Raw genomic sequence first — 144,179 nt, 5'->3', positions numbered from 1 at the left:
GAGTACCTGAAGTGACAGCACTTACTGATGGAGTATCTGAAGTGACAGTACTTATTGATGGAGTATCTGAACCCACAGTACTTACTGATGGAGTATCTGAAGCGACAGTACTTTCTGATGGAGTATCTGAAGCGACAGTACTTACTGATGGAGTATCTGAACCCACAGTACTTACTGATGGAGTATCTGAAGCGACAGTACTTACTGATGGAATATCTGAAGTGACAGTACTTACTGATGGAGTATCTGAAGCAACAGTTCTTTCCGATGGAGTATCTGAACCCACAGTACTTACTGATGGAGTATCTGAACCCACAGTACTTACTGATGGAGTATCTGAACCCACAGTACTGACTGATGGAGTATCTGAACCCACAGTACTTACTGATGGAATATCTGAACCCACAGTACTTACTGATGGAGTATCTCAACCCACAGTACTTAGTGATGGAGTATCTAAAGCGACAGTACTTACTGATGGAGTATCTGAACCCACAGTACTTACTGATGGAGTATCTGAACCCACAGTACTTACTGATGGGAGTATCTGAAGCGACAGTACTTACTGATGGAGTATCTGAAGTGACAGTACTTACTGATGGAGTATATGAAGTGACAGTACTTAGTGATGGAGTATCTGAACCCATGGTGCTTGCTGATGAGGTATCTGAACCCACAATACTTACTGATGGAGTATCAGAAGTGACAGTCCTTAGTGATGGAGTATCTGAAGTGACAGTACCTACTGATGGAATATCTGAAGCGACAAAACTTACTGATGGAATATCTGAGGTGACCGTACCCACTGATGGAGTATTTGAACCCACATCACTTACTGATGGAGTATTGAAGTGACAGTACCCACTGATGCAATATCTGAAGCGACAATACTTACTGATGGAGTATCTGAAGTGACAGTACTTACTAATGGAGTATCTAAACCCACAGTAATTACTGATGGAGTATCTGAAGCGACTGTATTACTGATGGAGTATCTGTACCCACAATACTTACTGATGGAGTATCTGAAGCCACAGTACTTACTGATGGAGTATCTGAACCCACAGTACTTACTGCTGGAGTACCTGAAGTGACAGTACTTACTGATGGAGTATCTGAAGCGACACTACTTACTGATGGAGTATCTGAAACCGCAGTACTTACTGATGGAGTATCTGAAGCGACAGTACTTACTGATGGAGTATCTGAAGCGACAGTACTTTCTGTTGGAGTATCTGAACCCACAGTACTTACTGATGGAGTATCTGAAGCGACAGTACTTACTGATGGAGGATCTGAACCACAGTACTTACTGATGGAGTATCTCAACCCACAGTACTTACTGATGGAGTATCTGAAGCGACAGTATTACTGATGGAGTATCTGAACCCACAGTACTTACTGATGAAGTATCTGAACCCACAGTACTTACTGATGGGAGTATCTGAAGCGACAGTACTTACTGATGGAGTATCTGAAGCGACAGTACTTACTGATGGATTATCTGAAGTGACAGTACTTAGTGATGGAGTATTCTGAACCCATGGTGCTTGCTGATGAGGTATCTGAACCCACAATACTTACTGATGGAGTATCAGAAGTGACAGTCCTTAGTGATGGAGTATCTGAAGTGACAGTACCTACTGATGGAATATCTGAAGCGACAAAACTTACTGATGGAATATCTGAGGTGACTGTACCCACTGATGGAGTATTTGAACCCACAGCACTTACTGATGGAGTATCTGAAGTGACAGTACCCACTGATGCAATATCTGAAGCGACAGTACTTACTGATGGAGTATCTGAAGTGACAGTACTTACTGATGGAGTATCTGAAGCCACAGTACTTACTGATGGAATATCTGAAGCCACAGTAATTACTGATGGAGTATCTGAACACACATTACTTGCTGATGGAGTATCTGAACCCACAGTATTTACTAATGGAGTATATGAACCCACAGTACTGACTGATGGAGTATCTGACCCCAAAGTATTTACTAATGGAGTATCTGAACCCACAGTATTTACTAATTGTGCATCTGAACCCACAGTACTTACTGATGAAGTATCTGAACCCACAGTACTTACTGATGAAGTATCTGAACCCACAGTACTTACTGATGGAGGATCTGAAGCCACAGTACTTACTGATGGAGTATCTCAAGCGACAGTACTTGCTGATGGAGTATCTGAACCCACAGTACTTACTGATGGAGTATCTGAACCACAGTACTTACTGATGGAGTATCTCAAGCGACAGTACTTACTGATGGAGTATCTGAAGCGACACTACTTACTGATGGAGTATCTGAACCCACAGTATATACTGATGGAGTATCTGAACCCACAGTACTTACTGAAGGAGTGTCTGAATCGACAGTATTCCTGATGGAGTATCTGTACCCACAATACTTACTGATGGAGTATCTGAACCCACAGTACTTACTGATGGAGTATCTGAACACACATTACTTACTGATGGAGTATCTGAACCCACAGTACTTACTTATGGAGTATCTGAAGCAACAGTACTTACTGATGGAGTATCTGAACCCACAGTACTTACTGATGGAGTATCTGAAGCGACAGTACTTTCTGATGGAGTATCTGAAGCGACAGTACTTACTGATGGAGTATCTGAACCCACAGTACTTACTGATGGAGTATCTGAAGCGACAGTACTTACTGATGGAATATCTGAAGTGACAGTACTAACTGATGGAGTATCTGAAGCAACAGTTCTTTCCGATGGAGTATCTGAACCCACAGTACTTACTGATGGAGTATCTGAAGTGACAGTACCCACTGATGCAATATCTGAAGCGACAGTACTTACTGATGGAGTATCTGAACCCACAGTACTTACTGATGGAATATCTGAAGCCACAGTACTTACTGATGGAGTAGCTCTACCCACAGTACTTAGTGATGGAGTATCTGAATCCACAGTACTTACTGATGGAATATCTGAACCCACAGTACTTACTGATGGAGTATCTGAAGCGACAGTACTTACTGATGGAGTATCTGAACCACAGTACTTACAGATGGAGTATCTCAACCCACAGTACTTAGTGATGGAGTATCTGAAGTGACAGTACTTACTGATGGAGTATCTGAAGCCACAGTGCTTACTGATGGAGTGTCTGAACCCACAGTACTTACGGATGGAGTATCTGAACCCACAGTGATTACTGATGGAGTGTCTGAAGCGACAGTATTACTGATGGATTATCTGTACCCACAATACTTACTGATGGAGTATCTGAATCCACAGTACTTACTGATGGAGTATCTGAAGCCACAGTACTTACTAATGGAGTATCTTAACCCACAGTACTTACTGATGGAGTATCTGGACCCACAGTAACTACTCATGGAGTATCTGAACCCACAGTATTTACTAATGGAGTATCTGAACCCACAGTACTGACTGATGGAGTATCTGACCCCAAAGTACTTACTAATGGAGTATCTGAACCCACAGTATTTACTAATTGTGCATCTGAACCCACAGTACTTACTGATGGAGGATCTGAAGCCACAGGACTTACTGATGGAGTATCTGAAGCCATGGTACTTACTGATGGAGTATCAGAAGTGACAGTACTTACTGATGAAGTATCTGAACCCACAGTACTTACTGATGGAGTATCTGAACCACAGTACTTACTGATGGAGTCTCTCAAGCGACAGTACTTACTGATGGAGTATCTGAAGCGACACTACTTACTGATGGAGTATCTGAACCCACAGTATTTACTGATGGAGTATCTGAACCCACAGTACTTACTGAAGGAGTGTCTGATGCGACAGTATTCCTGATGGAGTATCTGTACCCACAATACTTACTGATGGAGTATCTGAACCCACAGTACTTACTGATGGAGTATCTGAACACACATTACTTACTGATGGAGTATCTGAACCCACAGTACTTACTGATGGAGTATCTGAAGCAACAGTACTTACTGATGGAGTATCTGAACCCACAGTACTTACTGATGTAGAGTATCTGAAGCGACAGTACTTTCTGATGGAGTATCTGAAGCAACAGTACTTACTGATGGAGTATCTGAACCCACAGTACTTACTGATGGAGTATCTGAAGCGACAGTACTTACTGATGGAATATCTGAAGTGACAGTACTTACTGATGGAGTATCTGAAGCAACAGTTCTTACCGATGGAGCATCTGAACCCGCAGTACTTACTGATGGAGTATCTGAACCCACAGTACTTACTGATGGAGTATCTGAACCCACAGTACTGACTGATGGAGTATCTGAACCCACAGTACTTACTGATGGAATATCTGAACCCACAGTACTTACTGATGGAGTATCTCAACCCACAGTACTTAGTGATGGAGTATCTAAAGCGACAGTACTTACTGATGGAGTATCTGAACCCACAGTACTTACTGATGGAGTATCTGAACCACAGTACTTAGTGATGGGAGTATCTGAAGCGACAGTACTTACTGATGGAGTATCTGAAGCGACAGTACTTACTGATGGAGTATCTGAAGTGACAGTACTTAGTGATGGAGTATCTGAAGTGACAGTACCCACTGATGCAATATCTGAAGTGACAGTACTTACTGATGGAGTATCTGAAGTGACAGTACTTACTAATGGAGTATCTAAACCCACAGTAATTACTGATGGAGTATCTGAAGTGACAGTATTACTGATGGAGTATCTGTACCCACAATACTTACTGATGGAGTATCTGAAGCCACAGTACTTACTGATGGAATATCTGAACACACATTACTTACTGATGGAGTATCTGAACCCACAGTACTTACTGATGGAGTACCTGAAGCGACAGTATTACTGATGGAGTATCTGAACCCACAGTACTTACTGATGGAGTATCTGAACCCACAGTACTTACTGATGGAATATCTGAACCACAGTACTTACTGATGGAGTACCTGAAGTGACACTACTTACTGATGGAGTATCTGAAGCGACAGTACTTACTGATGGAGTATCTGAAGCGACAGTACTTACTGAAGGAGTATCTGAAGTGACAGTACTTAGTGATGGAGTATTCTGAACCCATGGTGCTTGCTGATGAGGTATCTGAACCCACAATACTTACTGATGGAGTATCAGAAGTGACAGTCCTTAGTGATGGAGTATCTGAAGTGACAGTACCTACTGATGGAATATCTGAAGCGACAAAACTTACTGATGGAATATCTGAGGTGACCGTACCCACTGATGGAGTATTTGAACCCACAGCACTTACTGATGGAGTATCTGAAGTGACAGTACCCACTGATGCAATATCTGAAGCGACAGTACTTACTGATGGAGTATCTGAAGTGACAGTACTTACTGATGGAGTATCTGAAGCGACAGTATTACTGATGGAGTATCTGTACCCACAATACTTACTGATGGAGTATCTGAAGCCACAGTACTTACTGATGGAGTATCTGAACACACATTACTTACTGATGGAGTATCTGAAGCGACAGTACTTACTGATGGAGTATCTGAACCCACAGTACTTACTGATGGAGTATCTGAAGCGACAGTACTTACAGATGGAGGATCTGAACCACAGTACTTACTGATGGAGTATCTCAACCCACAGTACTTATTGATGGAATATCTGAAGCGACAGTATTACTGATGGAGTATCTGAACCCATAGTACTTACTGATGGAGTATCTGAACCCACAGTACTTACTGATGGAGTATCTGAACCCACAAGACTTACTGATGGAGTACCTGAAGTGACAGTACTTACTGATGGAGTATCTGAAGTGACAGTACTTACTGATGGAGTATCTGAACCCACAGTACTTACTGATGGATTATCTGAAGCGACAGTACTTACTGATGGAGTATCTGAAGCGACAGTACTTACTGATGGAGTATCTGAACCCACAGTACTTACTGATGGAGTATCTGAAGCGACAGTACTTACTGATGGAGTATCTCAACCCACAGTACTTATTGATGGAGTATCTGAAGCGACAGTATTACTGATGGAGTATCTGAACCCATAGTACTTACTGATGGAGTATCTGAACCCACAGTACTTACTGATGGAGTATCTGAACCCACAAGACTTACTGATGGAGTATCTGAACCCACAGTACTTACTGATGGAGTATCTGAACACACATTACTTACTGATGGAGTATCTGAACCCACAGTACTTACGGCTGGAGTACCTGAAGTGACAGTACATACTGATGGAGTGTCTGAACCGACAGTACTTACTGATGGAGTATCTGAAGCGACAGTACTTTCTGATGGAGTATCTGAAGCGACAGTACATACTGATGGAGTATCTGAACCCACAGTACTTAATGATGGAGTATCTGAGCCCACAGTACTTACTGATGGAATATCTGAACCCACAGTACTTACTGATGGAGTATCTGAACCCACAGTACTTACTGATGGAATATCTAAACCCACAGTACTTACTGATGGAGTATCTGAACCCACAGTACTTACTGATGGAGTATCTGAAGCGACAGTACTTACTGATGGAGTATCTGAACCACAGTACTTACTGATGGAGTATCTCAACCCACAGTACTTCGTGATGGAGTATCTAAAGCGACAGTACTTACTGATGGAGTATCTGAACCCACAGTACTTACTGATGGAGTATCTGAAGTGACAGTATTACTGATGGAGTATCTGTACCCACAATACTTACTGATGGAGTATCTGAACCCACAGTACTTACTGATGGAGTATCTGAACACACATTACTTACTGATGGAGTATCTGAACCCACAGTACTTACTGATGGAGTACCTGAAGCGACAGTACTTACTGATGGATTATCTGAAGCGACAGTACTTACTGATGGAGTATCTGAAGCGACAGTACTTACTGATGGAGTATCTGAACCCACAGTACTTACTGATGGAGTATCTGAAGCGACAGTACTTACAGATGGAGGATCTGAACCACAGTACTTACTGATGGAGTATCTCAACCCACAGTACTTATTGATGGAGTATCTGAAGCGACAGTATTACTGATGGAGTATCTGAACCCATAGTACTTACTGATGGAGTATCTGAACCCACAGTACTTACTGATGGAGTATCTGAACCCACAAGACTTACTGATGGAGTACTGAACCCACAGTACTTACTGATGGAGTATCTGAACACACATTACTTACTGATGGAGTATCTGGACCCACAGTACTTACGGCTGGAGTACCTGAAGTGACAGTACATACTGATGGAGTATCTGAACTGACAGTACTTACTGATGGAGTATCTGAAGCGACAGTACTTTCTGATGGAGTATCTGAAGCGACAGTACATACTGATGGAGTATCTGAACCCACAGTACTTAATGATGGAGTATCTGAGCCCACAGTACTTACTGATGGAATATCTGAACCCACAGTACTTACTGATGGAGTATCTGAACCCACAGTACTTACTGATGGAATATCTAAACCCACAGTACTTACTGATGGAGTATCTGAACCCACAGTACTTACTGATGGAGTATCTGAAGCGACAGTACTTACTGATGGAGTATCTGAACCACAGTACTTACTGATGGAGTATCTCAACCCACAGTACTTAGTGATGGAGTATCTAAAGCGACAGTACTTACTGATGGAGTATCTGAACCCACAGTACTTACTGATGGAGTATCTGAACCCACAGTACTTACTGATGGAGTATCTGAAGTGACAGTATTACTGATGGAGTATCTGTACCCACAATACTTACTGATGGAGTATCTGAACCCACAGTACTTACTGATGGAGTATCTGAACACACATTACTTACTGATGGAGTATCTGAACCCACAGTACTTACTGATGGAGTACCTGAAGCGACAGTACTTACTGATGGAATATCTGAAGTGACAGTACATACTGATGGAGTATCTGAAGTGACAGTACTTACTGATGGAGTATCTGAACCCACAGTACTTACTGATGGAGTATCTGAAGCGACAGTACTTACTGATGGAGTATCTGAACCCACAGTACTTACTGATGGAATATCTGAAGGGACAGTACTTACTGATGGCGTATCTGAACCCACAATACTTACTGAAGGAGTATCTGAAGTGACAGTACTTACTGATGGAGTATATGAACCCACAGTACTTTCTGATGGAATATCTGAAGTGACAGTACTTATTGATGGAGTATCTGAACCCACAGTACTTACTGATGGAGTATCTGAAGCGACAGTACTTACTGATGGAGTACCTGAAGTGACAGTACTTACTGATGGAATATCTGAATTGACATTCCCTACTGATGGAGTACCTGTAGCGACAGTACTTACTGATGGAGTATCTGAAGTGACAGTACTTACTGATGGAGTACCTGAAGTGACAGTACTTACTGATGGAATATCTGAATTGACAGTCCTTACTGATGGAGTACCTGTAGCGACAGTACTTACTGATGGAGTATCTGAAGTGACAGTTCTTACTGATGGAATATCTGAATCCACAGTACTTACTGATGAAATACCTGAACCCACAGTACTTACTGTTGGAGTATCTGAACAAACAATACTTACTGATGGAGTACCTGAACCCACAGTGCTTACTGATGGAGTAGCTGAAGTGACAGTACTTACTGATGGAATATCTGAATCCACAGTACTTACTGATGGAATACCTGAACCCACAGTACTTACTGTTGGAGTATCTCAACAAACAATACTTACTGATGGAGTATCTGAACCCACAGTACTTACTGATGGAGTATCTGAACCCACAGTACTTACTGATGGAATATCTGAAGCGACAGTACTTACTGATGGAGTATCTGAACCCACAATACTTACTGAAGGAGTATCTGAAGTGACAGTACTTACTGATGGAGTATATGAACCCACAGTACTTTCTGATGGAATATCTGAAGTGACAGTACTTATTGATGGAGTATCTGAACCCACAGTACTTACTGATGGAGTATCTGAAGCGACAGTACTTACTGATGGGGTATCTGAAGTGACAGTACTTACTGATGGAGTATCTGAAGAGACAGTGCTTACTGATGGAGTATCTGAACCCACAGTACTTACTGATGGAGTATCTGAACCCACAGTACTTACTGATGGAGTATCTGAACCCACAGTACTTACTGATGGAGTATCTGAAATGACAGTACTTACTGATGGAGTATCTGAACGCACAGTACTTTCTGATGGAGTATCTGAACCCACAGTACTTTCTGATGGAGTATCTGAAGTGACATTACTTACTGATGGAGTATCTGAAGCGACAGTACTTACTGATGGAGTATCTAAACCCACAGTACTTACTTACTGATGGAGTATCTGAACCCACAGTACTTACTGATGGAGTATCTGAACCCACAGTACTTAATGATGGAGTATCTGAACCCACAGTACTTACTGATGGAGTATCTGAAGTGACAGTGCTTACTGATGGAGTATCTGAACCCATAGTACTTACTGATGGAGTATCTGAACCCACAGTACTTACTGATGGAGTATCTGAAGAGTCAGTGCTTACTGATGGAGTATCTGAACCCACAGTACTTACTGATGGAGTATCTGAAGAGACAGTACTTGCTGATGGAGTATCTGAAACGACAGTACTTGCTGATGGAATATCTGAAGCGACAGTACTTACTGATGGAGTATCTGAAATGACAGTACTTACTGATGGAGTATCTGAACCCACAGTACTTTCTGATGGAGTATCTGAAGTGACAGTACTTACTGATGGAGTATCTGAAGCGACAGTACTTACTGATGGAGTATCTCAACCCACAGTACTTGCTGATGGAGTATCTGAACCCACAGTAGTTACTGATGGAGTATCTGAAGTGACAGTACTTACTGATGGAGTATCTGAAGCGACAGTACTTACTGATGGAGTATCTGAACCCACAGTACTTACTGATGGAGTATCTGAACCCACAGTACTTACTGATGGAGTATCTGAAGTGACAGTACCCACTGATGGAGTATCTGAAGCGACAGTACTTACTGATGGAGTATCTGAACCCACAGTACTTACTGATGGAGTATCTGAACCCACAGTACTTACTGAGGGAGTATCTGAACCCACAGTACTTACTGATGGAGTATCTGAAGAGACAGTACTAACTGATGGAGTATCTGAACCCACAGTACTTACTGGTGGAGTATCTGAACCCACAGTACTTACTGAGGGAGTATCTGAACCCACAGTACTTACTGATGGAGTATCTGAACCCACGCTATTTGCTGATGGAGTATCTGAAGCAACAGTACCTACTGATGGAGGCCTCGATTTCGCCAATGGGTGCGAGTTGTGCGCGGGCAGTCACGGTGATATGTGGTGACCATGCTCCCGGCTCCAGCACGCCCTCTGACAGAAATGTTCCCCTTATTGGGATTGTTAAGCATGCCCTGCGATGTTCCCGGCCAATTTAAAGCAAGCAGGTCTGATGACATCATCTGATGACACGTCATCAGCTGGTTTCCTTAAAGGGACCCTGGCCAACTTTTTAAAAATTCTTCTGTCAGTTTTCTACAGCATTGATCTACTGCAAACATGGACAAGCACTGCACAAAGTTGCATGGCTGCACCCAGGCTCTCCCATGACTCCCTCCAGATATTAAGGAGGGAGTCTTCAAACGCAGGGTGTTTCTCTGCCCATCCAATGGAAGAAAGAGATCTCCCCAGGACACCAACGCAACTTGGTTGCACATTGTACAGAAGGGCACAAGCAGGGATGTGATCAGGAGGACCTGGCTGCAGTGGCACAAACATTTCAATGATCTCAGTACATCACAAAACATTACTGCAAAGCCACACTCAATCTCATCCTGCTGTGCCACTCATTACATCCCCATCACTGCCTTCCCTACCCTACTCCTGCACATCCTTACTCACACCAACTTACCTTGCACCTCCACCTATCCCTCTCTCTCTCTAGCTACATTATCAGTTCCCCATCTCACTAGCCACCCCTCACACTCACCCTCATCCTTGTCCAATCATACCAACTAACAACACACAAGGGTAGGCACCTGGATGTTTTACTCAATGTTCATTTAGACATTCTGCTAATGTGTTGTCAAACATTGAAATATTCATTTTGACATTTTGTGTTGTTGGACAGATTTCTGTGCACCTTTGGAAGTGGCTTAGTGAGTTGTTGTAAATGGTCAGACATAACGGTACCCTGCACAATGGTGATGGGTGTGAAAGGAATGACTTGGGCATTATGGGTTGGTTTATGGTGTTGGTGTGGGGTGGTGTCAATCTGGCACATCATGTGGCAGTCAGGGTGTACAGCATGAAGTGAAGTCAATCTGGCCATGGTGAGACCATCCCTGGGCTCACGGGCAGCAATGTGGTCCGGTGCTAATGCCCTGTGTCCTGTGCAGCATCAGGTGATTCCAGAGAAGGTTGGTGTTGTTGTTGGTGATGCTGGTGTGCCTGGTGATGTTGGTGTTGGGGCTGATTGTGGTGGGATTCTGAGGACCAAGGTGAAATTTTGACAAGAGCTACAATGTTGCTGGAATAGATGACAGGTGAGGTTGAAATGACAGAAGTGATCTGTCACTGGTGAGAGAGGTTGCTCCAAGGAGGTGACAGTGAAGAGGGAGTTCACTGCAAATAGTTCTGGATCTGTGTACAGCTCAAAGGTGTCTTTCAAATCCTGAAGGATTCATCTTCTGACATTGAAAAGTGAACAGCTGTGAAATGGTAGCTTTTATACCACTTCTTCAGGTGTCAACTTACCAAAGCATTAGAGGGTCACTGATCCTGATTCCATTTACCTGGTGAGTTCCCTGAGGGATGGCAGATTCATCAAAAAGTTGGAAAATTGTAAATGCCTGCTTTTAATCCTCTTAAATAGCACTAAACTACCAGTTCCTTAACGAAGTGGCCCGCCGTTTGGTGTCGGGTGTGTGATCCGCACACAGACCATACAGCTGAGAAAATGACATGGAGTGGGATCCTGTCCTGCTGTCAATCAGGGCCATTTTAACAGCGGGCCCGCCTCCAAACCCGCACACACAGGGCTGGGAAGATGCAGTATCTGAACCGACAATAGTTACTGATGGAGTATCTGAAGTGACAGTACTTACTGATGGAGTATCTGAACCCACAGTACTTACTGATGGAGTATCTGAAGCGACAGTACTTACTGATGGGGTATCTGAAGTGACAGTACTTACTGATGGAGTATCTGAAGCGACAGTACTTACTGATGGAGTATCTGAACCCACAGTACTTACTGATGGAGTATCTGAAGCAACATTACTTACTGATGGAGTATCTGAACCCACAGTACTTACTGATCGAGTATCTGAAGAGACAGTACTAACTGATGGAGTATCTGAACCCACAGTACTTACTGATGGAGTATCTGAACCCACAGTACTTACTGATGGAGTATCTGAAGAGACAGTGCTTACTGATGGAGTATCTGAAACGACAGTACTTGCTGATGGAATATCTGAAGCGACAGTACTTACTGATGGAGTATCTGAAGTGACAGTACTTACTGATGGAGTATCTGAACCCATAGTACTTACTGATGGATTATCTGATGTGACAGTACTAACTGATGGAGTATCAGAAGTGACAGTACTTACTGATGAAGTATCTGAACCCACAGTACTTACTGATGGAGTATCTGAAATGACAGTACTTACTGATGGAGTATCTGAACCCACAGTACTTTCTGATGGAGTATCTGAACCCACAGTACTTTCTGATGGAGTATCTGAAGTGACAGTACTTACTGATGGAGTATCTGAAGCGACAGTACTTACTGATGGAGTATCTCAACCCACAGTACTTACTGATGGAGTATCTGAACCACAGTACTTACTGATGGAGTATCTGAAGCGACAGTACTTACTGATGGAGTATCTGAAGCGACAGTACTTACTGATGGAGTATCTGAACCCTCAGTACTTACTGATGGAGTATCTGAACCCACAGTACTTACTGATGGAGTATCTGAAGCGACAGTATTACTGATGGAGTATCTGTACCCACAATACTTACTGATGGAGTATCTGAACCCACAGTACTTACTGATGGAGTATCTGAACACACATTACTTACTGATGGAGTATCTGAACCCACAGTACTTACTGATGGAGTATCTGAAGCGACAGTACTTACTGATGGAGTATCTGAAGCGACAGTACTTACTGATGGAGTATCTGAAGCGACAGTACTTACTGATGGAGTATCTGAACCCACAGTACTTTCTGATGGAGTATCTGAAGCGACAGTACTTACTGATGGAATATCTGAAGTGACAGTACTTACTGATGGAGTATCTGAAGTGACAGTACTTACTGATGGAGTATCTGAACCCACAGTACTTACTGATGGAGTATCTGAAGCGACAGTACTTACTGATGGAGTGTCTGAACCCACAGTACTTACTGATGGAATATCTGAAGTGACAGTACTTACTGATGGAGTATCTGAACCCACAGTACTTACTGATGGAGTATCTGAAGCGACAGTACTTACTGATGGAGTATATGAACCCACAGTACTTTCTGATGGAATATCTGAAGTGACAGTACTTATTGATGGAGTATCTGAACCCACAGTACTTACTGATGGAGTATCTGAAGCGACAGTACTTACTGATGGAGTATCTGAACCCACAATACTTACTGATGGGGTATCTGAAGTGACAGTACTTACTGATGGAGTATCTGTACCCACAGTACTTACTGATGGAGTATCTGAAGCGACAGTACTTACTGATGGAGTATCTGAAGTGACAGTACTTACTGATGGAGTATCTGAACCCACAATACTTACTCATGGAGTATCTGAACCCACAGTACTGACTGATGGAGTATCTGAAGCGACAGTACTTACTGATGGAATATCTGAAGTGACAGTACTTACTGATGGAGTATCTGAACCCACAGTACTTACTGATGGAGTATCTGAAGAGACAGTACTTACTGATGGAGTACCTGAAACGACAATACTTGCTGATGGAGTATCTGAAGTGACAGTACTTACTGATGGAGTATCTGAACGCACAGTACTTACTGATGGAGTATCTGAACCCACAGTACTTACTGATGGAGTATCTGAACCCACAGTACTTACTGATGGAGTATCTCAAGTGACAGTACTAACTGATGGAGTATCTGAACCCACAGTACTTACTGATGGAGTATCTGAACCCACAGTACTTACTGATGGAGTATCTGAAATGACAGTACTTACTGATGGAGTATCTGAACCAACAGTACTTTCTGATGGAGTATCTGAAGTGACAGTACTTACTGATGGAGTATCTGAAGCGACAGTACTTACTGATGGAGTATCTGAACCCACAGTACTTACTGATGGAATATCTGAAGTGACAGTACTTACTGATGGAGTATCTGAAGCGACAGTACTTACTGATGGAGTATCTGAACCCACAGTACTTACTGATGGAGTATCTGAACCCACAGTACTTACTGATGGAGTATCTGAAGACAGTGCTTACTGATGGAGTATCTGAACCCACAGTACTTACTGATGGAGTATCTGAACCCACAGTACTTACTGATGGAGTATCTGAACCCACAGTACTTACTGATGGAGTATCTGAAATGACAGTACTTACTGATGGAGTATCTAAACCCACAGTACTTTCTGATGGAGTATCTGAAGTGACAGTACTTACTGATGGAGTATCTGAAGCGACAGTACTTACTGATGGAGTATCTGAACCCACAGTACTTACTGATGGAATATCTGAAGTGACAGTACTTACTGATGGAGTATCTGAAGCGACAGTACTTACTGATGGAGTATCTGAACCCACAGTACTTACTGATGGAGTATCTGAACCCACAGTACTTACTGATGGAGTATCTGAAGAGACAGTGCTTACTGATGGAGTATCTGAACCCACAGTACTTACTGATGGAGTATCTGAACCCACAGTACTTACTGATGGAGTATCTGAAATGACAGTACTTACTGATGGAGTATCTGAACCCACAGTACTTTCTGATGGAGTATCTGAACCCACAGTACTTTCTGATGGAGTATCTGAAGTGACATTACTTACTGATGGAGTATCTGAAGCGACAGTACTTACTGATGGAGTATCTAAACCCACAGTACTTACTTACTGATGGAGTATCTGAACCCACAGTACTTACTGATGGAGTATCTGAACCCACAGTACTTACTGATGGAGTATCTGAACCCACAGTAGTTACTGATGGAGTATCTGAAGTGACAGTGCTTACTGATGGAGTATCTGAACCCATAGTACTTACTGATGGAGTATCTGAAGAGACAGTACTAACTGATGGAGTATCTGAACCCACAGTACTTACTGATGGAGTATCTGAACCCACAGTACTTACTGATGGAGTATCTGAAGAGTCAGTGCTTACTGATGGAGTATCTGAACCCACAGTACTTACTGATGGAGTATCTGAAGAGACAGTACTTACTGATGGAGTATCTGAAACGACAGTACTTGCTGATGGAATATCTGAAGCGACAGTACTTACTGATGGAGTATCTGAAGTGACAGTACTTACTGATGGAGTATCTGAACCCATAGTACTTACTGATGGATTATCTGAAGTGACAGTACTAACTGATGGAGTATCAGAAGTGACAGTACTTACTGATGAAGTATCTGAACCCACAGTACTTACTGATGGAGTATCTGAAATGACAGTACTTACTGATGGAGTATCTGAACCCACAGTACTTTCTGATGGAGTATCTGAACCCACAGTACTTTCTGATGGAGTATCTGAAGTGACAGTACTTACTGATGGAGTATCTGAAGCGACAGTACTTACTGATGGAGTATCTCAACCCACAGTACTTACTGATGGAGTATCTGAACCCACAGTAGTTACTGATGGAGTATCTGAAGTGACAGTACTTACTGATGGAGTATCTGAAGCGACAGTACTTACTGATGGAGTATCTGAACCCACAGTACTTACTGATGGAGTATCTGAACCCACAGTACTTACTGATGGAGTATCTGAACCCACAGTACTTACTGATGGTGTATCTGAAGTGTCAGTACTTACTGATGGATATCTGAAGTGACAGTACTTACTGATGGAGCATCTGAACCCACAGTACTTTGTGATGGAGTATCTGAAGTGACAGTACTTACTGATGGTGCACCCAAGTGGGGAAATTTGTCCCTGAGCATCCTGGCTCCTTAAATGCTGGTCTGAATTCCATAAGTATGAAGCATAAGAAGATATTGTGGATTATTTTCCTGCCTCAGGCTAATCCCTGGAAAGGGGGAAGTGCCCAAGTAGTCAAGGGCATGCCAGGTTGGGAAGCAAAAAATTCTTCTGTCCTCAAATGTTTAACAATAATTTATTATAATTCCGGAGGTTGTATTTTGCAAAGTATGTATATTGTTTTCTAATTCCCCGTTTTTCTTCCCTCCTCTCCTGAAGGGGTACAAGTCAACAGGCAGGTGCCCCCTGGTTCCTTGCCCCAGTGACCAAGGAACTGGTGAGCTTTGACAGAGCGGTTCAGAAGGCTACTCCACTGCAGGGGCATCACAGCTGAGGCTGATCCTAGTTTTCACCCATGTCTGCACACACGTGTATCATAGATACCAGGGTTCAGTCTGGTTAGTTCTTGTCCTCCCCAGCCCAGGAACATTGTGACCAATGTTAGAATCCCTGTTGCTACTATATGGAACGCACTGCCTGTGGGGGATGGTAGCAGCACATTCAGTCGTAACTTTCAAAAGGGAATTGAATAAATACTTGCAAAGGCTGTGGGGAAAAAGCAAGAGTGTGGGACTAATTGCATCACTCTTTCAAAGAGCCAGAACAGATACTGTGAGCTGAATGGCCTCCTTCTGTGCTGTGAGATTCTACGCTGCTGCTTGGACTGACATCAATTCACTTAGAATAGACAGTGGACCAAACCTGAGACCTTTCTGGGTCTGTGCAGTTCACAAATAGAGGCAGTAAGGTTCATAGGAACAGGAGTAGGTCATTCAGCTGCTCGAGCTTTGCTGCCATTCAATTAGATCCCGGCTGAACTTTATCTTAACTCCATCCGGAACTCCTTCATACCCTTGCTGAACAAAAATCTATCAATCTTGGTTTCTACATTTTCAATTGACTTTGCCTCAATAAGCTCTTGTGGAGAGAGTTCCGAATTCCCAGTACCCTCTTAGTGAAGAAGTGCTTCTGACAGCAGCCCTGAACGGCCTTTTCTAATTTTAAGTTTATGCCAACCTTGTTCTGGACACACCCACCAGAGGAAATCGCTTCTCTCTATACTTTTGTAATGTATTTGGTTCATGGGTTTCTTTGCTTAAGAATTCATAGCAACACATTTTAAAAACTATTAGCAAAGGTTTAACAATCACACTACACATTACCAGTTCATCCACCTGTCTCACAACCACCTGCCTCATCATGGATAACCTGAACCCAACTGACTGGGGTTTTATTGAGTCTTGTGAACATCACGTGACTGGGTAAGTCACTCACAACTCAACAGCTCTACAACAATTTTAGTGTAAAACCTTAACTCAAGTGCCCCCTTATTAACATGGTGCACTAAATCCGACAATTAAACCAATTAACGCTTTAACCAGAAACTTAAATCAAATTAAAATTTGGTTGCCGGGGGTGATGATGCACTCCAGTCCCTCCGGCGCCCACCTCTCGCGGAAGGCCGCGAGCATAGCGATGGACACCGCGTGCTCCATCTCCAGGGACACCCTGGCTCGGATGTAACCGTGGAAGAGAGGCAGGCTGAATGACTCCCTCGACCGCCTGCTGCCTGGACCGGTTGATGGCCACCTTGGCCATGCCCAGGAGCAGTCCTACGAGGAGGCCTTCCGACCTGCCCGCTCCCCTCCACACAGGGTGCCTAAAGATCAGGAGCGTGGGACTGAAGTGCAGCCAGAATTTGAGGAGCAGCCCCTTCAAATCAACAGCTCTACAAACCTGTGAGCATACTCACGGGTGCATACATTACACCTTTCAAATCCCTTAATCATCTTAAACACCGCAATTCCCCTTTATCTTCTATACTCAAGGGAGTACAAGCCTAGTCTATGCAGCTTGTCCTCATAATCGAACCCTTTTAGCCCTGGTATAATTCTGGTGAATCTGTACTGCACCCCCGCCAAGGTCAATATATCCTTCCTGAGGTGCAATGCCCAGAATTGAACACAGAGCTCCAGATGGGGTCTCAGCACAACTCTGTACAGCTGTAGCATCACTCCCACCCCTCTGTATTCCATCTCCCGAGATAAAGGCCAACATTCCATTAGTCTTTGCAATTGTTTTTTGTGGCTGTCCACCAGAGTTCAGTGATTTCTGTACTTGGACCCTTAAATCTCTCTGATCATCTGTGTTCCTAGCTTCTCACCATTTGGAAAATAATCTGATCTATAGTTCTAAGGTCCAAAGTGGATGGCTCCTGAGGTGTATGAAATGATACAATGAACTCCGTACTGTGAGCCAGTGACTAGGTGTAACCTGGTCAGTCTTTAATGGCTTCCAGAAGTGAAGATACAAAGGTGAAGTTCAGGTTATATACGGGCCCAGCACAAGTGTACCTGTGACCCTAGGATCTCCGACAGTAGTGCCTCCTGTTGGTGGGCAGACCTTATGTACATACATTATATCATTCCCCCCCAGTTCTTGGCACGTCCATATTACAAGTTCAGACGGTCCGGAGCCCTTCGCTCCCTGGTTGACCGTCTCAGTATAATCCCAGTGCTTTCCGAGTCTCTCACGACTTGGGGCTGGGCGTTGACTGCAGTGGGTTCTTCTGATGGCTGGACGTGAGTTCGTTGGTCGTCTAAGCTCGCAATGTCTTCTTCCAACTGTTTCGGTTCGTCAGTGTGTCTTAGCTTGATATGATCAATGTGTTTCCTGCACATCTGCCCATTCTTGAGCTTAACCATATATACCCGGTTACCCTCCTTATCCGTAACATTGCCCGGGAGCCACTTAGGCCCTTGACCATGGTTAAGTACATACACTGGGTCATTTACAGATATGTTGCGTAACACTGCGGCGCGATTGTGATACAACTGCTGGCATTGACGTCGGGTTTTGACATGATCGTTAAGGTCATCTATAGTTCCGCAGGCAGGACCCCGGTGAGCGTGTGTGGCCTTGGCCTGTAACTAAGCAATATGCATGACAGACATGTCTGCAAGGAACCGCGAGTTACGTGTTTCAGGCTCTGCTTGATGGTTTGAACTGCCCGCTCCGCTTGACCATTGGACGCGGGTTTGAACGGGGCTGACCTCATGTGTTTTATGCCATTGTGTTTCATGAACTCTTGAAACTCCAGGCTCGTGAAACGCGGTCCGTTGTCGCTAACAATGATGTCTGGCAGACCATGTGTGGCAAACATGGCTTTCAGGTTCTCAATGGTGGCAGTGGAAGTGCTGGATGACATGATCACATATTCTATCTATTTGGAGTATGCATCCACCACCACAAAAAACATTTTACTGAGGAAGGGGCCCACAAAGTCGGTGTGGATTCTAGACCATGGTTTAGATGGCCATGACCACAGATTCAGTGGAGCTTCCTTTGGGGCATTGCTTAACTGCATGCAAGTGCTGCACTGATGCACGCATGACTCTAAGTCCGAGTCAATGCCAGGCCACCAAACATGGGACCTGGTGATGGCCTTCATCATGACAATACCGGGATGCGTACTATGTAACTCCCGTACAAATCTCGCCCTGCCTTTCTTGGGCATTACAACACGATTACCCCACAGTAAACGGTCGGACTGGATGGAAAGCTCATCTTTGCGACAGCTGTACGGTTTGTTTTCATCACGCATTTCCTTGGGGATGGTCGACCAGTCCCCGTTAAGAACACAACGTTGTACAACCAATAGGGTCGGATCCTGGCTGGTCCAGACTTGTTGAGCAGTGACAGGCGACCTTTCATCTCAAAGGCATCCATGACCATGAATAGTTCTGCGGGCATTGGCGTTTCCACCTCTGGTGTATCAACGGTAACCGGCTCAATGCGTCAGCGCAGTTGTCGGTGCCTGATCTATGATGAATGACATAATCATAGGCAGATAATGTCAGCGCCCACCTCTGGATGCAGGGCGGTGCATTGGTATTGATACCTTTATGTTCCGAGAGCAACGATATAAGCGGCTTGTGATCAGTTTCCAACTCGAATCGAAGCCCAAACAGGTACTGGTGCATTTTTTTTTAGCCCGTAAACACATGCTAAAGCCTCTTTCTCTACCATGCCATAGGCTCTTTCTGCCTTGGACAGGCTTCGAGATGCGTATGCAACTGGTTGTACTTTGCCTGACTCATTCACTTGCTGGAGTATGCAGCTGACCCCATAGGATGACGCATCACAGGTCAAAACTAGACGCTTGCATGGGTCATACAGTACCAGTAGCTTGTGGGAACACAACAGATTTCTAGCCTTCTCAAAGGCTCTGTCTTGAAGTTCACCCCACACCCAGTTGTCTCCTTTCCTGAGCAGCTTGTGCAAAGGCTCTAATACTGTGCTCAATTTGGGTAAGAAGTTACTGAAGTAGTTGAGAAGACCCAGGAACGAACACAGCTCCATCACATTCTGGGGCCAGGGTGCATTTTTGATGGCCTCTATTTTAGCGTCTGTAGGCCTGATTCCATCTGTAGCAATCTTTCGTCCAAGGAATTCAACCTCTGGTGCCATGAAAACGCACTTCGAACATTTCAGCCTGAGTCCCACTTTGTCCAGACGATGCAGAACCTCTTCCAGATTGTGCAGGTGCTCGGCGGTGTCACGACCTGTGACTAGGATGTCGTCTTGCAATACCACGTTCCTGGGGACAGATTTCCATAGGCTCTCCATGTTTCTCTGAAATATGGCTACCACCGAACAAATGCCAAAAGGGCACCTGTTGTAAATAAACAATCCTTTGTGCGTGTTGATGCATGTAAGTTTCTTTGATGATTCAACCTGTTCCTGGGCATGTAGGCCGACGTTAGATCCAATTTGGTGAATGATTTTCCCCCGGCTAGCATTGCAAAGAGGTCACCAGCTTTCGGTAGCGGGTACTGATCTTGTTTCGAAACTCGGTTGATCGTGATCTTGTCATCTCCACAAATCCTGACCGTGCCATCGCTCTTTAACAACGGAATGATGGGGCTGGCCCATTCATTAAATTCGACCGGTGAGATGACTCCCTCGCAATGTAGCCTGTCCAATTTGAGCTTGACCTTTTCTCTCATCATGTGCGGGACCGCCCTGGCTTTATGATGGATGGGCCTTGCGTCTGGGCTTAGGTGAATCTGCACCTTGGCTCCCTTGAAGCTGCCAATTCCCGGTTCAAACAGTGAGGGAAATTTGCTCTGCACTTGAGCACACAAATCATCATCCGCTGATGACAAAGCTTTGATTTGTACCATTTCCATTTTATTTTCTCGAGCCAACTCCTGCCGAATAATGATGTGCCACTGCCCGGGATTATCCATAACGGTAGGTCATGAACCACTCCCTCATACGACACTCTTATTGCTGCACTACTGATCACTGATATGAGTTCTTTGGTGTAGGTACGCAACTTCGCATTTATCGGACTCAGCTTGGGTCTCTCTGCCTTGGTCCCTCATAGCTTTTCGAAAGTCCTCTGGCTCATTATCGATTGATTCGCACCCGTGTCTAATTCCATGGATACCGGCACGCCGTTTAATTTTAGCTCCATCATTACTGGTTGGCGCTTTGTTAGGAACGCACGTACGCTATACACTTCCTCCTCGAAGCTCTCAAATGCCCCGGGCTGCATCACCAGATCCACGCTGAATTGATCATCATCCACGTGGTGTGTCGCAGCTCGCTTGCTCTGCTGCGGACACGTCCACTGAAGATGCCCTGTCTTCGCACACCCTCTGCATACATACTGCCTGAAGCGGCACTGATGGGGTCGGTGATTACCTCCGCAACGCCAACACGTTGAGCTCGGATTTGCGCCCAATGGCGGGCTTTGAGCAGCTCCCGTTCTCGCATACGCAGTCGAGTAGGCCCTCGATGGTGAACTTTGAGTGGCTCCCGGTCTTGCAGACGCAGTCGAGTAGGCCCTGCCATGTGCAGCTCTGCCGGCCGTAGGTACAATTTGGTACACAATACTTGCCGTGGAGTTCCTGTTTTGTCGCGATATCTGCTTTTCTGCGTGGACATGCAAGCCTGGGCGATGGTGATGACCTTGCTGAGGTCCGGCGTCTCCGCAGCCAGCAGCTTACTTAAGATCGCCTCGTGGTTGACCCCGATCACGAAAAAGTCACAGCATGTCTTCCAACGCAGGCCCAAATTTGCAAGGCCCTACAAGACGTCTCAGGCCGGCAACAAATGCCGCTGCATCCTGGCTCATATGTGTGCAACAACAACTTGTATTTATATAGCACCTTTAACATAGTGAAACGTTAGTGCTTCACAGGAGCATTATGAGATAAAAAATTTTACACCGAGCCGCATTAGGGCAGGTGACCAAAAGCTTGGTTAAAGAGGAAGATTTTAAGGAGAGTCTTGAAAGAGGAAAGAGAGGTGGAGAGGCGGAGAGATTTAGGCAGGGAGTTCTAGAGCTTGGAGCCTAGGCAACAGAAGGCACGGCCACCAATGGTCAAGCGATTATAATCAGGGATGCTCAGGGGGGCAGAATTAGAGGAGTGCAGACATCCCGGGGGGGAGGGGGGGGTGGGGTTGTGGGGCTGGAGGAGATTACAGAGATAGGGAGTAACGAGACCTTGGAGGGATTTGAAAACAAGAATGATAATTTTGAAATCAAGGCATTCCTTACCCGGAAGCCAATGTAGGTCAGCAAGCACAGGGGTGATGGGTGAGCGGGACTTGGTGCGAGTTAGGGCACAGGGCAGCCGAGTTTTGGATGAGTTCAAGTTTATGTAGTCCAAGTGCTCAGTCATTCTGCCCCTAATAACAGATTCTAGTAATTTCCCCGCAACTGATGTTAGACTAATAGGCCTATAATTTCCTAGTTTATCTCTCCTGCTCTTCTTAAATAATGGAGTGACATTGGAAGTTTTCCCATCCAAGGGGGCAATTCCTGAGGTGGAAAGCATCAAGTCCTGGAGATTTGTCTTTCTTTAATCTCGTTAGATTCTCCATCACCATTTCATTTACTGATACTGAATCTAGTTAGTTCCTCCCCGTGATTTATTTGTAGTTTTCCTTGTATCTCTGGTACTTTCTCCTCATCCTCATCCTCATCCTATACTGTGAAGACCAATACAAAGTCGTTATTTAGTCAGTCTGCCATTTCCTGATTTCCAATGACTGTATCACCTGCACCTATCATTCAGGGGCCCATATCACTCTCAGCCTCCCGCATTCTCTTAGTATATTTGTAAAAACCTTAGTGATGTTCTTGATTTCCTTCGCAAGCTTTTTCTCTTATTCCTCGTTACAGCTCTTGCCTCTTCCTTTGTATGCCTTTGCTGTTCTTTATATCTTCCCAGTCTGCCTTTCATTTAGTTTTATACTATCTCTCACTTCCCTTGTGTACCAAGGTTGTTTCATTACTCCAGTCGAGCTCTTGCCCTTTAGGCCTTGTATTCTGCCAAATTCTTTCGTGAACTGTTCATCATAGTTTTACCCGTTGATAGTTCTGCCCAGTCTATTGTGGTCAATTCCTGCCTCACCCCTCCACAGTCAGGCCTTACCTAAATTTAAAACGTTCGATTTCTTACTAAGTTTGGAATCTCCGTTCTGTTGAGTGTATATCTACTGTTCGATGCACAGATATGCACCGATAAAACAGGCACCTGTATATTTGGCATGCACGATGGCTGAAAGAATTTAATCCACCACCTGGGGCAAGGTTGATGCAGATGAGGGAGATCCCAGGTTTCAATCCACAGTCTGTGCTCACGGTCTGGGTGATTAGGAAGTCTACAGTTGTCCTCAGTGTCCCCAAAACTTGAAATGGCGAAGCCAGGGTTTCTGCTCCTGATCACTATGCAGTGACGCCTACCGGAAATTCTGCATCTTTGGATGTTAGGAAATTATAGGATCAGGCTTTACTGCGATGCCCTGCACAGTTGAATAGCCTCTAAACAATCACTCCCGAGATTTACATAGAAATAATGGTCACTTGGCCGAGATGCTGGAGAACGACTGATGCCCATGGAACTGAGGCTTGGTAAGAGTCAGCACCTTCAGGAGAGGAGAAACCGGGGCAGTGGGAGAGGGACTGGCATGTACACAACAGCTGTGCTAGATTCCGTACACAGTCAGACCACAGGACGTCTCAAATGCCTGCTGACAGGAGGATATTGGATGACTTTGCCAAGGGCTGGTGCCATCTGTATCAGTCATACTCCAAGCTGCCACTATCACAGTTTCTCTCTGTCTCCGTCTCTAATTTTCTGTCATTCTCTCATTCTCTGTGTCCTTCTCACTGTCTTCCTTTCTCTTTCTCTCCCTCTTTCGTTCTCACTCCCTCTCTCACCCTTTTCACTCTCTGTCTCCTTACATTCTTTCTCTATTTCTCACTTTCACAACCTCTCTCTTCTCTTTCCCCTCTCATTTTCTTAGCCAAACTCTGCCTCAATTTTTCTCTCCCTTTCTTTCTCATTCCTTCTCTTCCCCCTCTTTCTCAGATCCTCTCTACCTCTCTAATTTTTCCTTTCGTCTCGTTCCCTCTGCCTGTTCCATTTTTTCTCTCCTGTGCTCTCATTCTCTTTCTCTCACTCTGCCTCGCACACAGAAGGTTGCGTTCACTGTGAGCAGCACAGCCTTGTGAGAGCTGATCGAATTTAAAGGGGCAGCACCTTCCCAGAAAACATGGCAGGTGTTCCCACGACGATGTTTAAACACACACAGTGTGCTGATGTAAGCGCCGTCAGAGGGCAATGTTCCATCAGTTGCATGAAAGAAAGAAAAGAAGGACTTGCATTTATATAGTGCCAGTCACAGCCTCAGGACGTCCCAATGCACTTTACAGCCATTGGAGTGTAGTCACTGTTGCATTGCAAGAAACAGAGCAGCCAATTTGCGCACAGCAAGCTCCCAAAAACATCAATGTGATAATGACCAGATAATCTGGTTTTGGTGATGTTGATTGAGGGATAGGTATTGGCCAGGGCACCGGGGATAATACGAAAAAGCTGACCGGAGTCTCGGTTAACGTCTCATCTGAAAGACGGCACCTCCAACAGAGCAGCACTCCCTCAGTACTGCACTGGAGTGTCGGCCTAGATTGTTGTGCTCAAGTCCTTGGAGTATGGATGACTCTTCATTTTTAGTGTTTCCAGAACCGAGCTTTATGCGCTGAGAGCACATAGCGGGAATTCAGGCACATGCTCAATTTACCATCCACTACTGTTACTGTGCACACCCAAACTCTCGTTCCCCCAGTGTACAAAGCCAAGAATGCTAAATGTACTCCCTGATGGGAGTGGCAGTTATAACGCATGGCTCCACAGGCTCCCCATACCACAAATTACAAACATTTCTCATGGATACAGTGTCACTTTAAGACGCACAGGAAGCCAACGAAATGAAATCTCAATGATTCTCAAAGGCACAAGAGGCATTCAGTGATGGTAAATAATCCATTCCCTTAATACGTTGCTAGGCTGTCATCACTGACCTTTGCAGTCCTCCTGCTCGATATCGATCTATGCCGGAGAGTGATTTCAGCACAGTATGATTTCATTTGCACTGAGTGATGCATTACCTACAGTATGCTGCCAAACAGTTACTTCACTGCTGATGGCCCAGTGAATGTGCAGGAGATGCAATAGTTTGTTGCTGATGAAGTGACTGATGCGGGTGTGCGGCTGCTCTCTGTGTATGGTCCCACTTAGTATCCAAAGGGGCTTGTGTGGGGACTGGGTGGGGCAGTGCGTTAGACCCTGGCTGTTTGGTTCCAGGAGATGGGTTCAAATCCAACTCCCACTGCTGTTGATGAAAGTTTCTGTTAATATTTACTCCCTGTTTTTGTGGTTCATGGTGAAGTGGTATCTTCTGTAAGCTGACTGAGTTTGTGCCTTTTTATGTGGGCCTAGGATTAACACCTGGCCCTAAATTACGGTCCCTATCTCTGTAACCTCCTCCAGCAGTACAACCCTCCATGAACTCTGCGTTCCTCCAATTCTGGCCATTTGTTCACCCCGATTTCTTTTGCTGTACCATTGGTAGCCATGCCTTTGGCTGCCTAGGCCTCAAACTCTGGAATTCCCTCCCTAACCCTCTCCGTCTTTCTATCCTACTTTAAGATGCTTCTTAAAACTTACCTCTCGGATCAAGCTTTTGGTCACCTGTCCTAATAACCTATTATGTAGCTCGGTGTCAGATTTTGTCTTATACCATTCCTGGAAAGTGCCTTGGGGCATTTTACTGCTACTACTAGACAGCCCCTCGTAACGAGGATGACATTCTTCACATCAAAAAAAGATGGGCTCACAGGTGTTACAATGAGTTACATCTTAAAGGGTGGAAGATGCCTGTGCGTGGATTTTTTTAACGTGTGGTGGCCGTTGCACACCAGCCACCACACAGGCTCGACAGAGCTAGGTCTTGGTCCAGTGGCGAGGATTACCCAAGACGACTGGAGATCAAGCTCTTTTGCGCCTCTCCTGGGTCACGGCCCCACTGCTTTTGTATGCTGCGCTACCCCTCGCTGGGCACAAACGCCGCGCCTGCTGGGCCCGGATCTCAACCCCCCACTATGTTCAAGGTGCTATATAAATGCATATTGGTGTTGTATATATGGATAGGTTTTACAAATTTGCAATCCCAGACAGAACTTCATGCGCTGAGAGTATATAGCAGTAATTTGGGAGCAGAAGCCAGCATAGTCAAAGTATTTCCCATCAAGTAATTTTAGGAGACAGAGGCCGAGAAATTGGCCTCCCGTTATGGCCTCCGGGGGGGCGCTAACGGGGCGCTAACCACTTACCGACCAGGCACGGCGAGACTCCCGCTAACTTGGTCGAGAGGTTTGTGGTGGCAGTAACACATTGCGCCACAATCTCCTTCACCCGGAGATCATGACATCATTGCCGTGCGCATCGCCCTGGTAACGCCCCAGACCCGAATTTTGGTTCTGCCCCCTGTAGTATCGCCGAGTGAAAACACCGACAGCTGCAGGAGGCGTTGATCGGGAGGGGGGAAGCTTCGGGGGTGAAAGTTAAAGGGGAGGTGGCCAAGGTAAGTGGAAACATTTCTACAATGCTGTTTTTCAATTTCTTTCCTTCCTCTTCGGCCGCGATCGATCGGCCCGGCCTGGCAATCTGCTACAGTGCACCAGGCTGATCGGGCTGGATCATAGCTGCCTTCGGGAACCAGCTCACTGGTCCCAATGCAGAGCCTACTGCGATGGCCCTTCCCTTTAAGGGAGGGAAGGAGCCTGGGAACACGGCAGTGATGCGCGGCCCATTACCGCCCCGCCTGCATCCTGTCGCACTCCAGGAAGGAAGAGGAGCGCTTGATTTAGCGCAAACATCGAATTTTTTAAAAAGCTGGGATTGATTAGCGCCCGGTGCTAATGATACCCAGCTGTCAAAAGTTAATGCCCCAAACGGGACATTCCTGAATTTCTCCCCCAGATACTCCTGTGGGGCCCAATGATTTCTGCACCCTAATTCCCCAAATCAGCTCTAGGCTCCTGAAGCACTGCCCTGGAATGTAAATCTATAAATCCTAATCTATACTCCACCGGCGATCACGTGGGATGTCCACTAAGACATCCTGTCTGCTTTGGAAGGAAGAAAACACCACACTGTCAGCACAAGACAGGCAGGCTAAAACTACTATTCAGATTTATTTACAGTTTGAATAATACATTGAAGCTATAAAGCACAACAAGATACTAATAGCACAACAGCAGACTTAGAGAATTTATAAACTGTTTCTAACTTTAAAATAAACAGTCCAAAATTCTGTCATTCTTGTCAGCAGCTTCTGATGGAGTCTTTGGGGCTGAAATTGACCTCCTGTGCGCCTGCTGTAAGTGCCTCTGGGAGGTGCTAATGGGCGCAAATGGTCGTGGCGAGAACAGCGCCCATCCCCCCCCCCCCACCGCACAGAACTGGGCGGAACTGAATTCCAGTAAATTACATCCCACTCCCCGGTTCCTCTGGATGTCCCCATCACCACATTAATTTGCCCTTCCATATCAAAGCCCCAAAACTGAAATGGGAGACAACAGCACGGCTGGTGGAAGGCTGCTGAGTGTCATGGCCAGAGACTACAGATGGCCGAGTAAGATGCCCTCAACCAACTCTGGGCCTGGAAGGCCCGACTGCAGACTGCACCACCTCAGGCTGGGCTGGCTGGGTGACAGGCAGCAACAAGTGTAATGGCGGAGTGGCAGTGGTGGGATCAGGAATGCTGTCATCCTGAGAGAGGTCAGCAGGTTACTGCTCCACTGACCCAATGCCACTCCCCCGGGGCAGCACCTCAGCATCCCCACCAATCTGCTGGAGCACAGATTGCTGGACTGCTGCGACACCGTGAGATCCCCGGTGGACTGTGGTGGACCGAGCAGCGATGGTGTAAAGTCCTGTCCCCTCAGTACAGATTCACACGAGGCATGTAGTGAAGTCAAGGTCACTCTGGACCTGCACCTTTATTTCACAGCTCTGGAATGCTGCACTTGCCTGAGACCTGTCCTTATATACCTGTCTCTTGCAAGTTCACCCCTGGTGGTAAGGTATGCTGGTGGTTACAGGTCATATCTTATTACAGTCATGTATAGCATGTTAGGATACAGTTATATATAATAATGTAAGATACATGACATCACCCTCCCCCAAGGTCTTATTGTCTTTATAGGTTCAGTCTCTCAGGTGGTCTACGCTCTCGCGTGGAACGTCTGAGTTGTCGTTCAGTTGTTTGCCTTGGTGTCTGTTTTTCTTTGGGTGTGGTTGCTGGTATCTTGCCTGGGCTGTCTGTTTCGATTGGTGTGATTGTTGTTGACTCACCTGGGCTGTCTGTTGGGATTGCCCTTTCCTCAGGTTGTTCCCTCTGTCTGTCTACCAGGTGTGGTGCGAGTTCCACATTGTAGTCTGCCTCTGGTTCCGCAGTGTTGTTGGTAAATCTGCTTTTGACTTGGGCTACATGCCTCCGGCAAGTTTTGCCATTGTCCATTTGTACTACCAGTAGCCTGTTTCCTTCCTTGCCCGTTACTGTCCCTGCAAGCCATTTGGGACCCCTGCCATAGTTTAGTACAAACACTTTGTCCCCTATCTCATTCCATCTCCCCCTCGAATTTCTGTTATGGTACTCAGTCAGCTTACGGCGCTTTGCCTCAACGATTTTGTGCATGTCTGGGATGATTAATGAGAGCCTTGTTTTTAAAGTCCTTTTCATCAACAGTTACGCGGTGGGGATCCCAGTCAATGAGTGCGGACAAGATCTGTATGCCAGCAGCAGTCGCGACAGGCGACCCTGCAGCATGGGACCTTGGATTTTAAGCATGCCTTGTTTAATGATTTGCACTGCTCTCTCCGCCTGGCCGTTAGAGGCCGGCATAAATGGTGCCATCTTGAAGTGATTTATGCCGTGGTCAATTATAAAGTCTTGGAATTCTGCGCTGGTGAAGCACGGACCATTGTCACTGACCAATATGTCAGGGATTCCATGTGTTGCAAGCATGGTTGCGAGGCTCTCCATAGTGGTGGAGGTTGTGCTCGAGTTTAAAATGGTGCATTCGATCCACTTTGAAAATGCATCTACAACTACGAGGAACATTTTGCCCATGAATGGGCCTGCATAGTCTACTGCACCCGTGACCACAGTTTGGTAGGCCAGGGCCAGGGGCCCAGGGGAGCCTCGCTGGGGGCATTGCTGAGTTGGATACAAATGGTGCACCTTCGAACGCAGAGCTCCAAGTCTGCGTCAATACCAGGCCACCAGACGTGGGATCTGGCTATGGCCTTCATGAGAAGAATCCCCGGGTGCTCGCGGTGGACAGGTATTTGGATTTCTTGACTCGTAGGCCTACCCGATCCAACCGCTTTAGTACTTCCTCCAAATTACAGAGATGGGAGTCGGTGTCCCTGCCCGTGATAAGTATGTCGTCTTGAAATACAACCGTCCCCGGGATGGACTTGAGCAGACTCTCCATGTTGCGCTGGAATATGGCAGCTGCCGACCTGATGCCGAATGGGCATCGATTGTACATGAAAAGGCCTCGATGTGTGTTGATGGTGGTGAGTAGCTTGGATTCCTCGGTCAATTCTTGCATCATATACGCAGATGTGAGGTCTAATTTTGAGAAAAGTTTACCACCAGCCAATGTGGCAAATAAATCCTCCGCTCTGAGCAGAGGGTACTGGTCCTGTAGGGAGACTCTGTTTATGGTAGATTTGTAGTCCCCACAGATTCGTACGGATCCATCAGGCTTCAAGACTGGGACGATGGGACTTGCCCAGTCGCTAAATTCCACAGGTGATATAATGCCTTCCCGCAGAAGCCTGTCTAGTTTGTGTTCAATCTTTTCCCTCATCACATAGGGTACAGCTCTGGCCTTGTGATGGACCGGTCTAGCATCCTGTGTGCTGTAGATTTTGACTTTGGCCCCTTTGAAAGTGCCCACACCTGGCTGAAAGAGATGTTCAAATCGCTTTATAACTGTTGAGCAGGAGGTCCGTTCCTCTAATGACATGGCATGGACATCATCCCATTTCCAGTTTAGTTTTGCCAGCCAGCTTCTCCCCAGCAGTGCTGGGGGATCTCCGGGGACAATCCACAGGGAAAGTCGGTTCACTGTCCCTTTGTGTGTGACAGAGAGCATGGCGCTGCCGAGGACTGGTACGATTTCTTTGGTATAGGTCCTTAGTGTGGTGTCGACCCTTGTGAGTTTTGGTCTGTCTCTTTTATGCGGCCACAGTTTTTCAAATTGTTGAGCGCCCATGAGAGATTGACTCACTCCCGTATCCAGCTTCATGTTGACAGGTATCCCATTGAGTAGGACCCTCATCATTATAGGAGGCGTCCTGTTGTAGGAGCAGCAGCCATTGATCGTGTTGACCCGCTGTACATCGGTGTCCCGGGTACTGTCCCCACCGTCTTCTGGTCTGCTTCCGACCCATTCGATTCGTATACCAGCCGAGCTGCTGTTCTTTTGCACATGCAGGCCAAATGCCCTGTATATTCACAGTTCCTGCAAACAGCCTGCTGAAATCGACATTCCCCTTGACGAGTGCCCACCCCCACACCTCCAGCACAGACTGCTTCCTCCATTGTTCCCAAAGAATGAGCTGCGTCTGGCTGATCTCTCTTGAGCTTCTCTCAGTTTGTAGTTGATTGCTCGCATTGTGGGTTGATGAGGTGTGAACGGCCGTTCCTGTGGCCCTTGATAGCTTCTGGCGCCACTGCCTGCTATCGAGTGCCTGTTCTCCCGGTTTTGTCTGTGTGTGGGGGTAGCAGCTTGTTTAATGCTGTGAACTTCTTGTTCCGATATTTCGTTAGTTGTCGTACCTGCATTGTAAATCAGCCTCGTTTCTTCTTCCCCTACCAAGAATGTCTGTGCAACCAGTGCTGCTGCCTCTAAGGTCATGTTCTTGGTCTCGATGCCTGCGTGGCCTATTCCTTCAATGACAAAGTCTCTCAGCATTTCTCTCTTCAGTTCATCGGAGAACTCACATAAACTAGCCAACCTCCGAAGTTCCGCCACGAAGTCGAGTATGCTCTGGCCCACACAGCGTCTGAACCTGTGTCTGGCCATGTGCAGGCTGCTCGCTGGCTTCAGGTGGTCTCTTACCAGTGTGCTCAATTCTTCAAACGACTTGCTTGCTGGTTTCTGGGGTGCCAGCAGATCCTTCATTGAAGCGTATGTTTTCGAGACACAGCTGGTCAAGAGATGGGCTCTTCTCTTGTTTGCTTTGTCGTCTCCTAACCAGTCTTTGGTTACAAAGCTTTGCTGGAGCCTTTCTATAAAGTCCTCCCAATTGTCTCCAGCATTGTACTTTTCATCTGATCCGTTGTTCGCCATTCTGTGGATTCTGTAATCCCGTAACTCGTCGCCACTGTAAAGTCCTGTCCCCTACAGATTCACACGAGGCAAGTAGTGAAGTCAAGGTCACTCTGGACCTGCACGTTTATTTCACAGCTCTGGAATGCTGCACTTGCCTGAGACCTGTCCTTATATACCTGTCTCTTGCAAGTGCACCCCTGGTGGTAAGGTATGCTGGTGGTTACAGGTCATTTCTTATTACAATCATGTATAGCATGTTAGGACACAGTTATATATAATAATGTAAGATACATGACAGATTGCAGCAGTCCGAGCTTGCGTGGCATCCAGTTGAGACTGCACGAGAGCAGTCTGAGACTGGTTGCCAGCTGTCATTGATTGCATTACAGCACTAAGACGTTGCGTGGCTTCCACCTGTGCTGCAATGGAAGCTGCCACATCGCCCATGACAAGCATCATGAGGTCTTGATCCGCACGGTCTCTCTGGAAGTCCACCATCCAGACTGGCAATGATGGGTTTCATGGTGTGCTCAGAGCTCTGTGCAATGTTGGAGGTGGACTCCTCCACATTCCTTACCACTACCGAGAGGCTCTCGAGCATCCTTGCCATTGCACCTATCATGTCAGAGTGCATGGCCATCACTCTTTGTGTGAACGCCTCCCCATCGACATCCTCATCTGAGTCCTGTGCAGCAGAACTTGCTCGCGAATCCTCCGCCCAGGGAGCTGGCTCCCGAGCTTCCCTTTCCCCCTGACCTTGCTGCAGCCCGCTAGGCCCTGGTGCATCACCTAATGCAGATCCCTCTACTAAGCTAACCTCTAACGAATGCGTAGTGGCAGTCTCTGAGCTGGTGCCTGAAGGTGAGACAAGCAACGATGCAGTGCTTGGCTCCTCCACTTCATGCTCGTCCTCCTCTTCCTCTCCTTCCAGAATCTCTTGGGGGGGGCTCAGGTGCAGGCTCCAAAGCTGCTGCCTGGTTAGCTGAAAGTATAAATGGCACAAGAGTCACATTAAGGTGAAGGCAGTGGGTCAGGAATGGAGCAAGGAATGCAGACAGTGTCAGGAGTTGGAAAGTGATAAAAACCTTCTAGTGTGTCGGGGGGGAAGTGGGATGAGGAAAGGAGAGGGGTAAAATTACCATTGTTGTCCCCAGTGGGGTCGACGACTCCGCCAGCCATGGTGCCCACCACCTGCGGGTGTATGAGCCGCAGCACTCGATCCGTAAGGTCACTCAGCTTCACAGTTCAGGTTCCCCTCCTCCAGTCCACAGCTACTCTCTTCTGTTATGTCCCATCTTGGCCTGCAAAAGAAAAGAACTCGTGTGAGTAACAGTCCAGCTATGTGTGTGAAAGATATGCCTGCCATGGTTGAATAACTGTGAATTTAGGCAAGGCGTGAGATGAGGATGTGAATGTGAGTAGCTGCAGATGCTTGGTGGGTGAGTGGTGGAGCAGTGGTGGTTTGCACAGTGTGCACAGACAGAGGATCAGAGGCTGGTATGTTGGAGAGGTGGAAGAATGTACTCACCTTCACCATCCGACTGAGGTCGTTGAATTTCTTTCTGCACTGGGTGACGGTTCTGTCCACCACCGTGTTGGCAACACCTCCAGGGCCACCTCTCTCCACATGGCCCTGAAAACCTGTGGAGATGGCCTCCTTCTCAACGGAGCGAATAGCGACTCCCTCCTTTTCTCCACTGCCCCCACCAATGTCTCCAGCACCAAATCATTAAACCGTGTGGCCCTCTCCCTTGTAGGGGGATGCGCAGCAGCCACTTCGCAAAAGGGCTCTGAGTTGCTGAGATGTACAGATGTCTGACTCAAGTGCAGCAATGTCGAAAATGAGCAGCAGCTGGTTGAAATGACCTCCCGTTTAAGAGCAAGGTCGCGCTGAGTCAAGGATTGAAGGATGATTGCTGAATGCAAGTCAGCTGAAGTTGGGTAACTCTCTATGAATAGCGCCCATGCAGTGCCCAGCAGAGGCCATTACAGCCTCATTTATCGCCTCCCTTCACTTCTGGGATGAAAACGCCGAATTTCACACAATTTGGCAAGGCATCTCGCCGTACGCTAAATTTTCCAAAAGTGAAAAATTACCGCCCCAAACGGGGCGCTATCGAATTTCGCCCCCTTTGAGTTAGCTGTGGCTCAGTGGGTAGCACTCTCACCTCTGAGTCAGCAGGTTGTGGGTTCAAGTCACACTCCAGAGACTTGAGCACAACAAAATCTCCAGTGCAGCACTGAGGGAATGCTGCACTGTTGGAGATGCCGTCTTTCGAATGAGACGTTAAACCGAGGCCCCGTCTGCTCTCTCAGGTGGACGCAAAAGATCCCATGGCACTATTTCGAAGAAGAGCAGGGGAGTTATCCCCAGTGTCTGGGCCAATATTTATCCCTCAATCAACATAACAAAAACAGATTTTCTGCTCATTATCACATCGCTGTTTGTGGGAGCTTGCTGTGCGCAAATAGCTGCTGCGTTTCCCACATTACATTCCAAAAGTACTTCATTGGCTGTAAAGCTCTTTGAGACGTGCTGTGGTCATGACAGGCGCTATATAAATGCACGTCTTTTTTCTTTACACGTGGGTGTATCCTCACAGAGCCTTTCTCAGCCCCCTCACCTCAGTACAGTGTGAAGCAGGGAACAGGGACCACAATGGTGTCCCTTAGCTAAAAGGCTATCATTACTTTAAGTTAAAGTGATGACGATCAACTGATTTCTCTTCAATGCTCAGACAATTGAGATATAAATGCATTTTTAATACTTAAGCAGTTAAGGGGATAGATTTTCCTGTTCACAGCCTTGGCGGTAACCTGGCAGTGCAGATCACCTGCCTCTTACAGAACCCATCTGGTTTTCATGGCGTTGAAATCAATAGAATGAAAAGCAGGTGAGTTCTATAATGGATGAGCGATCCACTCTGTCAGTTTACCGCCCAGGTCAACACCACAATCTACCCCAAGGTGTGAACTATGGTCGCTGGCCATTTCTTTGCGTTTCACATCTGAAGACAATTGAAGCCATAATGTTGCCTGACTGGCATGAGCTGGGGTTGACGACCAACAATTTGATTAGCTGAGGTTCACGGCCATTGAGACTTTGCCACTACACCCCTCATGCGGTCCTCGAAGTTGAACTTTGATAAGGGAAGGCAACGTTCACTATTTCAAAAACTGCTGGAAGTAACAACACGGATTTCCACATTCGCCAGAGGATGCAAGCTCTGCTTTTGCCGCAGTCACCTCTGACTGCCTCAGCAAGGATCCTACATGAAATGTGAGTCAACCCAGTTTCTACTGGGCCTGAAACCACAGCATAAAATTGTCCCAAATCAGTAGCAATCAGGGAGGACACAGGATGTGGGGAACAGGAAACTGTCACAGGATTGCAGTAAACTGTTCTGAGGTTAGAGGTTAGAGTTCAGGCATATTGTTAAGGTATCTAAACCGTGCTATATCTGACTTGGGATATACTTGATGCAGACAGTAATGGACCTGATATGTCTTTAATACTCTTATGAATGACTCCACGTGGTCTAGTATTGTACTTGTGCTGTTGTGACCTTAGTCCCATTTATTGTAAGTCCAGGGTGAGGCTCAAGCGTGGTGGGAAACCTTTATACTGGGCCCTGCACACCTATGCAGGTGACCATCAGGTCTCCCACTGCAGTGCCCTCTGGTGGCACACTTTATGTGACTATACAGTTAGTATACATGGTCTACATACATGCCAGGACCACAATAGCTTGGTGCACATATTACAACAACAACTTGTATTTATATAGCGCCTTTAATGTAGTGAAACATCCCAAGGCTCTTCACAGGAGTGTTACGAGATAAAATAAATTTTGACACCGAACCGCATAAGTAGAAATTAGCGCAGAAAAAGCTTGGACAAAGAGGTAGGTTTTAAGGAGTGTCTTGAAAGAGAGGTAAAGAGGTAGAGCGATGGAGAGGTTTAGGCAGGGAGTTCCAGAGCTTGGGGCTCAGGCAACAGAAGGCACGGCCACCAATGGTTGAGTGATTATAATCAGGAATGCTCAAGAGAGCAGAATTAGAGGAGCGCAGACATCTCCGGGGGGTGCGGGGGGGGGGGGTTTGTGCGGCTGGAAGGAGATTACAGAGATGCATAATACTGAAGTGAAACAGCGATTGGCGGAAGGAGGAGCCTGCAGTGGGGTGCAATGGGAATTCATTTATTCCCAGTGGTTTCGCTTGGAGTGCTAAGTAATGACTTTGAGACCATGTGCTTTTTTTTATCTTGCGGTGTTTGAATAATGGAGCTTGCTGCTGGGCGACAGCACTGAGTGCTCAGAAGATTGATGGTTTATGGAAATGTGAGCGTGTTTATTCCAGAGCCTCCACTTTCTCTAGATACAGTCCAGGATGTGGCGGTTGCTGGTGCTCAGGAGAAAGAATGTAAGCTGTGGTGCCCTCGCCCTCTATGGTCCAGCTCCTGTCACCGGCCGTGTTAAATTATCAGCCCCGCCTCTGGGCTACCGTTAAATATTCTCAGCAGCAACTACCAAGTGAGTCTGCCACATCAAAGCTCAGTTCTGAGGTCAAGGAAGGAAGAGGGTAAGTATTTACCTTGGACTCTATTTGGAGCTACCTGTAAGATTCAATGCGCTGATAATGGGAGTGCAGGTACCTGAAGGTGTGGTGTGCAGACGCCCTGTATTCCAAGGAGTGAGGCCTGAGGTCTACTGCGTGCCTGACCTCAACAGTGCACCAGTTTGGGTTGGCAATTCTGATTGGACATTTCCTGTAGGTTTCATCCAACTGCCCCGTCTAGTTAAACAACCTTTTTTTCCCCATCTCCAATATTGTTGTAACTAATAAACAAAAGTGTTCAAAAAATTTGTTTTTGGAAACACCATTTTTTTTAATGTCCCTGTGATTCTTTTCTCGGAATTGCTCGCAGCAGTGCCCAGGAGATGAATCCTTAGTTCCCGGTGTCTCCAGGACAACCCCTATGCCAATACAAGACGCAGAAGGGCCGTGAGCCCAAGGGGCGCTCCGGACTTGCAGCGCTCAACTGTAATTGACATTTTAAGGGAACCCCCCTCCCCTCCTCCCTCCCCCCCCCCGCAATAAAGACATCAGGGGAGAAATTCACTTGGTTTGCAACTCCCGTTAGGACCCTCTGGGGGGCATTAACGTGGCGCAAACGATTTCTCGTCCACATGAGGGTGGGCACTACCAGCTCCCTCGAAATTGCACAGGAGTTAGCAGCAATGACGTCATTGCCGCGCGCAGTGGCCCGTTTTCAGCAAGCGCCGGAAATTGGGCAACACCCCGTCAGGCCGCGCGCAGCAAGCGATGTCAGCGCCAGCCTCTCGGGTCGCGAACCAGCCCACACTCCACTTGTGGCGAGACATGTAAAGGGGAGGTGCGCAGTGCCATTTTGTCCTCTCGGCCAACTTGCCGTTTTTTTTTTGCAGAGCCGGTGCCACAACGGTGCAGGCACGGCACCCCGCATTCCCAGTGGCACGGTGGTGGGGGGGGGGCCCTTGCCCCATTGCACAACTCGCAGCGTGCCCACCTCTTTAATGGAAGAGGAGGGCCCTGTTCTCGCGCCAGTGCTAGGTGGAGAGGCCGCATAGCACTGCAACATTCCCGTGCTTACCGCCCTGCTCCCGTCCCCAGCATTGTGCTTCACTTCCTCTCGTGGGCGGTAAGCCCAATTTAGGTCACGGGGCTGGACTTCTGCGTCGGGCACAGGAAGACCTCACTCACAAAGGTTACCAACCGCAAACGGCGCGATATACAATTTCGCCCCCACTGTTTTTTTCCTTCTATGTGTCACCCTTCTTCCTGTAGGACCACTCCTCATTGTTGGCCCTCACTTCTTCGGCCTCCAAAAGTCACTCTTCCAATGGGGTCGCTGTGCCTCAAACCGCTTCTGATGTAAAAAACAAATATGGTGGGTGCACTAAAGGTAGACACTGACTCATGCCCCACTTTCCGGCTCCTGATGTCCTCTCATATACCAAGGTCCGGGACTGGGAGCACCCCAAGTTATCAGGCCAGGCTACTGCACCAATCGCTGCAGTCCCAGGGAGCCCATTTCCACTTGGCATCCATTTTGTATTATACCACAGGCTGTGAATGACATGAACCTCATTCAATATTCTTCCTATTTCACAGAGATTGAGCACAGGCAGTTCTGTGTGGGAAAGGTTTGAATTCACAGCAATAACCCTAGATCCCATCTAAAACTGAAAATCTATTCTCCACTTTTCTGGATGGGTGCAGCTCCTACAACACTTAAGAAGCTCAGCACCATCCAGGATATCATCATCAGCCCATCCACCTTAAATATGAATCTCCTCTACCACCGGTGCACCGTTGCTGTGGTGTGTACCATCTACACGATGCACTGCAGCAACTCACCAAGGCTTTTCAGCAGCATCTCCCAAACCCACGACCTCTACCGCCTAGAGAGACAAGGGCAGCAGGTGCTTGGGACCATCTCCACCTGCAAGTTCCCCTCCAATATCCTAACTTGAAAATATATCGCTGTTCCTACTTCGTCGCTGGGTCAAAATCCTGGAACTCCCTCCCTAACAGCACTGTAGGAGTACCTTCACCACACGGACTGCAGCTGTTCAAGAAGGAGGCTCACCTGCATCTGCTCAAGGAAAATTAGAGATGAACAATAAATGCCAGCCTTGCCAGCAATGCCCACATCCCAAGAATGATTAAATCTGTATCGAATATTTTTTCCCCCTTTTAATTTTTAAGGATTTAATTAAACCTTTTGGGCCTAAACTTGGTCAGAGTACTGCCCACAGCCGCCGAGGTACGTGCGGAAATGTTTTTTTTAAATTGCTCATGTACTGCCCATCTGCTGCCCAGGTCCCGCCCGGCAGGAGATTCCTCCGTGAAGTACTGCCGGCACAACTTACTGCCGCCTACCCGTGCCGGATTCTCCTCATACACAATCCTCTAAGATTGTGCTCCCGCCCGCCAGAACTGCTGGAAAAAAGGCAGGGAGAATCGCAGCCTGCTGCAGTGCTGCACATCCCGGGCAGCGTCCATATGCTGCACCATTATCACAGGCTCAGAATTAGTGCTCAGATCAACCTTAACCTACACAGAATGACTTCACAGATGTAAATGAAAAGTACTCCGTTGAAGGGCAGGAGTGGTATAGGAAGCGGCAGTGAGTTCCGAAACACAGTCAGGGCTCCATGGAGATTCGCTATAAGGGTTTTTAGACCATTGCAGGCAGATCAGAGTTATTGACAAAATGTGAGTGCACACATGGTATGAGCTTATGTCAAAGTATAGAAGCAATAATGAAATCCTGTATTGCTCTGTCAGGTGGCAGGATGTGATAGTGAGACCAGCATGAGCTCAAGTATATAAGACGGAAAAAGATATATAATGGACTGTAAGGTCACTGAGGAACATGTCATAGCATAGGCAGTCCCTCGAAATCGAGGAAGACTTGCTTCCACTCTAAAAGTGAGTTCTCAGGTGGCTGTACAGTCCAATACGGGAATTACAGTCTCTGTCACAGATGGATCAGACAGTAGTTGAAGGAAAGGGTGGGTGGGGAGTCTGGTTTGCCGCACGCTCCTTCCACTGCTTGCGCTTGTTTTCTGCATGCTCTCGGCGACGAGACTCAAGGTGCTCAGCGCCCTCCCGGATGCACTTCCTTCCCTTAGGGCGGTCTTTCGCCAGGGATTCCCAGGTGTCGGAGAGGATGTTGCAGTTTATCAAGGAAGTTTTGAAGGTGACATGTCGTATCAGGGGTGGGATTCCGCGATGTTGGACCTAAGAAAATGTGGACTGAAGAGCAAGCCTTAATGTGTGCCCTCCAAGTTGTGCAACTGTCTCTCATTCAATGGTAGCCTTCCTGCAATGATCACCCTTACTTGTCGTAGCGCAATCGCCTGATGACAGGACCCATTGAAGAGTCGCATCATATGTGGACGGCAAGATATTCCTCAGACAGCAGTACACCTGAAGGAGATTTGTCTGTTTCTCAGCAGGTACCCCAGATGATGCCCCTTTTGTTTAATAGCCTACCGATGCCCACTTGCTTGGCTTGCTTGTAAACATTGGCCACTCAGATGCGGTGTGGAGATTGGCCAGAGTCCTTGGAACACCCCCCCCCCCCCCGCCTCCTCCCCTCCCCCTCCCCTCCCGCAAGAGCAGCACCTTCGGAGTACGAGGGGACGAGGGGTAGAAACTCAGAGAAATAGAATCCTACCTGACAGACAAGTATTCCAGTTTGTGACCTATTGACTTTCTTGCATTTAGGGAGGAGATCCCACTTCCTTCAAGTCTTTGCATTGACCTCCACAGCCGTGGTTGGTTGTAACATTGTTTCCTGGTGTCTCTCTATCAATTTCTGCCATTGTTGAGTGAGGCATGGTCATTTCCCCCCTCCCCCCCCCCCCTCTCAGCTGATGCATCATATGGCTGTCATTGTTTCAACTTCAGCCAGATTACTGAGCAACACAAAACAAAGCTGAATGGTTTGATTATGTCCCAACAGACACGTGTCTGTTGCAAGCTCGGCTCGGGGAAAGCGGGCACCAAACATTCCCAGCCTGTGATGTAGAACCAGTCGAGGTCCCGTTTACAGCACCCACCCCCCACCCCTGCCCCCACCCCACCCCTCCCCCTCTCCACCACTCCCCCACCTCCACCACCACTCCCTCACTACACCACCATCTCCCTCTCCCCCCTCCCCCCTACCTCCACCAGCCCCCCTCCACCACCACTCCCTCCTCTCCCCCCCTCCACCAAGCCCCCACTCCCTCCCCCCTCCTCCACCACTCCCTCCCCCACCTCCACCACTCCCTCCCCTCCCCCACCTCCACAACCCCTCCCCCCACCAGTACACCACCACCTCCCTCTCCCCCCCCTCCCCCTACCTCCAACAGCTCCTAACCTCACCCCACCCCCATCTCCCCCTCCTCCTCTCCCTCCCACTCCCCCACCCCCCACCCCCTCCCCCACCTCCACCTCCCCTCCCCCACCTCTCCCCTCACCTCCCCCTCCCACTACATCACCACCCCCACCCCCACCTCACCCCATCCCTTCCCCACCATCCCTCTCCACCCCCTCACCCCCGCCACCACCACCTCCACATCCCCACCTCCCCCACTCAATGGCTTTGGTAGTCAGTGTGCTACTGAGCCACACAGAACGGGGACATTCTGATTCTTTAATCTGTGCTGAGATAGCGGAGCTTCAGCTAGAGCTGGTGTGGTGGGAGGAGGGCGGAGGGGACAATTGGCCTCATTATCCTAAGTTAAGGAGGGGAAACTCAGCTGGGGTTCCTGCTCCTGCTATCTCTGTGATGGCCCTCTGATGAAAGGGGCACGTCAGCCTCTGCTGTTGTGCCCGCCGTGGTCGGATAGACTGCGACACTCTGTGGGCTAACGCATGAAAATTGGTCATCAGTTCCCCAACAATTTCTGACACTGAAGCTTGGTGTCACTCCCTGCAGATTGGCCCCATCCTCTCTCCCTCTCTCCCTGCTCGGAGAGCGCTGGCCCCTTCAGATAGAGCACAATACAGTGACAGAAATGAGTCAGTGCCTTCAGGACAGGAAGGGCGGGAACTCGAAGGAAATCATTATAGGGGCAAAATAAATAAACTTGTCAGGTGTCACAAGTAAAGAGAAAAATGAAAGGATGTTACAATTAGTCAGAATTATTTTTAAACTGTTTTTGAGAAGGCAGATGCAAAGATTTCCTTTCTTTTGAGGTAGCTGTGGCTTGTGATCTATTGCCTGTGTCGCTCTTAAAGCATTTTATCAGCTATTTCATTTAAATCTTCAGATTGTTTTTTAGTTTGGGACCTGGGCCTCCCAAAGCTGTTGATTTTTACATTAATCACATTTTAACTCTGAGACTGTCAACAGGCCAAAGGACATTCCTCCCTCTGGGGAGTCGCATGGTGAAGAAATCTTATTTCTGCGTGTGTGTGTTAGCTTGTCCCAGTTATATCACTTTTTACCTCTGGATGGTTGTGGCACTAACAACAGCCTTTGAGCACCCAATCTAGACTCCATCTATTGTTGTCAGAAGTATCCATCATTCAGATAAGGCATTAAATCTGCACATTCGGGTGACTGGTAAAAATCACATGACACAGGGAGTTATCCTGGCAACCTGACTAGCAATGTTCTTTGCACCAGGACTTGTCAGTTATAGAACTACATAGAATGTACAGTTATCTCATCACTATTTATGGGAAGTTGCTGTGTGCAAAATAGCAATCGTGCTTACCTACATAACAACAGTCCACTGCACTCCAGAAAGTAATTGATTGTGTGAGGTGCTTTGAAATGCCCCAATTTTGAGTTAAGCTAATGTATACATTGGAGAAAATTATGCCCATGAGTATGGCTGCCTTCTGGTCCTGGTATTGGACTAACAAGCCAAACATTAAGAGTTACTACTGCAAGTTTTGAAATTGACTTTAATAAATCGGGAAATTTGTGGCCTGGCACCAGGCCAGAAAGGATCATGAAAGCTGCTGTTTTGTTGATTGGGTTCACAAATGTCCCTCATCCGTCTTTAGAATGTAATGTTAAACCGAGTGCCCGTCTTAGGTGGATAAAAGAGAGTCCATGGAGCTATTTTGAAGAAGAGCAGGGGAGCTCTCTCCAGTGTCCGGGCCAATATTTATCGCTCAATCAACATCACTAAAACAGATTATTTGGTCATTATCACATTGCTGTTTGTGGGATCTTGCTGTTGCTTTTCACTATATTACAACAGTGACTACATTTCAAAAATACTTTATTGGCTGTAAAGCATGTTGGGACACCCTGCGGTTGTAAAACCCGACCAGCTCTGGCCTATGTGCGAGGGACTGCCTATGATGATGATGATGTGTGTCTCCAGCCCCGTACGATGTGGTTGACCTTTAATGTCCACAAGGCAGCCAAGATTCGGCAATAAATGCCTTGCCAATGTTGTCAACACCCCAAGAAGAAAAAGAAAAAGACACAACCAAGTTCATTTTTGAAACATATTTGCGAGCCCAAACAGCTACTGGGCAAGTGGGCACAACCGAACTCGGATTTAAAATTAACAATTGATCAAGCATCAACTGCCTTTTGTGAGAGAGTTCCAGACATCTACCACCCTTTGGGCCAGATTTCCGGTTTTCAAACAATAGCTTTACACCAAAATTACCATTTTCACTGCGCTTCTCTTTTTAGGCCTAACTTTCGGCCTTTACGTCTGCGCCAGGGAAACCGGCGTTGCACGACAACGCACGGCACAAACCGCGAGTTTCAGCAACTTTAGTCCGGGGCCGGTAGCGCTGCGAGAGATGCCTTGGGAGGGGGAAAACCAATATTTAAAAACAAAATGTAAAAAACATTCACAAAACATTCACAAAACTCTTACCTACTAAATCGCTGAAAAATAATTTAAAAAATAAAAACTTTAACGTACCTTTTTTGCAGGTCTTCATACTTACCGCTGCCGGTATTCTGGGCGCGGCGTACGGGTAGGGAGAATGCTGAAAGTACGACGCAAACGCTATCCGCGTCGTTGCACGTCGGCGCACCTCTCCCCGGCGGCACGTGGAAGCGCCGCTGCAGAATGGTACCCGAGGATCCCGCCGGCCGGGTTTCCACCGCGGAGGGTCAAATCACGGCAAAATCCCAGTCGCAAACCTGCTGAAAATCTGGCCCAATGTAGAAGTGTTTCCTAATTTCACTCCTGAAAGGTCTGGCACTAATTTCTAGACAATGTCCCCTGGTCCTAGAATCCCCAACTAATGGAAGTAACTGTTCCCCTTAATATCTTGAAAACTTCGATCAGATCACTCCTTAACCTTCTAAATTTTAGGGAGTACAGCCCTAATTTGTGTAATCGCCCCTTGTAATTTTACCCAAGGAGTCCGGGATATCATTCTGGTACACCCCCTCTGAGGTTAATATAACCTCCCTAAGGTGTGGTGCCCAGAACTGCTCACAGTACTCCAGGTGTGGTCTAACCAGATTGTACTCATCAACTGACCTAGCGTGTGTCCGAAGGAGAAAGCTCGTCTGCGTGCGGCTCGCTGGAGGCGTTCAACCAATTTCACGTGGATTCGAAGCCTGTTTATTGTTCCCATTTACCTCATGGCAAACACGATCAGGTTGTCAAAGGGGGGGATGAAATTCAATGGGGCCATGGTGGATCGTTGCCCATTATACACCCCAGCTGATTTCCCTCCCATTGACCATTGGCCGAGGTGTAGAATGGGCGACCAATATGCTGTGCTCCGTTTGTGCCGCCGCCAAAGTTGAATTTCACGGCCAAAGAGTCCAGCTCCATGTAATCGTTTTTCTTTTCTTGTGCTTTCCTTTAATGTTCCCCTTCTTCCCCCATTGCCCGCAGTGTTTGCTCCTCGGTGCCATTCTCAGTTGGCTGCTGCCAAGCTAGCCAATCCCTCCCCTCCTACGGCATTCTGTTCTTGCACCCCTGTCTAGCTCAAGGTTGTCACGGGGATCTAAAGCTGAGTGGTTCTGCTCGAAGCCAAACTGAGCATCGCTGAGCAGGTTATCGGCGAGTAGGCATTGCTTGATGACACTTTTGATGATTTTGTTCGACACGTGCAAACGAGGAAAATATCAAAATGCAATCAGCTAATGGAACTCAAAAAAGGGTCCCATTTATTTATACAGAGTTTTAAGAAATGCAATTGTTCTTTGGTTACTTTACATTGTTATATTTTTGGTGCGCAGTACACAAGGTTCTGTGCACTTGGTACAGTGGGATGCCCACTCAGCTTTGCAGGACAGCTTGGTTTATGTTGACCTTGGAGACTGAAGATGTACTTGTTCTGCTTTTGTAGGAATGAAAGCGTTAGCTTCTGGTTCCTGTTATTCTGTTAAGCTGTCGAAGGGAAGGAATGTTTTGAAACCCCTGTCCACTCTGTTTTTTCAGATGCTATGTGGCCAGAGTTCGAGAAAGCTGAAAAGCTGGCCCGGGGAGCCGCGCTAAAATGGGCCTCGGGAATCTTTTACCGGCCAGATCAATTGGAAAGGCTGGGCCAGTATCGCAAGCGGGAAACGCAAAGAACGTCCTCGGTTCAGTCCCGGTTAAAGGCAAGTATTTACTCGGACCCTGAGAAAGTAAGGTTGTAGCTGAATGTCCAACCCATCCCAACGTGGGCTCCATAACCCAGGTCGTCTTTCTGAAAAATCATTCTCCCATTTCAAACAACGCTTTTAAATCAGGAGCTGCTCCAATTCCCTTCTGAACCTTTCACAGAGTCAGTGTTTGCTGAACGGGCTGGCAGTTAAATCCATGTTGCTGACTGCAAGCAGGGGAATTTAACCCTTGTGCTAAGTTTAGCTTGTGGTCTCGGCTTTATAATCGTGTCCTTGGGTTCTGTATCCTGGAGTTCCGCAAAGCACATCCACCTCAGCAATCCCGTTTCTATTTTTTAAAATTCCACCTTATGCTCTCTTACTCTTCCTTATTCCAACTTAAGGAAACAATGTTTGTGTCGTGCTGTGGATTCCAGTCCTGATTGCTATGCTGTGGCCCTGGGTGGGTGTGTGTGTGGAAATTGCCTGAGAACAGCATTAGCCTCGACTGTGATGCCCCAATGGTAGAATAGCCATATAGGACACCCAATACCTAAGCTAACACATGAAGAATGGCTACCTGGTTGAAAAAAAAATGAGAATGTTTGAAACAATGAATATTTCACAGTGAACCACAAGTTGAGGACTCCTGGGTACTTTCAGCCCCAGCTGGATAGTAAGCCATTCAAGCTCCCTGACGGTTCACTGAGTTTATCTAGTGATGAGCTGAACAATGCAGCCCAGGTACGTCTCGGGTCCAATCCCCGTTCTGTGGCCAGGTAACCGATCTCATCCAATAGGCTGATGGGGCTCACCAAACATGCGTCAGGGAGGGGGAATGTGGGACAAGGCTTCTACTCCTGATTGTGGCCCTTGCTGGAAAGTGCAGTCGGCTGGAGATCAGGTGAAGACAGGATTCTGCTTCCGTAAGCACGGAAATTGGGCAAAGCACTAGAGCCCAGTGAGGAATCGGTGCCTTTGGGAGGAGAGGAGGAAATTGGTTTTAAAATAAGTGTTAATATTCCAATTAAGGGAGAAACCACAGTGCCCTACAGTTACTGTATAATTGTGTTTTTTTCCCCCTCGGTGTATGGGTAGGAGCTGAAGAAACTGGTCTGAAAACTCAGTGATTGTAGAGACGTTCGGCCTTCACAGTATGGAGATCAGCTTGAGGAATGTTGGGTCTATGCCCTCACACTGTGACCTCTGACCTTTGGCCTGCTTTGCCGCCAATCATACAGCTAGAATCCAAGGTGTCAGGAATGCGAGCTTTCAAATCTCATATCAATAAGATTAATGTATTCTGCAAAAAGAACTTTTTTAAAAGATTGCCACTGGAAGGATGTTTTAGTGATCCACATCATGTATCTCCCACCTATACATTGGAAAAATGAGTTATATAACTTCACAATGTCACTATTTAACGATGGTTCTAACCAGCAATCCGATCACCATGCTGCCTGACCTGCTGAATATTTCCAGCATTTTCTGTTTTTATTTCCGATTCCAGCATCCGCAGTATGTTGCTTTTGTATTAGTGTTTAATTCACTGCCGCTTCTCTTCCAGGAATGCCCACCTTGAAGAAGTTCTGGTCTTCCCTCAGATGGGATTTCCGATTGTCTATTTTACCTTGCTCATCTTTGCTTTCTGTTTCCCTTCTCGTGTTTGATCAGGTGTCTGCCAAGACTCGCTTTCACAGCCACATCTCTTTCCTCAGTAACAGTCCGTCCTCGGCCTCCTGCATTGTTCCAATGAAGCACAACGTAAACTCGAGGAACAGCACTTCATCTTTCAGTTAGGCATTTTACAGCCTTCGAGACTCAACATCGAGTTCAACAACTTCAGACTATAACCTCTGCCCCTATTTTTTTGGTGGTGGGAGTGATTATCTGCACGAATATTTTTGTGTCATTCTGTGCATGTGCTCGGTCGGCCACACCCGTTCGTGCGCATGCACACTGTCACCGAGGTCCCCACAGGTGCGCAATACCCCACAGTTGCAGCTGTCGCACAATGTGGGCCAAGCTTTCCTCCACTCTGTAGGAGAAGAGCCCTCACTGGGCCTGGGGGGAGAAGGGCCCTCACTGGTCCCAGGGGGAGAAGGCCACTCACTGGGTCCCTGGGAGAGGGCCCTCACTAGGTCCCTGGGAGAGGGCCCCTCACTGGCCCCGGGGGGGAGAAGGGCCCTCACTGGGTCCAGGGGGGAGAAGGCCCCTCACTGGGTGCAAGGGGGAGAAGGTCCCTCAATGGATCTCTGGGAGAGAAGGCTCCTCGCTGGGTCCGTTGGAGAGAAGGCCCCTCACTGGGTCCCTGGGAGAGAAGGCCCCTCACTGGGTCCCTGGGAGAGAAGGCTCCTCACTGGGTCCCTGGGAAAAGGCCCCTCACTGGGCCCGGGGGGGAGAAAGCCCCTCACTGGATCCATTGGAGAGAAGGCCCCCTCACTGGGTCCCTGGGAGAAGGCCCCCTCACTGGGTCCCTGGGAGAAGGCCCCTCACTGGGTCCCTGGAAAAAGGCCCCTCACTGGGTCCATGGGAGAAGGCCCCTCACTGGGTCCGGTGGAGAAGGCCCTGGAGAAGATTGGATCGAAAAGAGAAAGAGGGAGTAGAGATATCAGAGGGAGGGAGGGAGAGAGGGAGAGGCGAGAGAGATCGGAGGGAGAGAATGGGGGAGGGAGAGAGAGAGGGGGAGAACAAGACGGGAGAGATTGTAGAGAGAGAGAGGGGCAAGAGAGGGGGGAGATTGGAGGGGGAAGGAGAGACTTAGGGAAGAGATCGGAGGGAGGGAAAGAGAGGTGGGAGAGAGAGGGAGAGAGAGAGGGGAGATATATGGGGGGGGGGAAAGAGATAGGGGGAGAGAGGGGGATCGGAGAGAGAGAGGGAGAGAGAGGAGACGAGATCGGACGGGGAGAGAGGGGGAGGAAGAGAGTGAGAGGGGAGAGATCAGAGAGGGGGGAGAGGGAGAGAGGGGGGATCAGAGAGAGAGAGGGGGAATCGGAGGGGTGGCAGGGACAGGAGGTCAGGAACTCGGTTTGGGAGCTGAAGACTACAGAGACAACAGTGGGGATGGCAGAAGAACATGACGCAGGTCAAAGGGTGTGGGGAGATGTTGAGAGCGATAACGTGATCCAGAGGGTAAGACTGGACGAAATCCGGAAGTCATGACACTGTCACTATTTATTTCATATCCAATAAACATGTTAACAATCTGTGCCGCACACACAATACACAATGCCCCATCTGTGGTGGGGGGGAGGGGGGGCGGGGGGAATGGGGAGAGTAGGTCAGGAACTTGGACTGGGGGGGGGGGGAGTGGGTCAGGAATTTGGGCTGGGGGGTGGGAATGGGTCAGATCAGAAACTTTGGCTGGGGCACAGTGGGTAGGTCAGGAACTTGTTTGGGGAGAGGTCTTCACCCATGATAGCGAGCCCTGTCTGTTCCAAGTGAGCTCTGTTGTGTCTGGAGTCGGTAATCACAATGGCTCGAATTACACTTTGCAAAGTCACTGATTACGTAGGCAGGCAGTTCTAATTGCACATTCCAGAGAAACTGCTGGGTGTGTCTTATCCTCCAAGGGGACCAATCAGCAATCAGGTCATGTGATCAAGGGGACCCAATCAGAGCTTTAGGTGCTGCAAACTAACACGTCCTTCTTTACACATGGCAGCTGTTGATAATTCTGCAATTCCCATTTACACCTCATCAAAACTCATCTTTCTTAACTTGTCCCAGTACCATCTCCTTTTGCCTTGAAGTATCATCCCTTTTTTTTTTTATCTCTCCTGCCTTCCACCCTATCACAGACCTTCCCCTTTCCCTACATTGCTGAAACATCTGTTACATCTCTAACATTTTCCAGTTCTGACTGTTTCTCTCTCCACAGATGCTGCCTGACCAGCTGAGGTTTCCGGCATGTTCTGTTTTTATTTCAGATATCCAGTATCTGCAGTATTTTGCTTTTTATGTTTAGTTGTCATTGAACGATTCCCATTGATGTTGATCAAATCTCCAAGAACAGAGCACTCGAGACTATTTGGCCTCGTGACTTTAGGAAGGATGTCCAGGCTTTGGAGCGGGTGCAGAGGAGATTTACCAGAATGGTACCTGGGATGAGGGACTTCAGTGATGTGGAGAGACTGGAGAAGCTGGGATTGTTCTCCTTGGAGCAGAGAAGGTTAAGGGGAGATTTAATGGAGGTGTTCAAAATTACGAGGGTTTTTGATAGAGTAGATAGGGAGAAACCATTTTCACTTGCAGGAGGGTTAGTAACCAGAGGACACAGATTTAAGATCATTGGTAAAAGAACCAGGGGGGGAGATGAGTAAGGTTTTTTTACGCAACAAGTGGTTATGATCAGGAATGAATTGCAACAGATTCACTTTCAAATTGGAATTGGGTATAGACTTGAAAAGGAACACATTGCAGAGCTGTGGGGAAAAAGCAGGGGAGTGGGACTAATTGGATAGCTCTTTCAAAGACCCAGCATAGGCACGATGGGCCAAAAGCCTTCCTTGTTTGCTGTAGGATTCTGTGCCATTGGGGAGGGTGTGTGGGTGCCACATGGTCTGAGAGCCACACAGAGTAGGTTACCGCTGCATTCTTATGATTCCCGATTTTAACTTTTCTTCTCTATTTGGCCACCGGGTAGCTCAGTTGCTGGTTGAGTACAGTCGGTGAGGCAGTTTGAATTCTAGCAAGAGGGGTTCCCTCAACTTTTCCACCCTTAAAGGCTCAGTGAAGTTTGAGGTAAACATGTCTCTATCTCTCTCTCTCTCTCTGCAGTCTGCTGTTCAATCCTATCTGGAAGGGGTTGGGACAGGTCTCGGGCAGCTAAGGTCATCTCTCAATGATGTCAGAACCGTGCACCGCACACTGGTTGAGGTCCGCGAGGACTGGCAGAACAAAATCAACGGCTTCGAAGGCATGAGGCAGCTGAGCGGCCTGGTTTCTGACCACGTCCAGTTGGCTACTGCTGTACATAATCTACAACAAGTGTTCTCAGGTAAGGAGGACCACAGCCTCTACAATCGCTGTGTTCCTCACTGTAACTAATTCATAAAATCATAGAAGTTTACAGCACGGAAGGAGACCATTCTGGCCCATCGTGTCCGCGCCGGCTGACAAAGAGGCATTGGAACCGGTTCTGGGTGAGGTGGGACCAGTACAAACCGGACGGTCTGCATCTGGGCAGGACCGGAACCAATGTTCTAGGGGGAGTGTTTGCTAGTGCTGTTGGGGAGGATTTAAACTAATATGGCAGGGGGATGGGAACCAATGCAGGGACACAGAGGGAAACAAAAAGGAGGCAAAAACAAAAGACAGAAAGGAGATGAGGAAAAGTGGAGGGCAGAGAAACCCAAGGCAAAGAACAAAAAGGGCCACTGTACAGCAAAATTCTAAAGGACAAAGGGTGTTAAAAAAACAAGCCTGAAGGCTTTGTGTCTTAATGCAAGGAGTATCCGATATAAGGTGGATGAATTAACTGTGCAAATAGATGTTAACAAATATGATGTGATTGGGATTACGGAGACGTGGCTCCAGGATGATCAGGGCTGGGAACTCAACATCCAGGGGTATTCAACATTCAGGAAAGATAGAATAAAAGGAAAAGGAGGTGGGGTAGCATTGCTGGTTAAGGAGCAAATTAAGGCAATAGTTCGGAAGGACATTAGCTTGGATGATGTGGAATCTATATGGGTAGAGCTGCAGAATACCAAAGGGCAAAAAACTTTAGTGGGAGTTGTGTACAGACGTCCAAACAGTAGTAGTGATGTTGGGGAGGGCATCAAACATGAAATTAGGGGTGCGTGCAATAAAGGTGCAGCAGTTATAATGGGTGACTTTAATATGCACATAGATTGGGTTAACCAAACTGGAAGCAATACGGTGGAGGAGGATTTCCTGGAATGCATAAGGGATGGTTTTTTAGACCAATATGTCGAGGAACCAACTATGGGGGAGGCCATCTTAGACTGGGTGTTGTGTAATGAGAGAGGATTAATTAGCAATCTCGTTGTGCGAGGCCCCTTGGGGAAGAGTGACCATAATATGGTGGAATTCTGCATTAGGATGGAGAATGAAACAGTTAATTCAGAGACCATGGTCCAGAACTTAAAGAAGGGTAACTTTGAAGGTATGAGGCATGAATTAGCTAGGATAGATTGGCGAATGATACTGAAGGGGTTGACTGTGGATGGGCAATGGCAGACATTTAGAGACCGCATGGATGAACTACAACAATTGTACATTCCTGTCTGTCGTAAAAATAAAAAAGGGAAGGTGGCTCAACCGTGGCTATCAAGGGAAATCAGGGATAGCATTAAAGCCAAGGAAGTGGCATACAAATTGGCCAGAAATAGCAGCGAATCCGGGGACTGGGAGAAATTTAGAACTCAGCAGAGGAGGACAAAGGGTTTGATTAGGGCAGGGTAAATGGAGTACGAGAAGAAGCTTGCAGGGAACATTAAGACGGATTGCAAAAGTTTCTATAGATATGTAAAGAGAAAAAGGTTAGTAAAGACAAACGTAGGTCCCCTGCAGTCAGAATCAGGGGAAGTCATAACTGGGAACAAAGAAATGGCGGACCAATTGAACAAGTACTTTGGTTCGGTATTCACTGAGGAGGACACAAACAACCTTCCGGATATAAAAGGGGTCGGAGGGTCTAGTAAGAAGGAGGAACTGAGGGAAATCCTTATTAGTCGGGAAATTGTGTTGGGGAAATTGATGGGATTGAAGGCCGATAAATCCCCAGGTCCTGATGGACTGCATCCCAGAGTACTTAAGGAGGTGGCCTTGGAAATAGTGAATGCATTGACAGTCATTTTCCAACATTCCATTGACTCTGGATCAGTTCCTATGGAGTGGAGGGTAACCAATGTAACCCCACTTTTTAAAAAAGGAGGGAGAGAGAAAACAGGGAATTATAGACCGGTCAGCCTGACATCGGTAGTGGGTAAAATGATGGAATCAATTATTAAGGATGTCATCGCAGTGCATTTGGAAAGAGGTAATATGATAGGTCCAAGTCAGCATGGATTTGTGAAAGGGAAATCATGCTTGACAAATCTTCTGGAATTTTTTGAGGCTGTTTCCAGTAGAGTGGACAAGGGAGAACCAGTTGATGTGGTATATTTGGACTTTCAGAAGGCTTTCGACAAGGTCCCACACAAGAGATTAATGTGCAAAGTTAAAGCACATGGGATTGGGGGTAGTGTGCTGACATGGATTGAGAAGTGGTTGTCAGACAGGAAGCAAAGAGTAGGAGTAAATGGGGACTTTTCAGAATGGCAGGCAGTGACTAATGGGGTACCACAAGGTTCTGTGCTGGGGCCCCAGCTGTTTACACTGTACATTAATGATTTAGACGAGGGGATTAAATGTAGTATCTCCAAATTTGCGGATGACACTAAGTTGGGTGGCAGTGTGAGCTGCGAGGAGGATGCTATAAGGCTGCAGAGCGACTTGGATAGGTTAGGTGAGTGGGCAAATGCATGGCAGATGAAGTATAATGTGGATAAATGTGAGGTTATCCACTTTGGTGGTAAAAACAGAGAGACAGACTATTATCTGAATGGTGACAGATTAGGAAAAGGGGAGGTGCAAAGAGACCTGGGTGTCATGGTACATCAGTCATTGAAGGTTGGCATGCAGGTACAGCAGGCGGTTAGGAAAGTAAATGGCATGCTGGCCTTCATAGCGAGGGGATTTGAGTACAGTGGCAGGGAGGTGTTGCTACAATTGTACAGGGCCTTGGTGAGGCCACACCTGGAGTATTGTGTACAGTTTTGGTCTCCTAACCTGAGGAAGGACATTCTTGCTATTGAGGGAGTGCAGCGAAGGTTCACCAGACTGATTCCCGGGATGGCGGGACTGACCTATCAAGAAAGACTGGATCAACTGGGCTTGTATTCACTGGAGTTCAGCAGAATGAGAGGGGACCTCATAGAAACGTTTAAAATTCTGATGGGTTTAGACAGGTTGGATGCAGGAAGAATGTTCCCAATGTTGGGGAAGTCCAGAACCAGGGGACACAGTCTAAGGATAAGGGGTAAGCCATTTAGGACCGAGATGAGGAGGAATTTCTTCACCCAGAGAGTGGTGAACCTGTGGAATTCTCTACCACAGAAAGTTGTTGAGGCCAATTCACTAAATATATTCAAAAAGGAGTTGGATGAAGTCCTTACTACTAGGGGAATCAAGGGGTATGGTGAGAAACCAGGAATGGGGTACTGAAGTTGCATGTTCAGCCATGAACTCATTGAATGGCGGTGCAGGCTAGAAGGGCCGAATGGCCTACTCCTGCACCTATTTTCTATGTTTCTATGTTTCTATGTTTCAACCCAATCCCACTTAGCTATCCAACCTAATCCCACTTTCCAGCTCTTAGTCCGTAGCTCTGTAGGTTACGGCACTTCAAGTGCACATCCAAGCACTTTTTAAATGGAGTGAGGGCTTCTGCCTCTACCACCCTTTCAGGCAGTGAGTTCCAGATCCCTACCACCCTCTTGTGAAGAAATTTCCCCTCAAATCCCCTGCTACCAATGACTTTAAATCTATGCCCCCTGATTGTTGACCTCTCTGCTAAGGGAAATAGTCCTTTCTATCCATTCTATCCAGGCCCCTCATAATTTTTGTACACCTCAATAAGGTCTCCCCTCAGCCTCCTCTGTTCCAAAGAAAACAGACCCAGCCTATCCAATCTTTCCAATTAGCTAAAATTCTTCAGTCCAGGCAACATCCTTGTAAATCTCCTCTGTACCCTCTCTAGTGCAATCACATCTTTCTTGTAATGTGGTGACCAGAACTGCATGCAGTACTCTAACTGTGGCCTAACCAGTGTTTTATACAGCACGAGCATAATCTCCCTTGTGTGAATGGGTATACGACGCGCTCAGTTCTCTGAGGGTGTCGATTTTAGCTAAACACTCTGATTGGCCTCACTGCCCCAGGCTAAAGGGGATAAATATTGCCCAGGACATTGGTAAGCTGCCCTGATCTTTCTCTAAATAGTGTGATGGAATCTTTTACTTGCACCTGAGAGTACAGCTTTAACATCTCATCCAAATGACGGCACAGCAGCACTCCCTCAGCACTGCACTGCAGTGTCAGCCTGGATTTTTGTGCTCACGTCTCTGAAGTGGGACTTAAATCCACAACCTTCTGACTCAGAGACGGGAGGGCGACCCATTGATCCACAGCTGACATATATTAGAAACTGGTACCTGTTCCTAGATGGCTTGGTGCTTTTAGACCATTGGAGTTTGAAAGAATGGAGTAATAGGAGAGAATCCAGCACCCCATCTCGGCACACCTTCAGTGACAGACAGCAAACTGGGCCCTGGCGGTTGGGCTGCAGTGCAGCACTCACAAAGGAAGGCTCGCAAGCCCCTTTCCGATCTTCTTGCCCGAGAAGGTTAGATAGCACGGGGAAGGTGTAAGAACTGCGGGGGTGGGGCATGGAATAGCTGGAATAAAGCTGATCCATCCAGCAAGTGATTACGCAGTGAAGCAGAGATACAACCATATCGAAATAGGAGGACATTCGGGACAAGAACGGGATTTGAAAGGGCGGTTTCTGATAACCTTAAACCAGATGGGTTTTCGGGATGAGAACCCGAATATGAGACACATTACTAAGGTAACTGGAGACCAATCAGCACCCTTTAACAATCCAAGTACAAGAGGAAGGAGAAGGAAAATCTCGTTATTGACCAATCACGATGGTTGTTATTCCAGGGTAGGTTGTTGTGATCGGCGGGGTGGAGCAGATCTCGTGTGGCCTGTGACAGGAGGATTGGAGCATGTTTTGGTCAGTAGTTAGGAACAGCAACTCTGACATTTTCTTTAAGGGAAAATTGGTTGATTATTTATAACTTTTGTTGACTGTACATAAGTAAAGTCGAGGTGATGGGAGGCGATTCCATCATTTCTTTTTTGGGGATAGCACTTGAGCACAAAAATCTAGGCTGACACTCCAGTGCAGTGCTGAGAGAGTTGCACTGCCTTTTTTCGGATGAGACCTTAAACCAAGGGGGAATGTAAAAATTCCCGCTATTTCGAAGAGCACGGGCATTATAACCAGTGTCCTGGCCAATATCTATCCCTCAATCAACATCACAAAAACAGATTATCTGGTCATTATCCCATTGCTGGTCGTGGGAGCTTGCTGTGCGCATAATGGATGCCGCGTTTCCAATGTTACAACAGTAGTACTTCATTGGCTGTGAAGCGCTTTAGAATGTCCGGTGGTCGTGAAAGGCGCTATATAAATGCAAGTCTGTTTTTATTATGCAGCAAGATGGTGATAGGATTGTGTGCAGCTGGCGTTTGTTCCCAGATCTAGCATGCCTGATTCATTGCCGAATGTCCGTCTGCTGCCATGCAGACTGTCCTCCCTTCTCACTTCCTGTTTAAAATACGGAAACAAATATTTCCCTGGAGCAGATTGTCCTGGTTGCAGACAAATCATTGTGTGTGAGACCCGAGTGACATATATTAAATTAAATCGCTTGTTTTTAACATTTTACAAAGGCATCAGCAATAACAACATCACTTTCTGTAAACATGGAAAGGGTCCACAACCGGAAACACAATCGTACAATCACTTCACATCAGCTCCACCTAACTGAGCCTAACTCACTCCCAATACCTGTTACTGTGTGTAACCTACCCCCAGTACCTGTTACTCTGTGTAACACACTCCCAGTAACAGCTACTCCGTGCAACTCACTCCCAGTAACTGTTACTCTGTGTAACTCACTCCCAGTACCTGTTACTCAGTGTGTAACTCACTCCCAGTATCTGTTACTCTGTGTAACTCACTCCCAGTAACTCTTACTCTGTGTAACTCACTCCCAGTAACCGTTACTCTGTGTAACTCACTCCCAGTACCTGTTACTCTGTGTAACTCACGCCCAGTAACTGTTACTCTGTGTATAACGCACTCCCAGTATCTGTTACTCTGTATAACTCACTCCCAGTACCTGTTACTCTGTGTGTAATTCACTCTCAGTACCTGTTACTCTGTGTAACTCACTCCCAGCATCTGTTACTCTGTGTAACTCAATCCCAGTACCTGTTACACCATATGTAACTCCTTCTTAGTACCTGTTACTCTGTGTGTAACTCACTCCCAGTACCTGTGACTCCGAATGTAACTCACCCTAGTACCTGTTACACCATGTGTAACTCACTCCCAGTTTCTGTTACCCTGTGTAACTCACTCCCAGCACCTATTACTCTGTGTGTAACTCACTCCCAGTACCTGTTACTCTGTGTAACTCATTCCCAGCACCTGTTACTTTGTGTAACTCACTCACAGTACCTGTTATTCTATGTGTAACTCACTCTCAGTACCTGTTATTCTGTGTGTAACTCACTCCCAGTACCTGTTACTTTGTGTAACTCGCTCCCAGTACCTTTTACTCTGTCTAACACACTCCGTACCTGTTACTCTGTGTAACTCGCTCCCAGTACCTGTTAATCTGTGTAACTTGCTCCCAGTACCTGTTTAACTGTGTAACTCACTCTCAGTGCCAGTTACTCTATGTGTAACTACTCCCAGTACCTGTTAATCTGTGTAACTCAGACAGTAACTATTGCTCTGTCTAACTCACTCCCAGTACCTGTTACTCTGTGTAACTCACTCCCAGTACCTGTTACTCCATGAGTAACTCACTCTCAGTACCTGTTAACTCTGTGTGTAACTCACTCTCTCTACCTGTTACTCTGTGCGTAACTCACCCTAGTAGCTGTTGCACCTTGTGTAACTCACACCCAGTACTGTTACTCTGTGCAACACATTTCCAGTAGCTGTTCCTCGGTGTAACACTCCCCCAGTGCCTGTTACTCTGTGCAACTCTCTCTCAGTACCTGTTACTCTGTGTTGCTCACGCCCAGTACCTGTTACTCTGTGAAACTCACTCACAGTACAAGTTACTGTGTGTAATTCACTCCCAGTATCAGTTACTCTGTCTATAATTCGCTTCCAGTACCTGTTACTCTGTGTAACTCACTCCCAGTACCTGTTACACTGTGTAAGTCACTCTCAGTACCTGTTGCTCAGTGTGTAACTCACTCCCAGTACCTGTAACTCTGTGTGTAACTCACGCCCAGTACCAGTTACTCTGTGTAACACACTCTCAGTACCTGTTATTCTGTGTAACTCACTCCCAGTACCAGTTACTCTGTGTAACTCACTCCCAGTACCTGTCACTCTGCATAAATCACTCAGTACCTGTTATTCTGTGTGTAACTCACCCCAAGTACCTGTTACTCTGTGTGTAACACACTCCCAGTACCTGTTACTCTGCATGTACCTCAAACCCAGCACATGTTACACTTTGTAACTCACTCCCAGTATCTCTTACTCTGTGTGCAACGCACTCCCAGTTCCTGTTGCTCAGTGTGTAACTCCCTACCAGCACCTATGACCAGTTATTCTGTGTAACTCACTCCCAGTACAAGTTACTCTGTCTGTAACTCACACCCAGCATCAGTTACTCTGTGAAACTCACTCCAAGTACCTGTCACTCTGTGTTACACTCTCAGTACCTGTTAGTCTGTGTGTAAATCACTCCCAGTACCTGTTGCTCAGTGTGTAACTCATTCCCAGTACCTGTAACTCTGTGTGCAACTCACTCCAGCACCTGTTATTCTGCTTAACACACTCCCAGTACCTGTTGCTCAGTATGTAACTCACTCCCAGCATCAGTTACTCTGTGAAACTCACTCCCAGTACCTGTCACTCTGTGTTAGTCAATCTCAGTACCTGTTAGTCTGTGTGTACATCACTTCCAGTACCTGTTGCTCAGTGTGTAACTCATTCCCAGTACCTGTAACTCACTCCCAGTACCTGTTATACTGTTTAACACACTCCCAGTACCTGTTACTCTGTGTAATTCACTCCAAGTAAAAGTTATTCTGTCTGTAACTCACTCCCAGCATCAGTTACTCTGTGTAAGTCACTCAGCACCTGTTACTCTATGTGTAAATCACTCCCAGTACCTGATACTTTGTGTTTAACTCACTCTCAGTACCTGTTACTCTGTGTGTAACTAATTCCAGTACCTGTTACTCTGTGCAACTCACTCCCAGTATCTGTTACTCCATGTGTAATGCACTCCAAGTACCTGTTACTCTGTGTGTAACTCACTCCCAGTACCTGTTACTCTTTGTAACTCACTCCCAGTACCGGTTACTCTGTGTAACTGACTCCCAGTACAAGTTACTCTGTCTGTAGCTCACTCCCAGTATCAGTTCCTTGTGTAACTCACTTCCAGGACCTGTCACTCTGTGTTAGTCACTCTCAGTACGTTTACTCTGTGTGCAAATCACACCCAGTACCTGTTGCTCAGTGTGTAACTCACTCCCACTACCTGTAACTCTGTGTGTAACTCACTCCCATTACTTGTTACTCCATGTAACTCACCCCCAGTACAAGTTACACTGTGAAACTCATTCCCAGTACCTGTTATTCTGTTTAATTCTCTCCCAGTAGCTGTTACTCTGTGTTACATACTTCCCGTACTTGTTAATCTACGTAACTTACTCCCAATACCTGTTACTCTGTGTGTAACTCACTCCCAGTACCTGTTACCCTGTGTGTAATTCAATCCCTGTACCTGTTACTCTGCCAATAATGCACTCCCAGTACCTGATACCCTGTGTGTAACTCAACTCCCAGTACCTCTTACGCCATGTGTAACACACACCACTACCTGTTACTCTTTGTGTTACTCACTCCCAGTACCTGTTACTCTGTGTAGCTCACTCACAGTATGTGTTAATCTGTGTAACTCACTCCCAGTACCTGTTACTCTGCTTAACTCGCTCACAATACCTGTTACTCTGTGTAACTCACTCTCAGTATCTGTTACTCTGTGTAACTCGCTCTCAGTACCTGTTGTTCTGTGTAATTCGCCCCCAATACCTATTACTCTGTGTGTAACTCATTCCCAGTACCTGTTACTCTGTGTAACTCACTCCCAGTACCTGTTACTCTGTGTAACTCACTCCCAGTACCTGTTATTCTGTGTAACTCACAGTACATTTTACTCTGTGTAACTCACTCCCAGTACCTGTTACTCTGTGCAACTCACTCCCAGTATCTGTTACTCCATGTGTAATGCACTCCAAGTACCTGTTACTCTGTGTGTAACTCACTCCCAGTACCTGTTACTCTTTGTAACTCACTCCCAGTACCGGTTACTCTGTGTAACTGACTCCCAGTACAAGTTACTCTGTCTGTAGCTCACTCCCAGTATCAGTTCCTTGTGTAACTCACTTCCAGGACGTGTCACTCTGTGTTAGTCACTCTCAGTACGTTTACTCTGTGTGCAAATCACACCCAGTACCTGTTGCTCAGTGTGTAACTCACTCCCACTACCTGTAACTCTGTGTGTAACTCACTCCCATTACTTGTTACTCCATGTAACTCACCCCCAGTACAAGTTACGCTGTGAAACTCATTCCCAGTACCTGTTATTCTGTTTAATTCTCTCCCAGTAGCTGTTACTCTGTGTTACATACTTCCCGTACTTGTTAATCTACGTAACTCACTCCCAATACCTGTTACTCTATGTGTAACTCACTCCCAGTACCTGTTACCCTGTGTGTAATTCAATCCCTGTACCTGTTACTCTGCCAATAATGCACTCCCAGTACCTGATACCCTGTGTGTAACTCAACTCCCAGTACCTCTTACGCCGTGTGTAACACACACCACTACCTGTTACTCTTTGTGTTACTCACTCCCAGTACCTGTTACTCTGTGTAGCTCACTCACAGTATGTGTTAATCTGTGTAACTCACTCCCAGTAACAGCTACTCCGTGCAACTCACTCCCAGTAACTGTTACTCTGTGTAACTCACTCCCAGTACCTGTTACTCAGTGTGTAACTCACTCCCAGTATCTGTTACTCTGTGTAACTCACTCCCAGTAACTCTTACTCTGTGTAACTCACTCCCAGTAACCGTTACTCTGTGTAACTCACTCCCAGTACCTGTTACTCTGTGTAACTCACGCCCAGTAACTGTTACTCTGTGTATAACGCACTCCCAGTATCTGTTACTCTGTATAACTCACTCCCAGTACCTGTTACTCTGTGTGTAATTCACTCTCAGTACCTGTTACTCTGTGTAACTCACTCCCAGCATCTGTTACTCTGTGTAACTCAATCCCAGTACCTGTTACACCATATGTAACTCCTTCTTAGTACCTGTTACTCTGTGTGTAACTCACTCCCAGTACCTGTGACTCCGAATGTAACTCACCCTAGTACCTGTTACACCATGTGTAACTCACTCCCAGTTTCTGTTACCCTGTGTAACTCACTCCCAGCACCTATTACTCTGTGTGTAACTCACTCCCAGTACCTGTTACTCTGTGTAACTCATTCCCAGCACCTGTTACTTTGTGTAACTCACTCACAGTACCTGTTATTCTATGTGTAACTCACTCTCAGTACCTGTTATTCTGTGTGTAACTCACTCCCAGTACCTGTTACTTTGTGTAACTCGCTCCCAGTACCTTTTACTCTGTCTAACACACTCCGTACCTGTTACTCTGTGTAACTCGCTCCCAGTACCTGTTAATCTGTGTAACTTGCTCCCAGTACCTGTTTAACTGTGTAACTCACTCTCAGTGCCAGTTACTCTATGTGTAACTACTCCCAGTACCTGTTAATCTGTGTAACTCAGACAGTAACTATTGCTCTGTCTAACTCACTCCCAGTACCTGTTACTCTGTGTAACTCACTCCCAGTACCTGTTACTCCATGAGTAACTCACTCTCAGTACCTGTTAACTCTGTGTGTAACTCACTCTCTCTACCTGTTACTCTGTGCGTAACTCACCCTAGTAGCTGTTGCACCTTGTGTAACTCACACCCAGTACTGTTACTCTGTGCAACACATTTCCAGTAGCTGTTCCTCGGTGTAACACTCCCCCAGTGCCTGTTACTCTGTGCAACTCTCTCTCAGTACCTGTTACTCTGTGTTGCTCACGCCCAGTACCTGTTACTCTGTGAAACTCACTCACAGTACAAGTTACTGTGTGTAATTCACTCCCAGTATCAGTTACTCTGTCTATAATTCGCTTCCAGTACCTGTTACTCTGTGTAACTCACTCCCAGTACCTGTTACACTGTGTAAGTCACTCTCAGTACCTGTTGCTCAGTGTGTAACTCACTCCCAGTACCTGTAACTCTGTGTGTAACTCACGCCCAGTACCAGTTACTCTGTGTAACACACTCTCAGTACCTGTTATTCTGTGTAACTCACTCCCAGTACCAGTTACTCTGTGTAACTCACTCCCAGTACCTGTCACTCTGCATAAATCACTCAGTACCTGTTATTCTGTGTGTAACTCACCCCAAGTACCTGTTACTCTGTGTGTAACACACTCCCAGTACCTGTTACTCTGCATGTACCTCAAACCCAGCACATGTTACACTTTGTAACTCACTCCCAGTATCTCTTACTCTGTGTGCAACGCACTCCCAGTTCCTGTTGCTCAGTGTGTAACTCCCTACCAGCACCTATGACCAGTTATTCTGTGTAACTCACTCCCAGTACAAGTTACTCTGTCTGTAACTCACACCCAGCATCAGTTACTCTGTGAAACTCACTCCAAGTACCTGTCACTCTGTGTTACACTCTCAGTACCTGTTAGTCTGTGTGTAAATCACTCCCAGTACCTGTTGCTCAGTGTGTAACTCATTCCCAGTACCTGTAACTCTGTGTGCAACTCACTCCAGCACCTGTTATTCTGCTTAACACACTCCCAGTACCTGTTGCTCAGTATGTAACTCACTCCCAGCATCAGTTACTCTGTGAAACTCACTCCCAGTACCTGTCACTCTGTGTTAGTCAATCTCAGTACCTGTTAGTCTGTGTGTACATCACTTCCAGTACCTGTTGCTCAGTGTGTAACTCATTCCCAGTACCTGTAACTCACTCCCAGTACCTGTTATACTGTTTAACACACTCCCAGTACCTGTTACTCTGTGTAATTCACTCCAAGTAAAAGTTATTCTGTCTGTAACTCACTCCCAGCATCAGTTACTCTGTGTAAGTCACTCAGCACCTGTTACTCTATGTGTAAATCACTCCCAGTACCTGATACTTTGTGTTTAACTCACTCTCAGTACCTGTTACTCTGTGTGTAACTAATTCCAGTACCTGTTACTCTGTGCAACTCACTCCCAGTATCTGTTACTCCATGTGTAATGCACTCCAAGTACCTGTTACTCTGTGTGTAACTCACTCCCAGTACCTGTTACTCTTTGTAACTCACTCCCAGTACCGGTTACTCTGTGTAACTGACTCCCAGTACAAGTTACTCTGTCTGTAGCTCACTCCCAGTATCAGTTCCTTGTGTAACTCACTTCCAGGACCTGTCACTCTGTGTTAGTCACTCTCAGTACGTTTACTCTGTGTGCAAATCACACCCAGTACCTGTTGCTCAGTGTGTAACTCACTCCCACTACCTGTAACTCTGTGTGTAACTCACTCCCATTACTTGTTACTCCATGTAACTCACCCCCAGTACAAGTTACGCTGTGAAACTCATTCCCAGTACCTGTTATTCTGTTTAATTCTCTCCCAGTAGCTGTTACTCTGTGTTACATACTTCCCGTACTTGTTAATCTACGTAACTTACTCCCAATACCTGTTACTCTGTGTGTAACTCACTCCCAGTACCTGTTACCCTGTGTGTAATTCAATCCCTGTACCTGTTACTCTGCCAATAATGCACTCCCAGTACCTGATACCCTGTGTGTAACTCAACTCCCAGTACCTCTTACGCCATGTGTAACACACACCACTACCTGTTACTCTTTGTGTTACTCACTCCCAGTACCTGTTACTCTGTGTAGCTCACTCACAGTATGTGTTAATCTGTGTAACTCACTCCCAGTACCTGTTACTCTGCTTAACTCGCTCACAATACCTGTTACTCTGTGTAACTCACTCTCAGTATCTGTTACTCTGTGTAACTCGCTCTCAGTACCTGTTGTTCTGTGTAATTCGCCCCCAATACCTATTACTCTGTGTGTAACTCATTCCCAGTACCTGTTACTCTGTGTAACTCACTCCCAGTACCTGTTACTCTGTGTAACTCACTCCCAGTACCTGTTATTCTGTGTAACTCACAGTACATTTTACTCTGTGTAACTCACTCCCAGTACCTGTTACTCTGTGCAACTCACTCCCAGTATCTGTTACTCCATGTGTAATGCACTCCAAGTACCTGTTACTCTGTGTGTAACTCACTCCCAGTACCTGTTACTCTTTGTAACTCACTCCCAGTACCGGTTACTCTGTGTAACTGACTCCCAGTACAAGTTACTCTGTCTGTAGCTCACTCCCAGTATCAGTTCCTTGTGTAACTCACTTCCAGGACCTGTCACTCTGTGTTAGTCACTCTCAGTACGTTTACTCTGTGTGCAAATCACACCCAGTACCTGTTGCTCAGTGTGTAACTCACTCCCACTACCTGTAACTCTGTGTGTAACTCACTCCCATTACTTGTTACTCCATGTAACTCACCCCCAGTACAAGTTACGCTGTGAAACTCATTCCCAGTACCTGTTATTCTGTTTAATTCTCTCCCAGTAGCTGTTACTCTGTGTTACATACTTCCCGTACTTGTTAATCTACGTAACTCACTCCCAATACCTGTTACTCTATGTGTAACTCACTCCCAGTACCTGTTACCCTGTGTGTAATTCAATCCCTGTACCTGTTACTCTGCCAATAATGCACTCCCAGTACCTGATACCCTGTGTGTAACTCAACTCCCAGTACCTCTTACGCCGTGTGTAACACACACCACTACCTGTTACTCTTTGTGTTACTCACTCCCAGTACCTGTTACTCTGTGTAGCTCACTCACAGTATGTGTTAATCTGTGTAACTCACTCCCAGTACCTGTTACTCTGCTTAACTCGCTCACAATACCTGTTACTCTGTGTAACTCACTCTCAGTATCTGTTACTCTGTGTAACTCGCTCTCAGTACCTGTTGTTCTGTGTAATTCGCCCCCAGTACCTGTTACTCTGTGTGTAACTCACTCCCAAGTACCTGTTACTCTGTGTAACTCACTCCCAGTACCTGTTACTCTGTGTAACTCACTCCCAGTACCTGTTATTCTGTGTAACTCACTTCATATACCTGTTACTCTGTGTAACTCACTCACAGTACCTGTTACTGTATGTAACTCACTCCCAGTACCTGTTATTCTGTGTAACTCACTTCATGTACCTGTTACTCTGTGTAACTCACTCCCAGTACCTGTTACTCTGTGTAACTCACTCCCAGTACCTGTTACTCTGTGTAACTCACTCCCAGTACCTGTTATTCTGTGTAACTCACAGTACATTTTACTCTGTGTAACTCACTCCCAGTACCTGTTACTCTGTTTAACTCAATCCCAGTACAAGTTGCTCTGTGTGTAACTCACTCCCAGTAGCTTTTACTTTATGTAACTCACTCCCAGTCCCTGTTCATCTGTGTACTTCAATGCCAGTGCATGTTAGTCTGTGTGTAACTCACTCCCAGTACCAGTTACTCTGTGTCACTCACTCCCAGTACCTGTTACTCTGTGTAACTCACTCCCAGTACCTGTTATTCTGTGTAACTCACTTCATATACCTGTTACTCTGTGTAACTCACTCACAGTACCTGTTACTGTATGTAACTCACTCCCAGTACCTGTTATTCTGTGTAACTCACTTCATGTACCTGTTACTCTGTGTAACTCACTCCCAGTACCTGTTACTCTGTGTAACTCACTCCCAGTACCTGTTACTCTGTGTAACTCACTCCCAGTACCTGTTATTCTGTGTAACTCACAGTACATTTTACTCTGTGTAACTCACTCCCAGTACCTGTTACTCTGTGCAACTCACTCCCAGTATCTGTTACTCCATGTGTAATGCACTCCAAGTACCTGTTACTCTGTGTGTAACTCACTCCCAGTACCTGTTACTCTTTGTAACTCACTCCCAGTACCGGTTACTCTGTGTAACTGACTCCCAGTACAAGTTACTCTGTCTGTAGCTCACTCCCAGTATCAGTTCCTTGTGTAACTCACTTCCAGGACCTGTCACTCTGTGTTAGTCACTCTCAGTACGTTTACTCTGTGTGCAAATCACACCCAGTACCTGTTGCTCAGTGTGTAACTCACTCCCACTACCTGTAACTCTGTGTGTAACTCACTCCCATTACTTGTTACTCCATGTAACTCACCCCCAGTACAAGTTACGCTGTGAAACTCATTCCCTGTACCTGTTATTCTGTTTAATTCTCTCCCAGTAGCTGTTACTCTGTGTTACATACTTCCCGTACTTGTTAATCTACGTAACTCACTCCCAATACCTGTTACTCTGTGTGTAACTCACTCCCAGTACCTGTTACCCTGTGTGTAATTCAATCCCTGTACCTGTTACTCTGCCAATAATGCACTCCCAGTACCTGATACCCTGTGTGTAACTCAACTCCCAGTACCTCTTACGCCATGTGTAACACACACCACTACCTGTTACTCTTTGTGTTACTCACTCCCAGTACCTGTTACTCTGTGTAGCTCACTCACAGTATGTGTTAATCTGTGTAACTCACTCCCAGTACCTGTTACTCTGCTTAACTCGCTCACAATACCTGTTACTCTGTGTAACTCACTCTCAGTATCTGTTACTCTGTGTAACTCGCTCTCAGTACCTGTTGTTCTGTGTAATTCGCCCCCAGTACCTGTTACTCTGTGTGTAACTCACTCCCAGTACCTGTTACTCTGTGTAACTCACTCCCAGTACCTGTTACTCTGTGTAACTCACTCCCAGTACCTGTTATTCTGTGTAACTCACTTCATATACCTGTTACTCTGTGTAACTCATTCACAGTACCTGTTACTGTATGTAACTCACTCCCAGTACCTGTTATTCTGTGTAACTCACTTCATGTACCTGTTACTCTGTGTAACTCACTCCCAGTACCTGTTACTCTGTGTAACTCACTCCCAGTACCTGTTACTCTGTGTAACTCACTCCCAGTACCTGTTATTCTGTGTAACTCACAGTACATTTTACTCTGTGTAACTCACTCCCAGTACCTGTTACTCTGTGCAACTCACTCCCAGTATCTGTTACTCCATGTGTAATGCACTCCAAGTACCTGTTACTCTGTGTGTAACTCACTCCCAGTACCTGTTACTCTTTGTAACTCACTCCCAGTACCGGTTACTCTGTGTAACTGACTCCCAGTACAAGTTACTCTGTCTGTAGCTCACTCCCAGTATCAGTTCCTTGTGTAACTCACTTCCAGGACCTGTCACTCTGTGTTAGTCACTCTCAGTACGTTTACTCTGTGTGCAAATCACACCCAGTACCTGTTGCTCAGTGTGTAACTCACTCCCACTACCTGTAACTCTGTGTGTAACTCACTCCCATTACTTGTTACTCCATGTAACTCACCCCCAGTACAAGTTACGCTGTGAAACTCATTCCCAGTACCTGTTATTCTGTTTAATTCTCTCCCAGTAGCTGTTACTCTGTGTTACATACTTCCCGTACTTGTTAATCTACGTAACTCACTCCCAATACCTGTTACTCTGTGTGTAACTCACTCCCAGTACCTGTTACCCTGTGTGTAATTCAATCCCTGTACCTGTTACTCTGCCAATAATGCACTCCCAGTACCTGATACCCTGTGTGTAACTCAACTCCCAGTACCTCTTACGCCATGTGTAACACACACCACTACCTGTTACTCTTTGTGTTACTCACTCCCAGTACCTGTTACTCTGTGTAGCTCACTCACAGTATGTGTTAATCTGTGTAACTCACTCCCAGTACCTGTTACTCTGCTTAACTCGCTCACAATACCTGTTACTCTGTGTAACTCACTCTCAGTATCTGTTACTCTGTGTAACTCGCTCTCAGTACCTGTTGTTCTGTGTAATTCGCCCCCAGTACCTGTTACTCTGTGTGTAACTCACTCCCAGTACCTGTTACTCTGTGTAACTCACTCCCAGTACCTGTTACTCTGTGTAACTCACTCCCAGTACCTGTTATTCTGTGTAACTCACTTCATATACCTGTTACTCTGTGTAACTCACTCACAGTACCTGTTACTGTATGTAACTCACTCCCAGTACCTGTTATTCTGTGTAACTCACTTCATGTACCTGTTACTCTGTGTAACTCACTCCCAGTACCTGTTACTCTGTGTAACTCACTCCCAGTACCTGTTACTCTGTGTAACTCACTCCCAGTACCTGTTATTCTGTGTAACTCACAGTACATTTTACTCTGTGTAACTCACTCCCAGTACCTGTTACTCTGTTTAACTCAATCCCAGTACAAGTTGCTCTGTGTGTAACTCACTCCCAGTAGCTTTTACTTTATGTAACTCACTCCCAGTCCCTGTTCATCTGTGTACTTCAATGCCAGTGCATGTTAGTCTGTGTGTAACTCACTCCCAGTACCAGTTACTCTGTGTCACTCACTCCCAATATCTGTTACTCTGTGTAACTCACTCCCAGTATCTGTAACACTGTGTAACTCATTCCCAGTAACTGTTACTCTGTGTATAACTCACTCCCAGTACCTGTTACTCTGTGTGTAACTCTCACCCGGTACCTGTAACACTGTGTAACTCACTCCCAGTACCAGTTACTCTGTGTAACTCACTCCCAGTACCTGTTACTCTGTGTAGCTCACTCACAGTATGTGTTAATCTGTGTAACTCACTCCCAGTACCTGTTACTCTGCTTAACTCGCTCCCAATACCTGTTACTCTGTGTAACTCACTCTCAGTATCTGTTACTCTGTGTAACTCACTCCCAGTACCTGTTACTCTGTGTGCAACTCGGTTCCAGAACCTGTTACTCTGTAACTCACTCCCAGTGCCTGTTACTCTGTGCGTAAATCTCTCCCAGTACATGTTACACCGTGTGTAATTCACTCCCTGTACCTGTTACTCTGTGTAACTCACTCACAGTACTTGTTACTCTGTGTAACTCACTCCCAGTTTCTGTTACTCTGTTTAACTCAATCCCAATATAAGTTACTCTGTGTGTAACTCACTCCCCGTACCTTTTACTCTGTGTAACTCACGCCCAGCACCTGTTCATCTGTGTACCTCAATGCTAGTGCTTGTTAGTCTGTGTGTAACTCATTCCCAGTACCTGTTACTCCGTGCATAATTCACTCTCCGTACCTGTAATACTGCGTAGCTCACTCCCAGTACCAGTTACTCTGTGTCACTCACTCCCATAACCTGTCACTTTGTGTAAGTCACTCAGTACCTGTTACTCTTTATGTAAATCACCCCAAGTACCTGTTACTCTGGTTGTAACTCACTCTCAGTACCTGTTATTGTGTGTGTAAATCACTCCCAGTACCTGTTACTCTGTATTTACCTCAACCCCAGTACATGTTACACTATTTAACTCACTCTCAGCATCTGTTACTCTGCCTGTAACACACTCCCAGTATCCTGTTATGCTGTGTGTAATTCACTCCCAATACCAGTTACTCTGTGTAACTCACTCCCAGTACCTGTTACTCTGTGTAACTCACGCCCAGTAACTGTTACTCTGTGTATAACGCACTCCCAGTATCTGTTACTCTGTATAACTCACTCCCAGTACCTGTTACTCTGTGTGCAACTCACTCCCAGTACCTGATACCCTGTGTGTAACTCAACCCCAGTACCTCTTACGCCGTGTGTAACACACACCACTAACTGTTACTCTGTGTGTTACTCACTCCCAGTACCTGTTACTCTGTGTAACTCGCTCCCAGTACCTGTTACTCTGTGTAACTCACTCTCAGTACCTGTTACTCTGTGTAACTCGCTCTCAGTACCTGTTGTTCTGTGTAATTCGGCCCCAGTACCTGTTACTCTGTGTAACTCACTCCCAGTACCTGTTACTCAGTATGTAACTCATTCCCAGTACCTGTTTCTCTGTGTAACTCACTCCCAGTACCTGTTACTCTGTGTAAATCTCTCCCAGTACCTGTTACTCTGTTTAACTCAATCCCAGTACAAGTTGCTCTGTGTGTAACTCACTCCCAGTACCTTTTACTCTGTGTAACTCACTCCCAGCACCTGTTCATCTGTGTACCTCAATGCCAGTGCATGTTAATCTGTGTGTAACTCATTCCCAGTACCTGTTACTCCATGCGTAACTCATTCTCAGTACCTGTAATACTGCGTAACTCACTCCCACTACCAGTTACTCTGTGTAACTCATTCCCAGTATCTGTTACTCTGTGTATAACTCACTCCCAGTACCTGTAACACTGTGTAACTCACTCCCGGTACCAGTTACTCTGTGTAACTCACTCCCAGTTCCTGTTAATCTGTGTGTAACACACTCCCAGAACCTGTTACTCTGTATGTAACTCACGCACAGTACCTGTTACACTCAGTGTGTAACTCACCCCAGTACCTGTTACTCCGTGTGTAACTCACTACCAGAACCTGTTACTCTGTGTATCACACTCCCAGTACCTCTTGCTCTGTGTAACTCACTCCCAGTACCTGTAACTCTGTGTAACTCACTCCCATTATTTGTTATTCTGTGTAACTCACTCCCAGTACCTGTTACTCTGTGTAAATCACTCCCAGTACCTTTTACTCTCAGTGTCTATTCTCTTGGATTCACCATCAGTAAGTGTGCCCCATATCTTTTATGTTCATAGAAACATAGAAAATAGATGCAGGAGTAGGCCATTCGGCACTTCGAGCCTTCACCACCATTCACTAAGATTATGGCTGATCATGCAACTTCAGTACCAAATTCCTGCTTTCTCTCCATACCCCTTGATTCCTTTAGCCGTAAGGGCCACATCTAACTCCCTTTTGAATATATCTAACGAAATGGCCTCAACAACTTTCTGTGGTAGAGAGTTCCACAGGTTCACAATTCTCTGAGTGAAGAAATTTTTCCTCATCTCGGTCCTAAATGGCTTACCCCGTATCCTTAGACTGTGACCCCTGGTTCTGGACTTCCCCAACATCGGGAACATTCTTCCTGCATCTAACCTGTCCAATCCCGTCAGAATGTTATATGTTTCTATGAGATCCCCTCTCATTCTTCTAAATTCCAGTGAATATAAGCCTAGTCGATCCAGTCTTTCTTCATATGTCAGTCCTGCCATCCCGGGAATCAGTCTGGTGAACCTTCACTGCGCACTCTCAATCGCAAGAATGTCCTTCCTCAGATTAGGAGAGTAAAACTGTACACAATACTCAAGGTGTAGCCTCACCAAGGCCCTGTACAACTGCAGTAGGACCTCCCTGCTCCTATATTCAAATCCTCTCGCTATGAAGGCCAACATGCCATTTGCCTTCTTCATCGCTGTACCTGCATGCCAACTTTCAATGACTGATGTATCATGACACCCAGGTCTCGTTGCATCTCCTCTTTTCCTAATCTGTCACCATTCAGATAATATTCTGTCTTCCTGTTTTTGCCACCAAAGTAGATAACCTCACATTTATTTACATTATACTGCGTCTGCCATGCATTTGCCCACTCACCTAACCTGTCCAAGTCACCCTGCAGCCTCTTAGCATCTATCTCACAGCTCACACTGCCACCCAGCTTAGTGTCATCTGCAAACTTGCAGATATTACATTCAATTCCTTTGTCTCAATCATTTATGTATATTGTAAATAACTGGGGTCCCAGCACTGAACCTTGCAGTACCCCACTAGTCACTGCCTGCCATTCTGAAAAGGGCCCATTTATTCCTACTCTTTGCTTTCTGTCTGCCAACCAGTTCTGTATCCAATCTCTATTACCCCCAATAACATGTACTTTAATTTTGCATACTAATCTCTTGTGTGGGACCTTGTCAAAAGCCTTTTGAAAGTCCAAATATACCACATCAACTGGTTCTCCCTTGTCCACTCTACTAGTTACATCCTCAAAAAATTCTAGATTTGTCAAGCATGATTTCGTTTTCATAAATCAATGCTGACTTGGACCGATCCTGTCACTGCTTTTCAAATGCGCTGCTATTACATCTTTAATAATTGATTCCAACAGTTTCCCCACTACTGATGTCAGGCTAACCGGTCTATAATTCCCAGTTTTCTCTATCCTTTTTTTAAAAAGTGTGGTTACATTAGCTAACCTCCAATCCATAGGAACTGATCCAGAGTCTATAGAATGTTGGAAAATGACCACCAATGCATCCACTATTTCTAGGGCCACTTCCTTAAGTACTCTCAGGCCCTGGGGATTTATCGGTCTTCAATCCTATCAATTTCCCTAACACAATTTCCTGACTAATAAGGATTTCCTTCAGTTCCTCCTTCTCGCTAGACCCTTGGTCCCCTAGTATTTCCAGAAGGTTATTTGTGTCTTCCTTACTGAAGTCAGAACCAAAGTACTTGTTCAATTGGTCTGCCATTTCTTTGTTCCCCATTATAAATTTGCCTGATTCTGACTGCAAGGGGCCTACATTTGTCTTCACTAATCTTTTTCTCTTCACATATCTATAGAAGCTTTTGCAGTCAGTTTTTGTGTTCCCTGCAAGCTTACTCTCATACTCTACTTTCCCCCTCCTAATTAAACCCTTTGTCCTCCTCTGCTGACTTCTAAATTTCTCCCAGTCCTCAGGTTTGATGCTTTTTCTGGCCAATTTATATGGCTCTTCCTTGGATTTAACACTATCCCTCAATTCCCTTGTTAGCCACGGTTGAGCCACCTTCCCCGTTTTATTTTTACGCCAGACAGGGATGTACAATTGTTGAAGTTCATCCATGTGATCTTTAAATATCTGCCATTGCCTATCCACCGTCAACCCTTTAAGTATCATTCGCCAGTCTATCCTAGCCAATTCACGGCTCATACCATCAAAGTTGCATTTCTTTAAGTTTAAAACCCTAGTCTCTGAATTAACTGTGTCACTCTCCATCTTAATGAAGAATTCTACCATATTATGGTCCCTCTTCCCCAAGGGCCTCACACAAAAAGATTGCTAATTAATCCTCTCTCATTACACAACACCCAGTCTAGGATGGCCAGCTCTCCAGTTGGCTCCTCAACATATTGGTCTAGAAAACCATCACTTATACACACCAGGAAATCCTCCTCCACCGTATTGCTACCAGTTTAGTTAGCCCAATATATATGTAGATTAAAGTCACCCATGATAACTGCTGTACCCTTATTGCACGCATCCCTAATCTCCTGTTTGATGCCATCCTCAACCTCACTACTACTGTTTGGTGGTCTGTACACAACTCCCACTAGCGTTTTCTGCCCTTTGGTATTCTGCAGCTTCACCCATACAGATTCCACATCATCCAAGCTAATGTCCTTCCTTACTATTGCGTTAATCTCCTCTTTAACCAGCATCGCTAACTCACCTCCTTTTCCTTTCTGTCTATCCTTCCTGAATATTGAATACCCCTGGATGTTGAGTTCCCAGCCTTGGTCACCCTGGAGCCATGTCTCCGTAATCCCAATTACATTATATCCGTTAACAGCTATCTGCGCAGTTAATTCATCCACCTTATTACAAATGCTCCTCGTATTGAGACACAGAGCCTTCAGGCTTGTTTTTTTGACACTCTGTCCTTTTAGAATTATGTTGCAATGTGGCCCTTTTTGATTTTTTACCTTTGATTTCTCTGCCCTCCACTTTTCCTTATTTCCTTTCTACCTTTTGCTTCTGCCCCCATTTTACTTCCCTATGTCTCCCTGCATAGATTCCCATCCCCCTGACATATTAGTTTAAACCCTCCCCAACAGCACTAGCAAACAAACACTCCCCCTGGGACATCGGTTCCGGTCCTGCCCAGGTGTAGACCGTCCGGTTTGTACTGGAATTTACCTTTACTGCCCGATATCCATTCAAAGAACAGTGCATCGCGAGTATTGTAACAATGAAACCTCTCATTGTCTGAACTGAATTGTGAGGTCTCGTATACACCCCTTGTGCATTTCTCCACAAGACAGACTGAAAAACACTCAAGTTGCTCCTCCGCTGCTGAAGCCCTTTGTTACCTCTAGACTTGACTATTCCAACGCACCTCTGCTTGGCCTACCACATACTACCCTAAGTAAACTTGAGATCATTCTAAACCCGACTGCCCATATCCTAACTCGCACCAAGTCCCGCTCACCCATCACCCCTGTGCTCACTGACCTACATTGGCTCCCGGTTAAACAACGCCTCGATTTCAAAATTCTCATCCTTGTTTTCAAATCCCTCCATGGCCTCGCCCCTCCCTATCTCTGTAATCTCTTCCAGCCCCACGACCCCCCGAGATGTCTGCGCTTTTCTAATTCTGCCCTCTTGAGCATCCCTGATTATAATTGCTCAAGCATCGGTGGCCGTGCCTTCTGTTGCCTAGGTCCTAAGTTCTGGAACTCCCTGCCTAAACCTCTCTACCTCTCTTTCCATCTTGAAGATGCTGCTTAAAACCTACCTCTTTGACCAAGCTTTTGGTCACCTGCACTAATTTCTCCTTATGTGGCTCAGTGTCAAATCTTTTGGCTTATAATACTCCTATGATGCACTTTGGGATGTTTCACTACGTTAAAGGTGCTATATAAAGTGAGACGAGGCCAATTGTAAACTAACAAGCCGGGTTATTTTACATGTAAGTTATGAACGAACGGAATATAATTTTTCAATGAATTTCAAATTATTTCATAACACTCCTTCTGACATAGAAAATAACAAAGCACCACACTATCCTCATGAGTGAGCTAAATTCACTTTACAGACTAGCTCATCTCTGAAACTAGTCGGCCCTAACCTTAGGAACAACTGCGCTCTCGCTCGTTCGCTCTTCCCCATGTGACTGTTTCCACTCCAAATCTCTGCAGGCTCATTTTTTCTTAGCTGAACAAAAACTTGATCTCTGGCCCTAACACAGCTTTCCATGCCCAGGGATTGGCCAGTTGAGCTGCCAATTGAACCTGCTGCTCTCTTTGTGGGGTCCTGGCTGCCATGCCATGCCAATGTATTAGCTGTGACTATCACAAGAATGTCTCAACAACCCCCATTGTCTTGAGCTGTTATGGTGTATGGGAAACACATTTCAACTGGATCTGATTAACATTCCCGCAAAGAGGGTGTGTTGTGTGGATTTAGTCGCTTGTGAGCTGAAATTAACTTAATAGCCTTAAGAGCCCCAGGTGGGCAGAGGAAATGTTTCACGGACACATTCAAAGCCTCCTTGGTAAAGTGCAATATCCCCACTAACACCTGGGAATCTCTGGCCAAAGACTGCCCAAAGTGGAGGAAGAGCATCCGAGAGGGTGCTGAGCACCTTGAGCTCGTTGCCGAGAGCATGCAGAAATCAAGCACAGACAGCGGAAGGAGCGTGCGACAAACCAGACTCCACCACCCACCCTTTCCTTCAACCACTGTCTGTCCCACCTGTTACAGAGACTGTAATTCCCGCTTTGAACTGTACAGTCATCTAAGAACTCACTTTAGAGTGGAAGCAAGTCTTCCTCGATTTTGAGGGACTGCCTATGATAATTATGAATAGCCTTATCTTAAGGAAAGAAACACTTGGATTTATACAGCACCTTTCTTGACCACCGGACATCTCAAAGCCAATGAAGTACTTTTGGAGTGTAGTCACTGTTGTAATGTAGGAAACATGGCAGCCAATTTGTGCACAGCAAGCTCCCACAAACAGCAATGTGATAATCTAAATCCCTCCAAGGCCAATAGTCAAAAGTTCTGAAACATGAGAATCTGTTACTCTCTGTGCAACTCGCTCGCTCATATATGTGATTTCCTTTGCCTCAGTTCTGTTTTCACAGCAAAGCAAAGGTGGTGGGGGTATCGAGACAGGTTTCTGTAGAGGGAAGGCCCTGATGCTTTCAGGTCCACTTGATGGACAGCTCGGTAGTCAGAAGTTGCTGTTCTGTGGTATAAAGTTTTCCCCAATCTCCAGCTCGACAATTCTTCTGGGTTCATCACAATATGGTCGAATATCTAAAGACACTGTTGGTTAAACAAAATCTAAAATAAAGAAAGACTGCCAACTATATAGTGTTTTCACAACCTCAAGATGTCCCAAAGTTCTTTACAGCCAATGAAGTACTTTTGAAGTGTAGTCACTGTTGTAATGAGGAAACACGGCAGCTAATTTTGTGCACAAGGTCCCACAAACAGCAATGTGATAATGACCAGATAATATGTTTTTCAGTGATGTTGATTGAGGGATAAATAGTGGTCAAAAAACTCCCTTGATTTTCTTTGAAATAGTACCATGGGTCTCATCCAAAAGGCAGCACCTCTGACAGTGCAGCACTCCCTCAGCACTGCACTGGAGTGTCAGCCTAGATTTATGCACTCAAGACCCTGGAGTGGGACTTGAACCCACAACCTTCTGACTCAGAGGTGAGAGTGCTATCCACTGAGCCATGGCTGACATGGCTCACCTAAGCACCAGAGACTTGAGTATATAATCTAGGCTGAAACTCCAGTGCAGTACTAAGTGTATACTGCCCTGCCGGAGGTGCCGTCTTTCAGATGAGACATTAAACCGCGGCACTATCTGCCCTCTCAGGTGTAAATAAAAGATGACCCATCATTATTGAAGGAAGTGCAGGGAAGTTCACTCCGGTGTCCTGACGAACATTTATCATGCAACCAAAAGCTAAAACAGATGAACTGGTCATTTATTTCATTGCTGCTTATGGGAGCTTGCTATCCACAAATTGGCAGCTGCGTTTCCACATTACAACAATGACTACACCTCAAAAGTACTTCATTGGTTGTAAAGCACTTTGGGACATCCTGAGCTTGCGAAGGCGCTATATAAATACAAGTCTTTCCTTTTTTCGATCAGTAAGTTTAATGTTACAGATGCTGCTCGAGGTTTAACGTTGCTAAGTCCGTAGCGAGGGGTTTTCATATTTTTCTTTGAAGAGGCATACGTTAGAAATTCTTAGCCTGAAATTTTGCGCAATTAACACCGGTTTGTTGCCATGGCTTCAGTAGGATACTCGGCAGAAACCCTGGTGAAACTGAGCTCACAGCTGTTTTCAGCCATTCCCATGGTTTCTCAGGCCTCTGTCAGCTCTCCTGCTAAAGCTATGGCAGGAGGCTGGTGATAGAATCGCAGAATTGCAGGGCTACTGTAACAAATGCAATCTGCTGTTTGAACTTCCGGCCACTGTTTAATCTTTGCTTTTAATAAAATCTGATTCATTGTTTACAACCTAGATCCCATGGTCTGAGACAATGTTTATTGTTCCTCCATTCAAAGACGAGGAGAACATGAGAGGGCTTTTGTCAGTTCAATTAACTAATTGCAGGAACAAATTTCTGCTCAATCCCTGGGCAACGCTGCATTAAAGAAATAATTTATACAGCATTCTCACACTCTCAGGACATCCCAAAGCATTTCACAGCCCATGACAGTTTTTGATGAGTAGTCACTGCTGTAAAGTAGAGGAAAGCAGCAGCCAATTCGAGCACAGTAAGGTCCTATAAATAGCAAACACGATGAATGACCAGTCATTCTGTTTTAATGATGTTGGCTGAGGGAAGAATGTTGACTGGGGCAAACATCTTACTCTTCGAATAGTACCATGGGATCTTTCTATTCCATTCAAGCAGACAGGCAGAATCTTGTTTCAACATCTCATCTGAAAGTGGCACATCTGGCAATGCGGCACTCCCTCTGTACTGCATTGGAGTGTCAGCCCAGATAGTGTGCTCTCAAATTATTGCAGGGGTATGGCGAAAGAGTTGGGACTAATTGGATAGCTCTTTCATGAGCTCAAAGGGATGAATGGCCTCCTGCTGCATTGTAAAGTTCTGTGAAATTCTCAAGTGGAGTTGAACTCAACATTTTCTGACTCAGAAGTAAGCATGGTTCCCACGGGTCAAAGTGACACTTTAGATATTGTGCATGTAAACTCGCACTCCGGTTCATAGGGCTTACGGGAGGGAATTATCAACTGAATCTCTAAAAATGTAACTCCTGTGGATTTGCTCCGTGATGGGGCCTATCTCATCATCATCATAGGCAGTCCCTCGAAACGAGGATGACTTGCTTCCACGCCACAAAAGGATGAGTTCACAGGTGTTTCAATGAAGGACCTAATATTCCAGGTCCCGAACTACATCCTAAAGGGCGGAAGATGCCTGTGCTTGGGTTTTTTTAACACGTGGTGGCCGTTGCACACTAGCCACCACACGGGCTTGATAGAGCTAGGTCTTGGTCCAGTGGCAAGGATTAACCAAGACACCTGGAGACCTGCTCTGCTGCACGGACCTAGTGCGCACACATATCGCAGTGTGGGCTGGCCCCGAACTCACGCCTCCCCTGGGCCCAGATCACATCCCCCCACAGTCTCTCGCCGCTCCTGCTGTACCTGCCCCATGCTCCAATCACCGACCTGGACCTTGATGACGTCACTCTTCGCTGCCGTCACCCTCCTGCACCAGCTCGCGCTGCTCCCAAGACAACCACACCGCTGGTGTTCTCACGCAGGTTCCAGAGTGAACGTGACCCGGGGAGTGGTCACTCCGACTGCCTGCCTCTGTTCCACTGCCCTGGAGAAGGAGCCTGTGGCATTGGCCGGGCCACTAATAGTGGGAACTGCTCACAATATTTTAATTTAAGTTTATAAGTTTTGTTTGGTTTTTTTTATAATTAAGTTGTTTATTAGTTGTGCCCCTCTAAAAAGGGGGGCACTTATGTTTGTTTTTTGGTTGATGACAGTGGGCCAACCTCTTTATTGATTATTTTAGAAAAGTGAAGGGTCCTTCAGAAGAGGAGATGAGGAAGAGATAAACAAAATCGATGGAAAGAGAGGGGGTGGAGGGATTAAATAAAGTTTGTTGCATTGACATCATTTAGATTAAGTTAAAAAGAACTTGCTCTTTGAAATGCAAAGTGATAATGAACTAACTGACCCTGCCCCATGTGTTGGATTGCAGTTCCTGAAGTTGTGACTGAGACACGGCGGCTGATTGAGGACAGAAGGCTGCTGGAGGCCCACACCAAGCTGATGGAGATGGAGTGTTGGCGGGATGACATTCTGTACCAGCTATACCGAGCCGGGCGGCACAACACGGAAGGGGAGCAGATCGTCCTGTCGTACTTTAGCAGCGTCGGTCAGCTCAACGAAGACCTTGCTAAGGAACTGTGGGACGTCGTGAGCTGCGGTCTGACCCTGGTCAAACAGGACCCCTCCCTGTTCGTCTCGGCGATTCGCATCATCGAGCGGGAAGAGAAGATCGACCAAATCACTGCAGACGGCCACGGTCAACACAAGTTTCTTCCTCCTGGCCGGCCCAAAAATCTGAGGCGCATGTTTTTCAAAGTGATTGAGCAGTCAGCCGCAGCACAATTCAGAGCCAGGCAAACTGACACCAAGGGACCAGGACTGGCCAATCACTTAGCAGCCTTGCAGAACAATATCCTCAATGATTTGAAAGTAGTAAAACACTTAATGGTGCAGTGCTGCCCGCCCCACTACAACATTCTTCAGACCTATTTGCTGCTACACCATAGTTGTCTCTCAGGGCACCTGCAGGATATAATATCTTGGGATCTGGAGAAGAGTGAGATCTATACAGTGCTGAATTGGATACACCATATATACCACAGGTAAGTGGCCGGGCACAGGGGTCTGAATCGAACTGGCATTTAGAAGTGCATCAGCCTGGCTAGTTTGGGGAACAATATTAATGTCGTGTTATTGGCTGCAGGGAAGAGCAAAGGGATAAGATCCAAACCCAAGGAGTTTTTGGCAAGATCTGCTGGAGGTACTCAAATTATATGGTGGTCAGCAATATTGTTAGCGGAGGCTTTTTGAGATGCAGGAAGGTTTTCATGTGCAAATTGGAATGTAAAATGGCAGAAACAATGACACTCACTTCAGGCAAGTGGACTTGTACATGGACCACAGTCCATTATTGTCACAGTCTTACCTCAGGATCTCATGTTCTGAGAGGATTAGGTATAAGGAAGGGCCTCACTTGTTCTGTCCCCACACTGACAACATTGAGCGTAAGGGCCCATGTACAAGTCCACTTTCTTGGAGTGAGTGTTATTGTTTCTGCCATCTTACGTTCCAATTTGTGCTCAACAGTCAAGGATGTGCAAGAGGATATTTAAAATGAAATCTAGGTTATTAGTCCAGGCATCTGAATCGCTTGCTTCCTGTTTCTTCATCCCTTGGACTACTAACAGCTTTGTGGATCTTTGCATCACCCTCAGTACTTGGTCCCTTGTATCTCAATGACCCAGAACTGGACGCAGTACTCAAGACGCAGCTGATCAGAGCACTGTGCAATCTGATCCCGACTCTCTCTGACTTCTATTCTATCGTTTCCCGATGTGGTTCAGCATCCTGTTAGCTTTGCTGGTTGCTGCTGTGCATTGGTTGGACATGTGGAGCGTTAGGACTGCGAGGTTGCTTTCCACTTCATTCTTGAACGCCATTCATGGCGTACACATGCCATCTGATTTCCGTTCCACGGGTAGTACATTTCATCTGCCACTGTTCTGCCCCCATTCACATTTTGTCCAACTCCTGCTGCTCAGAATCAACTGCTTCTCTTACTTTAGTATCATCTCCAAATTTGACCGATTTATATCCAAGTCATTGATGCCAATTAGAAACAGTTGTGGCCCCAGTACCCTACTCTGCTCATTTCTGATCCATCGCCCAGATTTACTCTGAATCCCACACTGTTGTGAACTTAATGACTAACCTTTGTGTGGAACTTTGTCAAAGCTTTGCTGGAGGTCTTTTCGGGATGTCATTCTCTCAAAGTGGTTGAGGAGTTGGCCAAGCGGGATCCTTCCCTTCTCAGTCCATGTTAACCGCTCTTAACTAGGATATTGTTACAGATAATCTTCAAATTTACTCCTGCTAGATTCCATTATTTACCGATATTGAAGTTGGATTAATGGGCCTGTACTTGTCTATGCTTTGTCGCCCTTTTAACAAGGTGTACACATTAGCACATTTAGAAAGAAAGAAGAAAGACTTGCATTTATATAGTGCCTTTCACGACCACCGGACGTCCCAAAGCGCTTTACAGCCAATGAAATACTTTTGGAGTGCAGTCACTGTTGTAATGTGGAAAACACGGCAGGCAAATTGTGCACAGCAAGCTCCCACAAACAGTAATGTGATAATGGCCAGATAATCTGGTTTTTTTTGTTATGTTGATTGAGGGATAAATATTGGCCAGGACACCGGGGATAACTCCCCTGCTCTTCTTTGAAATAGAGCCATGGGACCTGTGAGAGGGCAGACAGGGTTTAATGTCTCATCCGAAAGACGGATTACAATCTACTGGATCTCCCCGTCTTCACTGACTCCCTCATGATTGTCAATGCCTCACAAATCTCTCCTCCCTTGTCTCTCTTAATACTTCGGGATCAATACAATCTATCCCAGAGGGATTTCTTTGCTTTGAGCCCATTTACCTTGTCTAAAGACTTCCAACTCATTTATATTGAATTTATTAATGATCTTTAAACACTGCACACTCCGTACAATGTATCCCTACTACATTGTAGCTACAATCTCCTCCGTTTCCGGCATCGTATTCATAGTGCTTCCAGTTTTCATGTATGTACATCTTACTGTAAATTTACCCTTTCTTGGCTCCCAGTGACTGCCGACTCCTAGTATCTGGTTCCCGCATGTCTCGCTGAATTACTGCGAGTGCCTTTAATACAATTAAATGCCCCGATATGGTGAAAAGAAATCAGATACTGAGCCTGGACTCCTTAATTCAAGGTTACTGGTGTCAATGGACAGCGATCAGCACCAAGATTCTTGACTGGTTGTTTTTCCCTTCCCTGACACAGGAGCACCAGAACAATCCTGGTATCCCGACTGCCACCCTAATGCAGCACAGACTGGAAACATTTTGTATTCATTCCTGGGATATGGGTGTCGCTTTTACTACCCATCCCTAATTGCCCTTAAGAAGCTGCTGGTGAGCCGCCTTCTTAAACCGCCGCAGTCCATTTGGTGAAGGTGCTCCCATGTTGCCATTAAGGAGGGAGTTCCAGGATTTTGACCCAGCGACAATGAAGGAATGGAGATATACTTCCAAGTCAGGATGGTGTGTAACTTGGAGGAGAACTTGGAGGTGGTGATGTTCCCATGCACCTGCTGCCCCTGGTGGTATAGGTCGCGGGTTTGGGAGGTGCTGTTGAAGAAGCCTTGGCGAGTTGCTGCAGTGCATCTTGTAGATGGTACACACTGGCTGAGTTGAAACTTTACATTTGATGGCAAATACAAGCTGATCCTAGATTTGACTTACCGTCTGTGCTGAGTTAGCTGATCTCAGTGTCGGGATAGTGTTAGTGCCGGATACAATAGTGCAGTAGTTATATTACTGGACTAATAATCCTGAGAACGTGAGTTCCAATCCCACAATGGGATTTAAGTTATTTAAAATCTGGAAATAAAAAGTTGATTTCAGTAAAAAAAAATTACCACGAAGCTATCGGACTGTCATAAAATGTAGTTCCCAGGTCTGGCCGAGAAGTGACTCCAGTACCACATCAACATGAACTGCCCTCTGAAGTGGACCAGCAAACACTCAGCTGTATCAATACCCGCCACTTGTATCAGAGGAAAGGTTAGAAACACTTGGGGTTGGATTTTCGGTTCTGCTCATTTCAGGGCGGTAATGGCAGTAAAGTTCGTGCCCAGGAACAGTTTGCGTCTCAGTCAGAAAAATTCATCAGCTGTGCCCTGAGTGTGGGGCGGAGCGCCAAGGGAGGCATTACACACCTCTCTTAGGGCACTAGGCTGGTTGAGCAAGTGAAAATCCCGAGCTAAACAGCCGGCCCGGGAGCTCCCTAAGAGAGGCCTGGCGAGAAAAAAAAAACCCTGAAAAAAAAACACCAAAAACATTCCCAATAAATAACACATGCCACCACAAAATAAATCACTAAATAATAAGGTAAAAACAATCACGCTTACCTGAGGTCTACTTACCTCACTGCAGCCGTTGCAGGTCAGACCGCCCGCTTTCACAGGCGATCACAGCACACGCTCTACACTGTGCTACAGGTCGGGCGACAGCCAAATATCGAGCCGGTATCGCAAGCAGGGCTGTCGCACATCGGCTCGCCTCTTCCGAGCAGTAATGCTCTGCGCTCCATCAAAACCGGCCCCGAATATTCCGGCGGGGCGCTGGAAGTTGGCTGCCTGTCCAGAAGTGCTTACCGCCACCATTACTGCCCCTCCGGGGCGCTAACCAGGGTGGCAGAAGACTGAAAATCCAGCCCAAAGACTGTCCACCTTATCCATCAAGTAGATTAGAAGAGTTGAATCCTGAGCACTGTCTCAGGCTAACCGTGACTGCAGGACAAGGAGCTCGAGATACATATTGGTAAAAGGCCAAATCCAGAGCCATTCTTCACAGAGAGAGTGATTAAAGGGTCCACCAGACTGAGTAATAGAAATGCTAATCACTCAACAGGCGCTTCGCTGATGGAGGTGCATCATAGCTTTCTTTGAGTGAATGAATTTGATGGGCCCAATGGCCTCCCTTACCTGCACTTATCCTTATGTATTTTCCCATTGCAGGCCACTGGGCACTGAGGGGGAGGGTCCATGTGAAAGGGGCACTGTCTGGTCCAGTGCTTCGAATGGGAGAGCTCCTGTAGATGTTGAGGAAGGAGAGGGTTGTTCACACTAGTAGCCTGATAGAAAAAGGTCCAATGATTGATGGGGAACGTGACTTGCACTGTACTGTTTAGTTTGGCTAAACAAGTTCTCTGGCAGTCACCAGGAAGGACAGCTCCAGCTGCTTAGTGTTTGGCCGAAAGCTAAAAAAAGATTGATTCATTTGCCAAACCCCATTCCGTCTCCAGGATGTCTAAAGTTGTGTTATCTTTTCTAAAATATTATTCTTGCAAACACTCCCTTCTCAATGCTCGACCTTGCTGCCTGGTTTTGGTCGTTGAGGACCTTTCACTGCAGCGAATCCCAAGGTCATTTTGCACCAAGACGATCAAAACTTGAACATTCTTGAGCTGACCCGGGTCCACACCCTGTGGCAGTATAAGGCCCATACTCATGTTTTAAGGATCTGTAGCACGTAAAGCCAACTTTGAGCCCAGGTACTGGACTCAAGCTAGGAGTTGGGTTTCTATTGGTTAAAGGAGGTCCAAGTAGGCATATTGCCTGACGGTACTGATTGAACGGCCCACAAACTTGCTTTCAGACCCTGCTATGGAACAGTGAAAGTGCCAAGGGAATGTTGTCCCTACAAGCTGAGGCACTAAAGAGAAATTTTACAACTGCCAACTAGCAAAAAGGAGTACATTTCCACAGGGGTCCTTCTGATTACATAATAGAAGAACATAAGAAATAGAAGGAGTAGGCCATTCGGCCCCTCGGAGATACTTGCATTGGAGGCTGTTCAGAGAAGGTTCACTCTGTTGATTCCGGAGATGAGGTTCTTGACTTATAAAGATAGGTTGAGTAGGTTGGGCCTTTACTCATTGGAGTTCAGAAGAATGAGAGGGGATCTTATCTTTTGATTTAGATGAGGGGATTAAATGTAGTATCTCCAAATTTGCGGATGACACTAAGTTGGGTGGCAGTGTGAGCTGCGAGGAGGATGTTATGAGGCTGCAGAGTGACTTGGATAGGTTAGATGAGTGGGCAACTGCATGGCAGATGAAGTATAATGTGGATAAATGTGAGGTTATCTATTTTGGTGGTTAAAAACAGAGAGACAGATTATTATCTGAATGGTGACAGATTAGGAAACGGGGAGGTGCAACGAGACCTGGGTGTCATGGTACATCAGTCATTGAAGGGTGGCATGCAGGTACAGCAGGCGGTTAAGAAAGCAAATGGCATGTTGGCCTTCATAGCAAAGGGATTTGAGTACAGGGGCAGGGAGGTGTTGCTACAGTTGTACAGAGCCTTGGTGAGGCCACACCTGGAGTATTGTGTACAGTTTTGGTCTCCTAACTTGAGGAAGGACATTCTTGCTATTGAGGGAGTGCAGCGAAGGTTCACCAGACTGATTCCCGGGATGGCGGGACTGACATTTCAAGAAAGACTGGATCAACTGGGCTTGTATTCACTGGAGTTCAGAAGAATGAGAGGGGATCTCATAGAAACGTTTAAAATTCTGATGGGTTTAGACAGGTTAGATGCAAGAAGAATGTTCCCAATGTTGAGGAAGTCCAGAACCAGGGGTTACAGTCTAAGGATAAGGGGTAAGCCATTTAGGACCGAGATGAGGAGAAACTTCTTCACCCAGAGAGTGGTGAATCTGTGGAATTCTCTACCACAGAAAGTTGTTGAGGCCAATTCACTAAATATATTCAAAAAGGAGTTAGATGTAGTCCTTACTACTAGGGGGATCAAGGGGTATGGCGAGAAAGAGGAATGGGGTACTGAAGTTGCATGATCAGCCATGAACTCACTGAATGGCGGTGCAGGCTTGAAGGGCCGAATGGCCTACTCCTGCACCTATTTTCTATGTTTCTATGAAGCATATAAGATAATGAGGGGGCTTGACAAGGATCCAAGCATTGGCACCTGCTCGACTACGTCATCGTTCGAGTGAGGGACCGCAAGGATGTGTGCATCACCCGCGCCATGACAGGAGCCGACGACTGCTGGACAGACCACCACCTAATCCTATTCGTCATCAACATTAATATAGCCCCAAAGCGACGACGGTAACAGAAGCAATGCCGAGAGCATGCAGAAAAAACGCGCAGGCAGCGGAAGGAGCGTGCTGCAAACCAGACTCCCCACCCACCTTTTCCTTCAACAACTGTCTGTCCCACCTGTGACAGAGATTGTAATTCTCACTTTTAGAATGGAAGCAGGTCTTCCTCGATTTCTAGGGACTGCCTAAGATGATGATGGATGCAGAGAGGATATTTCCATTCATAGGGGAAACTAAAACTAGGGGGGCATAGTCTCAGATTAAGGGGCCGCTCATTTAAAACTGGGATGAGGAGGAATTTCTTCTCTCAGAGGGTTGTAAATCTATGGAATTCTCTGCCTCAGAGAGCTGTGGAGGCTGGGTCATTGAATATATTTAAGACAGAGATGGACAGATTTTTGAATGATAATGGTTATGGGGAGTGGGCAGGGAAGTAGAGCTGAGTCCAGGATCAGATCAGCCATGATCTTATTAAATGGCAGGGCAGGCTCGAGGAGCCAAATGGCCTACTTCTGCTCTTATTTCTTATGTTCGAGCCTGCTCCGCCATTCAATAAGATCATGGTTGATCTTTTACCTCAATTCCACTTTCCTGCACTGTCCCCATTTCCCTTGATACCCTTAATATTCAAAAATGTATTGATATCTGTCTTGAATATGCTCAACGACTGAGCCACAGCCCTCTGAGGTAGGGAATTCCAGAGATTCAGTACCCTCTGAGTGAAAAAGTTTCTCCTCATCTCAGTTCTAAATGGCTGACCCCTTATTCTGAGACTGTGACCCCTGGTTCTAAACTCCTTTGCCAGAGGAAACATCCTCCCTGCATCTACCCTGTCAAGTCCTGTAAGAATATTTCATGTTTCAATGAGATCGCCTCTCATTCTCCTAAACTCAAGAGAATATAGGCCTAGTCTACTCAATCTCTCCTCACAGGACATGTCTTAACTTCAGCAGAAAAGCCATGGAAATCCCATAGCTCCAAGCCCTCGATGAATCATCAGCAACCAACAGAGTGGGCACTCCCAACATGAGTAGTCTTGGTGGCAAAGCCTGAAGCAATAAGCTAGCACCCAATATTTTCAGTGATGGCAATGTCCTTCGATCCGCCTGAGCTCTACCTTGTGTCAGGTTGGTTGGTCGCACTGTCGCCGCCGGGTCTGATGTCGAAGCGTTCATACCCCAAGGGATTTGGAGATCGGGCGGGAAAGTGGAGTTGAGGTCGATGACCAGCCATGATCTTATTGAATGGCGGAGCAGGCTTGAGGGGCCATAGAGCCTACTCCTGCTCCTATTTCTTATGTTCTTATACTATGACTTAATCGAGGCTGATACTCCGGTGTAAAACTGAGTGAGTGCTGCACTGTCGGAGGTGGCATCCTTTAGCCGAGGCATTAAACCATGATCATGTCTGCCTGTTTAGATGGATGTTAAAGAATCCAAAGAAGAACAGGATATCCTGATCAGCATTCCCCCCCTAATCCAACATCACCAAAAACAGGGTGACTGGCCAGGCATTCCATTGCTGCTCTTGGGATGTTGCTGGTGCAACAGTCACTGCACTCCAAAAGACAACAGCTCCTTGAGATGTTTTGATGCGATAACCTTTTAAATTAAAGTATTATTTTAATGCTACTCCATTGAAATGAAGCATCGTTCCCAAAATAAATTAGAAATGAAATTGCCACATTTTCTGCACTAACTGAAAGGGCGGTGGAAGTAGATTCAATAGTAACTTTCAAAAGGGCATGCTTGAAAAGGAAAAATCTGCAGGACTATGGGGAAAGTGCAGGCAAGTGGGTCTAATTGGATAGCTCTTTCCAAATGCTGGCACAAAGACGATGAGTGGAATGGCCTCCTTCTCTGCTGCAAGATTCTATCATTCTAGTTCACCCTTTCTATCACACGCCCAACTAAATAGTCTCCCTCCTTCATGTTACGCTTCTCACCATCAATGAATCTTGCTGACTGCTGACAGGAAGAGACCCACCTCAGAAAAAGTCAATGCTAGTAATACGTCCAGTAATTGTCCAGGAATGTTAATCCTTCCTGATGTTTTTCCTCTAATGGTGTTATCGCATCCTTGCTTCCTGTTTTCCTGTTTTGTTTCTTTCCCCCAGCAGTCCAGAAATGATAGCTCACCCTGACCTCTGTCCTGATGTTGACCTTGCCTCACCGGGCCCCCTGATTTCCCAAGATGCACTGGAGCAGCTGCAGAATAAATATGTTAATGCCGTCCGGGTGAGTTGCGACCTTTGAAGGAATTTAATCTTGGGAAGGCCCACTGAAACTTGTATTTGTGGGATTCCCTTTTGCAAACCTCAACTTTAAGCAAATATTACACCAATACTCTTAAGACTAAACAAAGCAATAGTTCATCATGTGCTGCTGGGCCGCACAGACCAGGAATGGCCGAGGTTCAATCTTCAGCTTGTACTAAATTAGCTAATCTTACCTGAGGTAATTGTCAGATGCCAAAATTGAGCAGAAGAACCGGTGGGGGGGGATGGAATCAGACAAGAGTTCTCACTCTTGATCACCAAGCAGTGACCCCTGCTGGAAAACCCACATGCGTCGGGGTCAAGGGAACAGAGTGATCAGTCTGGGTGGTGACGGCTCTTGTGGTCAAATAACTGCAGGCGCACTCATGCACGGCAGATACTGGGGCAGGGTAGGGTACCAGTACCCCTTGAACTGGTCAGCTGAATCTTCAGGATAGGAGTGGAAAAAAACTGAGAGGAAAACCAAACTGTTTAATAATGGGGAGCCAGTCCACGAATAGAACTACATAGGAATTACCAAAAGGAAACAGGGTTGGAATGTATACATCTCTGAGGATGATGCTCAGCCAGTTACGTGATGTTCACAAGACTCAATAAAACCCCAGCCAGTTGGGTTCGGGGATCCACGATGAGGCAGGTGGTTGTAAGCCTGGTGGATGAACTGGTAATGTGTAGTGTGATTGTTAAACCTTTGCTAATAAACCAACTAGTTATTAATAGCAATGTGTTGCTATGAATTCCTAAGTGAAGACCCCATGAAGCAAATTCATTACAAGGGTGTTGCGTCCAACCATTCCATGTTGGTGTTTATCCTCCACACGAGCAGTTATCCTAATCCTATTTGCCCGCCCTGTTCCCATATCCCTTTACTCATCTATCTATTCTTAAATGTTGATGTGATCGCAGCTTCAATCACTAACTCCCATAGTGCATGCCACAACCTCACAACCCTCTGTAAAAAGGTTTCTTCTGCTCTCTGTTCTAATCTCTTACATTTAATCTCCAACAAATAAGGAACAAATAAGAGAATTTGCCTGCCGGTTGTGTTTTGCTGGTTGTGTTCATATGTATACCCTGGTAACCAATGGTGACTAAGTGATGATATCACACTGGTAGCCAATGGTGACCAAGTGATGATATTACACTGGTAACCAATGGAAACCATGAGATAATATCAGACTGGCCTTCGTGCAATGGTGCAGAACTGGTTTAGCCACTGATCGCAAGATCTGGCTGGGACACATCAAGCACTATCAGGCCCAGCTCTCCTTTGCCAGAACTATTCACTACACTAGAATCATCCTGGAATGCAACGATAACCCCCACCTTTATGTCTCGACTACCAACCATCTCCTTAAACCTCCCTTCCCCTGCCTCCTCCACACTGAGCCTCAAAAAGTGTCTCCGCCACGTCCTTCCTTTCTCCTAGCCCACCGCGCCAAATTTCCCCCAAGGTTCTCCCCTGCCCGAGCCCAGAACTCGTAGCTTTCTCTAGTTTTTCTCCTATTTCCCCTCATTCCTTCTCTGATCTCATCCTGTCTATGAAACCCATCTCCTGCTCTTGCGACCTTATTCCTACTAAACTGCTGACCTCAAACAAACTTCCTTTCTTAACCCCCATTCTAAATGATAGTGTAAACAGTTTTCTCTCCTCAGGTATTATCCCCTGCCCTTTTAAATCTGCCCTGATTCCCCTCCTCAAAAAAACCACCCTTGACAGCTCTGTCCTTGCATATTACCGCCCCATCACCAACCTTTCTTTCCTCTACCAAGTCATTGAACCAGTTGTCAGCTCTCAAATCCATGCACATCTTTCCCGCAACTCCACGTTTGAACCCCTCCGATCAGGTTTCCGCCCCTGCCAAAGCACTGAACAAGTCCTAATCAAAGTCACAAATAACATCCTGTGACTGTCACTGTGGTATGCTATGCCAACCCATCCCTCTCGGCCTGACTGCAGCCTATGGCATAGTTGACCATACCATGCTCCTCCAATGCCTCTCCCCCAGGGAACAGCTGGGTGGGATTGCCTTCACCTGGTTACACTCATATCTATCAAGTCATAGCTAGAGAATCTCCTGCAATGGCTTCTCTTCCCTCCCCTGCACCGTTATCTCTGTCGCCCCCAAGGTTAGCACTCTGGCATACTTTTCTTGTTAGGTTTCGTTGAACAATAGCCACTTACCTACACATTATCGCAGACCTATTTCTCTCTATCCTGAGAGTTTGCCCCTAATCTAAAACATTGGGTTTATATAAACCCCGTTGCCTGTTTGTTTAATCAAGGAGACCTGATAACTTATCACATCGTACAATGGTATCACACTGGTAACCACTGGCAACCGTGGGACGATATCACACTAGTAATCATCAGAACATAAGAACATAAGAATTATGAGCAGGAGTAGGCCATTCGGCCCTTCGAGCCTGCTCTGCTAGTCAATAAGATTTCTACCTCAACTCCACTTTCCTGCACTATCCCCATATCCCTTGATTCTCTTAATATCCAAAAATCTATCGCTCTCTGTCTTGAATATATTCAATGATTGAGTCTCCACAGCCATCTGGGGTAGAGAATTCCAAAGATTTACACCATCCTCATCTCATTCCTAAATGGCCGATCCCTTTATTCTGAGATTGTGGCCCCTGATTCTAGACTCCCCAGCCAGAGGAAACATCCTCCCTACATCTACCTTGTCAAGCCCTGTCAGAATTTTGTATGTTTCAATGAGATCACTAGTTCTTCTCAACTCTAGGGAATATAGGCCTTGTCTACTCAATATCTCCTCATAGGACAATCCCCCCATCCCAGGAATCAGTCTGGTGAACCTTCGTTGCAAGGAGAGCAAAACTGCACACAATACGCCAGATGCGGTCTCACCATGGGCCTACATAATTGCAGTAAAACGTCTTTACTCTTATACTCAAATCCTCTTGTAATAAAGGCCAACATACCATTCACTTTCCTAATTGTTTCCTGAATGTTAACTTTCAGTGATGCGTGTGCAAGGACACCCAGGTTCCTCTGAACACCAACATTTCCCAATCTCTCACCATTTTAAAACATACTCTAATTTTCTATTTTTCCTACCAAAGTGGATAACTTCACATGTCTCCACATTATATTCCATTTGCTATGTTCTTGCCCATTCACTTAGCCTGTCTATATCCCCTTGAAGCCTCTTTGCATCCTCCTCACAACTTACATTCCCACCTAGCTTACCATCATCAGCAAACTTGGATATATTACATTTGATCCCCTCATCCAAATCATTGATATAAATTATGAATAGCTAAGGCCCAAGCACCGATCCTTACGGTACCCCATTAGTTATAGCCTGCCAACCTGAAAGTGACTCATTTATCTCGACTCTCTGTTTTCTGTCCTTTAACCAATCCTCAATCCAACTTAGTATATTACCGCCAATCCCATGCGCCCTAATTTTGTTTAATAACCTCTTGTGTGGCATCTTATCGAATGCCTTCTGAAAATCCAAATGCACCAGCCACTGGTTCCCCCTTATCTATTCTGCTAGTTACAACCTCAAAAAACTCTAACAGATTTATCAAACATGATTTCCCTTTCATAAATCTGTGTTGACTCTGCCTAATCGTACCGTGTGTGAGTGTGGACATGGAGTGAGAATGCGATTGAACCGGGACTGTGTGTGAGTGTGGACGTGGAATGAGAATGGGATTGGACTGGGACTGTGTGTGAGTGTGGACATGGAGTGAGAATGCGATTGGACTGGGACTGTGTGTGAGTGTGGACATGGAGTGAGAATGCGATTGGACTGGGACTGTGTGTGAGTGTGGACATGGAGTGAGAATGGAATTGGACTGGGAACGTGTGTGAGTGAAGACATGGAGTGTGAATGGAATTGGACTGGGACTGTGTGTGAGTGAAGACATGGAATGAGAATAGGATTGGACTGGGACCGTGTGTGAGTGAAGACATGGAGTGTGAACGGAATTGGACTGGGACTGTGTGAGAGTGAAGACATGGAGTGTGAATGGAATTGGACTGGGACCGTGTGTGAGTGAAGACATGGAGTGTGATTGGAATTGGACTGGGACTGTGTGTGAGTGTGGACATGGAATGAGAATGGGATTGGACTGGGACCGTGTGTGAGTGAAAACATGGAATGAGAATAGGATTGGACTGGGACCGTGTGTGAGTGAAGACATGGAGTGTGAACGGAATTGGACTGGGACTGTGTGTGAGTGAAGACATGGAGTGTGAATGGAATTGGACTGGGACCGTGTGTGAGTGAAGACATGGAGTGTGAATGGAATTGGACTGGAACTGTGTGTGAGTGTGGACATGGAATGAAAATGGGATTGGACTGGGACCGTGTGTGAGTGAAGACATGGAGTGTGAATGGAATTGGACTGGGACTGTGTGAGAGTGTGGACATGGAGTGAGAATGCGATTGGACTGGGACTGTGTGTGAGTGTGGACATGGAGTGAGAATGGGATTGGACTGGGACCGTGTGTGAGTGAAGACATGGAGTGAGAATGGGATTGGACTGGGACTGTGTGTGAGTGAAGAAGGAAAAAAGAAAGACTTGCATTTATATAGTGCCTTTCACAACCACCGGACGTCTCAAAGTGCTTTACAGCCAATGAAGTACTTTTGGAGTCTAGTCACTGTTGTGATGTGGGAAATGCTGCCCACACTGTTGATTTGGGGCATCGAGTGGGAATGAGATTGAACTTTGCTAAAACTGAGTTTTATCTTTATAATGGCTGACATCTTGTAAAACACTGCTTGACACATGCACAGGCTGTGGGTTCGAGAGAATACAGATGAACATTCACCGTAAATGAATAAATTAAATTCTGCATTAATTACATGAGATTCCAGGATTTTGGCCAGGGATTCATATTCCACAAAACAATCTGTTTCCTCCAGGACAAATTTGTGACCGTGCTGATAACTACCAGTTGGTGCCTTCCATGAAGACACTGTGTTAATACTTGAAGAAATGTGACATGTTACTCAAATTATTAACTTGAAATAAATCTGGTTCAATTCCCGGAATGGATTCAACGGATACAAGCCAAGCTGTACACAAGAAGGGTGAGCAAGGTGCTGGGGTCTCCATAGGAACCAGACCCCAGCAAGAGTCAGGAGAGGAGGGGAGAACATTGGGGGCAAATAAGTCTGTTGCCCACCCAGCACAGGTTATTTCACAAACTGCTGATACCCGCCTCAGCGAGCTGCCATCCACTTTACAGAGCAGCTGGCTACCACCATGTCAGTCCCATTGGCCTCCCAGCCACATGCTGCCATCGCACAGCGGTGAAGGAGGAGCTTGTAATGAGCTCCTGTCAGAAATCAGACCCCTGTTTGTCATTGACACTAGCATCAAAACTCGGGGACGACAGCGTTCAATGGGCGACAGCGTTCAATGGGCCGCAGCGATCAATGGGCCACAGCGATCAATGGGCCACAGCGTTCAATGGGTGACAGTGATCAATGGGCCATACTTCATGGACGATATTGGATCAGCCACCCGTTCGTTGTACACCTCTCCCAATTTTCATATTGACTAACTTCACTGAATACACTGCTTACAATGATCGCAGGACACCATTCACAACACATACTGAAAATTAAACTTTAGCATCAAATATTTTGCTTGTGTCAAAGGGGAAAGGAGTGGGATGGGAGAGGAGAGAAGAGGAGCAAAGGGCGAAGAGGAGAGGGAGATGATTGGAGGGAAGGGGATGGGGACCTCCACCACCTAGAAGGACAAGGGCAGCAGACGCACACATATCGCATTGTGGGCTGGCCCGTGCTGTCCCTGGGCCCACACCTCTTCTGGGCCCCAAACTCACGCCTCTCCTCGGCCCCGATCACGTCACTCCATGATCTTTCGCCGCTCCGGCGCCACAACCTTGCTGCTCCTGCTGTACCTGCCCACGCTCCCATCAGCGACCTGGACCTTGGTGACATCTAATCCAGTTGCCCTCTTTACAGCCTTTGCTCTCCAGCAAGCGCTGTACCTTGAAGTGGTATGCTCCTTTGAATGCCCCGACCTGCTGATGGTCCTTGTAGGTCGCGGCTGCTGCGCTGTCTTTAGTATGTCTGGTGATTACAAAATGATCAATTTTAGTTGCCAAATGTGCCAGTGCCAAGTATTGATCAGTATCTTACATTGACCGGCCATCCAATTTGGGGCACTTGTGATTCTGTCAGTGGTGTGGCGTCTAATTGAAATGTCATCCATTGAAGTGGCGAGGTCTACCAACAGTGCCTTGTAGTCCTCGTGAAGCGTGGCACAGGTTATTTCGGGGAGGACATTGCCACCTGAACGGAGACCAGGTGACCTGGTATCAAACAACCAGCCTCCTGGTGCGGGAGAAATGGGTTCAAAGCTTTGGCCTCCAACCTGCCACGTTAAACAGGCCATTGTATGAGCTAATTGAAATGAATCGAACCCTTGATCTCCACTGTTTCTTCATTCCAGATGGCTGTGTCGGACTGGATGCAGAAAGCGTTAGAAGCTGAGGTGAACGATTGGTCCAGTGAGGAGGAGCCCGAGTCAGACCATGAGGGCTACTATCACTCCAGCCTGCCGGTGATTGTGACCCAGGTCAGTGGGAGGCCTGCACATTGATATAGTTCAGTGCCATGCCCGGTGCATGGAGCTGACGTGCTGGGAGCACCACGGTGCATCGGGTGCCAGCAGCCAGTTAAGGGCTGCTGCTGCTCATGCCATTTCCTCTCTTTATATATATATTTATATCTTTGGGGACTTTACAAGGGCAGCAACAAGGGCGGCGCCCCAGCAAGGAGAAGGGCATTTCGGAGCACGATTCTCCGTCCCCCTCTCCCCAGCCCCACCCCCACCCCCCACAACCATCTTCAATCCATAGGCCACCCCGAAGCGATAAGGGAGTGAAGGGTTATGGGGAGCGGATAGGGAAGTGGAGTTGAGTCCAGGATCAGATCAGCTATGATCTTATTAAATGGCAGAGCAGGCTCGAGAGGCCAATGGCTTACTCCTGCTCCTATTTCTTATGTTCTTAAGCTCAGCTGTTCCCATAGAGGCCCTCTAATTGAAATAAATCCAGGGGCTTTAACGAATCGTTTGCACACAGGTAGCCACCAGCATAGTCAGCCAAGTTGTGGTGCAGACACATAGAAGACCTTCGACTGTCACGCCTGATCATTTTGGGCCCAGGCTCCCACTACCCCGCCCTACATACCCTTTATCATTCTTCAGGCTCCTCCTCTTCGGCCCCTCTGTGTCTTGGATGTGATCATTTACAATTAGCGTTGACACTGAGAACTCACAACCAGTTTTCCCCTCCTTAACCCAGGGCGCTGATGCTAATTATAATGTCTGTGGCTCAGTGGGTAGCACTCTCACCTCTGTGTCAGAAGGTTATGGTTTAAGCCCACTCCACAGATGTGATCATATAATCCAGGCTGACAGTACATTGCAGTACTGAGGGAGTGTTGCACTGTCGGAGGTGCCGTCTTAAACCGAGGCCACGTCTGCCCTCTCAAGTGGACATAAAAGATTCCACGGCACTATTTCAAAGAAGAGCAGGGGTGTCCAGGCCCAATATTTATCTCTCAATCAACATTATTAAACAGATTAACTGGCCATTACCACATTGCTGTTTGCTGTGCTCAAATTGGCTGCCACATTTCCTACATAGCAACAGTAATTACGCTTCAAAAGAACTTCATTGGCTGTAAAGGGCTTTGCGACGGCCTCACTTTGGCCCGAGCGCCATTAGTGTCCGTCATCCTTCTGTGCCCCGCCCAAGTGCCGATTGTCCATGGGTGAGGCTGGATGGTGAGAATAAATGGGCTATTTCGCCGTGATGGACAGCACAGGGGGCTGGGATCAGGAGCAGGAACCCTGACTGATTTTTTTCTCCCTCCGTAACCCAAGGACGTTGATACCAATTGTGGCAGCACAAGGTGTTTCAGATGATGAAAGGATTTGATAGGGTAAATAAGGAGCAACTGTTTCGGCTGGTGGTGGGGGGGGGGGGGGGGGAGTCCAAACAAGGGGGTATAACCTTAAAATTAGAGCCAGGCCGTTCAGGGGTGATGTCAGGAAGCACTCCTTCACACAAAGGGTAGTGGAAATCTGGAATTCTCTCCCCCAAAACGCTGTTGAGACTGTGGGGGGGGGTCAATTGAACATAGCAAAACTGAGATTGATCACATTTTGTTGGGCAAGGGTATTAAGAGTTACAGCACCAAGGAGGGTAGGTGGAGTTAAGATACAGATCAGCCATGATCTAATTGAATGGTGGAGCAGGCTCGCGAGGCTGAATGGCCTCCACATGTTCCTATGCCCCCCACCACTATCCCAACTGAGATCAGTGAACTGATGGAGAATAAACACCACCTCCCAAACCTGGAACCTCCACCACCTAGAAGGACAAGGGCAGCAGGCGCATGGGAACACCACCACTTCCAAGTTCCCCTCCAAGTCACACACCATCCTGACTTGGACATATATCGGCCGTTCCTTCATCGTCACTGGGTCAAAATCCTGGAACTCTCTATCGAAGAGCACTGTGGGAGCACCTTCACCACACGGACTGCAGCGATTCAAGAAGGTGGCTCACCACCACCTTCTCCAGGGCAATTAGGGATGGGCAATGAACGCTGGCTTTGCCAGCGATGCCTATATACCAAGAATGAATTAAAAAAAGATGGTGACTGACTGATCTGTATTGTCATTATCTCAACCTGTGATAGTTACACTCTAAGCTATTAGCTGGATCCTAAAGACTGAAGTGTACAAATATTTACGGACCGGATGAAAACAAACTCACCAGCCACAGTTCCACTAGTTTCTGCATAATTACAACACCCTAGTAAAAGGGGTAATGACTGGAGTTTTAAAGAGGATGAGCAGATTATCCCCACTCGCTGGGACCAATGGCACGGCTCCTAACAGAGGTCAAGTTATATGTCGTGTTGTGTTCTGTGTACAGCCACCTTGACCTCTGAACTTTGCCCTTTTCCATCCAGATGCTGGAAGAGAATGTCCAGGTGGCGATAGTGATCGGCGACTGTCTCAGGGACCAAGTGGTGGCAATGGCCTTGCAGGAGCTAGAGACCTTCCTATACAGGTAACGCACAAATATAGCCAAATGGAGTAACAGTCCACACCTTCTGCATGGCTGACAGCTGATACAGCGACGGTAAAATGGTGCCAGTTGTTTACGAGACTCTGTTAAGTGTGTCACTATTTCCAAACCCAGTATCTGGAGCTGTTGCATTGAATAACTGTGTTCTGAGCTGATCCAGGCGGGGGGTTTGAAAGGGGTGCTGCAGGCTGGTATAGCCAATCTCACCAAATTGGTTGAGTGCTCGGGCTGGTGGCCTGTTTCTTAAAGGAATTTGGGGTCGAAATTCCATTGGGGTTCTCCTGATCTCCCGAATTGCTTCGCCAGAAACCCTGGAAAAAGACAGCGGTTATCGCCATTTTTCCAGAATTGCTGCCACTGTTGCAACGAGAATCCTAACCTAGCAAATTCTACCCCACTGACACTGATTTATTTAATTTGGACTTTCAGGAAGAATTCGGTAAAAGTTCCACACAAAAGGCTTCTAATGGAACTGAAAGCCACAGGAGTACAGAGTAGAACATGGATTTAAAAGTAGATCACATGGAGCTATAAAAAATATTAAAAGGTTTGGCTACGGTAAACCCAGACTATTACATTAGAGTAAGTCAGGAAAGGGGACCAGAGGAAATAAAATTAAATTATTGAAAGGTGAATTTAGCAGCTCTAAGGCATTGGAGAGGTGAGCTTCTGTAGTCTGAATGTTCTTGTCCAGCTCAGCTATTTTAAGTTCTTCTGACTTAAAATGCTTCAATCAAACTGGATTTCCAATGGACCAAATCCCTTGCCAATATCCAAACTATTTCAGTTTTACATCCACTGAAACATTCCTGATTCAAGGATATGCTGCATAAAATTATCTTTCTTAACACACACAGGGGTGAATTCCCTGGACATTCTCCCAATCCTAGAATTACAGAATAGTACAGCACAGAAGGAGGCCATTCGGCCCATCAAGTCTGCACCCTCTTTGAAAGAGCAATCCAGTTAGTCGTACATTTACGCATTTTTAGCAGGGTCTCTTCGGATCTGCAGAAGAGGGCAAGTTTTCCCTCGGAAATTCAAACCCACGTTTTTTTTTTATATGTGACCACTGCAGAGAAACTCTTTTTGGAGTTTACCTGCAAAACATAAACATTAAAACCATGCCACCCACCTGGGTGACACAGCAGACATTTTCAAGGCCCCTTTTTTTTTTTCTTTTTTTTTTTGGTTTTTTTTTGGGGCGCTAAAATCAAATTTTTCCAGTGCCCCCTATAAAAGGGGAGGGGGACACTAAAAGCACCGGCAATGAAAACAAATTAAACTTTAAAACGTAAAATCAAATTAAAATTTGGTTGCCGGGCGTGATGATGCACTCCTGTGCCTCCGGTGCCCACCTCTCGCGGAAGGCCGCGAGCGTACCGGTGGACACCGCGTGCTCCATCTCCAAGGACACCCTGGACTGGATGTAAGAGCGGAAGAGAGGCAGGCAGTCAGGTTGAACGACCCCCTCGACCGCCCGCTGCCTGGACCGGCTGATGGCACCCTTGGCCGTGCCCAGGAGCAGTCCTACGAGGAGGCCTTCGGACCTACCCGCTCCCCTCCGCACAGGGTGCCCAAAGATCAGGAGAGTGGGACTGAAGTGCAGCCAGAATTTCAGGAGCAGCCCCTTCAAATAATAAAACAGGGGCTGCAACCTTGTGCATTCCATAAAAACATGGAACACGGACTCTTCCAGACCGCAGAAATTGCAGGCGGCCTGGGAGTCCGTGAACCGGCTTAAAAATTTGTTGCACGGCACTGCTCCGTGCACCACCCTCCAGGCCAAGTCCCCGATGAATAGTGGGAGGACCCCTGCGTAGAGTGCCCTCCATCGGGGACCCCCGCCTCCTCTGGACGGCAAGATGGTACGCCATGGCGTGTCCGGATGGCCGGCGAGGATGGCAAAGTTGAGAGTGTGCAGGAGCAGCCCGTACAGGAAACCCCTCCGCGCGGAACTGAAAGGCACGGAGGGGATTTCCCCGAGGCGGCTCAAGTTGTGAGGCGCCGGCCCCCGAGGGAGGTTCCGGGGTTTGGCGCCGATGAGGAATTCCGTCCGGACGGGGGTCAGTTCGGACGGGATCTCCCCACGTGCCTGAGCCTCCTCGATGCACCTAACGGAGTCAGGGCCCAGAGCTGTTTTTAGCGACTCGATGGCATCGGCCGCGTGGCGGACGTTGGCAGAATTTAGGCGCCGCGCCAGCGTGTCTGGCGCCATCCAGCCCGCTCCTCCGCCATCGAGCAGGTCCCTGACCCTGGTCACCTCACCAGCCACAGCCCTCTCTTCCGACCGCCACATAAAACCTCGGCCGTGGAGGTACGGATTCCCGAGCAGCGGTTCCTGCAGGACGGCCGCCACTCCAGCCGGCGGAGAGCTGCGCTTGGTGGAGACTTTGTTCCAGACCCTGATGAGTTCCCTGTAAAAGACAGGCAGCTCCCGGAGGGCGGTCCTGGCACCCCCCAAGTTCACAAACAGGAGCTGCATGTCATAATTGAGGTCGCGCTGCTGGCGGAAGAAATACCTCGCCAGAGCGCACCACCTAGGAGGGGGCTCGACGTAAAGGTATCTCTGCAGGGTCTGAAGACGGAAAGTCGCGAGCTGGGCGCTGACGCACACCAACGACTGACCGCCCTCCTCAAGCGGGAGACTCAAGACCGCGGCAGAGACCCAGTGCTTCCTGTTGTTCCAGAAGAAGTCCACCAGCTTCTTCTGTATCTTGGCGACAAACGCAGGGGGAGGGGTCAAAGTGACCAGCCGGTACCACAACATTGCGGCCACCAGCTGGTTTATGACTAGCGCTCGACACCTGTAGGACAGCACTCGGAGCAGTCCTGTCCAGCGCCCTAGGCGAGCGGTGACCTTGGCCTCCAGCTCCTGCCAGTTCGCCGGCCAGGCTCCCTCGTCGGGGCTAAGGTAGACTCCCAGATAGAGGAGATGGGTCGTGCTCCAGGCAAAAGGCCTGAGCTCCTCCGGCAGGGAGTCCACCCGCCACTGACCCACCAGGAGTCCGGAACATTTCTCCCAGTTGATCCTGGCGGAGGACGCGGCCGAGTAAATCTCCTGGCACTCACGCATCCTCCGCAGGTCAGCGGGATCCTCTACCGCGAGGAGCACGTCATCGGCGTAAGCCGAGAGGACGACCTCCACGCCCGGCCCTTGCAGAGCCAGTCCCGTCAACCTCGTCCGCAAGAGGCGCAGGAAAGGCTCCACGCAAACGGCGTATAACTGGCCGGACATGGGGCATCCCTGGCGCACCCCTCTCCTAAAGCGAAGGGGCGCCGTCAAGGACCCGTTAACCTTAATCAGACACTCCGCGGCGGCATACAAAAGTCGGATCCGGGCGACGAAATGCGTCCCGAACCCGAAAGCGCGCAGAGTTCCGAGCAGATAGTCGTGATCCACCCTGTCGAACGCCTTCTCTTGGTCGAGGGATAGGAAGGCGACCGACAGACCAGCCTCCTGGGAACAATGGATGAGGTCCCGGACCAGATGGATGTTATCGTGGATTGTCCGGCCCGGGACCGTGTAGGACTGGTCGGGGTGGATCATGTGGTCCAGCACGGTACCAAGGCGAGCAGACATCGCCCTGGCGAAGATTTTGTAGTCCGTGCTGAGGAGGGAGACCGGGCGCCAGTTCTTAAGGAGGCGGAGATCGCCCTTCTTAGGCAGCAGGACGATGACTGCCCTGCGCCAAGAGAGGGGCATCTCCCCGGTCGCCAGACTTTCCCCCAGGAACCACTGCAGAGAATCACCAACAAACAGCAAGCAGCTTCTGTTAATTACTACCTGTCAGACAGAGTCTGTGAATGATTAAAACCAGCAGATTGTCTGGGTTCTTTAGTATGCTAACCAATTCTTCTCTGCCCCAACCCCCCTCCCACACTCTCACTCACTCACTATCATTCTCACTCGCTATCACTCTCACATTCACACTCACTCACTATCACTCACACTCACTGTCCCTCAAATCATCATCATCATAGGCAGTCCCTCGAAACGAGGATGACTTGCTTCCACGCCAAAAAGGGATGAGTTCACAGGTGTTTCAATGAAGGACCTAATATTCCCAAAAAGTTCCGAACTACATCCTAAAGGTTGGAAGATGCCTGTGCGTGGATTTTTTTAACGTGTGGTGGCCGTTGCATACCAACCACCACATGGGCTTGACAGAGCTAGGTCTTGGTCCAGTGGCAAGGGTTAACCAAGATGACTGGAGACTTGCTCTGCTGCACGGACCTAGTGCGTACACATATCGCAGTGTGAGCTGGTCCATGCTGCCCCTGGGCCCCGAACTCACGCCTCTCCTGGGCCCCAATCATGTCCCTCTAGTCTCTCGCTGCTCCTTCGCCCTGACCTCGCCGCTGCTTCTGTGTCTGCCCACGCTCCAAACACCGACCTGGACCTTGATGACGTCATGCTTTGCTGCCGTCACCCTCTTGCACCAGCTCACGCTGCTCCCTAAAGTAGTATGCCTCCTTGCTGCTCCCGAAGCCTCCATGCAGCTCCTTTTATGGCCCCGACCTGCCGCTGATGTTCTCACGCCACTCACTCTCACTCACTATCACTCACTCTCACACACAAACGCACACATGCACAAAAACACTCAAGACACACACACACTTGTACACACACACACATACAAACACCCTGGCGTGCACACCCGCACATGCAGACACACTTTCCAGCAGAGTCGACAGTGAGCGGGACCAGGAGCCTGGCTGATTTACCTCACCCTAGCCCAGTGCTGACGGTAACCGCAGTTCCCCCACTGTTAATGTAGCGGAGGCCAGCTCACTCAGCACAGGCCTGGCCTGGCACCATGAGCTCTGCAGCAGTAACACATGAGGACAACACACACATACACACCCCGGGGAGTATTGGACTATTGTAATCTGCAGTTTATAGTAGGTCTGTCCTGAGTTAGATGATGTGCTGGAGAACTGGTTTAGCAAGCTTTTCACTCCGATTCCCAGTAAATTTCCAATGTGTGAGTTCAGGAGCGTGTTGCTAGCGACACGGTTTACCAGAAGGTGGTGAATCGTGAGAGGAATTTATTACTGAATTTTAACTACTGAAAATGCTTCTTTGTTATCTTTCCAGAATGTTAATATTTTCCCTGCGCTGTACAAATTCCGATCCTGTGAAACATACAGTGTCAGCTGTGGCTCGGTGGGTAGCACACTCGCCTATGAGTCAGAGGTTATAGGTTCAAGTCCTGACACTCCATTGCAGTGCTGAGGGGGTGCTGCACTGTCGGAGGTGGCATAGTTCGATATTTGTAAAAGATCCCTTGGTTGATGTCATGGCTGATATTTATCCCTCAATCAACATCACTAAAACAGATTACCTGGTCATTATCACATTGCTGTTTGTGGGATCTTGCTGTTCACAAATTGACTGTTGCAATTCCCACATTACAACAGTGATTACATTCCAAAAGTACTTAATTGGCTGTAAAGCTCTTCGGGACATCCGGAGGTCATGAAAGGCGCTATATAAATGCAAGTCTTTTTTTAAATATTAATATTTCCTTCTCTTTCTCTCCAGTCTGTGCAGTGTACAGGTCTCGGGAGTCTGCTGGAGAAGTACAAAATCTGAAAACAGCTGCCCAGAATAGCTGGGTGTTTAATGTGTTATAAACGGTGCCGATGTAATGGGCTCCCCTATTAAATGGCAAATGATTAGTGCCATTTGTCGGATGTGGGCGGCTGCCCTTGATCAGCGGGGACGGTGTAAGTGGTGGTCCTTGTCCAGCTCTACCTTCATGCTCTGATTTACCTTCCTTTAGGTTCCGAGAGGCTGTGATCAGTTATGGGAAGGAGCGACAGAAGGACGCCCAGCCCAAGTATTACCTGCTGTACCTGCTGGCTGTGGTCAACAACTGCATCGCATTCAGGTGTGCAGCCTCCGCGTAACAGCTTACATGTGGCTCAAAATACCTCGAAACAATGAGACTCAGCTCAATGTGTCAAACCCTAGGCAGCGGGTTGGTAAAAGCAGATTATACAGTGGTCCCCCTCCCCACCCAGGCCTCCGTGGGTAACGTCAGCACCGCCAGTGCGGTACCCGAGTCACACAACGAGGTAGGCCTCACGCCTAGGCCTCAGGCTCCACTGAGCTCAATGGTCACAGCCGGGCTGTAGGGCCTACCAGTCACACAACTGAGGTAGGCCTCACGCTGAAGCCTCAGGCTCCACTGAGCTCAATGGTCACACCCAGGGGTGTAGGGCCTACCAGTCATACAACTGAGGTAGGCCTCACGCCGAAGCCTCAGGCTCCACTGAGCTCAGTGATCACAGCCTGGGCCAGGGGTGTAGGGCTTACCAGTCACACAACCGAGGGTAGGCCTCACGCCTAAGCCTCAGGCTCCACTGAGCTCAATGGCCAGGGGTTTAGGGCCTATCAGTCACACAACTGAGGTAGGCCTCACGCCGAGACCTTAGGCTCCACTGAGCTCAATGTTCACAGCCAGGGCCAGGGGTGTCGGGCCTATCATTGAACGTCAGGGCCAGAGAAGGATGGGAGGGCTTAGGGGGAATAATGCAACAGGGTCCCTGCTCCTGTCCCCTTCCCAGTGAGCCCAGCTGCACCATGCATGTGTGTGGGTTGCCGGGTAACACCCACCATGGCCAAATAGGCCGCCAATGCCCAACCTCTTGCCTGACGTGCGAAGAATACGATGGCCATACGTCCCCATTTTCGGTGGACAGTCCCCGGATGAGGGACTGTTGGCCAGAAACCGCGCGGATTCAAATCAGCAACCGCCTGAGCTCGTGCAACCCTGCGGCCGGTCAATAAGGTGGGCGGGGCCTGTGCGGCGGGGCGGGGCGGGGAGGCTTCCGATTGGCGGGAGGGACGTCAATCTCCTGCTTTCAACCAGTGGAGAGGCGGTGGACTCGCTGAGGGACTTTAATTTATGCTGAGGGACTTTAATTTATGCAGAGATCGCGCTGTGTGGCCACACATTCTCTGTGGATTCAGCTAACATCAAACTAACGTTCTTGCCTGGCTACCTACACTTTCCTACTTTGCTGTGCTCCCTCCCGCCCTGTGTGTCCCCGGATTCGATTGGGGAAACATGGTCACCCCGGCGAAGGACAGCCAGTTGTGTGAGGAAGTGAGCAGGCAGCCCCGGAAGAGCAGAAAGATCCAGAACCATCGGGGAGAGGTCCTTTGGTAAATTAAAACTTTGAAGGGGCTGGATTTTCATTGGGCTTGTGACTCCGTTAGCGCCCCAGTGGATTTGGAAATGATTATCGCTCGGGCGGCCAGATTCCAGCGCCTTGCCGGGAAATTTGGTGTGCAACGCCTCCCAGTAGCGCCCTGATCTCAACATTTGTTTTGCGCTAGCCCCTTAGCGCCCCCTAGTGATACCGCCGGAGAAAGCTGGTGGTCTGAGCTGTCCTGGTGGCGGTGAGGGAAGGAATGACTGCCTGAGGTAAGTGTGATTGCTTTCTTTTTGTTTTCTTTTTGAGATTTATCGTTATTTGGGGTGAGTAATGTATTGGGAATGTTTTTTGTGCCGATTTCTTTTTGCAGGGAGGCCTCATTTAGGACACTCCGAAGCCAGCTCCTTAGCAACTGATATTCAGTTGCTCACCCGGCCTAGCGCCCCAAGATAAATGTGGAGCCTCCCCTAGCTCTCCGCCACACTCTCAGGGCCCAGATGCTGAGTTCTTTGGGCTGCCGACACAAACCATCTCCCGGTGCAAAATTTATCCACCGCCCGACATTACCGCCTCTCGAAACCCTCAACCAAAAATCCATCCCGTTAACTTTTAAAGTTGTCAGCCGTGGCTCAGTGGTCGCGCACTCGCCTCTGAGCCGGCAGGTCGTGAGTTCAAGTCCCACACCAGAGAACAAAACCTGGGGCCACACTTCAGTTCAGTGCTGTCGGAGGAGGAATCGTGCTGTATGCAAATTAGCTGCCGCATTTCCTGCACTTCTAACTTTCTTCATTGACTGTGAAGCTTTGGGATGGCCTGAGGTTGTGAAAGGCGCTATATAAATGCAGGTCCGTTGATCTTTAAATACGCGTACTGTGGGTTTCATCCTCCCCTGTGCGGCACTAAACCTCACCGATCAGAAAGATCAGCTCCAATTTCAGCCATGGGGCTGGGGCTCGGAATGAATTGAGGTGATCCTGCCCAGTTGCCACTGCTGGATGGTGCATTGGGTAAACGGATATTCGGGGAAGCAGAAAATCTAGTCTGTTATGATGCTGCTCTTGGTTGAAATGGCCAACTGATATGTTGTGAGCAGGATGCAGAGACTTCAAGGGGATATAGACAGGCTAAGTGAATGGGCAAGAACATGGCAAATAGAATATAATGTGGAGAAATGTGAAGTTATCCACTTTGGTAGGAAAAATAGAAAAGCAGAGTATTTTTTAAATGATGAAAGATGAGGAAGTGTTGGTGTTCAGGGGGACCTGTGTGTCCTTGTACATGAATCACTGAAAGTTAACATGCAGGTACAGCAAGCAATTAAGAAATCAAATGGCATGTTGGCCTTTATTACAAGAGGATTTGAGTATAAGAGTAAAGACGTCGTACTGCAATTATATAGGGCCCTGGTAAGAAGGAGGAACTGAGGGAAATCCTTATTAGTCGAGAATTTGTGTTGGGGAAATTGATGGGATTGAAGGCCGATAAATCCCCAGGGCCTGATGGTCTGCATCCCAGAGTATTCTAGGAGGTGGCCTTGGAAATAGCGGATGCATTGACAGTCATTTTCCAACATTCCATTGACTCTGGATCAGTTCCTATGGAGTGGAGGGTAGCCAATGTAACCCCACTTTTTAAAAATGGAGGGAGAGAGAAAACAAGGAATTATAGACCAGTCAGCCTGACATCAGTAGTGGGTAAAATGATGGAATCAATTATTAAGGATGTCATAGCAGCGCATTTGGAAAGAGATGACATGATAGGTCCAAGTCAGCATGGATTTGTGAAAGGGAAATCATGCTTGACAAATCTTCTGGAATTTTTTGAGGATGTTTCCAGTAGAGTGGACAAGGGAGAACTAGTTGATGTGGTGTATTTGGACTTTCAGAAGGCTTTCGACAAGAGATTAATGTGCAAAGTTAAAGCACATGGGATTGGGGGTACTGTGCTGACGTGGATTGAGAACTGGTTGGCAGACAGGAAGCAAAGATTAGGAGTAAATGGGTAGTTTTCAGAATGGCAGGCAGTGACTAGTGGGGTACCGCAAGGTTCTGTGCTGGGGCCCCAGCTGTTTACATTGTACATTAATGATTTAGACGAGGGGATTAAATGTAGTATCTCCAAATTTGTGGATGACACTAAGTTGGGTGGCAGTGTGAGCTGCGAGGAGGATGCTATGATGCTGCAGAGTGACTTGGATAGGTTAGGTGAGTGGGCAAATGCATGGCAGATGAAGTATAATGTGGATAAATGTGAGGTTATCCACTTTGGTTGTAAAAACAGAGAGACAGACTATTATCTGAATGGTGACAGATTAGGAAAAGGGCAGGTGCAAAGAGACCTGGGTGTCATGGTACATCAGTCATTGAAGGTTGGCATGCAGGTACAGCAGGCGGTTAAGAAAGCAAATGGCATGTTGGCCTTCATAGCGAGGGGATTTGAGTACAGGGGCAGGGAGGTGTTACTACAATTGTACAGGGCCTTGGTGAGGCCACACCTGGAATATTGTGTACAGTTCTGGTCTCCTAACCTGAGGAAGGACATTCTTGCTACTGAGGGAGTGCAGTGAAGGTTCACCAGACTGATTCCCGGGATGGCGGGACTGACATATCAAGAAAGACTGGATCAACTGGGCTTGTATTCACTGGAGTTCAGAAGAATGAGAGGGAATCTCATAGAAATGTTTAAAATTCTGACAGGTTTAGACAAGTTAGATGCAGGAAGAATGTTCACAATGTTGGGGAAGTCCAGAACCAGGGCTCACTGTCTAATGATAAAGGGTAAGCCATTTAGAACCGAGATGAGGAGAAACTTCTTCACCCAGAGAGTGGTGAACCTGTGGAATTCTCTACCACAGAAAGTTGTTGAGGCCAATTCACTAAATATATTCAAAAAGGAGTTAGATGTAGTCCTTACTACTAGGAGGATCAAGGGGTATGGCAAGAAAGCAGGAATGGATTACTGAAGTTGCATGTTCAGCCATGAACTCATTGAATGGCGGTGCAGGCTCGAAGGGCCGAATGGCCTACTCCTGCACCTATTTTCTATGTTTCTATGGTGAAACCTCACCTGGAGTATTGTGGTCAGTTTTGATCTCCTTACTGAAGGAAGGATACACTTACATAGAGGGAGTGCAACGAAGGTCCACCAGACTGATTCTTGGGATGGGGGGATTATCCTGTGAGGAGTGATTGAGAAGACAAATGACATCCTTTGTGACACTGACAAAGGTAAACTATCCCTCCCCGTCCTTCTGGACCTGTCTGCAGCCTTTGACACGGTTGACCACTCCATCCTCCTCCAACGCCTCTTCACCGTGGTCCAGCTGGGTGGGACTACATACGCCTGGTTCCATTCTTATCTATCTAATCATAGCCAGAAAATCTCCTGCAATGGCTTCTCTTCCCACTCCCGCATCGTTGCCTCTGGTGTCCCCCAAGGATCTGTCCTTGGCCCCCTCCTATTTCTCAAGTACATGTTGCCCCTTGGCGATATCATCCGGAAACACAGCGTCAGTTTCCATAGGTACGCTGACGACACCCAGCTCTACCTCTCCCACTTCTCTCGATCCCTGCTTGGTATCTAAATTGTCAGATTGGATGAGCAGAAATGTTCCCCAATTAATATCAGGAAGACCAAAGCCATTATCTTTGGACCCCGTCACAAACTGCGTTCACTAACCACAGACTCCATCCCTCTCCCTAGCATCAATCTGAGGGTGAACAAGATTGTTCGCAACCTAGGTGTCGTATTTGACCCTGAAATGAGTTTCCAGCCACATATCCGCGGCATAACTAAAACCGCCATTTTCCACCTCCGTAACATTGCCCGCCTCTGCCCCTGCCTTAGCTCTTCTGCTGCTGAAACCCTCATCCATGCCTTTGTTACCTCTAGACTTGATTACTCCAACTCACTCCTGGCTGGCTTCCCACATTCCACACGACATAAACTTGAAGCCATCCAAAACTCAGCAGCCTGTGTACTAACCCGCACCAAATCAAGATCACCCATCACCCCTGTGCTCGCTGACCTACATTGGCTCCCAGTTGATTTAAAAATTCTCATCCTTGTTTACAAATCACTCCATGGCCTTGCCCCTCCCTATCTCTAATCTTTTTCAGTCTCACAACCCCACAAGATGTCTGCGCGCCTCAAATTCTGGCTCTTGAACATCCCTCATTATAACTGCTCAACCATCGCTGGCCGTGCCTTCAGTGCTTCAGACCTAAACTCTGGAACTCCCTCCCTAAACCTCTCCGCCTCTCTACCTCTCTTTCCTCCTTTAAGATGCTCCTTAAAACCTACCTCTTTAAACAAGCTTTTGGTCATCTGCCTTAATTTCTTCTGTGGATCAGTGTCAAATTTATCCGTTTGTCTGTAACACTGCTGTGAAGCGTCTTGGGATGTTTTGCTACATTAAAGGAGCTATATAAATAAAAGTTATTATTATGTTATAGAAACATAGAAAACATAGAAACATGTAAACATAGAAAATAGGTGCAGGAGTAGGTCATTTGGCCCTTCGAGCCTGCACCGCCATTCAATGAGTTCATGGCTGAACATGCAACCTCAGTACCCCATTCCTGCTTTCTCGCCATACCCCTTGATCCCCCTAGCAGTAATGTTCCCTAGAGTTTAGAAGAATGAGAGGTGATTTCAATGAAATTTACAAATTTCTTACAGGGCTTGACAGGGTAGATACAGGGAGGATGTTTCCTGGGGCTGGGGAGTCTAGAACCAGGGCTCACAGTCTCAGAATAAGGGGTTGGCCATTTAGGACTGAGATGAGGCGAAATTTCTTCACTCAGAGGGTGGTAAATCTCTGGAATTCTCTACCCCAGAGGGCTGTAGAAGCTCAGTCTTTGAGTATATTCAAGACAGAGATCGATAGATTTTTGGATATTAAAGGAATCAAGGGATATGGGAATAGTGCAGGAAAGTGGAGTTGAGGTAGAAGATCAGCCATGATCTTATTGAATGGCGGAGCAGGCTCGAGGGGCCGAATGGCCTACTCCTAATTCTGATGTTCTTATGTTGAGTCTCACACATGAAAGACGGCCACTTGGGCGGAGCACAGAGTGGGGAGCTGCAGCTCTGCATCAGGAGGAGTGGGGAACTAACTGTGTCTATATGGATGGACGATGCAGCGTTAATTGATGGCAACCCCGCTTTGTGTTTCAGGCAATCTGTCCAGTGGCTGCAGCAGCAGTGCGCCCAGGGTTACCACGGCGACAGCTGCACTAAATCACCGCACTCCATCGACACGGCGGTGGACAGAGCCATGAAGAAAGGCTGCAGGCTGCTGATGGACGAGATGCTTTCAGAGCTGCAGGTACATAGAAACATAGAAAATAGGTGCAGGCGTAGGCCATTCAGCCCTTCTAGCCTGCACCGCCATTCAAAGAGTTCATGGCTGAACATGCAACTTCAGTACCCCATTCCTGCTTTCTCGCCATACCCCTTGATCTCCCTAGTAGTAAGGACTTCATCTAACTCCTTTTTGAATATATTTAGTGAATTGGCCTCAACTACTTTCTGTGGTAGAGAATTCCACAGGTTCACCACACTCTGGGTGAAGAAGTTTCTCTTCATCTCGGTCCTAAATGGCTTACCCCTTATCCTTAGACTGTGACCCCTGGTTCTGGACTTCCCCAACATTGGGAACATTCTTCCTGCATCTAACCTGTCTAAACCCATCAGAATTTTAAATATTTCTATGAGGTCCCCTCTCATTCTTCTGAACTTCAGTGAATACAAGCCCAGTTGATCCAGTCTTTCTTGATGGGTCAGTCCCGCCATCCTGGGAATCAGTCTGGTGAATCTTCGCTGCACTCCCTCAATAGCAAGAATGTCCTTCCTCAAGTAAGGAGACCAAACCTGTACACAATACTCCAGGTGTGGCCTCACCAAGGCCCTGTACAACTGTAGCAACACCTCCCTGCCCCTGTACTCAAATCCCCTCGCTATGAAGGCCAACATGCCATTTGTTTTCTTAACCGCCTACTGTACCCAACGTGGAAGGATTCGTGTGGGCTGGAGCCCAGGAGCGGGAAGGCCAGTGTCTTATTAGTGGGTGCAGCCGCGTGCTGGTTGTGTTAGTGCATCAGTAATCCAGAGGCCTGGAATAATAATCCAGGGAACAGCAGGTTCAAATCCCTCCGTGGCAATTTGAGAATTTGAATTCAGTTTAAAAGAATCTGGTTTCGGTAAAAGTGACCATGAAGCTGTCAGATTGTTGTAAAACCAGTTCACTAATGTCCTCTAGGGAAGGAAGCCTGCCGTCCTTACCCGGTCTGTGACACCAGTCCCACAGAGACCTGGTTGACTGTTAGCTGTCCTCTGAAGTGGCCTAGCGAGCCACTCAGTTGTATCAATCTCGGCAACTGGGTCTGTGCACTAAATGCCAGCGATGCCCACATCTCCAGAATTCATTATTTTTAAACACCCAATCATTTGCAGACAAGCGTGATAATAACATCCCCCTCCCATTAGAGTGTTAGTGGCTCTCCCACTGCTCTGTAATACGCTTAAAACCATCAGAGTGATCAGAACATCGCCATCTGTTTGTTGGGAGTTAGTATACACCCTGGACACTGCGGGGTGTGATATAGTCTAACAACACTGACACAGACACACGCTCTACAAGATGGCCCTTAACAGAAACCCCTGTCATCATGTGACCTTGCCACATGATCCTTTATTATTTACATCAGTGGTTGCAGTACATCAGTAGTCCACTATGGGGAGCTCTATTACACGGAGCAGGGTGGGTTTTCACATCGATTCCTCCACCCGGACCTTTTGGAACAAACATCTCCCCTGTCTGCGGGTCCTTCAGGAAATCGGTTCGGGGCCGTCTCAGTCAAGTGCCTGATGGTCAAACTTTGCAACGAGTGGCACAAAATGGATTCTCACTGAGAGAGGCGTAATTAATCCACGGTGTAAGAATTGGTGTATTCAGGGGGATGTGTTCTTCTGAGATTGGTGCTAAGTCACATAGTTACGGCAGCTTAGAGAGAATTTTACTCTGTGTCTAACCCTTGGTGTACCTGTCCTGGGAGTGTTCGATTGGACAATTTGGAGTGAGCTGTTTTCTATATATAATCCATGCTGTACCCGACCTGGGAGTGTTTGATGAGACAGTGTAGCGGGAGCTTTACTCTGTATCTAACCCAGGCTGTACCTGCCCTGGGAGTTTGATGGGACAGTGTAGAGGGAGCTTTACTCTGCATCTAAAAAAAAGAAAGACTTGGATTTATATAGTGCCTTTCCCGCCAATTAAGTACTTTTGGAGTGCAGTCACTGTTGTAATGTAGGAAACGCGGCAGCCAATTTGCTCACAAGCAAACTCCCACAAACAGCAATGTGATAATGACCAGATAATCTGCCCTTTTTGTTATGTTGATTGAGGGATAAATATTGGCCAGGACATCAGGGATAACTCCCCTGCTCTTCTTTGAATTAGTGCCATGGGATCTTTTACATCCACCTGAGAAAGCAGACAGGGCCTCGGTTTAACGTCTCATCTGAAAGGCAGCACCTCGGACAGTGCAGCGCTCCCTCAGCGCTACACTAGAGTGTCAGTCTAGTGCTAACTAGTGCTGTACCTGCCCTGGGAATGTTTGATGGGATAGTGTAGAGGGAGCTTTACTCTGTACCTAACCTGTGCTGTACCTGCCCTGGGAGTGTTTGATGGGACAGTGTAGAGGGAGCTTTACTCTGTATCTAACCCATGCTGCACCTGTCCTGGGAGTATTTGATGGGACAGTGTAGAGGGAGCTTTACTCTGTACCTAACCTGTGCTGTACCTGCCCTGGGAGTGTTTGATGGGACAGTGTAGAGGGAGCTTTACTCTGTATCTAACCCGTGCTGTACCTGCCCTGGGAGTGTTTGATAGGACAGTGTACAGGGACACCCTCAAAGCCTCCTTGATAAAGTGCAACATTCCCACTGACACCTGGGAATCCCTGGCCAAAGACCGCCCAAAATGGAGGAAAAGCATCCGGGAGGACGCTGAGCACCTCGAGTCTCGTCGCCGAGAGCATGCAGAAAACAAGCACAGACAGCGGAAGGAGCGTGCGGCAAACCAGACTCCCCGCCCACCCTTTCCTTCAACCACTGTCTGTCCCACCTGTGACAGAGACTGTAATTCCCATATTGAACCGTACAGTCACCTGAGAACTCACTTTTAGAGTGGAAGCAAGTCTTCCTCGATTTCAAGGGACTGCCTATGATGATGATGATATAGAGAGAGCTTTACTGTGTATCTAACCCCGTGCTTTACCTGCCCTGGGAGTGTTTGATGGAACAGTGTTTTTTTTAATTTATTCTTGGGATGTGGGCGTCGCTGGCAAGGCCAGCATTTATTGCCCACCCCTAATTGCCCTTGAGAAGGTGGTGGTGAGCCGCCGCCTTGAGCCGCTACAGTCTGTGTGGTAAAGATGTGCGAGGACCATCAGTGGCAGGTCAGGGCCTTCAAAGGCGAGCAGCATGGAGCATATCACTCCAGGGAGCAGCGTGAGCTAGTGCAGGAGAGTGATGGCTGTGAAGACGGCAACTGGATTGGACATCACCATAACCCAGGTCGATGACTGGAGCGTGGGTAGGTACAGCAGGAGCAGCGAGGTTGGCGTGCACGAGAGGCGAGTGATCGTGGAGCGAATTGATTGTAATATCTCCAAGTTTGCAGATGACACTAAACTGGGTGGTGGTGTGAGCTGTGAGGAGGATGCTAAGAGGCTGCAGGGTGACTTTGACAGGTTAGGTGAGTGGGCACATGCACGGCAGATGCAGTATAATGTGGATAAATGTGAGGTTATCCATTTTGGGGGCAAAAACACGAAGGCAGAATATTATCTGAATGGCGACAGATGAGGAAAAGGGGAGGTGCAACGAGACCTGGGTATCATGGTTCATCAGACATTGAAAGTTGGCATGCAAGTACAGCAGGCGGTGGTGAAGAAGGCAAATGGTATGTTGGCCTTCATAGCTAGGGGATTTGAGTATAGGAGCAGGGAGGTCTTACTGCAGTTGTACAGGGCCTTGGTGAGGCCTCACCTGGAATATTGTGTTCAGTTTTGGTCTCCTAATCTGAGGAAGAATGTTCTTGCTATTGAGGGAGAGCAGCGAAGGTTCACCAGACTGATTCCCAGAATGGCAGGGCTGACATATGAGGAGAGACTGGATCAACTGGGCATTTATACACTGGAGTTTAGAAGGATGAGAGGGGATTTCATAGAAACATATAAGATTCTGATGGGACTGGACAGATTAGATGCGGGAAGAATGTTCCCGATGTTGGGGAAGTCCAGAACAGGGGACATAGTCTTAGGATAAGGGGTGGGCCATTTAGGACTGAGATGAGGAGAAACTTCTTCACTCAGAGAGTTGTTAACCTGTGGAATTCCATGCCGCAGAGAGTTGTTGATGCCAGTTCATTGGATATATTCAAGAGGGAGTTAGATATGGCCCTTATGGCTAAAGGGATCAAGGGATGTGGAGAGAAAGCAGGAAAGGGGTACTGAGGGAATGATCTTATTGAATGGTGGTGCAGGCTCGAAGGGCCGAATGGCCTACTCCTGCACCTATTTTCTATGTTTCTATGATTGGTGCCCAGGAGAGTCGAGGGCCCAGGGGCAGCACGGGCCAGCCCACACTGTGATATGTCTGTGCACTAGGTCCGTGCAGCAGAGCTGGTCTCCAGTCATCTTGGTTAATCCTTGCCACTGGACCAAGACCTAGCTCTGTCAAGCCCGTGTGGTGGCTGGTGTCACCTCATGTTAAAAAAAATCCACGCACTGGCATCTTCCACCCTTCAATATGTAGTACGGGAACTGGAATATTAGGTCCTTCATTGAAACACCTATGAACTCATCCTTTTTTGGCGTGGAAGCAAGTCATCCTCGATACAAGGGACCGTCTATGATGATGATGATGGTGCTCCCACAGTGCTATTAGGGAGGGGGGTTCCAGGATTTTGACCCAATGATGATGAAGGAATGGCAATATATTTTCAAGTCAGGATGGTGTGTGTCTTTGAGAAAAACTTGGAGGTGGTGGTGTTTCCATGTGCCTGCTGCCATTGTCCTTCTGGGTGGTAGAGGTTGTGGGTTTGAGAGGGGTTGTCGAGGAAGCCTTGGCGAGTTGCTGCAGTGCAGCTTGTAGATGGTACGCACTGCAGCCACAGTGTGTCGGTGGTGGGGCGAGTGAATGTTTAGGGTGGTGGATAAGGTGTCAATCAAGCAGCTTTGTCCTGGATTGTGTCTCAAATGACATCCTTTGTGACTGTGACGGTGGTAAACTATCCCTCCCCGTCGTTCTCGACTTGTCTGCAGCCTTTGACACGGTTCACCACTCTATCCTTCTCCAACGCCTCTCCACCGTCGTCCAGCTGGGTGGGACTGCACTCGCCTGGTTCCATTCTTATCGATCTAATCGTAGCCAGAGAATCACCTGCAACGGCTTCTCTTCCCACCCCGCATCGTTACCTCTGGTGTCCCCCAAGGATCTATCCCTGGCCCCCTCCTATTTCTCATCTACACGTTGCCCCTTGGCAACATCATCTGAAAACACAACGTCAGTTTCCACATGTACGCTGATGACGCCCAGCTCTACCTCACAACTACATCTTTCAATCCCTGCACTGTCTCCAAATTATCACACTGCTTGTCCAATACTGGATGAGCAAACATTTCCTCCAACTAAATATAGGGAAGACTATTAACTCCGTCATTATCTCCACCACAAACTCCATTCCCTAGCCACCAACTCCATCCCTCTCCCGGGCAACTGTCTGACACTGAACCACACTGTTTGCAACCTTGTTGTTATATTTGACCCCGCGATGAGCTTCTGACCACATATCCACTCCACCACCAAGACCTCCTCCTTCCACCTCCGTAACATCGCCTGACTCTATTGCCTGCATCAGTCCATCTGCTGCTGAAACGCTCGTCCGTACACCTTGTACTTCTAGACTTGACTATTCCAATGCTCTCATGGCTGGCTTCCCATCTTCCACTCTCCATAAACTTAAGGGCATCCAAGACTTGGTAGCCCGTGTCCTAACTCGCACTGAGTCCCGCTCACCCATCACCCTTGTGCTCCCTGACCTACATTGCCTCCTAGTTGAGCAATGCCTTGATTTTTTTAAATTCTCATCCTTGTTTTCAAATCCCTCGCCCCTCCCTATCTCTGTAATCTCCTCCAGCCCCACAGTCCCCGAGATGTCTGCGCTCCTCCAATTCTGGCCTCTTGAGTATCCCTGATTTTAATTGGCCGAGCCTTCAGCTGCCGAGACCCCAAGCTCTGGAATTCCCTGTCTAAACCTCTCTGTTTTCTGTCACACTCTCCTCTCCTCAAGCTTTTGGTCATCTGCCCTAATATCTCCTTATGTGGCTCGATGTCAAATTTGGTTTGATAACTCTCCTGTGAAGCACCTTGAGATGTTTTACTATGTTAAAGGCACTATATAAGTACAAGTTGTTGTTGTTGTATTTAACCCGTGGTGTACCTTCCCTGGGAGTGTTTGATGGGTCAGTTTACAGCGAACTTTAGTCTGTCTTTAACCCGTGGTGTACCTTCTCAGGGAGTGTTTGATCCAGTCAATCTATACAGAAAATGGGAAAATGTTCCATTTCCAGAATATCTTTCATCCCAATAAGTATCTGTAACCATCTTTATGAAGCTCTGTGCAATATTTAATATCAAACTCACTGTAAATCTTCCCTCCAGCCTCATTTCCTCCAACTGGTGTCCGGGTCCTGGCTCTGTGGCCCTGATTTCATCAATACCATCTGTACTGTCATGGACATGTACTACGGACACTTCAGCCACATCAGGGAGCCCATCTTTCAGGTGAGAGACAATCTCCTTATTTCACTCACTGTGCTGCCCACCTCCTCTGCCTAATTTGACTCGACAGGAAAATATCAAAGCTCCGTTTAAGAGATTAGAAGTGGGGCCCACAGCAGAGATGGCATCCAACTGTGCAAGCCAATGGCACTTATTGTTCTACCTAGTGCAACATCACCACCTGCTGGCAGAGATGTGCTATTACATCAACAACATTTACTATTTCCCCTTATCGTTCGTTCATAGGACTACAAATTGCACACCGTCTTGTTTGGAGCGCAAAAGTATTGCCGGGCGAAAAGGATTTGCAGCTGGCAGGAACTTCTGCTTTAGCGCTCCAAGAGGGATGTGGAGCGTTAAATCAAGCGTTACCACTTCCCCTTATAGCACTAAAGGGAGTGAGAGAGGTGGCATCAGCAGAGCGCTAAGCAGTGTTCTGTGCAGCGCTGCCATTTGTATAGGCGCCTTCCCTCGATTAAAGTGAAGGGCCAGTGCTGGGGGGAATGAGTTTTCATGCTGTCTGTGTTGGGCCACGGCACCTACGCTATGTCCATAGCAGCCCCAAGCACTCAGAGAGTGCAGGGCTGAGCAATCACGGGGGCTAAGGAAATCAGGAGGCACCAGACTGGGGAGATTAATAAATGTTGCCCTACCTGACCACCACTGACTTTAAGCAGCGTTCCCCAAGCGGCCAGCCGAGGTGACAGCGTCTCCTGCAGCTACCGTTGTTGACGCCCGGCGATGCTGCAGGGGAAGGGAGCGAATATCGCATCTGGTAATGAGGTGCTGCGCACCAGATGACGTCACGATCTCCGGGGCACAAAAGATCGAGGCGGTAAGTGTTAGCGCCAGCGCAAAACCGCCAGGGAAGTTCACAGGCGTCGGTGAATTCTTCGCACCCGGTCAGTAACCCCTTAGCACCTCATTACCGCCCCCCACAGGCACTAACAGGAGGCACAAACCAGGCCAATTTCTCCCCCATATTTCTTAAAGGTGTAGCAATGCTTAAACAGAAAGTATCATCATCAGTGCCTCTTGTCATGGCCCTGACGGAAACCTGGTTGAGCAGTGATGACACCTTACCCTTAAATGAAGCCTCCCCACCTGGCTATACCTTCCAGCACTTGCCGTGGTGGCGGTGTGGCTCTCATCACCAAATCACACCTCGGTCTGTCCCCCTACGCCTCCAGCACTTTCTCCTCCTTTGAGCATCTCACCTTATTCCATCCCTCTCACCCTTCATTTAAAATTCTCGTTCTCCACCACTCACTCAAGTACCATCACATTTTTACTACTGATATGTCTTCACTACTTACCGCCCTCAATCCTCGCTGATGTCAACCTCCATCTCAATTCATCATGCTCTCTCTCCTCTTGAGTTCACTAGCCTCCTGTCCTCCCTTAATCTCTCCTTCCACGCGAACACCCCAAGCCATATTCACGGCCACCCCCTCGACCTTGCCATTCTCTTGTGGCTTTGTTACTTCCATCATGTCAATTTCAGATAAGGCCATCTCTGACCACTTCCTCGTATCGCTCGCCACCCACATCCTCCTTCCAACCCCCCCTTCCCCAATCCCACCTCCTTCTGTGTCCGTCCCTGGAAAAAAAACTCTCCCGACTCTCTTACAACTACACTTATAAACTCCCAACTGTCCATCCTTTGGCCCTCCATTTACCGTGACATTTCTGCAGCTACCGATCTGCTCAGTCACACCCTCACCACCACCTTTGATGCCCTAGTCCATGTTAAAACAATTACTCTCTCACCCTGGCCGTTGCCCCTGGTACAGCCCTGATCTCCGCCCCCTTAAATCCAATGGGAAGCAGACTTGGCTGGATATGGCGGACAACTGGTTTAGCCATTCACCGCCAGATCTGGCTGGACCACATATCGGGACCTGCTATCGTCTGCCAAAATTGCTCACTATTCCAGAATCATTATGGAATGTAAAGATAAACCCCGGCTTCTATTGTCCACTGCTAACAGTCTTCATAAACCCCTCTCCCCGCTCCCCATAACCCTTGACATCCTTCTCGTTCAAAAATCTGTCTAACGCCACCTTAAATATATTCAATGACCCAGCCTCCACAGCTCTCTGGGGCAGAAAATTCCAAAGATTCATGACCCTCTGAGAGAACAAATTCCTCCCCATTTCCATTTTAAATGGGCGACCCCTTATTCTGAAACTATGCCCCCTAGTTCGAGAGTTCTACATTCCTCCACGAGGGGAAACATCCTCTTTGCATCTACCCTGTCCAGCCCCTTCAGAATCTTTTATGTTTCAATAAGATCCCCTCTCATTCCTCTAAACTCCAATGAGTACAGGCCCAACCTGCTCAACCTTTGCTCAAGGACTACTTTGACTCTATGATTGAGACCATCCATTCGGCCAGCTCTGCCTCTTTCCTTCCTTCTCGCCCACTGGGCCAAACTTCCTCTATGGATCCCCCGTGCCCTAGCCCTAACCTCACATCTTTTTCCAGTTTCTCTCATATCTCCCCTCTTGACCTTTCCGAGCTCATCCTGTCCATGAGACCCACTTCCTGCTCCCTTGACCCGATTCCCACCAAACTGCTGACCACCCAACTTCCTTTCCTGGCTCCCATGTTAGCTGCCATTGTTAATGGTTCTCTCTCCTCAGGGACTGTCCTACTCTCCCTCAAATCTGCTGTCATCACTCCTCGCCTCAAAAAACCAACCCTAAACCCCTCCGTCCTTACAAACTACTGCCCCATCTCCAACCTCACTTTTCTCTCCAAAGTCCTTGAATGTGTTGTCACCTCCCAAATCCGTGCCCATCTTTCCCGCACTTCCATGTTTGAATCCCTCCAATCCGGTTTCCATGCCTGCCACTGTACCGAAACGGCTCTGATCGAAGTCACAAATGACATCCTTTGTGACTGTGACAAAGTCAAACTATCTCTCCTCGTCCTTCTTGACTTGTCTGCAGCCTTTGACACGGTTCACCACTCTATCCTTCTCCAACGCCTCTCCACCGTCATCCAGCTGGGTGAGACTGCACTCGCCTGGTTCCATTCTTATCTATCTCATCGTAGCCAGAGAATCACCTGCAATGGCTTCTCTTCCCACCCCTGCATCGTTACCTCTGGTGTCCCCCAAGGATCTATCCCTGGCCCCCTCCTATTTCTCATCCACATGTTGCCGCTTGGCGACATCATCTGGAAACACAGCATCACTTTCCACATGCACGCTGATAACACTCAGCTCTACCTCACAACTACTTCTCTCGACCCTTCCACAGTCTCTAAATTGTCAGACTGCTTGCCCACCATCCAGTTCTGAACAAGCCATTGTTTTTGGTCCCCGCCACAAACTCCGTTCCCTACCCACTGACTCCATCCCTCTCCCCAACCTCTGTCTGAGGCTGAACCAGACTATTTGCAACCTTGGTGTCATATTTGATCCTGAAATTAACTTTCGATCACATAACTGAGACCGCCTATTTCCACCTCCGTAACATCGCCTGTCTCCGCCCCTGCCTCAGCTCATCCCCTGCCGAAGCCCTCATCCATGCCTTTGTTACCTCTAGACTTGACTATTCCAACGCACACCTGGCTGGCCTCACACATTCTGCCCTACGTAAACTAGGTGATTTGGCCACCTGGCCTCATTTCTCTTTTTGTGGCTCGGTGTCAAATTTTATGTTTCACAATACGCCTGTGAAGCGCCTTGTGACGTTTCACTACGTTAAAGGCACTATATAAATACAAGTTGTTGTTGTTGTTGTAAAGAACTAACACTTAAAACTTACCATTAATTCCATTTCTGTCTATTTAGCTGAGAGGATTTAGCAAAAATTGTAAAGGTACGTGGGGAGGTGGATTGTACTTAGAAATCAAGTTACTTCCCCACTAATACCCTTTCCTCACTTGTACCCCACAGGTTTGTGAGGGAAGTGATCTCAAGGCACTGCCATAGTTAGCCCACCCTGGCCAAGAATAATCTGACTCACAAATGCGTGCACACACTTGCGCGCGCGCACACACACACTTGAGACCACACACTGACACACACACTCTCACATGCACACTTTTACACACGCTCCCATGCACATATTTGCACGCACACTCGCTAACTCACACACACGCACACACACGCGCACATGCTCGCGCGCGCACGCAGACTCGCGCTCGCACACTCTCTCTCTCGCGCGCGCGCACACATTCCAGGGATCACTTGTCAGGAGCGGGAATCTTGGCTATTTTTGATCTTACTGTATTATTGCGTAGCCCAGGGGCAGAGGCCAGCATCCCCATTGCCACCCGCCTGCGATCAGCTGGCTCAGCGCAAACTGAGAATGAAATCTCGGGCCCTCCTGGTGTGAGCATCACACTGGGCAGTGCATTCACCCACCGAGCCATTTGGAGCTTCTTGACTTTTTTGTTGATGTGGAAGATTTTCTGAAAGCGCAGAAGGGGGAAAGTTACATAAGTGGCAACCAAACAATGGAAAGGGTGAATATCCCCGCTGGTGTTGAGCTGACTGTGGTCCCCATACCATGCCCGGGTGCAAGGTGTAATGTCTCTGTGGTGTGCTGACTCCACAGTTCATGCTGTTTGAAGGCCTGCGTCTGGTAATCATCGAGTACGTCCGCACACTGATGCTGAAGAAAATTGTTTGCAAAAGCTCCGCGGACCGAGAGAAGATGTCCAACAGGATGTCCTGTGATGCAGCGCGACTACTGGAACTCTTCAGTGATCTAGTGAGTGATCATTCACTTCATTTATTACTGACAGAACGTGGCCTTAAACGTCCTTGTAATGTATTTGCTTCATGGGTTCTTTGCTGACGAATTCATAGCAACACATTGATATTAAGAACTGGTTGGTTTATCAGCAAAAGGTTTAACAATCACACTACACATTATCAGTTCACCCACCAGGCTCACAACCACCTGCCTCATCGTGGATCCCCCGAACCCAACTGGCTGGGGTTTTATTGAGTCTTGTAAACATCACATGACTGGCTAAGCCACTCACAACTCAACAGCTCTACAAACGTGTGAGCATCCTCACAGATGCATACATTAGAACCCTAACCAACCACACAGTGCAATGCACATTAGCCTTGTGTCCAAAACTCAGGAGGATGGATATTAGCGAGGATCCGTGAAGGTGACATCTCGAAGCCTGTTCACCCATCAGATTCTCGAAGGCAGCAATGGTCTCTCTCTTTCCTAACTAAGGAAGACATGCTCTTTATACCATTTTCTTTTGTGATCCCATTCCTGGTTGTTCGAACCAATTTCCAGAGATGAGAGGTCCCATGCCTTTTCACACCAAACCGATACTTCATACCACTGCTTTTCCCCGAGCCATAGCTTTGTTGTAAACAATGTTTGATGCATGCTCTCAAAGCACCATAATAAAAAGAAAAACTTGCATTTATATAGCACCTTTCACGACCACCAGACATCCCAAAGTTATTTTACAGCCACTGAATCAAATTTGGATATGTAGTCACATTTGTCATGTAGGAAACACAACACCCACAAACAGCAAAATGATAATCTGTTTTTTCAGTAATGTTCTTTGAGAGATAAATATTGGCCAGGACACCAAGGAGAACTCCCCTGCTCTTCTTCAAAATAGTGCCATGGGATCACTTACGTCCATCTGAGAGCAGACAGGGCCTCGGTTTAACGTCTCATCTGAAAGACGGCACCTCTGACAATGCAGCACTCCCTCAGCACTGCACTGAAGGGTCAGCCTAGATTTTTGTGCTCAAGTCCCTGGAGTGGGACTTGAACCTACAACCCTCTGACCCAGAGGTGAGGGAGCTGACACATATTCCAGCAATCCCTGCCCTTACACCGCCCCCTGCTGTGACAAAAAGGCTGTGTTTTAGAAGCTTACATGTTTCAATCTTAATACTTCATGAAGCTCAATATTTCTCCAGCTAGCGTATTTATTTATATTTGCCTATCTTTACAGCACAGTATCCTGGGTCCTGAAATTCATCCTTCTCCAACATTAGCAGCATCATTGTGGGGAAAAGACAGGCTTTGCCAGCACGATTTAGACCAATTCTACATTCCTGATTGTCTTTGTCAGGAACAAGAATAAAGTGCAAATGTATTGATATTCTTACAATCCCTGCTTCAAAGCTCGACAATACTTTTTTTTGTGGCCTCGCAGACTTATTTTTCCCTCCGAGCTAATATTTCTATCGTATTATCTTAAACTGTTTCAGGGTTTATTTTAAATCCAGCAAACCATTACTGCTGTCAATCAGCACGAATAGCTGTGCTACCAACAGGAGGTGCCAGGAGCTACCCTGGAGTGCTCGATACCCCCACCCCCACCATTCCTGGTCACCCTGGGGTGCTCGATACCCCCACCCCCACCATTCCTGGTCACCCTGGGGTGCTCGATACCCCCACCCCCACCATTCCTGGTCACCCTGGGGTGCTCGATACCCCCACCCCCAACATTCCTGGTCGCCCTGGGGTGCTCTATACCACTCCCCCCATTCATGGTCATGCTGGGCAGCAATAGACTATTCAATGTCAGAATGCTGGTGCTGTATGACGATGATATTGTCCCTGAGAAGTGCTGCTGCATTGCAATATGGATTTAAAACTCCAGAAAGCAGCAGAATTGGATGGCCAAAATTCACAACTGCTCATAAGGCTTCTGTTAGGAGGGCAACGTTTGCTTGAATTTCTGCAACATGTGGGCCTAAACAGCCACCAATATTTTATACCCCAATTCAGTGTTTTTTGGGTTGGTGTAAGGCAAGATGTTGTCCACCAAACCATACATATGATTGCCCCCAAACGTGAGTTTTCTTTGGGTTCCATCGATTAACCTTGCAGTGAAGTTCGGGGATTCTCCATCCAGGGTGAAGCCACAATGACGATGAGCTCTCCAGCAGGGTTCTCCACCGCAGGTCCTCGAGAAGGTTCAAAGGGTCCGCCAGAATTGCCTGTTTTTTCTCGGGGCGGGGCCTATCCGGGAGCGGGCCCTTATTTGGGTTGAGGGACTGATCGCGGGGGAAGTAGCAGTCGGACAGGGACGGAGCAGCTCAGCGTCCTGTGGGGCAGCATCAGGTAGATGCAGGGGGACAGTGCGGGCTTGGCTAAGGTGCCAGGATCCCTGGCTGTCTTTGAGCAGCTGACTGGCTTCATTGGGCTGGGCCCTGGTTACTCAGTCTGGGCCCCAGGGCCCAGATCTTAGACCCCAAATCATTCCCCAGACCCTAAACCCTGTTCCCCAGGCCCTAAACCCCATTCCCCAGGCACTAAACCCCATTCCCCAGGCCCCAGGCCCCACCCCAGTCCCCGTTCCCTGCACCCCCCCCCCCCCCAGGCCCCAGCTTGGTAACCCTCTGAACCCATTACCGGGAGGCTTTGCACGGCAATGCAGCCACTCCTTGGCCTGCCCGGAGGTTCTGCGCCTGCAGCATTTCCAGAATATTCTGCTGTCATTAAAGCCCAGTAACTGAACGTGTGACTGGAACTCTGAACCGGCCCCCACAGACGTCTCCCTCCCCACAGACTGGGACAACAGGGAGTCCGTGGAATTTTTATAACGGGAGGGGGGTCCTCAGAAGCAAGAAGGTTGTGAGCCCCTGATCTACTGCACATCACAGCCACAGAGACAGGCACCACGTATTGTGCAACAGCAATAGGTATCTGGGGCTTTGCACACTCCCTCATTCCCTCTGACCAGTATCCATGGATAGCTTACAAACTCCTTGTGTATATCATCTTACAACAAGTCTGTCGAGTCCAATTTAAATCCTTTCATCGGTCTTGCATTAGATAACAATAACATTGCTCTTATCACAGGAATCAGTCCGGAATAATAGCTCTCTGCTTGCAGACTCCCTGTCAGATTTTCATTTGTTTGCCCAATGTAAAATTTGGTATCCAATTGTTTCCGATATCATATAACCCCTTTCTGGATCTGATGTAAGTAGAAAAACCCCCTATACCTATCGCCCCGAAAATTGCGATTGGAGGCTTCCTGCGGGCGGACACCTCGGACCAAAATTTGTTTCTCGAAAGTACCTGATGGTCCCGGAGGAAGGGTACACTTGCGCTCTGAGGCCTCCATTCACAGCCCAGAGTGTAGGCTCACACATCCTGGGAACGTAAGCGCAACCTGCGATCACATGGGCCTGGAACACCAATCACCATGGAGTATTCTTATTGATAATAGTGGGAGCTCCATTTGTACGAGCTCCCATTACTATCATAGAAACATAGAAAATAGGAGCAGGAGTAGGCCATTCGGCCCTTCGAGCTTGCACCACCATTCAATAAGATCATGGCTGATTATTCACCTCAGTACCCCTTTCCCGCTTTCTCTCCATACCCCTTGATCCCTTTAGCCGTAAGGGCCATATCTAACTCCCTTTTGAATATATCCAATGAACTGGCATTAACAACTCTCTGCGGCAGGGAATTCCACAGGTTAACAACTCTCTGAGTGAAGAAGTTTCTCCTCATCTCCGTCCTAAATGGCTTACCCCTTATCCTAAGACTGTGTCCCCTGGCTCTGGACTTCCCCAACATCGGAAACATTCTTCCTCCATCTAACCTGTCCAGTCCCGTCAAAATGTTATATGTTCCTATGAGATCCCCTCTCATCCTTCTAAACTCCAGTGAATAAAGGCCCAGTCGATCCAGTCTCTCCTCATATGTCAGTCCAGCCATCCTGGGAATCAGCCTGGTGAATCTTCGCTGCACAGCCTCAATAGCAAGAACGTCCTTCCTCAGATTAGGAGACCAAAACTGAACACAATATTCCAGTTGAGGCCTCACCAAGGCTCTGTACAACTGCAGTAAGACCTCCCTGCTCCTATATTCAAAACCCCTAGCTATAAGGCCAACATACCATTTGCCGCCTTCACCGCCTGCTGTACCTGCATGCCAACTTTCAATGACTGATGTACCATGACACCCAGGTCTCATTGCACCTCCCCTTTTCCTAATCTGCCGTCATTCAGATAATATTTTGCCTTCGTGTTTTTGCCTCCAAAGTGGATAACCTCACATTTATCCACATTATACTGCATCTGCCATGCATTTGCCCACTCACCTAACCTGTCCAAGTCACCCTGCAGCCTCTTAGCGTCCTCCTCACAGCTCACACCGCCACCCAGTTTAGTGTCATCTGCAAACTTGAAGATATTACACTCAATTCCTTCATCGAAATCATTGTATACTGTAAATAGCTGGGGTCCCAGCACTGAGCCCTGCAGCACCCCAACTAGTCACTGCCTGCCATCTGAAAAGGACCCGTTTATCCTGACTCTCTGCTTCCTGTCTGCCAACCAGTTCTCTATCCACGTCAGTACATTACCCCCAATACCATGTGCTTTAATTTTGAACACCAATCTCTTGTGTGGGACCTTGTCAAAAGCCTTTTGAAAATCCAAATACACCACATCCACTGGTTCTCCCTTGTCCACTCCACGAGTTACATCCTCAAAGAATTCTAGAAGATTTGTCAAGCATGATTTCCCATTCATAAATCCATGTTGACTTGGACCGATCCTGGCACAGCTTTCCAAATGTGCTGTTATTTCATCTTTAATAATTGATTCCAACATTTTCCCCACTACTGATGTCAGGCTAACCAGTCTATAATTCCCTGTTTTCTCTCTCCCTCCTTTTTTAAAAAGTGGTGTTACATTAGCTGCCCTCCAGTCCATAGGAACTGATCCAGAGTCGATAGACTGTTGGAAAATGATCACCAATGCATCCACTATTTCTAGGGCCATTTCCTTAAGTACTCTGGGATGCAGACTATCAGGCCCAGGGGATTTATCGGCCTTCAATCCCATCAATTTCCCTAACACAATTTTCCGCCTAATAAGGATATCCTTCAGTTCCTCCTTCTCACTAGACCCTCAGTCCCCTAGTACTTCCGGAAGGTTATTTGTGTCTTCCTTCGTGAAGACAGAACCAAAGTATTTGTTCAACTGGTCTGCCATTTCTTTGTTCCCCATTATAAATTCATCTGAATCTGACTGCAAGGGACCTACGTTTGTCTTCACTAATCTTTTTCTCTTCACATATCTATCGAAGCTTTTGCAGTCAGTTTTTATGTTCCCGGCAAGCTTCCTCTCATACTCTATTTTCCCCCTCTTAATTAAACCCTTTGTCCTCCTCTGCTGAATTCTAAATTTCTCCCAGTCCTCAGGTTTGCTGCTTTTTCTGGCCAATTTATATGCCTCTTCCTTGGATTGAACACTATCCTTAATTTTCCTTGTTAGTCACGGTTGAGCCACCTTCCCCGTTTTATTTTTACTCCAGACAGGGATGTACAATTGTTGAAGTTCATCCATGTGATCTTTAAATGTTTGCCATTGCCTATCCAATGATTTAAGTATCATTTGCCAATCTATCCTAGCCAATTCACGTTTCATACCATCGAAGTTACCTTTCCTTAAGTTCAGGACACCAGTCTCTGAATTAACTGTGTCACTCTCCATCTTAATGAAGAATTCTACCATATTATGGTCACTCTTCCCTAAGGGGCCTCGCAAAATAAGATTGCTAATTAGTCCTTTCTCATTACACATCACCCAGCCTAGGATGGCCAGCCCTCTAGTTGGTTCCTCGACATATTGGTCCAGAAAACCATCCCTAATACACTCCAGGAAATCCTCCTCTACCATATTATTACCAGTTTGGTTAGCCCAATCTATATGTAGATTAAAGTCACCCATGATAACTGCTGTACCTTTATTGCACGCATCCCTAATTTCTTGTTTGATGCTGTCCCCAACCTCACTACTACTATTTGGTGGTCTGTACACAACTCCCACTCGCGTTTTCTGCCCTTTGGTAATCCGCAGCTCCACCCATACAGATTCCACATCATCCAAGCTAATAGCCTTCCTTGCTATTGCGCTAGTTTCCTCTTTAACCAGCAACGCTACCCCACCTCCTTTTCCTTTCTGTCTATCCTTCCTGAATGTTGAATACCCCTGAATGTTGAGTTCCCAGCCTTGGTCACCCTGGAGCCATGTCTCCATGATCAATGAGAATACCCCCAAAAAACACAGAAACTCAACACAATAAATAAAAAACATACCTCACATGTTTAAAATTAATTGCAATTTAATTTAATTAAATGATTTAGAAAAAAAATTGAAATTTTTTAAAAATATGTTTTAATAGGGATAAAGATAAACTTACCCTAGTGCACAGGGTTTTTAATATAAAAATTAATTATAAAATTAAATTTTTCTATGTTTTAAAACTCTTACGCTGGTAAAAGTAAGCTATGCACCTGCTTTTACCAGGCGTAAGAGTTTGAAGCTCATTCGCTGGGCAGGAGTTGGGCAAATAGCCCAATCTCTCCCGCGAATGTCCTTCTCCCGGGGATCTAATAAATCAGCTGTTGCACACCAGAGCTGGGGGGACGATAACGAGTCATTGCGCATGCGCCGAGCTCCGATTCAGATCCCGGGAAATCCAGCCCTATGTCGTTATATTCAGCAATTCAATGTGACAAATAAAAATAAGGGAATAATTACTTGTTCATAGATCATAACAACTTGCTGCGTGAAAAGATGTTTCCTTATGTCACTTCTGGTTCTTTTCCCAATGACCTTAAATCTGTGTCCTCTAGTTACCAACCTGTCTGTCAGTGTAAGCAGTTTCTCCTTATTTACTCTATCATGATTTTGAGCAGCTTTATCAAATCTCCCCTCAACCTGCTCTGGTGGAAGGAGAACCACCCAGTTTCTCCAGTCTCTCCACATAACCAAAGTCCTTCATTATACATTTCAATCACTACTTCTTTAAGCTTAATATTTTGCTACCTGGCTTGTTTATTTGTATTTGCCTACCTTTGCAGCACAGTATCCTTGGTCCTGAAATTCATCCTTCTCAACATTAGCAGCATCATTGAGAGGAAAAGACAGGCTTTCTGAGAACACGATTTAGACCAATTCTGTCCATATTACTGTTTTATCTTTGTAAGAAACAAAAATAAAACATATCGATATTCTTACAACACACACATAAAGACTCACACATGTACACACAGACACATAGTCTTCAGATTCAGTTAGTACTTTTACTGAACCAACTTGTAAGAAATCTTACAAACTGTTCAGCCCTCCTCTGGTCCCAGCGAAGGGTTAAAAATGTTGGGGGGCTTACATGTGACATCGCACCGTACCTGCTCCTGTGAACTCATCTGTCCTTCTCCTGCCTGCAGGGATTGGTCGAACCCGATCGTCTGACCAATGTGATTTCCTCCGTGTCGGAGCTCATCAAGCTGAAGGACACCTCCCTCCTCAGCCTGGAGGTATCTTGCCTGGTGACCAATTATCCAGATATCAGGTAACTCTCCCCCCAGTATATGAACTGTGCCCCTCCTCCACACCTCCGCCTCCAACAGAGAAACTACCAGGAGCAATAATCTGCTGATTAGGAGGCTGATTTGGAACCTCACCCCCAGACCCTGTGGCTCATTGGCTAGGCGAACCACCTAAAGAAAGAAAGACTTGGATTTATACAGCGCCTTTCATGACGTCTCAAAGCGCCATACAGCCAATGCAATACTTTTGGAGTGGAGTCACTGTTGTAATGTGGGAAACGCGGCAACCAACTTGCGCACAGCAAGCTCCCAATAACAGCAAAGTGATAATGACCCAGATAATTTGTTTCAATGATGTTGATTGAGGGATAAATACTGGTCAGGACACTGAGGATAACTCCCCTGCTCTTCTTCAAAATAGTGCCATGGGATCTTTTACGTCCACCTGAGAGCAGACAGGGCCTCAGTTTCATCTGAAAGACGGCACCTCTGACAGTGCAGCGCTTTCTCAGCACTGTTAGGCACTGAAGGTACTCCCACAGTGCTGTTAGGGTGGGAGTTCCAGGATTTTGACCCAGCGACGATGAAGGGACAGCGATGTGGGGGTGATTTTAACTTTGGCCGACAATGTAAAACGGGCGCTATCGGATCAGCCGCCATTACACAACTCTCCTCAATTTAATTTCCATTGGCTTCAATGGAAACTAAAAATGAAAAAAATTTTCCCAAATTTTCAAGTCTTTCTTCCCATACATATTTCATAGAATTCAATGGAAATCACCAAGCAGGAACGAGCCGATTAGCCAACCAGTCCTCCGATCCACTGCAGCAGTAAGATTGAAATGGTGCCTTGTAACCTGCTGCCAACCCTCTGGTGCCTGCCTCCACTGCCTCCTTGTGTACAGTAGTGGTACTTAGCCTCCGCTACAAGGTTGCAATGAGGCTGATGCAGCGCCAAAGCCCTGCCTAGTGGCTGTCATTGAGCACCGCGATTCCATTGTCATATTGATGGCCCGAAAATTGAGGCCGAGAACCAGCATTTACCGCATCCCCGGGAGAAGGACATCTGCAGGCGAGATTGGGCTATTTGCCCAATTCCTGCCCAGCAAATGTCCTTCAAACTCTTTCACCTGGTAAAAGCCTACTTTTACCAGCGTAGGAGTTTTAAAACATAGAAAAATTAAATTTTATCACTAATTTTTATATTAAAAACTCTGTCCATTCAGGTAAGTTTATTTTTAACCCTATTGAAACATATTTTAAAACATTTCAACCAAATGTTTTTTTTCTAAAACATTTAATTAAATTCAATTTCAATTAATTTTAAATATGTACGGTGTTTTTTTAATTTATCATGTGTTGTGTTTCTGTGTTTTGGGAGGGTTATTCTCATTGATAGTAATGGGAGCTCGTACAATCGGAACTCGCCATTATTATCGATAAGAATATTACATTGTGATTGGTGTTCCAGGCCCACGTGATCCCAGGTTGTGCTTACGTTCCCGGGATGTGTGAGTCTAATGCTGGGCTGTGAATGGAGGCCTCAGAGCGCAAGTCTGCGTTCCTCCGGGACCACCAAGTACTTTGGGAATAAAACTTTTGGTCGGAGGCGTCCGCCTGCTGGAAGTCTCCAACTGCAATTTTCGGGCCGATATTTAAGGTCTGATTCTATAGTTGGGCGCCACTCACAGGGAGCATTGGCCAGGGAGTCACAGGTCTGTGGCAAATGATTTCACCAGACAGAAAATCAGGCTGTGTGGGCCAGTGATTTCCCAGTCAGCTCCCTGCGAGCACAGATCCATACTGGAAGCATCCGACTGTGGGACCATAACCATCCTCTAAAGGTCCAGGCACAGAACTGTTGAAAATGACCGCTGTGGCAGCACTGAAACAAAAACACAATACTGCGGTTGCTGGAAATCTGGAATAAAAACAGAACATGCTGGAAACACTTAGCAGGTCAGGCAGCATCTGTGGAGAGAAAAGAAAGAAAGACTTACATTTATATAGCGCCTTTCACAACCACCGGACATCCCGAAGCGCTTTATAGCCAATGAAGTACTTTTTGGAGTGTAGTCACATAGAAACATAGAAAATAGGTGCAGGAGTAGGCCATTCGGCCCTTCGAACCTGCACCGCCATTCAACAAGATCATGGCTGATCACCCACCGCAGCACCCCTCCCCCCACGCCCCCTCCGCACCCCCCGATCCCCCAGCAGCAAGGACCACATCCAATTCCTTCCCGAACACATCCAATGAACTGGCATCAACAACTCTCCGCGGCAGGGAACCCCACAGGCCAACAACTTCCCGAGTGAAGAAGTCTCTCCCAATCCCAGCCCCAAACAGCCCACCCCCCATCCCAAGAGCGTGCCCCGCCCGGCTCCGGACCCACCCAACACCAGGAACACTCACCCCGCACCCAACCCGCCCCGTCACTGTTGTAATTTGGGAAACGCGGCAGCCAACTTGAGCACAGCAAGCTCCCACAAACAGTAATGTGATAATGACCCGATAATCTGTTTATTTTTGTTATGTTGATTGAGGGATAAATATTGGCCAGGACACCGGGGAGAACTCCCCTGCTCTTACATGGTTGTGGTCTCAATCTTGATCAAGGGATCAGCTCCACACAGCACGGTGCTTTTACCCCTCTGAGCCACTTGGTGTGGGGGGGGGGGTGACAGGAAATAGATCTTATACCAGCCGCTAGGGTGGTTCATCTTACATAGGAACAGGAAATAGTGCCGTGGGATCTTTTACATCCACCTGAGAAGGCAGACGGGGCCTCGGTTTAACGTCTCATCTGAAAGACGGGAGGGAAACAGGGTTAAATTTTCAACTCGATGACCTTTCTTCAGAACCGGAAGATGTTAGAGATTTTTCATTTTTAAACAAATCCAGAGCCGGGGGGGAGGAGGGGGGTGAGGGGGAGGGGGAGGGGGAGGAAAGAACAAAGGGGAAGGGAAAGGGGAAGGAGTGATATGGGAAGCCTTCTGTTACAGCAGACTCAGAATAGTATAGAATCACACAGCACAGGAAGCCGCCATTTGGCCCATTATGCCTGTGCCAGCTCTTTGAAAGAATTATTCCCACTCCTCTAATCTGACCCCATTACCTTGCAGATTTCTCCTTGTCAAGTACATGGCCAGTTCCCTTTGGAAAGTGAATCTGCCTCCCCCACCCTTTCAGGCCGTGCATTCCAGATCACAACAACTCGCTGCATGAAAACATTCTCCTCGTTTCTCCTCTGGTTCTTTTGTCAATTATTTTAAACCTGTGTCCTCTGATCACCGACCCTCCTGCCAGTGGAAACAATCTATCCCCATCTACTCCAGTGAAACCGTTGATAGAAAGCACGATGTCGCTGATTCTCTCTCCACATCTGCCCGTGGAGACTAGCATGAAGCAGCGGAAGGATTTTCAGGCTGATTGACAGGCTGTGACATGGATGCTCCTTCCATGCCTGTACCCATCATTATACCATCCACTAGGCTGGTTCATCCTACACAGGAGGGTATTATGGGCTCCCACAACCCATGCAATGAGCCAGGACCACCCACACTCGGGATGCAAGTATCCAATTGGAATTCCACCCAGAATCCGGAGCCGCAGATCCGGTCTGTTGTGTATCTGTAAAGCATGCACTCCCATGTTCCGCCACCAGGGAGCGCATCCCCTGAAGTCCCAAGGGATCTCAGCATCCCTTGGGAGCACTGTATATAAGCCGGCCCCTCACTTTGGAGTGTCTTAATAAAGGCTGAGGTCACTGTTACTTTAACCTCCCTTTTTGCAGTCTCATCTGTGTTAGGAACACAATAACTGGCGACGAGGATACGAATCCAACACAAAGATGCAGCAAACTGTGGGCATCCTGGAGAAGTTCTCGGAGGGTGAGTACTGGGAAGCCTATGTCGAATGGCTAGACCAGTACTTTGTAGCCAACGAGCTGGATGGAGAAGGAAGCACTGCAAAAAGGAGAGCGGTCCTCCTCGCGGTCTGCGGGACACCGACCTACAGCCTCATGAAGACTCTTCTGACTCCGGTGAAACCCACAGATAAGTCATATGAGGAGCTGTGTACACTGGTTCAGGAGCATCTTAACCCGAGGGAGAGCGTGCTGATGGCGAGGAATCGGTTCTACACGTGCCAGCAATCTGAAGGTCAGGAAGTGGCTAGCTACGTCGCCGAGCTAAGGCGACTTGCAGGACAATGTGAGTTTGATGACTACCTGGAGCAGATGCTCAGAGGCTTTTTTGTACTGGGCATTGGCCACAAGACCATCCTACGAAAACTTTTGACTGTAAAGACACCGACCCTCAGTAAGGCCATTGCGATAGCACAGGCGTTTATGTCCACCAGTGATAACACCAAACAAATCTCTCAGCACACAAGTGCTAGCAATGTTCATAAATTAACTGGAACTGTGTTTGCGAGCAGAAATGTACAGGGCAGAACCCACGAGTCTGCAACTGCCAGCAGGCCTCAGGTGACCCAGATGACTCAAGGTCCACAACAAAGGATGAATGCAAGGCAATTCACATCTTGTTGGCGTTGTGGAGGCTTCCATTCAGCCTATTCATGCCGCTTCAAAGGATATGTTTGCAAGAGCTGTGGAACAATGGGGCGCCTCCAACGAGCTTGCAGACGGGCTGCAAGCTCTGCAAAACCTGATAACCACCACATGGCAGAGGAAGATCGGTCCATGGTGGATCAAAGCAATTTTGAGCCTCAGAGAAAGGAGGCAGATGCTGAAGTACATGGGTTGCACACATTTTCGACGAAATGTCCACCTATAATGCTAAATGTAAAATTGAATGGCTTACCCGTAGCCATGGAACTGGACATTAGCCAATCCATCATGAGTAAAAAGATGTTTGAGAGACTGTGGTATAACAAGGCACTCAGAGCAGCCCTGAGCCCCATCCACACGAAACTGAGAACGTACACCAAAGAGCTTATCACTGTCCTTGGCAACGCCATAGTCAAGGTCACCTACGAGGGCACGGTGCACGAACTGCCACTCTGGATTGTTCCGGGTGATGGCCCCATGCTTGGAAGGAGCTGGCTGGGTAAAATCCGCTGGGATAACATCCGAGCGCTATCACATGTCGATGAGGCCTCATGTACCCAGGTTCTTAACAAATTTCCTTCCCTTTTTGAGCCAGGCATTGGAAAGTTTTTCGGGTGAAGGTGCGGATCCACTTGGTCCCAGAGGCATGACCCATTCACCACAAGGCGCGAGCGGTACCTCACATGATGAGGGAGAGAGTGGAAATCGAGCTGGACAGGCTGCAATGCGAGGGCATCATCTCCCCGGTGGAATTCAGCGAGTGGGCCAGCCCGATTGTTCCAGTACTCAAAAGTGATGGCACGGTCAGGATTTGCGGCAGTTATAAAGTAACTATTTATCGTTTCTCGCTACAGGACCAATACCTGCTACCTAAGGCAGATGACCTATTTGCGACGCCGGCAGGAGGTAAGACGTTCACCAAGCTCGACTGACTTCGGCCTACATGACGCAGGAGCTGGAGGAGTCTTCGAAGGGCCTCACCTGCATCACCACGCACAAGAGACTGTTCATCTGCAACAGATGCCCATTTGGAATTCGGTTGGCAGCAGCAATATTCCAGCGAAATATGGAGCGCCTACTTAAATCGATACCACGCACGGTAGTTTTTCAGGACGACATATTGGTCACGGGTCGGGATACCGTCGAGTACCTACAAAACCTGGAGGAGGTCCTCCAGCAACTGGATCGCGGGGTGCTGCAGCTGAAGAGGTCGAAATGCATCTTCATGGCAACAGAAGTGGAGTTTTTGGGGAGAAAGATTGCGTCGGATGGCATTCGGCCCACAGACACCAAGACAGAGGCTATCAGGAACGCGCCCAGGCCACAGAATGCCACAGAGCTGCAGTCGTTCCTGGGACTCCTCAACTATTTTGGTAACTTCCTACCGGGTTTAAGCACCCTCTTAGAGCCCCTACATGTGTTATTGCGTAAAGGTGAGAACTGAGTGTGGGGAAAAAAACCAAGTAATTGCTTTTGAGAAAGCCAGAAACATTTTATGCTCCAACAAGCTGCTTGTATTGTATAACCAGTGTAAAAGACTTGTGCTAGCATGTGATGTGTCGTCGTACGGAGTCGGGTGTGAATTACAACAAGCTAACGTTGCAGAGAAGTTGCAACCTGTCGCCTATGCCTCCAGGAACTTGTCTAAGGCTGAGAGGGCCTACAGCATGATTGAGAAAGAGGCTTTAGCGTGTGTGTGTGTTCGGGGTAAAGAAAATTCATCAGTACCTGTTTGGCCTCAAATTTGAGCTGGAAATCGATCACAAGCCCCTCATATCCCCGTTTGCTGAAAACAAGGGGATAAATACTAATGCCTCAGCCCGCATACAAAGGTGGGCACTTGCACTATCAGCATATAACTATACCATCCGCCACAGGCCAGGCACCAAGAACTGTGCGGATGCTCTCAGTCGGCTACCATTGCCCACCACGGGAGTGGAAATGACACCGCCTGCAAACTTGTTGATGGTGGCGCAGCCCGCAGACTTGTTGATGGTCATGGAAGCATTTGAAAATGATAAATCACCTGTCACGGCCCGCCAGATTAGGACTTGGACCAGACAAGATCCTCTGCTGTCCCTAGTAAAAAAAACTGTGTACTGCATGGGAGCTGGGCCAGCATCCCCATTGAAATGCAAGAGTCAATCAAGCCGTTTCAGCGGCGAAAGGACGAGCTGTCCATTCAGGCAGACTACCTGTTGTGAGGTAACCGCGTAGAGCTACTCAAAAGGAGCAGGGAGACGTTCATCTCGGATCTCCACAGCACACACCCAGGTATAGTAATGATGAAAGCGATAGCCAGATCCCACGTGTGGTGGCCCGGTATCGACTCTGACTTTAGAGTCCGGTGTACGACAATGCAGCATGTGTGCTCAGTTGAGCAACGCTCCCAGAGAGGCACCACTAAGTTTGTGGTCCTGGCCCTCCAGACCATGGTCGAGGATCCATGTCGACTATGCAGGCCTGTTTCTCGGTAAAATGTTCCTGGTGGTGGTGGATGCTTTTTCAAAATGGATTGAATGTGAAATAATGTCGGGAAGCACCACCACCACCACCATTGAAATTTGCCACCCACGGCCTGCCTGACATACTGGTCAGTGACAACGGGCCATGTTTCACCAGTGCCGAATTTAAAGAATTCATGACCCACACTGAGAGCAAACATGTCACCTCGGCCCCGTTTAAACCAGCCTCCAATGGGCAGGCAGAGCGGGCAGCACAAACAATCAAACAGAGCCTTAAACGAGTCACAGAAGGCTCACTCCAAACCCGCCTGTCCAGAGTACTACTCAGCTACCGCACGAGACCCCACTTGCTCTCAGGGCTGCCCCCGGCTGAGCTACTTATGAAAAGGCTACTTATTAAAACCAGACTCTCGCTGGTTCACCCCAACCTGCATGATCAGGTGGAGAGCAGGCGGCAGCAACAAAAAGTAAAAAATGGTCGCGCCACTGTGTCACGGAAAATTGATCTGAATGACCCTGTGTATGTGCTAAACTATGGACATGGTCCCAAGTAGATCGCGGGCACGGTGATAGTTAAAGAATGGAGTACGGTGTTTGTAGTCAAACTAGACAATGGACAAATTTGCAGAAAGCACCTGGACCAAACAAGGCTGCGGTTCGCAGACTGCCCTGAACAATCCACCGCAGACACCATCTTTTTCGAGTCCACAACACACACCCAAAGGATCAACGACACCACCCCGGACCAGGAAATCAAACCCATCATGCCCAACAGCCCAGCAAGGGCAGGCTCACCCAGCAGCCCTGCAGGGTCAACAACACGCCAGCCCAGCGAGGGCACAGCCAACACACCAGAACAGACATTTGTACCGAGGCGGTCCACCAGGAAAGAAAGGCTCCCGACCGCCTCACCTTGTAAATAGTTTTCAATTTGACTTTGGGGCAAGAGTGATGTTGTGTATCTGTAAAGCATGCACTTCCATGTTCCGCCACCAGGGAGTGCATCCCCTGAAGTCCCAAGGGATCCCAGCATCCCTTGGGAGCACTGTATATAAGCCAGCCCCTAAGGCCTGTTCCTCACTCTGGAGTGTCTTATTAAAGCCTGAGATCACTGTTACTTTAACCTCCCTATGTGCAGCCTCATCTGTGTTAGGAACACAATACGGTCTGCACGCGCTGGGATGTCTGGAGCAGGGATCAAACCCTGCACTTTCTGACTCAGAGGCTGAAATGCTATCACTGAGCCAAAGGCTCCCTCCACAGCACGCAGTCGAGAAGTGACTAACCTCGGGCTGTGTGTGACTCAGCTTCAGCTCAGTCACTGTGTGGAAATGCAGCTTTAAAGTCATTACATGGTTGTGGTCTCAGTCTTGATCAAGGGATTGGGCCTGCACCTTCCTGTGACCTGTATGGTTCAACTCCACACAGCATAGAAACATAGAAAATCGGTGCAGGAATAGGCCATTCGGCCCTTCGAGCCTGCACCACCATTCAATAAGATCATGACTGTTCATTCACCTCAGTACCCCTTTCCTGCTTTCTCTCCATACCCCTTGATCCCTTTAGCCGTAAGGGCCATATCTAACTCTCTCTTGAATATATCTAACGAACTGGCATCAACAGCTCTCTGTGGTAGAGAATTCCATAGGTTAACAACTCTCTGAGTGAAGAAACTTCTCCTCATCCCGGTCCTAAATGGCTTACCCCTTTGGTGCATTTACCCCTCTGAGCCACTTGGTGTGGGGGGGGAGGTGCGGAGAGGGGGAGATGGGAAATAGATCTTATACCAGCCGCTAGGATGGTTCGTCTGACATAGGAACAGGAAATAGATCGTTTCTTTGTTTCAAATTGGACAGAACCAGTGAGGTGTGATCCAGATCATCAGATCGCTGACTCGGTATCCTGCTAAGTCATTGATGCAGTCAGGAGCAGCGGTCTGTGGCGGAGCGGAATTCCGACTCGCCCACACTTACACCAGAGCTGCGGCTCAAGGATTTTTGTGTCCCTCCCTCATTTTGAGTATCGCTGTCAGCAGACTGAGAGGAGAAAGGGCATCGGGAACAAACTGTCTAAAAAGTCTCCTGAGTAAATGTGACTGATGTGACATACCCCTCCCTCTTAGTGCTGGGTTCCTCCCGCGTGGACACTTAAGATTTTGGTCATGTTCCAGACAGTTTCCTGCACTTCCGATTCCTACACTCCCTGCCCCTCCCCCCACTCCCCACCCCCGCCCCCCAGCTCTGCTTCGCTGCCGATTACTCCGGGCCGGTCGGTGAAATCAGACGCCAGTGGGCGATGCCAGGAAGTGCGAAGTACGAAGCGTGACAGACAGGAAGTGTGAGCAGACATGCCGGGGCGGGGGAGGGAGGCGTGAAATGGGTCACGGGCAGCAGCACAAAACGGGTGATAGCCATTCGGCGGGCCCGCTTCACACCCTGACCGAGCTGTTTCTCCATTCCCGGCTCTGGACATCGGGCTGCTGATTCGCTGGCGCCCATTTTACGCGACCTCCCCAAGGCAGATTTCACCCCAGTCATTTTTACTTGTGAGCCTCCTGTGGTACTGCTCATTGCAAGTCACAGGACGCATGGTTTGATAATGGGGAATATTATACCTTGTAATCGAGCATACGGGCATGTGTCCCTTTAAGGCTACAAGGTTCGTGAGTGGTGGATTCACATCGAGCTCTGGTTACAGAGGAGAACCCTGGCATTGAATGATGGTGCAGGCTCGAAGGGCCGAATGGCCTATTCCTGCACCCATTTTCTATGTTTCTATGTTTGATTGGCAGGCTAATTAAATTGTCAGAGTTGTTTTGGCCTATTGTTGGAGAGAGGGAACTGAAAGCTGTAGGGCAGTTTGGGCTGGAAATTCGGTTGAGGGTTTCGAGAGGTGGTAATGTCAGGTGGTGGATAAATTTTGTGGTGGGAAATGGTTTGCGTCGGCAGCCAAAAAATTCAGCATGTGGGCCCTGAGAGTGGGGCAGGACGCTAAGGGAGGCTCCACACTTATCTTGGAGCGCTAGGCCGGGTGAGCAACTGAATATCCCGTGCTAAAGAGCCGGATTCGTCGCACCCTAAGAGCGGCCTCCCTGGAAAACAATTCGACACAAAAAACAAAAAACACTCCCTATATATTACTCACCCCAAATAAAGTTAAATCGCAAAAAGGATTTAAAAAACAATCACACTTCCCTCATGCAGTCATTCCTTCGCTCAGTGATGCCGGGACAGCTCTGTACACCAGCTTTCTCTGACGGGGTCACTAAGGGACGCTACGGGTTCAGCGCAAAACAAATTTTGAAAGCGGGTTGATATCGGGGGCGTTGTACACCGGCGTGATGCTCCCGGGCAATACTCCTCTACGCCGCCGGTACCGGTGCACTCAAATTGCCGAGCGGCGCAAATACTGCTGCTCGCAGTTGCCAACTCTTTAGCGCCCCTGTTCTGACCCTCGCGAGGGGCGGTATCCCAGAGAATTTCCAGCCCCTGAAGATTGTTTCCGGTAAGATAAAGAGCCGAGTGCAAGGGAGCAAAAAGTAGAAATTATCCCGGGAATCATTGTTAAAAAAGTTTAAATTGTCCTTGCACCTAACCGGGAGCTGCTGGGCAGATTTTTAATTTGACTCAGCCAGATGTGTTAGAATGCATGTTCCAAGGTTCGCATACATTTGAGTTGATTATAATAAATTTGGCTATGATTAAGAGTGACAGAAGGGTGACTGAACATTGCTGGTAGATCTCCCATTGGGTTAGGGTGTGGGTAGCAACGTACACTTTACATACAGAGAAGCCAACTGGCTGCCTTGATAACGTAAGAAATAGGAGCAGGAGTAGGCCATTTGGCCTCTCAAGCCTGCTCCACCATTCAATCTACTGGAACTGCCATTTAATGCTTCTGTGAAGATATGTTAAGCATAATTAATGATGAATAATAATGAATAAATCTAGTCAGGTAGATGACATCAGCAGACACTTGTGTAGACTGTTTCTGTTCCTTAATAAGGAAATTATTTCACGGTTTTCTCTTCCAGCGATGAGCATGTTTCAGTACTGCTGGATATCAGGGGAGACGTGTCACGAGAGATGCGCGGCACTGTGCTGGAGATGTTGGAGCAGAATTCACAGCCACCTCCCGAAGACTATCAGCCCATCTTCTCCGATATCCTGGTGCCAGCTCCCGTGCTGCCCTTCTGCCTTCCTGCTGTCAAATGCGGCTAGGTCCCCCAGCGCCATTGTGGACCCGGGGTGCACCTTTTCAAAGAATGCAGCGGAGGAAGAGGTCACCTGACGATGGCAGTCACCACGAGACAGTGTTTCACTGAGACTTGTGTCCACCTATGCCGTATATACTGGAGTCTTAACTGGGGGAAGGGTGTCCCAATACAGTGAAGCTATAATGGTTGGTAAAGCACTGGTGTTGGGCCATTAAATCTCCCGGCACGTACAGCAGTCTCTCCTATTTACAAAGCATGTTAAAGGTCGCTGGGGACATGTTCCCTCCATGGCTCAGTTGGTGAAGCCAAGACTATCCCATACATGCTGAAGGTCTCGGAGTCAGTGCTGAGTTACCTCAGCCAGGGTTCCCATGGCGGATCACTAGTCATTGCATTATCAACCGAAAGGGGGAAAGTGTGTGAACTGGCCCAGGACTGTTGCGGGGTTCAATTCTTGTCGAGCCAGGAGTGCTGGGTGGGGGGGTTTGTTGACAGTCTGGGCTTGTTTCCATGTCCCCCCACCCCCATTTTCCCACCCCACATCCCCTCCCAGGTGTGGTGTCTGTGCCGCCCAGTATTACCCCCGGCCCAGAATGGCCGAGCTGTAGTGGGATCCCCCTGCTCTGGGAATGCGGCTCACTGGCTAGAGTTCAGTGAGACCTGTGCTGAGAGTGGGCTGGGCCTTCTCGCCCCCCTGGGCAGCTGGACACTGCTCTCTCTCTAGTCCACCGCCCAACACTGAACCCAGCCCCCAGGATTTGAGGGCCCTCGCGTGAACGGCGATCCCGATGCTGAGTGAATGACTCCGGCTGTTGCCTGTAGTTTGAGGCCTCCGTCTATACCCAAGACCGGCTGATGTCAGCCCCCCTCACAGGGGCAATTGACCATCTGGGCCATGGAGTTAAAGGGGGAAGTTAATGACATGGATGCAGGCTGTCAAACAAAGTGTTATTTCAGAAAAAGACACCCAACAAGCGAATTTGCTTTTAAAATCGGGATATCTTTTCGTCAGACATTTTACGTTTAGATGAGTAGATCATCCCATGCATCGGGGCTCCTCAACCTGTTGAAGCAGGGGCTTGATCAAGGTGTCACCTAGAGTTGGGGGGTCACATATGATGGGACTCTTTGGGGTTGGATTGACTCTCCATTAAACTCCACGTCCAACACAATCACTTCCTTCTCACACGTGTTACTGGAGAAGCTTTCTCACACACTCCCGGTTTTATAATGTGAGATCGGGGCTTCGTATTTACATCAGCATCTTCCCTCTAATTGAACCATCTCATGGCTGCCCCATCGAACCTGGTTATGAGCATGTCCTCTGTAATACACTGCTTGCACACTGAAAATCTTACGCTGCTGTCAGAGCTAAGTCTTCGCACCTCACTGCTCTTAACCCCAGCGAGTTCTGCTTCCTGCTGGGTGCTCTATAGTTGCCGTCGCACGTCGTGGCACTTCAACGGCGCGCAAACATTGGGACCTGCAGGACAAAGGTCTTCGCTCGTGTGTCCGATATCTGCAGTCCATGAACCCGACCGGCCTCATCCCACTTTCCACGGTCCCAGGACTATCGTGTTTCCTGGGGCAACTGAGGAAAGCTTCTGGTTCCGACGCACTTTTGCTTGTGTCTAAGCCATGTTTATTACTGCCTGAAATAAAAGCACAATGGACTCGGACGCTGAGAGTATGGTTCCATTCTTCAACAAATCTAAAGGCACAGGCTCTGCCGACTAATCGAATGTTTCATACAGTCTGCAAAAGGGAACTCTGCAAAGTTGTAATGGTGTAATATTTTGTACACTTATAACTGTATCTGGCCATGGAATACCCACTCTTTAAATTGCATCAAAACTCCCGGCACAGCTCAGTGGTCCATGTAGGGCTACGTTTGCTTAGTCTGAGCTTGTTGCTTTTAGGAATGTATTTAACTTGCATGTTCAGCAATATCTTCTACTTGGGCAGTCCCCGGAGTCGAGGATGACGTGCTTCCACACTAGCATGGGTTCTCAGGTGACTGAGGAGACCAATGCAGGATCTAGTCTCTGTCACAGGTGGGGCAGACGGTGGTTGAAGAGGCGGGTGGGTAGGGTGCCTGATTTGTCGTACGCTCCTTCCACAGTTTGTACTTGACTTGCTCATGCTCCCGGCGAAGAGACTCAAAGTGTTTGGTGCCTTCCCGGATGCTTCTCCTCCATTTTGAGCGGTCTTGGGCCAGCTATATAGTATATAGTATTAGGCAGTCCCTCGAGTCGTGGATGACCTGCTTCCACACCAAAAAGGGATGAGTTCAAAGATGTTTCCATGAAGGACCTGACATTCCAGGTCCTGAACTACATCTGAAGGGTGGAAGATGCCTGTGCGTGGATATTTTTAACGTGTGGTGGCTGTTGCACACCAGCCACCACACGGGCTTGACAGAGCTAGGTCTTGGTCCAGTGGCAAGGATTAACCAGGACGACTGGAGACCTGCTCTGCTGCACAGAACTAGTGCGCGCACATATCGCAGTGTGGGCTGGTCAGTGCTGCCCCTGGCCCCATTATTGTTGTACGCTCCCCCCCACCCCCGTTCCTGGACCCGACCCCCGCTCCTCGAGCCCTTCCCCCCCCCGCTCCCCGATCCCCCTCCCCAAGTTCCATGACTCCAACACCCGTGCTCCTCGACCCCCCCCTCCTTGACCCCGACCTCCCCGACCCCCCCCCGCTCCTCGACCCCGACCCCCCTCACTCCTCGACCCCGGACCTCGACACCCCCCACCCACTCCTCGATCCCGAACCTCCCGCTCCTGGGCCATGACCCCGATGCGCCTCGGCCCCGAACTCGTCTCTCCTGGGCCCTGACCTTGCTGCTTCTCTACTGCTCACTGCCTCTCCTCCAGCACCTGGGTCCCGACCCCGCCGATGGTCCTGCCCACGCTCCAATCAGCGACCTGGATTTTGGTGACGTCAATCCAGTCACCCTCCTCGAAGCTGTTGCTCTTCTAGACCAGCGCGCACTGTTCCCTGCCATGGCAAGCTCCTCCTTTTATCTCTGATCTGCCATCGATAGTGTTCTCTCGCAGGTCGGGGGTTGCCAGGTATACACCTTCTGATGCATTACACTTTCCTGTACTGAAGTGTATGTGTGTGAGTGTCTGCCTGGGACCCCTACCCCAACAACAGGCGTCACCTTCAGGAGAGGAGGAGGAAATAAAAAAGGACCAAAAATGTATAAAGAAAGTCTTGCATTTATATAGCGCCTTTCATGACCTCAGGACATCCCAAAGAGCTTTACAGCCAAACAAATACTTTATAATTGTAACGAAAAGGTCATTTACCTGAAACATTAACTCTGTTTAACATCTGTAGTGGGGAAAATGCTTCAAACTGTCATTAAGGAAGAAATAGCGGGATATCTAGATAGGGATAGTGCAATCAAGCAGACGCAGCATGGATTCATGAAGGGGAAATCATGTTTAACTAATTTAATGGAATTTTTTGAGGATATAACGAGCATGGTGGATAGAGGTGTACCGATGGATGTGGTGTATTTAGATTTCCAAAAGGCATTCGATAAGGTGCCACACAAAAGGTTACTGCAGAAGATAGAGGTACGCGGAGTCAGAGGAAATGTATTAGCATGGATAGAGAATTGGCTGGCGAACAGAAAGCAGAGAGTTGGGATAAAATGGGTCCTTTTCGGGTTGGAAATTGGTGGTTAGTGGTGTGCCACAGGGATCGGTGCTGGGACCACAACTGTTTACAATATACATAGATGACCTGGAAGAGGGGACAGAGTGTAGTGTAACAAAATTTGCAGATGACACAAAGATTAGTGGGAAAGCGGGTTGTGTAGAGGACATAGGCTGCAAAGAGATTTAGATAGGTTAAGCGAATGGGCTAAGGTTTGGCAGATGGAATACAATGTCGGAAAGTGTGAGGTCATCCACCTTGGGGAAAAAAACAGTAAAAGGGAATATTATTTGAATGGGGAGAAATTACAACATGCTGAGGTGCAGAGGGACCTGGGGGTCCTTGTGCATGAATCCCAAAAAGTTAGTTTGCAGGTGCAGCAGGTAATCAGGAAGGCAAATGGAATGTTGGCCTTCATTGCAAGAGGGATGGAGTACAAAAGCAGGGAGGTCCTGCTGCAACTGTACAGGGTATTGGTAAGGCCGCACCTGGAGTACTGCGTGCAGTTTTGGTCACCTTACATAAGGAAGGATATACTGGCTTTGGAGGGGGTACAGAGACCATTCACTAGGCTGATTCTGGAGATGAGGGGGTTACCTTATGATGATAGATTGAGTAGACTGGGTCTTTACTCGGAGTTCAGAAGGATGAGGGATAATCTTATAGAAACATTTAAAATAATGAAAGGGATAGACAAGATAGAGGCAGAGAGGTTGTTTCCACTGGTCGGGGAGACTAGAACTAGGGGCACAGCCTCAAAATACGGGGGAGCCAATTTAAAACAGAGTTGAGAAGGAATTTCTTCTCCCAGAGGGTTGTGAATCTGTGGAATTCTATGCCCAAGGAAGCAGTTGAGGCTAGCTCATTGAATGTATTCAAGTCACAGAGAGATAGATTTTTAACCAATAAGGGAATTAAGGGTTATGGGGAGCGGGCGGGTAAGTGGAGCTGAGTCCACGGCCAGATCAGCCATGATCTTATTGAATGGCGGAGCAGGCTCGAGGGGCTAGATGGCCTACTCCTGTTCCTAATTCTTATGTTCTTATGTTTCTCTCCACAGGTGCTGTCTGACCTGCTGAGTGTTTCCAGCAAATTCTGTCATTATTTCAGATTTCCAGCCTCCGCAGTGTTCTGTTTCTGTGCTGTATAACTGTAGTCACTGTCGTAATCGAAGTCAGGGTTCCATTCCAGTGACCTCTCACCCTCGGCCCAATTTACACAACCATCACGTCACTGTAATTGGTAAGAGGGACATCTCCCCTGCCCACCCCAGATTCAACCAGAATTGAGCCCATTGTAACCCTCATACAAGCACTGTCCAGCAGGGTCACTGGATCGTGGCCAGGAACAGGAACCCTGCCTGACTCTTTCCCCTCCCTACCATGCAGTGTCCCTCTAACTCCGTATAGACCAGCTTCCCAATCTCAGCTTCACAAGAGCCTGAGGCGAGGGGGATTGGCTAATTTTACAACACTTGTGTCCATCCAGCCCTTGGAATTTTTAAGAAATAGGTGCAGGAGTCGGCCATTCGGCCCCTCGAGCCTACTCCACCATTTAATAAGATCATGGCTGATCCGATCTTGGACTCAGCTCCACCTCCCTGCCCGCTCCTTATAACCCTTGACTCCCTTATCATTCAAATATCTGTCAGTATCTCCACTTTAAATATATTCAATGATCCAGCCTCCATAGCTCACTGGGGCAGAGAATTCCACAGATTTACAACTCTCTGAGAGAAGAAATTCTACCTCATCTCTGTTTTAAATGGGCGGCCCCTTATTCTGAAACTATGCCCCCTAGTTCTAGATTCCCCCACGTGGG

At 47.4% G+C, this 144,179-nt stretch overlaps 1 protein-coding gene across 1 annotated transcript; it reads left to right on the top strand.

The window, feature by feature from the left end:
• Window positions 1-44,862: 44,862 nt before the first annotated feature.
• exoc3l1 (exocyst complex component 3-like 1) lies at window positions 44,863-138,690 on the top strand. The gene is made up of 12 exons (XM_070896712.1): window positions 44,863-45,018; window positions 49,783-50,002; window positions 77,948-78,620; window positions 86,805-86,925; window positions 93,444-93,569; window positions 95,981-96,081; window positions 101,889-101,996; window positions 108,448-108,598; window positions 115,000-115,122; window positions 119,691-119,846; window positions 127,330-127,454; window positions 138,504-138,690. Exons 1-12 carry the CDS (start codon window positions 44,863-44,865, stop codon window positions 138,688-138,690), a joined length of 2,247 nt encoding a protein of 748 aa, XP_070752813.1.
• The last annotated feature ends 5,489 nt before the right edge of the window (window positions 138,691-144,179 follow it).

The sequence above is a fragment of the Pristiophorus japonicus genome, chromosome 13, assembly GCF_044704955.1.
Source record: "Pristiophorus japonicus isolate sPriJap1 chromosome 13, sPriJap1.hap1, whole genome shotgun sequence".
NCBI lineage: Eukaryota > Metazoa > Chordata > Chondrichthyes > Pristiophoridae > Pristiophorus > Pristiophorus japonicus.
The sequence above is the reverse complement of the archived record's forward strand: the minus strand, read 5'-3'. Positions and strand labels throughout refer to the sequence as shown.

What these genes read in the sequence shown, in the direction of transcription:
- exoc3l1 (XM_070896712.1), top strand. Translation starts at nt 44,863, where the DNA reads ATGTGGCCAGAGTTCGAGAAAGCTGAAAAGCTGGCCCGGGGAGCCGCG. An exon ending in CGGTTCAGTCCCGGTTAAAG is followed by an intron (nt 45,019 to 49,782) that starts GCAAGTATTTAC and finishes CTCTCTCTGCAG; the next exon opens with TCTGCTGTTCAATCCTATCT. An exon ending in ACCAATTATCCAGATATCAG is followed by an intron (nt 127,455 to 138,503) that starts GTAACTCTCCCC and finishes TTTCTCTTCCAG; the next exon opens with CGATGAGCATGTTTCAGTAC.